Genomic DNA, 134,775 nt, shown 5'->3' on the forward strand with positions numbered 1-134,775 from the left:
AGGTTGTGGATGGTACTGAAATATATGCTACAACTTTTCACTGCTTGAGCAATTATATCCTGAAAGTTCACTTTGTTTTAGTGTTGACAGTGTTCTATTATTTTATTATTTTAATTTTTACTTATTTATTTGACAGAGAAAGGGGGAGAGAGAGAATGGGTGTGCCAGGGCTTCCAGATACTGCAAACGAACTCCAGACACATGTGCTCCCTTATGCACCTGGCTAACATGGGTCCTGGGGAATCAAATCTGGGTCCTTTGGCTTTGCAGGCAAACACCTTAACTCTAGGCCATCCCTCCAGACTAATGCTCTATTATTTTTTTAAAAAGAGTTAAGAAAATTATTGTCATTTGAAATCTAATTTTTCACCTAAAACTTCAGAAGGGCTGAAAGGAAATAACATAACCAACCACTGGGTGCAAAATTCTGCAGAAAGACTTTCAAAGGAAGCCTTTGATCTTTATAAATCTGCCCTGACCAATATCTTCTAATTAACAGTAAACCTTATTCAATCACTGTCACAAATTCTAGCCAAGAGCATAATAAACTATCAATGGGCATGTTTATTTTAATATGGGAAATTCATATTCAAATCCTTTGGTTTCAATGTGAAAAAGAGCTCCAACAGCAGGGGTTTCAAAGACCAAGCAAATTTGAGCTGGATGAATCACTGAGGTGTGGATGAAAGACTTATTGCCTTTGGCCTTGTCGTTTGGAAGCCCTGCTTCCCTGTGCAATGCTCTCCAAAGCCATCCATCTCCTATCAAATTTACTGCAAATGCAGAGACACTTCTGCACCATTGCGCAGCCCACCTAATGCTTTATTCATCTGATTTGATTTATTTATACAGTGCCTATTTCTCCCAATGCTCTGATATGAATTTAATACAAACTCGATATCCAAGTCAAATCTAGCAGCCACAACTGGATTTAATAAAATTCAAGATGTACAAGCAACATATAGAAAGATGAGTCATGTTTTATTCTCTAAAGACCCCATCAACAGGGAACAATAGGGTTTTCCAAGGAGTTCCAAAACTGAAGGCATTTCTGCCTCTGAAACTTTCAGAGAACACCAATGGGGTCTCATATCAGGTTGCATGCAAAGCAACACAGAAGAGGACAAGGTAGACATTTTGAAATTAGTTATTTAGGATGATTACATATTTGTCCTTTTCTTAAAGGGATAGTGTCTTGCTCTCCATCTCACTCTTGCCAAGAATTCTCCCTCCTCCTGCTTCAGCCCCCTAAGACCTGGTGTTAAATGTGCCATTATACCAACCTCGGTCTTTATTACGGATTCATAACCACTGCCACATTTCATTTCCAGAGGCTATTTTAAGGAGAAACTATATGTTGAAAATATGAAATTAGGGCTGGAGAGATGGCTAAGGAGTTAACGTGCTTGCCTGTGAAGCCTGTGGATCCAGGTTAGATTCCTCAGGACCCATGTAGAAACAGATGCACATGGTGGCACATGTGAATGGAGTTCGTTTGTAGTGGCTAGAGGCCCTGGCACACCCATCCTCTCTGTCTCTCAGTTCCTGATAGAAAACCATGGCCGTCAATTGTAACAAAGGGAACCCTGATGCAGCAGCATGCACAGTGAGACTATCTAACTGGAAAGAGCAGGGAGTGTTTTGCCCTTGCAAAGAAAAAGTTATTTGCCAAGATAACTGATTCTCCAGGCAAACACTACCTAAATTTTAGAAATGTTGGGACCAAAGCAATACAGCTACTTTGATGACAGGTGGTGAGAAAGGCATGAGCAGTCTCCTTGAGCTCATTTCCCACAGTGTGCCAGTGGCTGTGATGGTTGCAAGAATTAACTTAAACTTTGTTGGCCAATTTCCACTTTCAGGATTGGCAGACACTCTCCAAGCCTTCCGCAACATGTTTTTTCTGATGCTTCTGGCTTCCTGTCTGCTTGCAACCCGAACTGTCTTTGTCTGCTTGCAAAGTTCTAGCCACAAATATACATCCCAAGAGTCAATTTTCTTTCTTCCCATTCCTGGTGGCCTTACCATGGTGCTTATATATGTCATGGGATAGCAAAATAACATACTAATTTTAAGTAAATGTAATAGCCTGTTAAGTATTGCATACATTAGTTAAACCTAGAGTTAAACCAAAGAAATTGAAAGCTATCTAATCTATGAGAACTAGATGTGATGCCTTAGAAATGAGTCCACAAAGTCAGATACTAAAAAAAAAAAACAAACAAACAAAATAGGGCTGGAGAGATGGCTTAGCGGTTGAGCGCTTGCCTGTCAAGCCTAAGGACCCCGGTTCAAGGCTCGATTCCCCAGGTCCCATGTTAGCCAGATGCACAAGGGGGCGCACGTGTCTGGAGTTCATTTGCAGAGGCTGGAAGCCCTGGCGCGCCCATTCTCTCTCTCTCCCTCTATCTGTCTTTCTCTCTGTGTCTGTTGCTCTCAAAAAAAAAAAGAGAGAGAAAAGAAAAAAAAGAACGGCAAATTCATTGTGACTGAGGAAACAAAACTTTATGCACACTACATAACATACACACACACACACCCCTTTCAATATATTCTAATTAAGCCCATGAAGCAACAATGTGAGGGCAATATAACAGGTATAATCTCCTTTTCCACATTCTAAAACTAAAACAGATAGATGTAAATTGTCTAAAGTACTCTCAGAAAGCTCACACAAATTCATGTTTACATGAATGAGTTTTTCATGAGCTTATGCTAAGCCGACTGCTTTCATTAACTCATACAGTTCTAACAGGTGTCCGGGTTTTTTTAAGCTTCATTATTTTCACAATGTTTCTTCTTTAGAGGCTTATTCTAATTAGCAGAAAACATAACATCTTAATTCCAAACCAATACATATTTTTAAAAAAGAAAGCAAATACGTAGGAAAATAAACAAGTTTCTATGAGCACGACAAGAGTTAGGGTCCTTTGTCCACAAAGCCCACAGTTCCAAAAGGGCCTGAGAAGTAGGTCCACTTGCACTTGGAATGTTCGAATTCTCCATCCTGATTATGTCTCGGACAAAGGAGAGCATGGGGATGTTGGCTGAATTTTCAAAGACAGAGAAAAAAGCCTGAAAAGCTAAATAATTTCTAGATATGTCCTACAATTTAATCAGATCTCACAATCAGGGGTTGTGAAGATAGCTCAGTCATTAAAGTGCTTGCCTTGCAAGTATAAGGACCTGAGTTTGATTTCCAGTACCATGTAAAAATGCTGAGTGAGGGAGCTCAGAGGGCTGGGAAGCAGAGACAGGAGGGACCCTAGAGATCACTGGCTAGAAAGTCCAGCATAATTCAAGAAAAGATCCTTCCTCAAAAATAGGTGAATGGCATTCTATTTTTTTCTTTTCAATTTTTTTGTATTAACAACTTCCATGATTATAAAAGTATCCCATGGTAATTCCCTCCCTCCCCCCACTTTTCATTTTGAAACTCCATTCTCTATCATATACCCTTCCCCTGTCAATCAGTCTCTCTTTTATTTTGATGTCATGATCTTTTCCTCCTATTATGATGGTCTTGTGTGGGTAGTGTCAGGCACTGTGAGGTCATGGATGTCCAGGCCATTTTATGTCTGGGGGGAGCACGTTGTAAGGAGTCCTACTGTTCCTTTGGCTCTTACATTCTTTCCACCACCTCTTCCACAATAGACCTTGAGCCTTGGAAGGTGTGACAGAGATATTGCAGTGCTGAGCACTCCTGTCACTTCTTTCCAGCACCAAGATTGCCCTCTGGCTTCCACAAATATACATACACACAGAGAGAGACACACAGACACACACACACACACATGCATAAACACACCCAAACACTCAAACACATATGTAAACATACATGCACACCATACATGCATACAAAAATGAAAGATCTCACAACCATATTGAAAACAGTGATGGGAAACTTCCTGGTGCACAAATGCCTCCTCGCTTTCTTGACAGGAGAAATCAACTCTCAGCCAGTCTGAACTTAAACTCTTAGATCTGTTCATATGGCATTTCTTTGCCTCTCCATTCCTGTGGGGCAATCATTCTACTGCACTCCTAGATAATATGAAGCTATACTCCATGGCTTCATATAAAAAAAGCCCTAAGTTGATAATCAATTTCACAAAGGCTACATACCCTTAGCTTTGGTCTGTTTGTTGCATGCAATCGTTTTGAGTTTCTTAGGTTATTTGTAGAATGAATAGCTTTTTCATCTGTCGTATTGGAGAGTGTGTCCTGTACTAATACACCACAAGGTGCTAGTTGATTCTCCTGTCAATGACAATTTGAGATACCTCCATTTTTTTAGCTATTAAGAATATAGCTCCCCTGAAACTCCTGAACAATGTGGACATGTTTTTATTTCTCTTGAATTGACAACAAAAGTACAATTGTTGGCCATAGAATGTGAATGTGCCTAGTTTATTGGAAACTGTCAAGTGCTTTCCCTAAGTGGTAGAATACTAACATTTCCATTAGCCATGGAAGAGAGTTCCACTCACTCCACACCCACACCGGTAGTTGGCATTTTATTTTGAGCAACTCTAAATATCACAACACATATGTTAGTTGCTTTCCAAGGTCCTGAACATATATGTTTATTTTTTTCATAATTTTGAGGGTGTCTATGTTATTATCAGGAGTCCCAATGTACTAGAAATTATTCCACTAATATGAGACTGCCATTTCCAATATTAGATTCCTAGAAGTTTGTTTGTTTGGTTTTTTTTTTGAGGCAAGCCCAAGGCCTTTTTTATGAGAGAGAGAGACAGAAAGAGAGAGAGGGAGAAAAGTGGTGTGAAAGGGCCTCCAGCCACTGCAATCAAACTCCAGATGCAGGTACCACCTTGTACGTATGTGCGACCATGTGCATTCGCATTAACTTGTGTGTCTGATCTACATGGGATCTGGAGAGTAGAACATGGGTCCCTAAGCTTGGCAGGCAAGTGCCTTAACTGCTAAGCCATCTCTCCAGCCCTTTCTTGAAGTTCTTTAAGCATACTTTTCGCTGACCTCGGTCTTCCACACAGCATATTCCTTTGCTGGAAGTACTGTCCCCTTGCTTGACAAACTAGTTTCCAATTACCCTTTTATCAGTTGGCCAACAAGTTTTGTTTTTTGTTTTTTTTTTCCATTTTATAACTCGCGTGTGCTGGTCCTCCTGTTACACACTCCCACACCGTGCTTGCTGCCTGCACAGCACTTATAGGACCCATCTGCTTGGGTGTGTACCTCCTTGCTTCTTAGAGTCTCAGCCTCATGAAAACAGAGACCTTGCCTTCTGCCATGTCTAACTGATAAGAAAGTACTTCATAAAATATTTAGTGCCTTTTTGTTAGGGAACTGTGGTGCTTTGAATGCAAATGGCCCCCATAGCCTCTTTGATTAAGGAGCTGTGTCACTGGGGGCAGATACCGAGTCCAGCCTTAAGGTGTGTTCTAAGCCAACTTGAATCCTGGCTACTCTTTTTCTCTCTCTTCTATGGACATATGATGAAGTAAGCCAGCTTCTTCTGCCATGATGAAGCTTCCCCTGGAATCTTAAGCCTGAAATAAATATTTTTCTTCCATCTGCTATTTTTTTGTCAGGTGCTTTATCCCAGTGCTGCTGAGATGGTAACTACAGCAGGAACCAAGGGGCCAAATATTTTGATTACCTTGTCACAGATATTATAAAAGTGATTTCTTGGGCTGGAGAGATGGCTTAGCTGTTAAGGCATTTGCCTGCAAAGCCAAAGGACCTTGGTTTGAATCTCCAGAACCCACATAAGCCAGATGGGCACATGCATTTGGAGTTTGTTTGCAGTGGCTGTTGGCCCTGGTACGCTCGCTCTCTCTCTCTCTCTCTCTCTCTCTCTCTTCCTCTTTCTCTGTCTGCCTGCCACTCCTAAGTAAATAAATATAAGTAAACAAAAAAATTTTAAGTGATTTCTTAAAGTCATTGAAAAGAAAAATCAGAGACATATAAACAACCAGAACATTACAGTCTACTTATGTTATTTTCTATATATTCAAAATGCTTGCAGCTCTTCTGTCCAGCTCAGAACACACCACAAGAGGCCACCTCTTTAAAACACTTCCTTCACAAAGCACACGTTTAAAAAATAAATTCCTTTTAAAAAGAGAATAAAAAAATAAATTGAAATAAGTCTTCTAGCAGTTTTTTCTGTTACCATACCTAATCCTTCTGGTAACATGTATAAGATCTGATTAAAATCGTCTGCTTCAACACTGTTCTGGAGCTTTAAAAGAAATTCTTCTGGGCCTGAAGGGATGGCTTAGTGGTTAAGACATTTATCTACAAAGCCAAAGGCCCCAGGTTTGATTCCCCAGGACTCAAGTAAGCCAGATGCACAAGGTGGCACATGCATCTGGAGTTTGTGGGCAGTGGCTAGAGGCCCTGATGTGCCCATTCTCTCCCTCTCTCTCTCTCCCTCTCTCCTTCTCTCTCTCTCTCTCTTTCTCTCTCTCTCTCTCTCTCTCTCTCTCTCTCTCTCTGTCAAATAAGTAAATAAAACTAAAATAGTTAAAAAATATAAATTCTAAACCAGACATGGTGGTGCACACCTTTAATCCTAGCACTCACTCCAGAGGCAGAGGTAGAAGGATCACCTCACCATGTGTTCGAGGCCACCCTGAAATGACATAGTGAATTCCAGGTCAGCCTGGGCTAGAATGAGACCCTTCCTCGGAAGAAGAAAATAAAAAACTTTTCTGCCTGAGCTGGGGAGATGATTCAATCAGTAAATTGCTATGCACGCCTGAGGCTCTGAGCTCGATCCTGAGCATCCACATTAAAGCCAGGAGTGGCCGTGGGTGCCTGCGACCCCAGCACTGAGGAGGGGGAGACAGTTGCATCAGCAGGGTCTACTTGCCAGCAAGTTAGCAGTTGCTGACCTCTGCATTCTGTGAGAGAGTCTGCCTCCAAAAACGTGGTGGAAGGGGGCTGAAAACAGACACGCAGTGGCGACTTCTGGTACGCTCGCACAAACACACACACACACACATACACACACACACACACACACATGCACACACCACAGCATATACATGCAATGTGAAACAGCTGCCTAACAGTAAACTGTTCACCCTCCCAAGCTCTGTTTCCCTGCCACGAAGGCACAGACGTGTGTTATTATACAGCTATTGAATTCGCTCAATCTGGACAACAGGGAGGCTTTGCATCAGGCACCGTCACATACATGTGGTTTTTTCTTTAAAAATTACACACGTTTAGGGAACCCGGATGTTTTATATGTTGGAGTGATACTGGATCTTCCATTAATTTCCATTAGAAACTCAGGCCTAGCACAGGGGTCGGCCCATGGTAATTGTTGAATAAATGTGTACTTAAAAGATACACACACACACACACACACACACACACACAAAAATGACTGCATCACAACTTAAAAACAAAGGCAATTATAATATACAAACTTTACTGATTGATCCAAAAAGTGACTTTAAAAAAAAAAAAAAAAGAAAAGTATAAACCAAATTTTAGCCTTTGTTTAATAAAATGAGGCTTTTCCTGGGCATAAGCTCCGATCAGCCAGCACAGCTTTTACAGCGCTGAAGGCCGTTCTCGTTGCAAGCGGTGCACCTCAAGGCTTTGAAAGAGTCCGTAAAGCAGTTTCGAAACACGGACATCTTGCTCCCGTGGCACACGGAGCAGGGCAGGAAGCCAAAGTCTCCGCAGGAGGGACACTCCTGTGGGTGCTGCACTCTCTGCAGAGGGCGACAAGGGACAAGAGAGAACAGAAAACATGTTAGGTTGGACATGGCTCAGTCAGCCTCCCTGTCCTTCTGTGTTGGAGGATGTAAAACACGACGGGCATACGTAATGTGCCTGGGCATCTGCGACTTTCTGCCGCCAGTCATCCCTGAGAGCTGGGGGGAGAGAGGGCTGCGGCTCCTGCACTGCCCCCTACTGGTGGCCACCCGCAGCACAGACTGGATTCACAAAGGCTGGTCAATTTTAGGCAGAATATACTGAATATACGCCTTCTAGAATTTGATCACATGAAAACATTTTATTTTTTTGCCAACGAAATTAATCAAGAAACAATTGTATTCATGAAAGGAAACGCTTTAACTTCCCCTTCAGGATCTCTTAGCAGTTTTATGTCTGTTTATAGAATAATACCTCTAATAGAGAATTTGGAAAAGCAGAAAACTATAGAGCCATTGTCAACCAAATATCCATCATTACTGTCAAGTAGAGTGATCTTTATTCTCTCCAAAGCACTTTCCCATGCATTAATTTATAATCTTTCCTCATTCCTACCTCCACAAATATAGGCATCTTCTTCAAAAGACATAATTCAAGCATCATTATGCTCATTTTGCACGTAAGGAAACAGGCAGAGATCATGAGACGTTTAGGCACATCCATAAAACTTTCCACAGTTGCTCTAAGCATTTCTACCTCAAGCAGATGTAAAGTATCTCTAATAGTGGGAAGAAAATGATGAGGCGAGGTGTCAAAGGCAAGGTTTTGAAAATTACTCGCTTGCATTTTTATGTGCTTTTGTGAATGTGCAACCTTTGGCAGAAGCCACCGCGATCCCTGTCACGTCAGGGGAGATTAAGAACTGCTGCAGAATGAACACCAAGAGCAAAGAAGAGACTCAAACACTGAGCTCCTGTCTTACAAAACAGGAATGAGCAGTGATGATGAAAAGCCTGGCTTTGTACAGAGAATAATTACGAAGGTGAGGTTGGGAAGCGTAGGTGAAACACACACACTTGCAAATACATACACAAACAAACGTGCACGCACGCACGAACACACATGCACACAGCAACACATGCAGGATGACACATTCTTAAAAATACGCTTAACACATGTACACAAAATAGCTTTTACTGGAAAGTTATAATTGTACATATTAAAAATTACAAAAATTCAAGCCAAGCATGGTAGTGCACGCCTTTAATCCCAGCACTTGGGAGGCAGAGGTAGGAGGATCGCCATGAGTTCTAGGCCACCCTGAGGCTCCATAGCGAATTCCAAGTCAGCCTGGGCTACAGTGAGACCCTACCTTGAAAAAAAAAAATTTACAAAAATTCAACAAAAAGGAACTGGATTCGCTGGATTTAACTTGCCATTTCTCTAAAATATACAAGTAAAAGAACCCAGAAAGTGTTTGTCTAGGTAATAAATGTAATTCTCTCTCATCATAAGTAACTTATAGAGTATACTTTGGAATATAAGCATTAGGATATGATGGACTTTAAGTGTACACAGTTCTAGACCCCTTTTCAGGTACTCATTTTCCGTGGTGGCAAGAGTCATATTGAGTTACCATTTGTTTAGGTATTATAACAAGATAGTAAAGTCTGCATAATGTCTCATTTCTTGACCACACAGAATTATTTATTTTTTATTAGTTATGTACACAGTATATGCAGTCATGTTGGTACCATCATTGGCCTCCTGCCTTTCCTCCCCTTCTGCTGGGACCCTCCTCATTGGGGAATATGGGTCATGCATTGTGGGGCTAGCCATCAGTTATGGGGAAGAGACAATGTCTCTGTGCATAATGACCCAATGTGTGGCTCCACATGGAATTATTTTGACGGCATGTCATGGCTGTCAATGTGGATGACACAAGCAGGGAGCCCTGTCAAGACTATAGACTCAGAAGCCTTCACAACAAATAGATTGAATGTATATGGCGATTTGATGATTTTGTCAATGTAATTTTGCGATTGTTCTGTGCAAGAATTGACTCCTCCAAAGAAAGGTATGCTGGACTTAAATCTTTTGTAGCATTAAAGTGACTATTAAAATACCTTGGGCAAAAGTATGTACCTTAAAAGCTAAATACATGGGAATTAGCAAGTAATGGTATTCTGATCTAATAGGAGAAGTAAAATAATATTGTGGGTAGATCCTTGACATCATGAAAGCTATGAAAGGAGCTTATAGGAAAATCACAAAGCCAGACATCATGGCACGCACCTATAATTCCAGTACTTAGGAAGTAGAGACAGGAAGGTCAGAAATTCATGGTCACCCTTGGCTACATAGAATGTTTGAGTCCTGCCTGAGCTACATGAAGCTTTGCCTCATAAAAACAATATTTAGGCCAACTTAGAACCTAGAGGGCAGAGGAGGAAGCTTCAGGGCCCAGGAGTCCAGGACTTCATCCATTACTGTTGGTTTATGAATAGGTCTTGGTTCCTAGTAGAATAAGATTGTAAAATATTGTAAATGAAAATACAAAATGCAGGCTAGAGAGAATGCTCAGAGGTCAGGGGCACTTCCTGTGCAATAATGAGGTCTGAAGAGGCTTGAAAGACCATTATAACTCAACCCCCAAAAGCCTTCCCAACAGCAGCCCGTGGCCATGCACGTAGGTAGCCCCAGTCCTGTGGGAAGCAGAGACGGAAAAATCACTAGCACCCACAAATAAAGGCAAGCTCATGAATCAGCAAGACATTCTGGCTCAAGCAGGAATGGGTGGGAAGAAGATCAATGAAAGGGCACCTGGTATTCCCCTCCAGCCACCACAGGCTATCCCACTGGGAGCTGCGTGGGCACATGCACATACATATACCACATACAACTCACATGCACACGCCACAACCACAATACACACAAATGCCAAACATACAGAAGGCTCAGTTACATTTGAGTTTCAGAGTGACCACACGTAACTTTCACGTAAGTATAGATGTCAAATATTGCAGTGGACATATTTAAGGTAACAAATCACTCACAGTCTATGTGATATTTAAGTACAGGTGACACGCACCTTCCATCCTTGGCAATCCTAGAAGACAGGTGCTTTCTGGCAACAGGAGGAATGTTTGGGAAGCAGCTGTTTATCAACCAACATAAATTATTCATTATCTTTGAAACCAGTGAAAAATGCTCAATATTTGTATTCACCAACATAAAGAAACATCAATATAGTCCTCTGAGTATCAACCCCTGCTATGCCCTGTGACACTTTGAGTGATTACATTTTCAAATAACATATGGTTTTCCCATAAAATATATTTACAATAACAAACGAAGAACAGCAAAGCTGAAGTAAAATGTGAATTCCAGGGAGCCTCCTAGGTAGTGGCTCACCTCAAATGAGGGCATAGAACTCAATAGAGTGATGCAACGAAATTGAAAATGACCTTATTTCATGGGCCCACAATACGTATTACTTCCAAGATCAGTATGGTGGCACAAGCCTTTAATCCTAGCACTCAGGAGGCAGAGGTAGGAGGATCGCTGTGAGTTTGGAGGCCAGCCTGAAGACTGCGTAGTGAAATCCAGGTCACCCTAGATTAGTTAGACCCTACCTCAAAAAAAAAAAATTACTGTAAATATCTACTCTGTCTTTATAACATATTCAAAAGTCAGAGCAGATAAATTGCGCCCCCCCAAAAAAAGTTTTTTCCAAGGAACAGGGAGATGGTTCTGCTGGTGTGAGTGCTTGCCATATTAGCATAAAGGCCTGAGAAGGCCCAAGTTCAATCCCCAGGACCCATGTAAAAAACTGGGCATGGCCATGCATGCCTGTAACCCAGTCCTATGTGTATGTGGGACAGATATGGGAGAATTTCTGCAGCTCACTCATCAACACAGCAGCTCCTGGTTCCGTGGAAGACTCCATGTCAAAGGAACAATGTGGAAGAGAGATAAAGAAGGATGCCTCATGTCCTCTTCTGGCCTCTGTTCTTGTGCACGTGGGGCTGTGTACATCTGCACACATATGTACATGTACTCTACATGCACACATACCATACCACACATACTACACACAAGCAATAACACTACTAAATTAATACTAAAAAAGCCAAAATCTCATGTTGAAAAAGAGTCATGAGTATGTCAAGGCCATTTTAGAAGCATGTCTTCCAGGCACCTCTACAATGAGATCTAACTTTAGTGACCAAATTGTAGACAGGGTTCAATGAATTAGCACACATGCAGCAAACAGGAGGTCGTCTGGCACATAGGAGACAGTAAGATTCATCATCAGAACCCATTAAATCATTAATAAAGTCCTACTCTATGATCTCACTAATTGCTCAGACAAGCTAAATTGCTCATGGTCACATGGTAACCCCTTTCTTTCATGCTGACTCAACTGGATTTAAACACATTCATATTTAACCTCTGGTTTCAAGCCTTGCCTCTATAATAAAAAAAAAAAAGTATGCTTCAGTTCAAGTAGTGACTCTGATGCTTAGTGGACAGTGTGGGAAAAAAATCTGAGACCACTTCTAATCTCAAGAAAAATTAGCTATTTCCAAGATAAATGTGAGAGAGGAAAGGGATAGTTTGCATAGTATATAAACTTTATGGCCCATTCTCACATCAACCTGACATGAAACAGGCTTTATTTTGTAAATGTAGAAGCAAATATTTCTAATGCAAAACAAGAAAATCTGGTCACAGTTAGAAAATTAGATGTTGAGGAGCTTGTTTCATGAGGAAAGATGGCTATTCCTCTATAATAGTTCATTTGTTTTGCTGCATTTTGAAGCATTGGGAATTGAACCAAAGGTTTAACATAAGTAAGGCAAGCATTCTCCCACTGAGCTACATGTCCAGCATCCATTTCTTTTACTAAATGATATCTTCATGGGAACCCCAAGTGTAAGACAATTAAAAGGATAAATGTTGTGACTAATGCAGAAGTTTAGGGGTGATCATTGTGGCCAAACAGTAAAGATTCCCCTGCTTGAACAGACTCTGTAAATCCCATTCCTATTACATCAGTCAGCGCAGTGTAAACCACTGAGCCTTCTAATAAAAACAAATGGTCCAGTCATTCCTACATGGTTATTTTTTTTTTTTTATTTGAGAGCAACAGACACAGAGAGAAAGACAGATAGAGGGAGAGAGAGAGAATGGGCGTGCCAGGGCTTCCAGCCTCTGCAAAAGAACTCCAGACGCGTGGGCCCCCTTGTGCATCTGGCTAACGTGGGACCTGGGGAACTGAGCCTCGAACCAGGGTCCTTAGGCTTCACAGGCAAGCGCTTAACCGCTAAGCCATCTCTCCAGCCCCCTACATGGTTATTTTGAATAGCTCTCATGGTGCTCTGGTTTGGACATAGAGTTTTCCCTACAGAGAGAAAGAGCTGGCTTGCAAGAAATGCCCCTGAGTTGAAAGAAGTGCAACCCTTCAGTAGATAATCTTTGTCCTTGAAAAAAAAAAAAAAAGTAGAAAAACAAATCTAAGATATTTCCAAAGAGTTTGAGTTAACAATATTCATAACTATTAGTTACAACAAAGACTTATATTTTCCTTCAGGGGTTCACTACGGAAACTTTAACCCTTCAAGCAATTTAGGAGCTCTTCAGTGCTCTAGTTACCAGAAAAATAAGAAATTATGTAGGCCTGGCTGAGAACAGCAGACAGTTGAGTTGCTGGCTAGACAGACTGTCCCCCCACAACAGAGAGGCTCAGGACCTTTACAGTGGACTGCAAGGAAAAATTTGGAATGAGAAGTCAGTCTCCCATTTACCTCTTCTTGTTGCTATATTCTTGATGAAGGGCTTTCAAGACACACTCAGTAGACAGGATCCTTTTATTTATTAACTCATTATAAAAACATTTACTGAGGACGCATTAGCTAGGTACTATGTAAGACATTGAGGATATAGTACGGAACTACATATTTCTTGATCTCCTAACAGAAGCTTTCACACCTCTTGTCTTTGAATAAGACCTAAGATTTCCATTGCATTGAAATATACAGAATTTCTAAGTCTCTAACAAAGACCACAAGAACAAGGATACAAGGGTAGAAGGTACTCATACTTACCAAACAAATTTATTTTCCATTATAGTATGAATGTAATTTTAGGAATATGGAAAGAGTTTATTCCAGGTCATTTAATATAGAAATAAAATGCTATGATCAAGTCTTTGTGTATTCTTCCAGATCAGAATATAAAGCAGCTATTATTTTTAACCTCAGATCATTTAATCCCATCCCAGTGGAGCTTCAAAGTGCCTGAAATATCCTATCAAAAAAGAGGCAATTTACTTGACTCTCCAACCAGAAATCTCACTGCCCAGATTGCATATGAAGCTGGACTTACCCATTCAGTAAACTGTCAAGTGCACACCTTGGATATTATCCTCTTTGAATAATTCACCTCTTTTATGTATTTTAAACTGGGTTCAGCCACCTAATTCAGTAAATGCTTGTATAGTACTTACTAAACACATCACTGCTAATACTAAACTCACTAAACACATTGCTGTTAGTGAAATAGATAGAATTTTTCTAGTGTTTCAATTTGCAGCCAGGGGGAAAAAAACCATTTAACAAAATACAGACACAGAGAAAATCTGTAGCTTATTATCCTACATGTGTATAGAAGACTGATTCTTGATCCATAGGGGATAAACAATAAAGCTACTTAACTAGATGCTTGATTTACAGAGAGCAGCAGATGACATTGCATGATTCCCAGATGTGAGGAGGGGCCTCCATAGCATACAAACTCCTACCACAAGGAGCATCCTCCTGGACCATGTCTCTCCGGGAGGCTCAGGCTGAGCCACTGCCTTAGGCTAGCTGGAAGCTTTTCTCTCGCTTCACTGTTCATGAAGAATAGTCAACAGTCCTCAGGTGAGAATCAGACTAAGTAGACACTATGCTGTTAGTCTCACGAGTAACAAAACTGTGCATATTTGCAAGAACTAGACATGACGTCAATGCTTAATTAGAACTTTCTTTTATATCCATGATCTTTTATACAGTTTCTGTCAGACCCTGTACTGATCTGATATATTTTAGCCCGTTCCCCTGGCTCTCTCCTTGTGGATATCATCAAGATCAACTCTCTATCTTGGCTCTCATTTTGGGGAATCTTGAGATATGTCTTTGCTTTTAATCTGTAGCCTCGTTTTTAATATAAATAAACACAAAATATAACAACAAACAAACTTTACACAAATTAGCATCTTTTTCACCTAAGCATTCGGCTACATCTGGATCCTAAAGCATATGGTCTTCTTACTGGGAATAAGACGCTGATTCAGTCACTCTGTAAATGATAAGGGTTTCCCAGCTGTGTGTTAATGTTCTATATATTGAATAAATCTCTGGTGGTGTATTTACAGAACAAAAATTAAAATACATCTCAAAAGAAATACTTTTGTATCTTCAGAAATTGTTTCAACTAAAAAATGTATGTTTTAAGACAATTGCCTAGATGGAATGTCTTCTCAGCAGCTCTATTGTAGAGAATTAGACTCAAATAAAGCTGACCAGAATGTTCAGTTAATAGGATGAGGTTTTAAGAAATTCACATTAAAGTCACTCTAGGTAGAATAAACTTAATAGCAATTAAGACTGTCACTCATATGCTGTTGTATATTTGTAAGGAACATAAGGTAACAGTTGAATGATGAAAACCCAATTACAATTAAATTGTGTTTAACAGTGTGATTACTAAAAACAATTTGCTCAAAGTACACTCACCTCAATTTTGGTCAAGAGGTCTTGTAGTTCTCCTGATTCATTCATTGACAAAATTTTCTCAGCACCCTATTAACAAGAGAAGACAGGGAGAAAAGAAAATTCATTGTGTGAGTATGTGAAAAAACAAAAGTCTAGCCAGGAGAAGTTAATTCACAGAAATAATGAATATGGCTCCTTTTAAGTTCTGAGTCGTTTAGAACCTAGAAGCCAAAAGCAGTTTGGAGTTACTGTGACATAGTCATCCTGTAGTAAGGCTTACTGTAAGTAGAGAGAAAGCTGCCCACAGGGAGCACTCTGGGAAGCACCAACATCAAGTGCAGACACTGGAGGATCCAGCACACCCTTTGGAGTGGTTCAAGAAGCTTGGAGCCATCCTGTCCACCTGGGGAAAGGAGCCTTTGAGACAATTCCAAGATGGCACCCATTACTGTCATGTATGCACTAAAAACTGCTATTGAAATTGTTAACCTTTTTTATTTATTTTCAAGAAGAGAGAGATAGAGACAAGAGGGGCAGACAGAGAGAATGGGCATGCCAGGGCCTCCAGCTTCTGCAAAAGAATTCCATGTGCATGTGTCACTTTGTGCGTATGGCTTTACGTGGATGCTGGGAATCAGACAAGGGTTAGGCTTTGTAGGCAAGCACCTTAGCCACTGAGAAATCTCTCCAGCCCTGAAATAATTATTCTTATAACCAACACTGATTCTTTTTTAATATTTCAGTTATTTATTTGAGAGAGAGAGATCACGGCCTCACCAGGGCCTCCAGCCACTAAAATGCACTCCAGGCACATTTGCATGGCTTATGTGGGTACTAGGGAATCAAACTTGGGTCCTCAGACTTCATAGGCAAGCACCTTAACTGGTAAACTATCTCTCCAGGCCCACCCCCCAACACTGGTTCTTTATTTTCAGACACCAAACATCATCTAATTCAACGCAGTAAACTTATTACTAGCAGAAATTGAGCTTTAGTGAGATTAAAAATCAATTCCAAGGTCACCTAGAACAGAAGCATGGAAGTCATTTGAACAGATGCAGGGGTTTTCTCCAGAGCTGATGTTTATAACTTCTAATATTTATCTAAGAAAAAGGGCAAAATGCACACTTTCCAATTCATTTCTTTGAAGCATCCCAGTTCTCCTTTACCCACCTTCTTCTTAAGTCCTCCCAGTTGACATCCTCGCGTAGGTGAAAAGCAGGAGAATGGGAATACTTATTTCTAACAAAGGGCAGAACCACATCTGTCTGGTTCACATCAGGTCTGCATTGTTTACAGAAGTTAATGAATCCATGTTAAAGTAAGGAAACAAGTTGGAATAGAATATCATCACACAACAACTTTTGGATCCCATTTTTTGGTATGACACACTTTTTAAAAAATACTTTATTTTTATTCATTTATTTGAGAGAGAAGGAGGCAGATAGAAAGAGAGAGAGAGAGAGAGAATGGGAATGTCAGAGCCTCCAGACGCATGTGCCACCTTGTGCATCTGGCTTATGTGGGTCTTGGGGAATTGAGCCTGGGTCCTTTGGCTTTGCAAGCAAACACCTTGAGCACTAAGCCATCTCTTCAGCCCACAAACACCCTTTAAACAAAATAATGCAGCCATAATTTCTATGGAAGTCATGATATATTTTTCTGTGAATACATAAAAAGCAAATTCTACATATGGGATGGAAAAATAATGTCAAACAAGAGATGTGGATAAAAGATGGACTGGGAAATAACAACCTTTTGAAAATGTGGTTTCTGATGTTAGTGACCTGTGATCATTTTCTCATGCCAAGAAGAACAGTAGAAGTTTTTAAGGTAAGCCAGGTCTTTCTGCAGAGCTACAAAGAAACCTCTGGTCCTATCTTTAATAACTTATAACATCGTAATAATCATCAGAAATGTTGTCAATGCATTAAAATGGTATAAATGAATACACCAGGTTACAGAAATAAACATATATACCACAAGGCTGGTTATATTCCTTTATTCAGTGGCAGTTATTTATTTATTTATTTATGTATTTATTTATTTGAGATGGGGGGATTGGCACACCAGGGCCTTTAGCTACTGCAAACCAACTCCAGATGCATGAGCCACCTTGTACATTTGGCTTATGTGGGACCTACAGAATCAAACCTGGGTCCTTAGGCTTCTCAGGCAAGCACCTTAACTGCTAAGCCATCTCTCCAGCCCTGGCAATTTTTGTTTGTTTGTTTGCTTGCTTTCTTGTTTGTTTTTTCCAGGAATGCAGACAGGGACACAGCTTAAGTATCAACAAAGGAAATGAAAGAATATTGAGAGAGCATCAGAGGCTAAAACTTAGTAATAACTGGTAATATTTTAGTTTTATTGTATTCTGTTTCTTTTAAGAATTAGCTAAGCTAAAATGGTAAAAGCCACTGGAGAATTTGGTACATGAATCAAAGAAGAAAAGGATATAAGCTTCATTGCTCCTTAAAAAAAAAAAAAAAAAAACGACTCCCAGGAAAATGCATGCAACAGAAACATCATCATATGCGTGGTTCTCAGATCCTTTCTTAGCAAAGCACCATTCAAGTCAGTTGTTTACAATGATATGTCAGGAAAGAACCTATTTTATCACCTTTAAATGCACAAAATTTGCTCTGTTGCAGCCAAATAATTTCAGCAATGTGCTTAAATTCCAGCTGGCAGGAGAGGTCCAAGTACTGTAGTGAAATAATCTTCAGGATACCTGGGCATCAGGTGGAAAAGGTCACTCAGTAACAGAGGACAGGCAACTGACCACCTGCTCCGCTGTCTCAACTGCTGCTTGACTTCCACCACTCGACCCAAACCTCACTCACAACCGTACCTTGAAGCCAGTCCTTGGGCTCCGCTGCGTGGTGACAGGAGATGGAATCTCCTATTCCCTACGGTGCCCTACTTATCTGCCTCCCATTGGGCCTTGGCAAAGTTAGTATTGGGGTGGGTGAGAATGGCACTGATCCTAAGAGCAGCAGCAGTAGCAGGAGGGTAATCACAGCCTAACTTCAGGGGCAGGTTATCAATCCCTGCCATGCTAAGGTTTGGGGGATTTACCGAAGGAGCTCTCCGTCTGCCACTGCTTTCACTCCACCTGCATATTCCACAGGTCTGATTCCCTCCCTTTCCCCAATGAAAGCATTCCAACTATTTATTGGCCTAAGAAGAAATTCTTGAGCACACAATAGGGAGTATACCTTTCGTCTACATTGCCACACATAATTTGTTCTTGTTTGTTTGTTTGTTTGTTTGTTTGTCCTGGTTTGTGTTTAGCCAAGAATATCATGTGAGTTTCTTGCTTTTTTGGGGTGGGAGAGGGGTTCAAGATAGGGTCTCACGGTAGCTCCAGGCCGACCTGGAATTCTCTCAGGATGGCCTCGCACTCACGGCGATCCTCCTACCTCTGCCTCCCGAGTGCTGGGATTAAAGGCGTGCACCACCATGCCCAGTGAGGTTCTTACTTTTCATGTGTAACTCATCATTCTGCTGCACATTACTAGAAATTAATCATTATTTTATCTTATATGGTTTATATAAGCTTATAGGATAGCTACAGATATATTTCTGGTATGTATTTTTATATAATTTCAGTTAGCATATGAAGTAACAGGATCACTTATGACAATTAAATCTGAATCATTTTTTCCAAAATTAGATATAATTCTGGAAATAATAATATGTTAGTAGTAATGTATTCAGTACTTTATAGAAATGTAATCATTGGTGCAAAATAAGCATGATTGTCTCAGGTTCTAAAAGAAAGGCATTAGTGATGGGTTTTCCACACTAACTATACCCAAACTCATCTAATCTCAAAAGCAAGGAAAGTTTGAAGCAAATAGTCTGTACTAAATATGGTTGTGGCATCCCACTACTTAAGAACCTGAAGTAGGTGGCTGGAGTTTGAGGCTAGTTTATCTTACCCAAACACAAAAATAAATAAATCCAGGTACGGTGGCACACGCCTTTAATCCCAGCACTTGGGAGACAGAAGTAGGAGGATCACTGTGAGTTTGAGGCCAACCTGAGACTACCTAGTGAATTACAGGTCATCCTGGGCTACAGCAAGACCCTACCTCAAAACAAACAAACAAACAAATAAATAAAACAGAGAGAAAGAGAACAGATACTCAGTGAGAATATATGATAAATCATACATGCCAGGGCTTTTCAGTTAACCAGTACAAGGTCCTTTCAGGTCTTGGGTCCAGGCAGAGCTGACTTCAAACCCTCACTCTTCCCAAGGTTTCCTGATAACTGAGAGAACACAGTTACATCAGGGAGAAAATGGCACAGAAATCTCATAGTCCAGGAAATGCTAAGGTATAACTAGGACACACTATTGATTCACGTTGCTAGGGCAAAACACTCAAACAGAAGCAGCTGATGAGAGAGAAAAAATTATTTTGGCTTACAGTCCCTAGGGGAAGCTTCATGATGGCTCAGAAAAGTGTGATTTGAGCAAAGGTTGGGCATCGCAATCCTACCACAGCTGGTGGAAAGCAGCAGCAAGAGAGTGTGCCAAACTCTGACAAGGGGGAGCTCACTATAAACCCCCTGAGTCCACACCCAGCACCATACCTCCACTGGTAGGACTTGACTCCTAACTCTCCACCCCCTACAGATGAAGCGTTCAAACCACACAAAGCTATCAGGGTCATGTAATATTTTTTTTTCCTTCCAATCAATGCTCTTGAATCCAACCAGTAAGATTTTTACCACTTCTACTAGCTTTAACTAGGATCCTTCCCCTTCTCACTCATTTGCCTTCTGCACTAGTTTACCTGTGTTGAGGTGCATAGCTCTCATATCTTATTGTACTTTTTTTTCTTTTTTTAGAAAATAAGATAAAACCCACACTCAGCTTGGAACATAAACACTAGCACTCTTGGTTGCCCAGATATTCCTAGCTCTTATCTTTTCAAACCATTATCTCCTGGCATCCTGAATTTTTCTCCTTCTCATGGACATCTCGTGTCCTTCCATGAGATTTTCTACATATGCACAATCATTTGCTTGAAATTTCTTCTACCTTTCTCACCATCTCTAGGAAAACTCTTAAACATCCTTTAAGTAAAGTACCCTTGAACCAATCTCCATTCCAGAAAAATCAGTCACTCTGAGACCACAGCTGCCTATCAGTACAGTGGAGCCCAGTGATGCTTACAAGGGCTGTGACAACCGTGGGTATACGTACTTGGTGACCTCAACATCCCAAGAGTATGAGCTTATGCCACAAACACTTTTTGTAGTAAATGAAGCAGTCAAATCGATGCAGATATTTCTTATGATGATTGCTACTGCAAAAAATAAAACAGGAAAGCAAGCAGGGCTTATACCAAATTATACTTTTGTGAGGTGCAGGAGACCTTGCCAGTGTGATTCCATGAGAGATGCCAGACAGCTAGAAGTGGGACCAGATAACACTGTACGTGATGGCAACGGGGAACAGACCCCAGAGGTGGTATTCACTGGTTGGTTCACTCTCTGAGGAGAGCCAGGAGGCCAGGGCTTCAAGGTTCTGCCTGGTAAAGAATCTTACTGCTCTATAATCAGAAGAGCAGATGGCAGGGTAAACATTGAAGGAGATCGACCAGAACCAAGCTTGGTGTCTGCCAAAAGATGTGCTCAATTAGGGTTTGTTGCTGACTGCAGTGTCCACCCCCAAAATGGGAGCTCACATATGTCCACTCTGCCTGGAAACAGGCCACCTGAGCCCTGATGACAAAGTCAGCATTTCCTCCAGAAGTCAGGTGAGGATCATCTCCAATGTGAGGCAAAAATAAGTAAATAAACACAGAGTCCCTGGAGTTCTATACCAAAACCTCAGGCTTGGAAACTGTTCTGGGCAGATGTGGCAATATCCCAGCAATGTCAAAAACACAGCATAGGGAGGCACAGGGAGGAGGATTGCCATGGGTTCAAGAGTACCCTGAGACATCATAGTGAATGCCAAATCAGCCTGGGCTAGAGAAAGGCCCTACCTCAAACCCCACCCCCCCACAAAACAGAGCATAAGCCCCCCCCCACCATGGATAGTCTCTTTCTAAATAACATGCTTTTCCTGCATCACTGCAGAAATAAAATCACTAAAAGGGTTGACTTATTTTATACAATTATGTAATATAGATCATTGGGTATCTGAAAATGCCTGCCAGAGACAACGAGGGTAGTTTAATTAGTGCTGCACATTTCTCTTCAGTGCATTTGTAAAGAACAGTTTCCCAGTGAGGCCAATCCTGATTTGTTTCTGATAAAGCTCTATCATCAAAAACATGACTATAATGCGGTATCTGCTCCCTTTGTTACAGAAGGCCACCTCTCTCCAAGTTAATATCAAAGCATTTAACAGTGGCATTGTCACAAAGTTAAAAAAAAAAAATTCAAAAGGTAGGCTGCAGAGATGGCTTAGCAGTTCCAAAGGACCCAGGTTTGATTCCCTAGTACCCATGTAAAGCCAGATGTAGAAGGTGCAATATGTGTTTGGAGTTCATTTACAGTGTGGCCCTGGGCATGTCCATTCTCTCTCTCTCTCTCTCTCTATCTATCTATCTCTTTCTTTTTTTTTTTTCTTTTTTCGAGGTAGAGTCTCACTCTGGTCCAGGCTGACCTGGAATTAACTCTGTCATCTCAGGGTGGCCTTGAACTCATGGCAATCCTCCTACCTCTGCCTCCTGAGTGCTGGGATTAAAGGCGTGTGCCACCACGACCGGCTATCTATCTCTTTCTGTCTCTGTATCACTCTCTCAAATAAATAAATAAGATATTTTAAGAATAAAAATAAGAAAGGTAACTTTGGGGATTGGGTCAGAAGAAGCCTGAAGAGAGAGAGCCATGATTTCTACTGGCTGCCTCTCCTCATTCTCTTTGCATGAATTGAGTTGTAGAATTCAGTAGTTGAGGTCACTAAGGGCTTTTATCCTGCAATAAAATAATCCAGAACTCAATCCTAGTTCCTCACTTGCAAGTTCACTAGTTGGAACACTTTCCATTAGAAAACTGGTACAAGAATAATTATGATGGAGTTATAAGATACCATGAGACAATGTATCACGGTCTAGATTTTCCATGACATGTGGGAGGGAATTCAGTGAGTAGCCACTTAGCAGCAGTAGAGGAGAAAATTCCCCACAAAACAGTGATAAACACCGAACATTCACTCCACATACAAATAGTGAAGAGCTAGAACAGGCCAAAAGTAGTTTTTCATTGTTTTTGGATGATGGTACCAAAAGTTGGGTCCGAACAGGATTACTTTTGAAATGTGAATGGAATGGTTGATATATGTTCATTCTTCAAGCTTCCGGAATATTGTGAAGAAATACCCAAGTTGTGGTTTATTAAGAAAAGGTGACAGGAAATTAGAGGAGTTCACAGGCCATAAAGATAAAGATTTTTCAGCTAAGTTGTTAAAAAAAAAAATCACTGAGGGCTGGAGAGATGGCTTAGCTGTGAAGCCCAAGGAATCATGTTTGATTCTCCAGATCCCACATAAGTCAGACACACAAGATGACACAAGCTCATAAGGTCACACATGTGCACAAGGTGGTGCAGGTGTCCAGAGTTCAGTTGTAATGGCTGGATGCCCTGGAGTGCTAATTCTTTCTCTCTTTCTCTCTCTCTCATAAAAAAAAAAAAGAAAAAAAAATCATTGTAATGGGAGTTTTATCTAGCTTTAAGTTAGGACACTCTGAAAATTCAAGATAAATAAACAATCAACTAACAACAGTTAGTAAACACTTCTGCTGAAAATTGAGCTGATTATTTTCCTGGGGCAGTGTGGGCATTTAATCGGTCAGCAGGAAGAATATTTGAGGAAGACTCACATTGTGACAGTAATTGAGAAATATAATTAAATGACCAAAATGACAATTAAAATTCCACTCACTGGAGGGAGTTCCAACTTGAATGGGCTCTCTTCCCAGATAAGCACCAAGTATGTTTGGACATAGATGCTTATTAAAGACTAATCCCTTAAGCTTATTACACCCAACAAAGATCCCTACATTATTCATGTTACTAAGAGTAAAATACACAATGTATGGACCACACCATGCTCAGCTGCCACCTAGAGAGGTTTCTCAACAACATACTTATGTTCACAGAGATGGACAGGTAACCCATTTTTTAAATAAGTTCTGGTCTGTGCATCTCCTATCCTTCCCACAAAGCTTATCCCGACAGAGTAAAAATACTTTAAATATTGGGCCAGCTGATCACAGAGTGACCACTGGCCTTCCCAACCATTTCATAAGGTAACATGTGACCATAGACAAAAGATAATCTACCTAATACTACACTGATTAAAAACCTAATAGAAATGGAAATATATTTGAAGCAGTAAAAGTTAAAATGAAAGAATAGAATCTAAGAATAAAAAAGAAGCTTAAAAGAATCATTGAGAACTAAAAGTAACTAGTCATATAAAAACTGGAGAGAAGTTATTAGTGAAATAAAACATAATAGGCAAAATCACAGAAGTGGAAGAAAATGAAGATAAAGACAGCAAAGAGGCAAAGAAAATGAGTAAAGTATTCGAGAATATAAAATATATTCGAGAATATAAAAATAAGTTGTTAAGATATTATGGGGTGGGAGAGTAAAAGCCTAAGAACTTTATGATAATGTAAAAAGGGGCAGCCTCTAAGACCCAAAGCATGGATCTCCACAGGGAAACGATCTGAGCTCCTTAGGCAAACACTCATAGCGACTGAAGCGTAAGTGGACCTCCAGATTCCCACTTACTCAAGTCAGCCTTCCCACAGTGGATGTGAATTCCAAAACCCACTTGCTCACGTGAGCATTCTGGCAGGGACTTGAACTCCTCACGTTTCATCACCCAAGATTCGGTCCAGCAGTAGGTCCCATCAATTCACCTGCCATGCTCATTTTCAGTGAATACAGTGCTTACCACCTCTACTGCTAGCCCCCTATTTCGGGTTTTATGCTTGCTTATGGTTTATTTCTTCTCAATGTGGAGGCCAGAATGATCCTTTACAGTATCAAATGAGCAGCATACTAACAATTCTCCTGATTAAGAATACTGAAGATCTATGTTTTCCGTGTTTCAGCAGTCAGTAGCGCTCAGTGCAACATGGCCCTGCCTAACTCCAGCCTGTAGCCCAGCCTCTGGGTGTTCTCATGGGCTCCTCAATGGGCTTCTTTTCAGTTTCCTTACAGCTTCTAAAATATGCTCAGCTCTACCCTGCCTCGGAACACCAACATTTGCTTGGATGTACAGAATCGCCAGTGAGAATACTCAACTCCAAGCTCTCCTTACAGTAACTCATGGTAATGCTTTTAAGTCTTTCCTTCAAGTCTCAGATACTCAAATAAATTTGTGATCAGTAAAATTAATTATCTTCCCAAGTTTCCCAAACCCAGATCATCTTAGTTAGCCACATCATCGTTTTCAATCTGGTTTTAAGTACATATTTATTTCCCTGTTGATCCACTGACTCCCACCTCAATAAGCCATGAGTTTCACCACGGCTGATACATCTGTTTAAGTTAACTCTAGATGACCAGTACCAGCAGGGGCCCGGGCTCATCTTAGCTTCTCATAAGTATTTGCAGAATATAAAAGGAAGCTATAGGCACATTTCACAAGGGTGAGCCTCCTCTGTGGAAAAAGGGTTCTTAAGACTGAACACAAGGGAGCGCAGCCTGGACGCTAGGCCCTCCTTGGCCTCCACCTGGCACTGGAATCCAACTCCCCAGGGTTACTTCCTACCTTACAAGGTACTTAGGGGCAGCCCAGCAGAACAAGGCAGGGTTCCACAGTCTAGTTTCTTGTGACCTAAAATTTGCAGTCTGGTCACAGTCTCTTCTCCTACCATACACGCTGCTCTTCAGCAACACAAGGTTGAACTATATGGAACGGCCATTAAAGCCAAAATGATGGAGTGTTGGGACTTGCTATGGTTAAATTTTAATAAGTACACATCAGTGCACAAAAATTAACATAGAACTGAAGCCAAAGGTTATGCTACAGATAGTAAAATGCATCTAACCAACTTTGCGAGGGCTACCACAACCTATGCATATATTTAGCAATGAAAGCTTTCAGAAAACCTATAATTTTATTCAACATAGACCATAATTTTCAGTAGCTATGTTTTTTTTTTTTCTAACAGACCAAAATACTCACCCCTTTGTCCCTGGGGTTGTTACTTGGATTAAGAGGGAACAAGGAGCAAACGTGGAGCAATGGTGCAGCCAGTTTAGCATTCACAGGCAAGTCAAGTGAAATATCAGAAGCATATAATGCACATGCCCCAAAAGTACAGGTGAGACACTTGGAGGCTTCAAGTGAGATACGTGTAATGCCAAGAACTTTCCTTTCTTCCAAGTCTTGGATATCAAATCCAGGGCCTTGAGCATGCTGGACAAGTACTCTGCCACTAAGCTACATCTCCAGCCATTAAGCTTTAAAACAGAACCTCTCTGTGTTGTCCAAGCTTGCCTTAAACTCAAGATCCTTATTCCTCAAACCCCAGCGCACTGGGATTATGGGTATTCTTGTGAGAAGTTAATTTGAAAGTACAGATATAAGCATTTCTCTTCCAGGTTAAAAAAAGAAAAGGTCATATAATTCATGTACCTTTTCTCAGATGGTGGTATAACTATCCCTGACACCTGAATTCAGCACGTGAAACTGGATATTTTCCAATTGTCAAAAGCTCAAGGGGTTTGCTGGAAGGGGGAGGAGGAGGATGACAAAAGAAAGTAATGGGAGAGATTTTTCACATCACTTTTTTAAAGCCGGATCTCAACACATATCTTTGACATACAAAATTCTAACTAATACGTATCATCAGAAATGATGAACAGGGCTGGAGAGTTGCCTTACTGATTAAGGAACTTGCCTGTGAAGCCTAAGGACCCATGTTTGACTGTCCAGGTCCCACACAAGCCAGACGCACAGTGACACAAGGGCAAAAGGTCGCACATGCGCACTAGGTGGTGCACACACGGAGACTGATTATAGTGGATGGAGGCCCTGGCATGCCAGTTTTCTCTCTTTCTCTCAGTCTCACTCCCACCCCCACTCTGTCACACACACACACACACACACACACACACACACACACACGCCAGTCTGTTGGGCTTGCCTCAAGCAATAATTTTTAAAAAATGATTAAGCCAGGCGTGGTGGCACACACCTTTAATCCCAGCACTCGGGAGGCAGAGGTAGGAGGATCGCAGTGAATTCAAGGCCACCCTGAGACTCCATAATGAATTCCAGGTCAGCCTGAGCTAGAGTGAAACCCTTCCTCAGAAAACCAAAAAATTAAAATAAAATAAAATAAAAACCACTGCTAAATGTGCCAAAACGCAAATCCTGTGATGCTTGTTTTATTTTTTTAATTATTTTCTTAATATTTTTATTTATTTACTTGTGGGAGAGAAAGAAAGAATGGTACATCAGGGTCTCTAGCCACTACGAATGAACTCCAGACACATGTGCCACCTTGTGCATCTGCTCTACATGGGTGCTAGGAAATCGAACCTAGGTCCTTAGGCTTCATAGGCATGTGCCTTAACCACCTATCTCTCTAGCCCTTTTTAAAATTTTTTACTGAAGAGCTATGAGCAGACTACAGATTCTGTCCATGTTGATGACTTTGTATAGAATGATTTATATTTTTGCAACTTAGTGTATATATATATATATATATATATATATATATATATATATATATATATATATATATACATAAGCTCAGGTACACTGAAGTAGTCTTTATACTCTACTGAATTCTGTGTCCATAGAGCTTCTTGTTATATATACAACAATGCAGACATAGATGGAGTAGAAATTTCAGTATATTCTTTTCAGGCAAGCAAGTACCTTAACAGCTGAGCCATCTCTCCAGTCCTCAGTATATTCTTGTCAAAAGAGTTAAAGATGGGGCTAGGGAGATAGCTCAAAGGTCAAGGCACTTGCCTACAAAGCCTAATGACTTAGTTATAAAGCCAGATGCACAAAGTTGTGCATGTATCTGGAATTCATTTACAGTGGCTAGAGGCCCTGATGCACCTATATTCTCTCTCTCTCTCTCTCTTTTTCTCTCTCTCACACACACATCTCTGTCTGCTTACAAATAAATGAATAGAAATATTTAAAAATGAAAATATAAAATCAAAAGAAATGCATAACATAAATTTAATACAAAACTATTAGATTATCTGCACAAAAATACTCTACCTATGAGTAATAATTCCTTTGAGTAGAGAATATTGATACATGTATCAATTAAATATAAATGACATACAATGAAGTTTTGCTAGGTGAATTGTCAAAATGGATGCTGGTTAAACATGTTGAGTAATTGGACTGATGCATGTGGAATTAAGGGAAAGACGTTGAAATAAACAACACGCAGGAAATAATATGTCAGGACTTGGTTTCCAGCAGAGTGTAACCAAGGTTGCCCATTCCATAATTGAGAGTGATAAAATAGAGACCTCTACATATATGCTGTGATCTTTTCACATCGTGCCAGTACACTAACTGCCTTTCCATCATATATAGAACTGATACTTTCGTAGAGTCACTATATTATTTTGGCATCTCTTATTATTACAATGCGAAATACATTACAGACTCATTTTCATAACATTGTTGCTAAGGATGGCAGGTCTCTATAACAAATCTAACCCCAGAAGTACTTCTGGTTTTGCTATATAAATTCACAACGAAATGAGTATTAGTCTACAATTTTTTGAAACAAAAATAAAATTCAGTCACAGGCAAACCTACTGGATTACAAGAATTACCTAAAACATCTTCCACCTGCATGGATTATTAGTCAAGATGTCTTTGTGGTGCACACCAGAAGTCCCACACCTCAGAAAAGCACAATTTGGAAAAAGAAACAAAAAAACTAAGGTGATTTATTTTTTTAAGTAACTTCAGGTCAAAGTTAAAGATGACTTATCAGGGTCATAAACTCACACTGGATGTGGGAAATTTATGTCTTTGCTTTGGTCCCTGTCATTTTGTGACCAAAGCTATTTCTACCCAGCCATAATGTATATTTTTAATCAGACAGGATTAGCCACAGCAGAGCCAACTACAAGTCACAAGGACAGATGACTGTAACTCTATTTATGTTAGAGATACAGTTCTGTGGCACTACACCTAAAGTGGGATTTATTCACCAAATTAAATTTCCACCTCACTTCCTTAGTAATTTTGCTTCTAAGAGAATCATCTCGATAACAAACAAGTTTCATCCCGAAAAACATACTTCAAAATATATATTTCCTGCATGTTTCCAGTGTGATAGGATAAAATATATGCTCTTTATTGATTAAAACCTACCTTTACAAAGTAGCATAATGAAGAAATATGAAAGTTCCAGCATGTTTATACTTGAGATGCACTCTGAGACTCAAAGCAGTAGATAAATCTCTTGCTTAGCATCACTCCTGAAATAGAAACAACTTCCTTTTCCTTTAAATAACTTGTCAGTCATAAGACTCAATAAAACCTCATCCTGAGCTGGCAGCAATATGTTTGTACCTATAATCCAATGCATGATTTTTCCATGGTGGTATTCTATTTAATCTGTTATAGATAAAATAACACAAAGGTGCCTAGTACTCCTTACCTTAGAAGGAATAGCCCATCGCATATCAAAAATGTCATTGCCTGCTTTACCAATGGTTCTACTGATCAAAAGTGTATTTTCTTCAAGGCTGTGAGTATATTGGCATTCTAGTAATATTTGCACCATATATGGCTTTTTTCATTGCCATGGGCTCAGCTGTGTATATAATAGGATTGTAGTTAAATAAAAAAAAAAAAAAATCTTGGCTATGAGGATGTGGTGAAACAGTGACTCCTAGTGGTTGAAGTACAACTGTGCAAAAAAAATCTGTTTCCAGCAAAGTCAAAAAGAATGGGCAAATAATCTGCACCTTATCTTACAGAAGCCATTTCCAAAAGAAACATTTAAAATCAATCAATGTTGCACATGCAAAAAGGCACATATCAATAAGCATGTTCACAACTATCATTTTAAAAGTACATTATGAAGGGCTGGAGACATGGCTTAGTGGTTAGTCGCTTGCCTATGAAGCCTAAATACCCTGTTTCGAGGCTGGGTTCTCCAGGATCCAGGTAAGCCAGGTGCACAAGGTGGCACACGCATCTGGAGTTCGTTTGCAGTGGCTGGAGGCCCTGGTGTGCCCATTCTCTCTCTATCTATCTATCTGCCTCTTTCTCTGTCCGTCACTCTCAAATAAATAAATAAAAATAAACAAAAAATTTTAAAATACATTATGTTAATTGTTCAAAGCAGAAACACTGAAATGTATTGATTAATGTTGCTAAAATACAACTAAAAACTCTCATCTTTTTAATGTCCTAGGAACATAATTCAATATCCACAAATATTTATATATGGCATTATTATCGATAAATTAAATCTCTACACTAGAAACATAATTTGTAATGAGCGGGAAGTGTTTTAATAAATTCAAATGTGTCACCATGATGATGCACATTAAAATCATACACAAATTTAATGACAAGTCCTAGGTAAAAATTAGAAGATGATTTTGATAAAAATGTTATGTTTAACAACTGTAATACAAAATGTTCCACTTGCCAGAGAGATGGCTCAATGGTTAAAGCGCTTTCCTGCAAAGCCTAAGGACCCAAGTTTGATTCCCCAGTTCCCATGTAAGGCCAGATGCAAAATGCTCCACCTTCTGTGAGTGCCACATACTGCAGGAAATCATGAATTTGCACACTGTCCTGTCCCTCCCCTCAACATCACTAGAAGAGCTGGAGCTGAACAAGGTTGGGTGTGGTTCTTTATTCATTTAGCAACTTTCATCCATCTACATAACAATGTTGATATTCTGAGAATTACCTAGCACTCTGTGGTACAGTTAAAAGATTCTGTCTCTGCATTTCCCTCCATCAGCTCCTCATGATGATTCCAAATGACGGCTATGGCAGACTGATGACATGCCTGTCATCAGCTGTGTCTACTTTATCCCCTCTTGCACACAGTCAGCCCCTTGTGCCCTAACCAGTCCACACTTCCAAGAACAAATATTCCCTAAGCAGATGAAATTCTGATTCCCCTTTCTTGCTATAGCCCTGTAAACCATCCTCCCAGAGAGAAAGCTTTTTTCAATCCTCCTCCTGCTAGTATTACCAGTACTTACACAAACTGTGCTCTGGAAGATTTTCTTCCACACTTCTTATCTGTGATAGAGATGGAGAAGGGACCCTTGTCTGTTACCCCCTTAAAAAAACACACAGCATCCATCAAAATCACTGAAACTTACTGGGATCCTAGTATGCCTTTACTGAAAGTAACTAAAAACTAGAGCTGGTGGTTCAGAACTTACTCTAAGGTTAAAGCTAAGAGTCTAGTTCCTTAGTACAATTCTCCATTTTCCACAGCTCACATCAGAGACACATTAAGGAATCAATGGCTTGGGGACCAGGAGAAGCAAGTAGAAGACAGATAACAAAGATGAAGAGATTCTTTTTGAGATGATACAGATGTGAACAACTCTCATCTGGCCAGGAGCAGATCTTCTCCTGTTCCTTTTATGCACCTATGATTTTTTCCTATAAAATGTTTTCCAGATGGAAAGAAGGAAGGATGAAGGAAAGGAGGATACAATCCCTCCATGAATTGTGGCAGCATTTTCCAGTTCAAAGCTGAGAAGATCTTTGGTATATTGTTTGCTAAGAAAGAAAAGAAGGAGGAAAATGACCTTTATGTGAATATATACAATCATGGGCTGGGGAGATAGCTCCATGGGTAAAATGCTTGCTATGCAAGCATGATGATCTGAATTCATTCCCAGGACCAAGTAAAGTCATCAGACTCGGTAACAGGTCTGTAATCCCACTGTGCCTACAGAGTGATAGGCAGTGGGGACGAGGAGTGCTCATGACGTCGTGAGCCAGCTACTCTGGTGTACACAGCAGTGAGCACTTCCAGACCCTGCCTCGAAGTGGAAGGGAAGAATCGATCGTGGAGGCTGTCCTCTCGTTTCCACACGTTCACGGTGGTGCGGGCACACTTGATCCAGACACACACACATACACATCGTACACATGCAAATATTTTAAAGGAAAACATGGGCAAAGCAAATGAAAGGTATTTTAACAACTTCACAAAACATTTTGAATCATAGCAAACCCATTTTGCTTATGCTCTCTATTTAAAGGAATTCTAATACATGCATATTTCACCCCCACCTACAATCACCTGAGCTTAATATTCTGGACGGGCTGAGAGGTAAGAACAACGCAAAGCCATTTTCTCAGCCTGTCATGTGCCAGAATCAAAGTAAACACTTGGGACTTTCCATTTCAATCTAGAAAGGAAGACGGGGACTTTGAAGCTGGGCAGTAGTGTGACCCACTATGAGTGTGCCAAGCATAATGTAAACAAGTGTGATTTCAACTCCTTCCACACTTGCACTGGAGTTCTAAGGAAGGAAACCCTGACAAGAAAAGAAATGAAAATTAACTCAATCAGTGTTAGCAATCTTCAAAGGCAGAAAAACTAGCTGGCAGCATTGTTCACCTTATTTATAACATAGAAAACATAAAATTGCCTTAAGTTGTCTACTTAATTTGAAGAGTGACCGTCGGTATGCAGAGGAATTGACATTCCATAAAATGACTGCCCTGGACTTGACTTTCAGCACCCCTGTTTCTCTAGACTACAGTTGTGAATCACACTGCTCTGCAGCTTCTTAAAAATAAAAAATAAATAAATAAACAGAAACCATTTGTTGAGTTTAGTTTCCTTTCAATGACAATGTCAAGCCCATGGTTGTATTCTGAATCTTCTTAGGAAAAGCATTTCTCAATCAGATGGTGGTATAAGTCCATGAGCCCAACTTTCCTCTCCATCACTAGCAAATTTCCTTTGGGGAAAAAAAAAAAAAGGAATTTAAGAGTGTAGGGAATCTGATTTAGTGATTTAAAAAACGAAAATTGAGAGAAAGGTGTCATCCTCATGCCGATGCCTATGGGACATGCTGTAACTGGAAATCCAGGTAAGACTAGCTATTCCATAACGTGGCCCTGCAGAGAAGCCATGCCTGGGGATGGTCACACCTTAAGACTACATCCAGAACACTTGTTCACTGAGAAGTGAGCAGTAACAATGATGTCATAACATGTACTTTAGTGAGGCCAATATTATTTCTAAGAAAGGGAAAAAAGTTTCTTGGGAGTAGGAAGGAATGAAAAATAACTTGGTCTCTTTATGTGTAAGTGACAGATATGCATAGAGTGCATAAACAGGGAAGATAATGAGTAAGGCATCTAGACAGGACTTGCACAGCACCGCATACAGAGAAAGACTCCTGACACAAAACAACATACTGACAATGACGGGGGAACTGACAGATGGTAAGCACTAATCATAGCAACTCCAAGTTGCCTCACAGCACTCACCTGACAGGCTGTCTCCCTCCCTAGTCCCTTGAACAATAAAGAAAAACAGACATAATTACATGTATATATATAATTATGTCTGTTTTTCTTTATTATATATATATATATATATATATATATACACACACACACATATATATACACACACATATATGAATATTAAGTGATTATAATTATATTATTATATGTTATACATAACAAAATAACAAAAATGAAATTTCAGGGGCTGGAGAAATGGCTTAGTGGTTTAGCGCTTGCCTGTGAAGCCTAAGGACCCTGGTTCAAGGCTCGATTCCCCAGGACCCACGTTAGCCAGACGCACAAGGGGGCATATGCATCTGGAGTTCGTTTGCAGTGGCCAGAGGCCCTGGTGCGCCCTTTCTAGCTGCCTCTCTCTCTCTATCTGCCTCTTTCTCTCTCTCTCTCTCTCTCTCTCTCTCTCTCTGTCCATCACTTTCAAATAAATAAAAATAAACAAAAAAAGTGAAAGTTCAGAAAAACTAAGAAATAGAAAGGGCAAAAACAATTAACAATAAAGAACAAAACATCTATTTAAGATAATAAGTATAAGGATGGAGAGATGGCTTAGCAGTTAAGCGCTTGCCTGTGAAGCCTAAGGACCCCGGTTCAAGGCTCATTTCCCCAGGACCCATGTTAGCCAGATGCACAAGGGGGCGCACATGTGTGGAGTTTGTTTGCAGTGGCTGGAGGCCCTGGCGTGCCCATTCGCTCGCTCTCTCTCTCTCTCTCTCTCTCTCTCTCTCTCTCTCTCTCTGTGCCTCTTTCTCTCTCCATCTGTCACTCTCAAATAAATAAATAAAAATGAACAAAAAAATTGTAAAAAAGATAAGTATAAATGATTAAACTACCTTATTGAAACATAAAAAGTTATAAGCTTTGCTAATTGTTTAAAATCCAAGAGTAGTTGGATTTTGTTTATAAAAGAGACCCTCAGACTGGACAAAGGTCTCAGCAGTTAAAGGTGCTTGCTTGAAAAGCCTGGCCACCGTGCAGTTCTGTGCAGCCAACAACCTCAGGTCGCTGGGATGAACTTTCAAACTAGGCACAGTAAGGGGAGGAGGGAAATTTATTTGAAGCTTACAGATCCAGGGGAAGTTCTATAATGGCAGAAGACGCTGGCCCACTTTCATGGGCCTGAGCAGAGAGAGAAACCAACACCATCACTGGCACAAGCAAGTACACTGAGAACTCCAGGCAAAGCTCAAGCACTGTGCATATCTTTAGATTGGAATTCCAGATCCACCCCCACTCCTTAGGGCTGGACCCTGGGATCCACCCACAGTGACACCTCATCCAGCCAGGTGGCTGCAGATCTAAATTACAAACTTTAATAAAATCCTGAAATTATTGGGGGCCATCCATTCAAACTACCACAGCTTGATTCCCTAGTACCCAAATAAAGCCAGACACACAAAGTGGCACATGTGTCTGAAGTTCATTGCAGTGGCAACAGTCCCTAGCACACTGATTCTCATTTTCTCTCTCTCTCTCTCTCTCTCTCTCTCTCTCTCTCTCTCTCTCTCTCTCTCTCTCCATCTTTATCTCTCTCTCCCTCTTTCCCTTCTGCCCCTTCTCTCTGCTTGCAAATAATAATAAAATACTTTTTTAAAAAATTAGAATTATTTACATTGAAAAAAAAGACCCATAAATCCAAATCACAAGCAAAGAAATAGAAGGCAAGCAGTACAAAATGCTAGGACATGTGTGTGTGCTGATATGCAACAATGAGGAATTCAGGCTAAAAGCCTTCATTGAACAAAGGTAATTATGATATAGTAATAGATGGTTAAAGTCAGCATGTACATGCACTAAAGCACAAGTGTCTCTAAAAATTTAACTGTATGAAGCTAAACATGTAAAAAAAACTAAGCTCCAATGGATGGCTAATATTTCACTGTATTCTATGAAAGTAGATTAAAATATCCAGCAAAGCATGGCGGCACATGCCTGTGATCTCAGCCCTTGGCAGGCAGGGGCAGGAGTATCGACGAGTTCATGACCAACCTCACCTACATAGCAAGTCTGATGCCAGCTTAAGCTACTGAAACCCTGCCTCTAAACAACAGAATGATATAATTTTAAAACTGTGTAATATTTTATACATGTATTTATATATGTATGTATATTTGCAAAAGAAGAGACTACAGATTTGTGAAAGCTTTATGAAACCTCATTGTAAATTGACTCACAAAGAAAATATCAGTAAATACCATTAAGGCCTGGCGATATAGCTTAGCGGTCAAGGCACTTGCCAGCAAAGCCTAAGAACCCATGTTCTACCGCGCTCCAGTTCCCGCCTTGGCCAGATGCACAAAGGGGAGGTAAGCACAAGGTCGCACATGCCCACTAGGTGGCGCAAGTGACTGGAGTTCAATTCAGTGGCTGAGACCCTGACTTGCCAATTCTCTCTCTGCCTCCGTCTCTCTCACTCTCTCTAAAGAAAAACAAAATAAAATAAGACGTTAAAAAACAACCAAATACTGCCGGGCGTGGTGGCGCACGCCTTTAATCCCAGCACTCGGGAGGCAGAGGTAGGAGGATCTCCAAGAGTTCGAGGCCACCCTGAGACTACATAGTAAATTCCAGGTCAGCCTGAGCCAGAGTGAGACCCTACCTCAAAAAACAAAAAAAAAAAAAACAAAAAAAAAAAAAACCAAATACTAAGCATCTCATAACACTTATCTTCTGACCATATTTTAATAAAATTATAAATAAAAAACATGAAACAAAATACCCAATTTCTTGGAAATTTATAAATCCTCTGAAGAACTTTTAGGCAAAAGAGGAAAGAAAATCAAAATTTTCTCCTATCTTATTTATAATAAAAATTAAAGTGATAATCAGAATTATACATACCACAAAAAAGCATATTAAATGATAAGTTCAATGGTTTTCTTATTACTAAAGAAAAAAAGAAGTAATAATTCAAGAAATTACACAATGTACATAAAAAGCATCCTAGCAAAACATTAAGAGGAATCTTAAAAGAGAGAAAGAAGCCAGGCACGGTGGTGCATGTCTTTAATCCCACTACTCGGGAGGCAGAGGTAGGAAGATTGCTGTGAGTACAAGGCCACCCTGAGACTACATATTGAATTCCAGGTCAACCATAGCTAGAGTGAGACCCTACCTCAAATGAAAAGAAAGAAAGAAAGAAAGAAAGAAAGAAAGAAAGAAAGAAAGAAGGAAGGAAGGAAGGAAGGAAGGAAGGAAGGAAGGAAGGAAGGAAGGAAGGAAGGAAGGGAGGGAGGAAGGGAGGGAGGAAGGGAGGAAAGAGAGAGAGAGAAAGAGAGAAGGAAAGAAAGAAGGAAAGAAAAAAGAAAGAAGGGAGGGAGGGAGGGATGGAGGTAAGAAAGAAAGAAAGAAAGAAAGAAAGAAAGAAAGAAAGAAAGAAAGAAAGAAAGAAAGAAAGCAAAAGAAAAAGAAAAAGAAAAAGAGGTAGATTGAGATAGAATGGGCATTCTAGGGCCTCTAGCCACTGTAAACGAACTTCAGATGCAGGTGCCATCTTGTGCATCTAGCTTATGTGGGTGCTGGGGAATCAACCTGAGTCCTTAGACTCCACAGGCAAGTAAGTGCCTTAACTGCTAAGCCATCTCTCCAGCCCCATCTCTTTTTTCTTATCTTGACATGTCATCCCTTCCACATGGCCCCATGATACAGCTCCCCTCCACCACGATAAGACCCTTTGCCAGAGCTGCACAGCGGCCAGGGCCGAGCTCCGGAAATTCTAGAGCTCTGAGCTTAATTAACCTTCTCTTTATAAATTTTATAAACTTTCAGCTTCAGTATGCTGCTCTAAGTGACATGCCAGACTATATTGTAAGATAGGGCTTTTGTTTGTTTGTTTGTCATATGAAGCAGGCTCTCACTGTAGCCCAGGCTGACCTGGAATTCACTATATAGTCTCATGGTGGCCTTAAATTCATGGTGATCCTCCTATCTCTGCCTCACGAGTGCTAGGATTAAAGGCGTGTGCCACCATGCCCAGCTTCAGGCTGGCTTTTTTATGAGAGAGAGATAGAGAGAAAATTGGCATGCCAGGGCCACTATAATCAAACTCCAGACACATGCACCACCTTGTGCAACCTTGTGCATGCATCATCTTGACTATTTGGCTTACATGGGATGTAGGGAGTCAAACATGGGTCCTTAGGCTTCACAAGCAAGCACCTTAACCACTAAGCACTCTCTGCAGCCCAAGAGAGGGCTTTTGAGGAGATAATTAAGCCTAAATGATTTTATAAAATTGGGCTCTAATTCAATGACATTAGTCTCTTTATAAGAAATGAAACAAAAACACAAGGAATAGAGAGAGAGAGGGGGCTTTGTGAGGATGCAAAATGTAGCCAAGAGAGGCTTCAGATGATACCAAACCTGTCGGTTTTTATTTATGTATGTATGTATTTATTTATTTATATTTATTTATAAGTAACTTGGTATGGATACATCATATGTTGGTTCCATCGTTCCCCTCTTCCCTGCCCCCACTCCACTGAGGGCTCTCCTTAGTGGGATTGCTGGTCTCCACCATGGAGTTGTAGGTTATAAGTGGTGAGAGCCGCAGGCTGTCATTGTGGGAAAGGCTGTGTCTCTGGATATTCCCTCCCATCCTGTGGCTCTTACATTCTTTCTGCCCGTCTTCTACACACTTCCACGAGCCTTGGTGGGTTTGCTTTTAATTCTACTTCAGTGTTGAGCTCTCAGCAGCTTCTGGATTTCTACTTTGGTGCGTTTTGAGTGTCCTCAGTGTCTGTCTGCATCACCCTGGCGCAGGTTGTCAGGCTCGCGGTGGAAGCAGCGCTCCTGCTCATCGCGCCAGTTCCTCCGTGGTTTCACCTGGGCGCTGGCTGCTGTGGTGAGGGGTGTAGAACCTCTGTTTAAGTCACCTCAGTCTATGGTGTTCTAGTGGCTCTAGGTTAGGACTACATAAAGAAATCATCTTTTACCAGAGAGCCAAGTCAGTAAAACAGAGAACAGTGATGGCTCAGTTCTGACCCAAATACTCTTCTCAGTGACCTCACTTCGGGAGACTTCCCCACAAGCAAAATCCAATATTATGAGAACTACATTCGCAAAAGATGTTTGTTTTAGTGTTTTCTAAAACTGTAAGTCTAATTTCTCAGTAAATGGAGACTGATGAAAAATAAGGTACATGCCCTCAAAAAAATGACACAACTATGTGAAAATATTTTTTCATCATAACCTCTAAAATCTTTTTAGGGAAATTCACAGTGCATGTAGGAAACAGTGGGTGTATTTCCTGATGTCATTTTTCTACCATAGTCTGGCTTTAAGGTTCCATAAGCAAAACCAGCACGCTTCTTATGGCAGAACACAACTTATGATACTCTCCTCTACATGTGAAAACTGAAGTGCAAAGTGGTTGACTAACCTAGTTGAGATCATCCAGTCAGAAAGCTGATGTATATCTGCTAGGACATGGATGGATGAATTTGTTGTTATTGTTGTTGTTGTTTTGTTTTGTTTTGTTTTGTTTTGTTTTGTTTTGTTTTGTTTTGTTTTGTTTTGTTTTGTTTTTCAAGGTCAGGTCTCACTTTAGCCCAGGCTGACCTGGAATTCACTATGGAGTCTCAGGGTGGCCTCGAACTCACAACGATCCTCCTACTTCTGCCTCCCGAGTGCTGGGATTAAAGGCGTGCACCATCATGCCCAGCTTGTGTATTATTTTTCTCATGCGTATAACCAGATAGAAGCAACTTAAGGTAAGACAGGTTAATTTTGCCTCAAGTTTTGAGGGGAGTCTCAGTCCATCATCACAATAGTGTGAGCAGGCTAGTCCACGAAGGTGGAAACTGCGTGCTGGGACTCCTCAAGTGGTGGCTAGACCAGCAAGCAGAAGTCAGGACTGGAAGGGCTGAGCTATTAAAATTCAAAGAACTAACTCACTGCCCTACTTCTGCTTTTAGTCTCCACCTATCTCATAAAGGCGCCACAGCCTCCAAAATAACTGAGTCAGCCCCTAAAACATGAGCCTGTGGAAGAGACTTAGATCCGAACCACATAGCATACTCCAAGAACATTGTCCTCGTTACCATCTCTGTCTCTCTCCTCGGATCATACACCACTTACACTGGGCACGCTGACATCACACTCATCTTTCAGTCTCAGTAAAGGTTTCTAGAATCTTTTGAGGCTCCACAATGAGCGAAAAGAACCATTTAGCACAGCATACAATAGGCTGTCATTAATTTATTATTAATCAGTCACGTCACAAAATATTAAGTGTTCAATGATGGAGAGAAATACAAAATAAACACTAAGCTTTCTACTCCAAAAGAAAATGTCACATAACATTTACTTTAATTTAATTTTCTGATAATTTATTATAGTGCCAGACATAGTTAAAAATGACCTTGAAATAAAATTTACTGAGACCAAACTCTCTTCTACCTGAGTCTTGTGATACCCAAAGAGAAAGAGTGGCTGAACTTAGCAATCTTCGGGACGGGCCTTATTTTCGTTTTCATTGTACCTTTTCTCTGAGAAATGACCGAGATTCTGTGTCATTCTGCTTCAGTGCACTCAGTCAGTGACAGAAGGGACTTGATTGCTTTCTCACTCTGGCTTGTAAAAATCTGAAAATGTAGGTCGCGCCCTATTTTCCCCAGGGACAAATGCAACAGACACAATGGAGACCAGAGTTTTCTCTCCTCCTCCCCCAAGGTCTTCAAGTCACCTTCACGTCACTCACTTTCGGAAACAACCCATGGGAAAACTAGAAGACAGAAAAACCAAGGCCAGGTCATTTCTAGCACCAGGGTACAACGCACTTCAGAAGATGTGAGACATCTGAGGATCCCATGAAAAGAGCAAGGGAGGTTTCTAATGCTTTTGGCCTTCGATTTTGCAGCCACAAGGGAAGGTGGATAGCAAAGACACTGGTTACAACCAATGTGAGCTGTGCTGTGTCCTGGAAGCCTAATTGTTTTTTTTCCCCACTTAAACATTAACATGTTGTACAGATCCAAGTTTATCAGAAAGTCCTTCAGGAAATCCACTGAGTAGTTAGACATCTTTGATCTTGTATTCTATCATCCAGAACTGAAATTGAAACACCCCTCATTAGACAGAATCAAAGCTCGTCTCATGAGTCAGGCACAGCGACCATTTGTTATCTCCTGACGTCTTAGGCTAAGAAAAACAGGAACGCGGAATCAGGGCACACTGCCACCTATTCTAATTACAATTTCACTCATTTTGCAAAGCATACCTAGATACTGCCTGGTTCTTGGAAATCTTCCCTCATTGTCCTAATAGGAAGTTTGTTTTCTTTCTTCTTCCAAGTAAAGTATTGTTATTATTATTGTTATTATTATTGTTATTATTATTATTATTATTTTCTGCTCTTTCAGGTCATACTACATAGAGCATACTGTGCAGGAAGTGTGTGTCCAGACCCGTGCACCACAACACAGGCCTCACGTTTTGAGTGTGGGGTGCAGGGATTGTGTTTAAGACCCTACTCTCTCGAACACCTCACCGTGCTCTACACAAAGAGGGTGCTCCGGGTTTGCGCCCTCTCTGTTCAGCATGCTCCTTCTAGGCTTGTCAAGATGACTAAGGGTAAGGTACACTAGAGGCTGTGCAGAGTTCAGGTCACCACTCCACACAGAGGATTACAACATGGCCCGAGTGCAACAGAAACTCGGATTATTATAACATTGCCAGAAAGAAAGTCAGACGTTCATTTTAATGTCTCCCCAAGTTGTTCCACGGAACCTTTGTGGTGGTTGTTGTTGATGATTTTAAATCTTTCAAGGAAAAACACGTCGAGTACAATGAGGTGTGTGGAAGGGAAGACACTGTTGGCATTTGGCAGAGAACTTGAAATCCTTCTCTCTTACAAGTGAGAAAGGAAAGGAGGATTGAATCTTTAGGGCACCACTGCGATTAATTTGAAAAGCAAACCTTCTGATCCAGACCCCTTAATGCCTCACATGAGCCACAGGAACCAGAAAGAGGTGCTGGAAGTCAAAACAAATGGCTGCACACAGCGGCTCCGGGAGCCTGGCAATGCAAGCCCTTGCTCGTTCCGGCAAGGTCACACCCAAAGAGGAGGCCCCACAATGAGTCCCTGGGCTTGGCGTTTCAAGGCTTGCTGCTGTCCAGATGGTTCACTCCATTTTACTCATTACAGTCATTCTCGGAATCTAATACCATCAGGATCAAACATATGGCCAGGTCTTTAGTTTAATTTTCTGTTGTTGGAGGAAGAGGCATCTTGGGCCGAACTCAATCACACTAGGAATCCAAGGAGTGATTAAAAGTAAAACAAAACCACAATGCAATCTATGCTGATTCTCTACCTGGGCATAAGGAAGCCTGAGACATGGCTCAGTGGCTTTAATTCTTCCAATTCCCATGTGACATGTTTGCCCAGTTAGAGTCACATAGAACACCATGGCAGCAAACGAGGTGTTTATACAAAATGAGCTTTAAATCTCAGAATCTCTCATAGAAAATGTGTGCACTTTCCTTTCCCTCTGTTTTCCCAGACAGAAGATAAATGAATGGCATACAAATCTGACTCGGGATTAGGACCCATATTGCAAAATATCTACTAGATGTGTCTGAAGCTTTTGTATAGTCGGGTCAAATTGTTCCTCTTGATTCTTTCTTAAAAGGAAGTCTGGATTGGAAATTTTATTTATAATCTATATATTTAAGACATTTACCTTTCATTGAGTGCTAAAGAAAGATGTATTACAAATGATTTCTTCTTTATGTAGTTTCTGATATTATGAGAGCCCTCTGGTGGCCAACAGGGTCCCTAGTCTCTGCTCTTAAGAACTGAAATACAGTTCATTATCATTCATCACTTTTTTTTATTGGGATGCCAGTTGCAAATTCTACTGGAAATGGATGCATATTAAAATTTCTCTACTAACTTTTACTTGCTCTGTTTTTGTTCTTTAATTTACTTTTATTCACTCTCTAGGGTTAAAAGAAAAAATACTTACATGGTACAATACATGTATAAATTGAATAAGGAAACATCAGTTATACACAGATACATTTTCTCTTTGGTCAGATTGAGGATGGTTAATGACTTACATCTAAACTGAGGTACAGATGGTGTGCATCCCCCAAGACTCTGGTGGTATGATCTATGTCCTCATTTAACTTGGAGCCCAGTTGCAAATGGGCACACTGTTTTATACTTTTCTTGTATCTAGGTCCAAGGCACCAAGTTAAGCTTCAAGTTTTTACACATTTTGAAAACCACTAGATAATGAGCTCACAAGCGCTTCACAAGAGTATGAAACAGCAAAGTCTTGGGCTAATGTGACAGTGTGTTTAAATCTGTGAAATGATACATACAGAATACACACTGATGAAGCACTGCACGGGGAGGCTGATCTTCTGCCTGTTTAGGAATACTCAGTGTCTGCCTGTGGCAAAGACTCTCTCTCTTTCAGTTGACCCTAAGTTGTAGGAATAAAAAATTGAATCATGCATAAATAAGTTTCAAAGTGCTTACTGTAATATGACTCTTCAAGTCATTGAATTGACTGCAACAGCCAATGTATGCAATATTAACAATATAATCAGGTCTGGGGAGATGGTTCAGTAGGTAAAGTTGCTTGCTTGCCGAGCCTTCCAGCCTGGGTTTGATTTCCCTGTACTCATGTAATACCAGATGCATTTTCTCAGACTTAGATGAGATCAAAGTTCTGCACTTGGGTAGACTATTACAGAAATGGTGATAAATTTGTATGCTTCATACAAGACATGATATGGGGTGCCCTCCCATCAAAAGGTCAATCGAGTCTCACCTGCCTTGACCCTGGGACATTTCCCGCCCATTGAAGCAAAGGCACGTGTAATACAAGCAGATGCCTCAAAGATGTTTAAGTGCTAGGGGTTCTTGCCATCTTGCTCTGCTATAAATCTCTTTGCACCATTTGGCAAGTACCAACTAATCTGCTGGAGTAGCCATGCAGAGGGAAACTCAAGATTTGTCACTGAGCGCATCTTGGCTCATTCAATTGTAGCCAAGCCACAGACCACAGAGAGCAGCAAACACCACTGATATTACAACCTACAGAATCACTCATTGTAAGCACTTAGTTTTGGGTGGTTTGTTATGTGACAAAAGCTAACTGATGCAGCTATAGTGTCAACCCCAAACCTTGACCATAGTATATTTCAGTCTGTACCCCATTTTCCTGGAAGATGGAAACTTAGAAACATTTGATGAATTCTTTGCTTCTTGGTCTAAGGAATGATATTGGCATGGGATTGCACTTCTTGCGAAAAGAGAGAGAATAACAATTATAAAATACTACTATCTGTATTTACTTGTACACGTGAGTGCACACATACGCTCACACAAAGAAAACTTGAGTCCTTCTAAATCATTGCCTAGTAACCAAACAGACATTAGAATGTTATTTTGGAGAAAACTAATAAATTTATCTAAACACCAAAAGGATAAGGTATGTATCTTGAGAAATGGGTATTGTAAAAGTTACATTAATTTTAGTGGGTCTCAGTCTCACTATGATTAATTAGCTTTTGTAGATATTTATAGTCAATGTAGGCTTATTAGAAGAGGAATGGAAGCCACATTCAAGGAGATAATCACCTAGAAAACTGCCTCTGAATGCTGTCAAAGACCAGAATATGGTCAAATAAGAATGATTAAGATGCAGAGCTTCTGAAAGCCATGTGGTATGAGCTTAAAGAACTATGGAGTACACATACCAACGTGCTGACCAAAAGTTTTACTTAGGAAGATGGTTCCACATGAGTACTTGCTGTGCAAACATGAGAGCCTAAGTCCACATCCCCAGTGCTATTAAATATATATATATATATATATATATATATATATATATATATATATATATATATATATGGGCATGGTCACATACACCTGTCACCTGAGTACTAAGGGAGTCAGACACAGTAGGATCCCTGAGGCTCATAGGACAGCCAGTCTAATAAATAAATTAATAAACAGAGTTCCAGGTATAGTGAGAAACCCTGTCTCAAAGACATAAGGTGGAAGAATAATAGAGGAAGACACTAGGCTGTCTGCAGCCTCCACGTGGGAGGTTCAATCCCCAGGGCAACAACAAATAAATATATATCATGAAAATACATAATAAATAGAGTATTACAGCAAACAGGATAGCTTGAACAGTATTATCATTATCACTATGTATTTGAATATTGCATATGATCAAAGTATAAGAATGCCTATATTAAAATGTCATAAATAAAATGCATTATTTTGTGTAGTCATTGTATGCTAATAACACTATTAGACAACAAAATAGGATACAACTTCATGTCCATTAGTATGACAATAAGAGTAATAAAAATAGATACATAGCATTGTTGAGGGTGTGTAAAAACTGGAATCTTAAACCATTGCTGGTGGGCAAGAAATATGACTCAGTCACTATGGAATAGGTCCATTACTGGGGGCAGAACTCCAGACCAGTTATAAGAGATGTGTTGAGAGCCAGCTTGAGCTCTTGCTGTTCACACTTGCTGGTACTGGCAGTTGTCTCTCTGCTAGGGATGTGTGATAAAGTAAGCCAACTTTTTCTGCCATAATGAAGTTTCCCCTGGAATCTGTAAGTTTGAAATAAACCATCCCTTCGCCCCCTTAAGATGCTTCTGGTCAGGTGTTTGTCCCCGCAGTGAGAGAGTACCTGCCACAAGTGCCCTGTGTTCATCGACCTACAGAGGCCGAAAGTAGATTAGTGGTTACCTAAGTCTGGGGGTAATTGAAATAAGGAATGACTACTAAAGAATAGGATTTCTTTGAAGGGTAAAAACACTGTAAAATTAAGTTGTGGTGGTGATTGTACAACTCTGAGTTTTCAGGAAAATTGCACGTTTAAAATGAGCGGGTTTCAGGGATTTTGAATGATATGTAAATAAGGCTACTGAAAAAAATATATTGCTTATCTTTACTCACGGATATATAGTGAGGATTCCTTTACTGAGAGGAACATTAGACAACATGTGAGGTTTCCATGTGTATATTGCAAACCCCAAATAAATAAGTGTTCTGAAATCTTATCTTAGTAGTTATGCTTTCAATATCCAAACTTGAGCTTGAACTGAGAGGATTTGAAATATGGGAGGGGCTGACAGACGGGTTTAAGACATGACCTCCCTTTAATACCCTCTCTTCATTTGGGGGCAACTATTTAATTCATTTACTTTGTTCTAATAATAAAGAGTAAATCAGATGACACTTCCCAGCCTTTTGACATAGAAAACATTTTCTGAGTTGAACAAAGTTCTATGTCACCAAGATAAAACTATTGTATAACTTTAGACCATTAATTGTAATATCTCCAACAGTGTTCTTTATATTTTTTGTTTTCATATTAATTATTGAATTATTTTTATAGGACTGAGAATAATGCCATTGGAACTGTGATGGGAATTGCATTGAATGTATAGAGGACTTTTTGGTAATATACCCTTTTTCACAATATTAATTCTGCCAGCCCAGATGCAGAGAAAGTCTCTCCAGAGCCTGATAGCTTATTTATTTTTTCCGTACCTTCAAGTTTTCTTTGTAGAGGTCTTTCACATGCTTGGTGAGGCTTATTCCTAAGTACTTTATTTTGGGGAGAGCTATTGTGAGTAGAATTTTTTTTCTACTTTCTCAACAAGTTTATTGTTGGAATATATGAATGTTACTGACTTTTGTGTGTTGATTTCCTAGCCTGAAACTTTGCTAAAAGTTTTTCTTTTAATTAAACCCAAGAGTTTTCCGATGGTGTCTGTAGAGTGCTTAGATATAGAACCATGTCATCTGCAACTAAGTATAGTCTTATTTCTTTCTTTCCAGTTTTAATCTCTTTTATGTCTTTCTCTCGTGTTATAGCCAAGACTTTGGAAACTATATTGAATAAGAGTGGACAGTAAGCACCCTAAGCCACATGCCCAACATATTCTATCCTGCCACAGAGGTGCACATCCATGTTCAGTGCTGCTTTATTCACAATAGCTAGGGAATCGCACCAACATAAATGTCCATTGACTGATGACTAGACAACAAAAATGTGAGATTATATATGTGTGTATATATGTGTGTGTGTGTGTGTGCGTGCGTGCATGCGTGTGTGTGTGTGCATGTGTGTATACAATTGAGAGTCAAGGCATAGCTACATTATGACTATAAGCTAGAAAATATGGAAAGGGTAAAAGACATAAAGTAATCATAATGCTAGAACCAAGTACAGGGGAAGAAAAATTGAAGATTGAAGATCAGAAACATGTGTCCAGATCAGAACATCTGAACATCCATGGACATGATGAGGAATGATTTTTGGCTGATGAAATAATTTATATTGTGAATGTACTGCTAAACACTGGATATGAAGGTTCCCTTGAGTTGGTGACAACTATGCGCTTAGCAGAGTATTACTTTGAAATTACCTTTCACTATCACTGGGATTACTGTTGCTTTTAAAAACAAATCAGTTATCGAGAAGAAAACAAATGAATCAAGAGCAATTCAACAAGACAGATTTGCTTAATTTAAATTCTAAGAGACTGGCTTTAGCCCCCCACCCCCACCCTTAAAACTTCTTCACCCTTGTACTATCTGAGACAGGAGGAAATATCCCATGTCCTTAAAAAAAAAAAAAAAAAAAAGGACTTTCAAACTTTCAACTGTTAAATCCTTTGTCTATCTGTTAGATGTATTCTATATCAGATTAATTGTGAAGGGAAGAACCACCCATAACTCTGGACAGTGTAATTCCATGGGTTGGTGATCTGAATCACATAAAAGAGAGAGCCAGCTGAATGCTAGCCTTCATCCCTATTTCCTCCTCAGGGATGTGACAATGTGACACCAGCTCCCTGCTCCCGCCACGCTGTTCCTACCACGATAGACTTACCCTCAAATGAATAGGCCAAAAAGGACCCCTTTACTATGGTAAGTTGTTAGTGGTTGGGAATTTTGTCCCAGGAAAAGAAAGTAACTGATATATACCGCTTACTTATAAAAAGAAAACCTATATTTCTTCCTAGTTGCTTTGTTTGATATAGTTCTAGGTTATTTTTCCTATGACATTTTCTACACAAACATGTTGAAACTAATTTTTTTTAGGTTTTTAAATAAGTTACTTTGTTTAGGGATGGGGAGATGAACTCATGGTTAAGGCACTTACCTGCAAAGCCAAAGTACCCAGGTTCTATTGCCCAAGACCTACAAAAGCCAGATGCACAAGGTGGTGCATGTGTCTGGAGTTCATTTGGAGTGGCTGGAGACCCTGTTGTACCCATTCTCTCGCTCTCTGTATCTGCCCCCATCTCTCAAATAAATAATTTTCTTTAATTTTTTTTTTTTAATTTGAGAGCGACAGACAGAGAGAGAAAGACAGATAGAGGGAGAGAGAGAGAATGGGCGCTCCAGGGCTTCCAGCCTCTGCAAACGAACTCCAGACGCATGCGCCCCCTTGTGCATCTGGCTAACATGGGACCTGGGGAACTGAGCCTTGAACTGGGGTCCTTAGGCTTCACAGGCAAGCACCTAACTGCTAAGCCATCTCTCCAGCCCTTTTTTTAAATTTTTGAAAGCTAAGTCTGAAAATTTAATGCTTCCTTCTTCTATTAAGCAATTCTCAAAACATTAGGATCGGATTTGAGAATTCAGGGAACATTCTTCCCAGACAGCAAAAGAAATTGCTATTAATAAAGAAATAACCAGAAAGCATGAATGTGATTTTCTAGGAAACGTAAGAGAACATGAAAATTAATTTCATCAGTACCATAATTTAAATACTGAAATTAAAAATAGCAATGATAGCCGGGCGTGGTGGTGCATGCCTTTAATCCCAGCACTCAGGAGGCAGAGGTAGGAGGATCATCATGAGTTCAAGGCCACCCTGAAACTACATACTACATAGTGAATTCCAGGTCAGCCTGGACTAGAGTGAAACCCTACCTCAAAAAACATACAAAAATAGCAATGATACTGCAATCATATGGAAAATAGCTATGATAAAATTGACAAGATACTCGCTAACATCCCTCAAAAAAGCTAGAGGGTTTCACGTTACTACAGACCATCTCTGAATATTGGAGGAAAACCTCATAACCTGTGACTGAAGTGTCTCACAAGGCCTTGACTCTGGACTGACAAGTAATTACGTTAAGCAAATAATAGTCTTTTCCTATCAAAATATTGCAAACAAAACCCAAAATATCAAAGTGTTTCCAAGTAACTTCATGGTAATCCGGGGGGGGTGGGGGGAGAAAGAAAGAAAACACCTGAAGGATGTTTACAAAAATACAAAAATATCCCAATAAGAAATATTTTTGCTGGGACTGGGGAAATAGGTCTGTGTGGTGGTTGGATTCAGGTATCCCTCACAAATTTAGGTGTCCTTAATGCTAGGTTCCCGGCTGGGGGAGATTTGGGAATTAAAGCCTCCTGGAGGGAGTGGATTGTAGGGGGCGGGTTCATGGGTGACATAGCCAGTTTCTCCATGTCAGTGTTTGGCACACCCTCCTGTTGCTATTGTCCCCCTGATGTTGGCCAGGGGGTGATGTCCACCCTCTGTTGATGCTGTTGATTTCCCTGCCATCATGGAGATTCCCCTCAAGCCTGTAAGCCAAAACACACCTTTTTTTCCACAAGCTGGTCTTGGTTGGGTGATTTCCACCAGCAATGGTGAACCTGACTGCAGCATCTGCATGACGGAGGTCTTCCTGTGCAAGCATAAGGGCCTCGCATAAAAAGCTGGGCATGGCCTTGCTCACCTGTGACGCAGTGGTGTATGAAATGGAGACAGGAGAGGCACTGGGGCCCCAAGGTCAGCCAGTTTGACGACAAATGGTAACTCCAGGTTCAGTTAAAGACTCCCATCTCAAGGAAATAAACCGTAAGAGTGAGAAAGGAGTACCCACGATGTTTCACTGTGGCCGCTGCGTGTGTGTCTGCACTACACACATATGCCACCACAACCACGTACATGCACCATATACACACAACACCACATATACTACACACACACACACACACACACACACACACACACACACACACAATCAAGCTACGATTCACAACATGAAGCATCCAACCAAATATTACCCAGTAGGCTGTTGGTGGGGGAAATTTGAATATCCCCCAATAGGTCCAATTCTAAAGACTTGTCTCTAGGTGGCAGCATTGAGAGGTTCTGCGAATCTTGAGCTGGATCCTACAGGGAGGTCCCTTGGTGAGTCAAGGTGTGCCCCCACAAGGAACTATGGGGCTCTCAGCCTTGTCGCTGGGCTACGGTGCGAACAGTGACCTTTTTGACCTCCTGCCATGGTGCCACCACCCAGATCCTCACAAGAACTTGGCTAATACAGGTGCCACTTGAGCCTTCAAAACTGTGAGCTGAGGCTGGAGAGATTGCTCAGTAGTTAAAGGTGCTTGCTCGCAAAGCCTGATGGTCCAGGTTCAATTCCCCAGTGTCCATATAAAGCCAGATGCACAAAGTGGCACATGCATCTGGAGTTCCTTAGTAGTGTCAGGAGGCCTCCACATGCTCATAATCTCTCTCTTTCCCTCCCTCCCTCCCTCCCTCCCTCCCTCCCTCCCTCCCCCCCCCCTCTCTCTTTCTCTCATTCTCTCTGTCTCTAAAAATAAAATTTTTTTTAAAAAAAACTGGGGCTAGAGATATGGCTTAGCAGTTAAGGCATTTGTCTGAAAAGCCAAAGCATCCTGGTTTGATTTCCCTAGGACCCAAGTAAGCCAGATGCACATTGGGGGTGCACGCGTCTGGAGTTCATTTGCAGTGGCTGGAGGCTCTGATGCACCCATTCTTTCCCTCTCCCCCCCCTTTCTTTCTCTCTTTCTCTCAAGTAAATAAATATAATATATTTTTTAAGAAAACTGTGAGCTGCATAGACCTTTGCTCTTTATTTAAAGTGAGTTGTCCTGGAAACTTACACAAAGATGAAAACACAGAGGCATAAAGACAGGCAAATATAATTCATACTGAAGAGAAAACTTAAGGGCTAGGGAGATGTTCACTTGGCAAAGTGCTTGCCATGCAAGTATGAAGAGCCAGCACCCACATAACTGGGGGGCAGGTATGGTGTCCCATCTGTAAGCCATCCCAGCTGTTAGGAAGCTGAGACAAAGGGGCAAACTACCTAACGGGACTGAACCAGCGAGCTCAAGTGAGACACTCTCAATAAAAGATAAAGTGGAGCCAGGCGTGGTGGTGCACGCCTTTAATCCCAGCACTCAGGAGGAAGAGGTAGGAGGATTGCTGAGAGTTCAAGGCCACCATGAGACTACACAGTGGATTCCAGGTCAGCCTGGACCAGAGTAAGACCCTACCTTGAAAAACCAAAATAATAATAATAATAATAATGTGGAGATTACTTGAAGAAGACTCTCTAATGTCAACTTCTGGCCTCCACATACACATACATATGAACACACAGTCACACTAATACACACACACACACACACACACACACAAAGAAAAAAAATTCAATCATTAAACTCAACCCTGAACTGACATTAAAAGCTTTACAAAGTTTTACAAGTAATCTATGTGTTCAAAATGCTAGAAGTGTTGAACTGACTAGATTAATAGAAAATATATATTTTTTAAATTTTTTATTTATTTATTTGAGAGCGACAGACACAGAGAGAAAGACAGATAGAGGGAGAGAGAGAGAATGGGCGCGCCAGGGCTTCCAGCCTCTGCAAACGAACTCCAGACGCGTGCGCCCCCTTGTGCATCTGGCTAACGTGGGACCTGGGGAACCGAGCCTCGAACCGGGGTCCTTAGGCTTCACAGGCAAGTGCTTAACCACTAAGCCATCTCTCCAGCCCGAAAATATATTTTTTAATTTAATTTAATTTTATTTATTTGGAAGCAGGTGAAAGAAAGCGGTAGACAGAGAATGGGCACATCAGGGCCTCCAGCCACTGCAAACAAACTCCAGATGCATGCGCCACCTTGTGCATCGGGCTTACATGGGTCCTGGGGAACGGAGCCTGTGTCTCTTGGCTTTGCAGACAAGTGCCTTAACTGCCAACCCATCTCTCCATCCCAGAAGATACATTTTTTAGAATGTTTTTCAAGGTTGTACAGTACTAGCAAATGGTGCTTCACATCTTATATTAAGAAAATGCAAGCTAAAACAACGGTGAGGTACCACTTCACACCCATCAGCCTGGCCAAAGTCAGGAATGCTGATTCTAAGTGCTGGCAAGGCTGGGAGCTATAGGAACTCTCATTCATTACTATTAATGATGCAAATAGTGGGGGCTGGAGAGATGGCTTAGCAGTTAAGGCGCTTGCCTGCCAGGCCAAAGGACCCAGGTTCGATTCCTCAGGAACCATTTAAGCCAGATGCACAAGGGGGTACATGCATCTGGAGTTTGTTTACAGTGGCTGAAGGCCTTGGCACACTCATTCTGCCTATTTCTGTATCTTTCTCTCCCTCAAATAAATAAGTAAAAATAAAATATTTTAAAAAATAATGCTAATGGTGCAGCCACTTTGGACGATACCTCACTGGTTTCTTACAAAACTCAATACACTCTTCCTACACGATTGATCAACACACTGTGGTGTTTGCACTTGTGTTGAAAATTTATGTCTACATAAAAACTGTGCCTGAACTTCTATAAGAAATTTTGTCAGAGTTGCCTAAGCTTAGAAGGAACCAGATATCCTTCAGTTGACCAATAGATAAATAGGTGTGTTTGGGCAATAAAATATTTCTCAGTGTTAGAGAAGAAGTGAGCTATAAAGTGATGCAAAGACATGGAGAAAATTTGAATGCAAATTATTCAATGAAAATTACTAGTGTAAAATAACTGCATAATGTATGATTCTAACTGTAAAACCTTCAGGAAAAGGAAAAATGGATATAGTAAAATTAGATGGTGGTCTCAAAAGTCGAAAGAGCATTGAATAAGATAACTGCAGATTATTAGAGGAGGGACAGAAAGCTACCCTTTCTCTCGCTCAATCTCTCTCTCTCTCTCTCTCTCTCTCTCTCTCTCTCTCTCTCTCTCTCATCCTCTTTCTCTCTCATGCTGTCCCAAATAAATAAATAAATTATTTTTTAAAAAAGATATGTGCATTCACTAATTTTTAATTTGCAGTGCTAGGGATAAAGCCCAGAGCCTTGTGTATTCTGGATAGACAGCAATCCCTAGGGAAGCTCCCCAGGTCTGTGATTGGAGGTAAACACCACTGCCCCCAGCTTTTCCCTGGGTGCTGGGGATCCAAATCCAGGTCTTCATGTTTGCACAACAAGCCCTTTACTCACTGAGCCATCGCCCCAGCCCCCAACATGGAATTTTATACTACTGTGTGTGTGTGTGTGTGTTCATGTGAGTGTGTGTAAAAGCAATAATGTTTTCAGAAACAAAAATGCTAAAAGAACTCACCTGCAGCAAATCCATGTGACAAAAGCCATATGTAGAATTCCTTCAGACACACAGAAAATGATCGCACATGGGTATAAAGCTCCATGACCTAGAAATTAAAATTCTAGACAACAGACTACTTCTAAATGCATTCTACTAGGCCATTATTGCCCTAACATCAAGACCAAAGACATTTTGACATCGAAAACTATATTAACAGATGAATGGACTTCAGTGGACAGGGTTGGTAAAAGAGGTTGGCTACCAAATGGTGTGAAGTATCCCTGGGAGGTTACAGGATGCTGACATCCGGTGTACTTAATGACAAGCATGCATTCCAAGAAATGCAGTTCGGAGCAGGTGATGCTGTAGGATCATGACAGTGTGTGCATACATTAGCCTCTGTAGTATAGCCAGTTGTACACATGGGCTAAAGGTACTGCCTTCTGAGTTAGTCTACAAACCTGGACAGCAGTCTATACTGCATACTGTAGCTAGTCATAATGTTCTGGTAGAGACCGAGACCCAAGAACAGCTTACACAGGATCGCATCACCAATACTGCTGTCTCCCACCCCCACGCCTTCTCCTCGGGGAGGTCTTCAGGGGCAAGAGCATGTATCGGCCTGTCGTCTTCAATGACACCAGTGCATTTTTTTTTTTTTTGAGCTTTAAGAAGTACTTGGCTGTGGCTGTTGTGCAATAAACATTGTTTATATAAGCAGAAGGCATCAATCCAGAAAAAATGTTAAAAGTATAATAAGGGCTGGAGAGATGGCTTAGTGGTTAAGGCACTTGCCTGCAAATCTGAAGGACCCAGGTTCAACTCCCTAAGACCCATGTAAACCCGATGCACAAGGTAGAATATGTGTCTGGAGTTCATCTGCAGCAGCCAATGGCCCTGGCACAACCACCCTCTGCCTCTCGATTTGCCTCTTTCTCTCTCTTCTCTCTCTCTTCTCTCTCTCTCTCAAAGAAATAATTTTTCAAGTAGAACAGTTGGCCTGGTAGCACATGCCTGTCATCCCAGGACTCAGGATGAGACAGGACGACCACGAGTTTGAAACCAGCCTGGGCTACATTCCAAAAACTTGTCTCAAAAGAACAAAAAAACATAGTGTAACACAGGAAATGCATTCTCTACTAACATGATTATCATCAAGAATTATTACAATATAGTTGTATATGCTGTGCTTTCATGTGACATGCAGCATAATAGGTTTATCCATGCCAACATAACCACATATACCTGGGTGGTGCACTTTTTGATGCCAGTTACATTTACATTATAGTCTCATGGGACCACCATGGTATTTTAGCCAATCATTTAAATATCAGTACGTACATTTGTATTGGGAGATTTATAGTCATAAAACTTCTATTTATTTATTTATTCATTCATTCATTCTTCCTTTTTCTTTTCTTATTCATTTATTTAGAAACAAATTCTTAGACTGGAGAGATGGCTTAGTTGTTAAGGCATTTGCCTGCAAAGCCAAAGGATCCAGGTTCGATTCTCTAGGCCCCAAGTAAGCCAGATGCACCAGATAGCTCATGCATCTGGAGCTCGTTTGCAGTGCCTGGAGGTCTGACATGAGCATTTGCTTGCTCTTGCTCACTCTCTCTCTTTCTGTCTCTTTCTCTCTCTCAAATAAATAAATAAATAATATGTATTTTTTTTAAAAGAAACAAATTCTCACTACACATAGCCCAAGACAGTTTCAAACTCTCAGGTTCAAGTAATCCTCCTGCCTCAGCTTCTTGAGTACTGGCCTATTATAGGCACTCATGACCATGCTTGACTTAGTTGTCTACCTTAATTTAGTTGATAAGAATAATAAATGAGGGTACTGGGAAGATGGGACAAGCGTTCTGAGGTTGGCCTCAGAACAGCCACATGTGCACTGAGACATGTGCAAACCCATACACACACAATTACACTAACTCACATGCCCACATGCATACACACGTTGTATACAAACACATGCGCTAATAATAATAATAGCAACAACAGTAGTAGTAGTAGTAGTAATAATAATAACAAACATATCTGACAGACTCTTGTGATTTGGCTCTTTCAGTTATCTAGCTAATCTCCCTCCATAATGTCTTAACACAATACAACTAGAAGACTAAGAAGGTTGTTCCCCAGATTCTTTCATAGTCAGGTTTGTTACTTATTTAGTTAAGATGGCTCAAATGCATTCCCTGGACACTTCAGGCTTTAGGAAGAGCAAAGGCCCATGGTTCTCTCTGATGTGTGGATCACAACAAAAACAGGGATTTCCTGAAGCCATTGCTCCTTAGTTATGGCAGAAATGGCATGAAGTCTCATTTCTGCTGAGAAGTTTCACGAGTCGTCCTTACAAATGTACCTACCATCTGTATTTCTAGGCTGTAAACTAGCTATGGTCAGGAATATAGCCTTTATTCTTTACTGGAACAATACAGTACCTTAATAGATAAAGAATTTATAAGCAGTCTCACTTCAACATCATCTAATTGAGGAGGCTTCTATAGAGCAATGGCCTTTCTGCTCGCTGTGTGTGTGTGTGTGTGTGTGTGTGTGTGTGTGTGTGTGTGTGTTACAGGGACTCTATTCATGTTTATTCCACGTTTTATAGTTGGTCTAGACAAATCATGACATCTAACCTCTTCTTTTTTCTTTCGGTTTTTCGAGGTAGGGTCTCACTCTAGCCCAGGCTGACCTGGAATTCAATGCACTATGGAATCTCAGGGTGGCCTCAAACTCATGGCCATCCTCCTACCTCTGCCTGCCCCTTGCTGGGATTAAAGGCGTGCGCCACCACGCCCGGCCCGGCTGAGATCTGACCTCTTTCCTGCTGACGTCTCTACGATAATTTATGCCTGGAGCATTGGAACACAGTCTTTTGGAGGGAATATCCTCCAGTGCTGAAACCTCACCACAGCTGCCTCCACCACCAGTTCGCAGCTGCTTTGCCACCTCAGACCCACCCAGAACGGAGCGTCTCAGGGCAATATAACTGTCCTCTAAATGATTTCCTCTCCTTGACTGTGTCATTGCTTCCATTTTCAGTTTTTAGCTTGGCTGGTGGTAGGTAACTGGGACAAAATACAGTTGCCCTTTTTGCTTACAGTGTTCCCTCGGCGCAAAAGAACAGGATTCTACCAGCATCAATCACTCACCTCAGACTTCGTGATGGTAAGTCAGAAAGATAACTGTGCAATATTTTCCTATTCTCCCCAACTACCTCACTCTTTCTCTATTTGCCTCCTTATGCCTCTATCCCTGTTTTCATCTCTCTCTCTCTCTCTCTCTCTCACTCTCTCTCTCTCTTCCTCTGGTTGTTCTTATTTCTCTATTTCTCCCTATGTAAAGAAAGTTGTACAAGTGGTTCATACATCATCTCTCTCATCTATGTAATTTTCAACAAAATGAAATATTTTTTTTCTTTTGTCTGTCAAGGAAGGGCCTCGCTCTAGCCCAGGCTGACCTGGAATTCACTATCTAGTCTCAGGTTGGCCTCAAACTCAGCAGCAATCCTCCTACCTCTGTCTCCCGAGTGCTGGGACTAAAGCCATGTGCCACCACTCCTGGCTTAACAAGATGAAATAATTTTATGCGTATTTAAAAGATCACCAAAGAAAAGCTGGGCATGGTGGCGCACACCTTTAATCCCAGCACTAGGGAGGCAAAGGTAGGAGGATGGCCATGAGTTGGAGGCCACCCTGAGAATACAGAGTGAATTCCAGGTCAGCCTGGGCTAGAATAAGACCCTACCTCAAAAAACAGAAAGTGAAAAAAAAATGAATGTCACCAAAAAAGACCATCAGCATAACTGGGGCAGGGACGAGGGGGGTCTAAAAGTTCAACATTTTTATGTTTTAAAAAATCAATAAATGATAAAAATAAGTTCTAAGTGCCACAAATGTTAGGGAAGTCATCCACAGAAGCTTAACTTTTCTCCCTAAAACAATGTTTCACCATAAGCCAAAACCCAGCAGAGGGCATCCTTCTATTTCAGATGCAGGAGTTGGGCAGAAGAAAGTCTCCACAGTGCCAACAATATATTCCATTGACAATTGTGCATCTGGGCTTTAAATAATAGGCTGGTAATGTTTGCAGAATTTGTTATACACATTGTTATGAGCTCTCTGCCATTTTTAAATTGTAGGTTTAGAAGCAAATCTCCCTTTACAAGAACATGGATGGAGGAGATCGCCTATTCCTGCTTCTCCAGGCTGAGAACACTAGCTATAGATTACAGAAGCAACAGGCTGCACCTTTGCACTCCTTCCACCCCCTAGACCACCGCCTGTGCTACCCGCAGATCACAGGGAGCAGGCAATGGAAGGAAGAACCACAGCTCTGGTCTCTCATGTCTCTAACACTCTCCCTGTGTCTCTCCAGCTGAACAACCGAACAGATCCCTGCCTATCACATGGCTCCAAATGTAGGCAGAAAAAATAAATAAAATGAGAAAAATAATAAATTGAGCAGAGATTAAATAGTGTGGATTCCAGATGGTCATAGAAGGAGCCCAGAGCAGAGCATCAGGTGAGATTGAAATTGTACCTGTGTTTGCAGGCAGTTGCCCACTCAGCTTAATTGTGCAGTTTCTCTGAAATGGAAATTCCACAGTGGGCATCATTTTACGCTGGCAGCAGATATTCTCCCTCATGTGGTTGTTGGACCCTTTCCTCAAGGAGGAAGTCAGGGACTGAAGGAAATAACATGAAGGAGCAGCAGCATAATTCATGTATTTATTCAGTCTACATGGTCTTGTGAGCACTTATTTTGCGCCAAACCCTGTTCTAAAAAAGAGTTAAAGATTCCTCTGCACAAGATCATTCCAAAACACAAGTGGATTGGAATATCAGTCAGGTCTAACTCTGAGTTCTGTTTCTTCTCCTTTCATTAGCTATTTCACTTGGAGCAAGGAAATTAATATCCCATTGTGAAACAGAAGAAATTCTTGATATTGCTTGAAAGCCCGCTTTATCTATCCCAGTCAAATCCTTAGGGCTGGGAAGATGGTTGGCTCTAAGCAGGACAGAGTACCGCCCATGAAGGGGCTGGAAGGCATCTGAATGCTTTTCTTCAGCGCCCATGTAAGCAGCTGAGTGTTGCCATACACATGTGTAACCTCAGTCCTATGGGGAGGAGAGACTGGAGAGTCACTGGGATTCTTCCAAATGTCAGGCTCCAGAATCAGTGAGAGGCTCTGTCTCAAGAAATCCTGCAAGTGAGTGATAGAGGGAAGAAACCTGACGTTCATCTCTGGCCTCCATAGTACATCCACACATCCACACCATACTATACTTACTGTACCCACACGAAAGAAAGAAAATCCCACAACCGACCTATGAGATGAGAAAAATCTTCACAGTCCACCTATGAGATGAGGTTTATCATATGCTCATTCTACAAAGGAGGAACTTGAACACCGCTATCACAGAACGCCAGTATTGCAGGACAGGTGTGGGAACAGGAATTTGAAACAGTCCCGCGTTTGCCTCTTCACCAGTAGATCACAGGAGAGATAGGCTCAAAGGCTGTCCCAAGGATCAGACATATGACGGGCATAAAGCAGAGAGTACAGTATCATGTCACTACCACTATTCTTAATTTTAGCATTGTTGTCATCTTCTGGGGCCTAAGTATGTAAGCAGACATACAATAAAAAGGAAATTAAGACTTCAAACCAAAATTCTTCCACTTTAAAATGTGGTGTGAAAAGTCGGGCGTGGTGGCGCACACCTTTAATCCCAGCACTCAGGAGGCAGAGGTAGGAGGATCGCTGTGAGTTCAAGGCCACCCTCAGACTCCATAGTGAATTTCAGGTCAGCCTGGACTAGAGTGAAACCCTACCTTGAAAAACAAAACAAACAAACAAACAAAAAAGTAAAATGTAGTGTGTCGCAGCTCTACTTAAAACAAAACGGGGGCTGGAGAGATGGCTTAGCGGTTAAGCGCTTGCCTGTGAAGCCTAAGGACCCCGGTTCGAGGCTCGGTTTCCCAGGTCCCACGTTAGCCCGATGCACAAGGGGGCGCACGCGTCTGGAGTTCGTTTGCAGAGGCTGGAGGCCCTGGCGCGCCCATTCTCTCTCTCTCCCTCTATCTATCTTTCTCTCTGTGTCTGTCACTCTCAAATAAATAAATATTTAAAAAAAAAAGAAAAAAACGGCATGGACACGTACCTACGTAAGTACCACTCCTAGCATCTGCTTTTCCCTAAGAAAGTGGCTGCCTTCTGCAGAAATGGCCATGGTCAGTATCGTAGAATGCAAGCTCCCGGAAATCAAACATGAGCCCTTCCTCATACAGATTCTCTGTCTTCTCCCAAAAGCTAAAGGTTAAGTAAGACCAAGATCCAGGTACCTTCTGAGATCAGAGAGTTTTTATTCTCTGACAAGGGATCATGCGGTGAGCTGGGGCCTTCAAAGGTTATTGGTGCCCTTGGGCACTTTGCTCTCCACGTTTCCAGAACCCTCTCCTGAGGTTCCCTAGCTAATCACATTCAGAGACTGAGGTTAATCACCATAACAGTATCTTTCAAAAAGTAATGAGGTAGGCATGTTGGCCTCTAATCTGGGACATGAATTCCCTACTTCCTATAAATTCATACTGATGCCTCACACTACATCATCACCAAAATCAAGAATAATTTTAAACAGCACTGACAGGATGGCTTAGCGGTTAAGTCTTTTGACTGCAAAGCTGAAGGATCCTGGTTCGATTCCCTAGGACTCATGTCAGCCAGATGCACAAGGGGGGGGGGGTCATGAATCTGGAGTTTGTTTGCATTGGCTGGAGGCCCTGGCATGCCCATTCTCTCTGTCTCTTACTCTCTCTCCCTCCCTCTTTCTCTGTCAAATAAATAAGTAAAAATAAAATATTTTTTAAAACAATAATTTTAAACAATAGCAGATAAAATTCTGCTTCTAGGCTCTATTTCCTATTGGTCTCATTGCAGGAAACTGGGCATTTAATAATGGGAAATTAAGATAATTTACAAATGCATAACTTATAAATATTCCATTTTTCTTGTTTGCATGAAAAAAGTAGTTTCATCCCACACATGGATCTTTAAAAGACAAAACTCAAGTCAACTGAATAGTTAAGGCATTTGTAATTCTATTCAAAAAGGCAATTTTGTGCTGAAAAGCCCACGGTGCTGTGGCAAGGATGAGCCAATGGAAACGCATTGTTTGGGGTGGCAATAAGCCCTGCAATCCTCTTCGCTTGAGCTCTCAAAATGTCCAGGTAGTTATGTTGCAAAGTCATCTGTTTTTAGCTGTGCACTTACCCCAAGATAATGGCCATCGATGAACACTACGGGGAGGGAAGGGGCTTCAGAAACCCGTTTGCATCGTTCATCCAACTCTTTTCCGTATTCACCATTCAGGGCTATGTTTTTCTCTTCAAATTTCACTCGGTGGTTTTGGAAGATCTTCCTAACTAGTTCGCATCTCTCAAAGGTCGTTCTTACCACACGGAGGCAAGTGGTATAAATCACCACTCGGTCAAATTCCAGTTCAGCTGACGGTTGCTGAGGGGAAAGCATGACATGTGAGTACACTGGCCTTTCACCTCCGCATCCTACCACGCTTTAAAGGGGAAGCCTGGCACTGTGGGTACACGCGCCTTTCACCTCCGCATCTTACCACGCTTTCAAGTGACAAGTTTTGGCAAGTGCCGTACCTTAAAGACATTTCACAAAGGATGAATGAACACCAGGTTTATCAATTCAGAGAAACGTGTTTCTAAGATTGACATATGCCTCTTTGTAGGAAAACGAATGAAGCTGGAAGACTGCAGCTATACTATGAGACCGAGGCATACATGAGTCTTCACAGCTATTATGGTTCGGATTATAAATATTCCACAAAGACCATGTGTTAAAGGCCTGATAGGCAGCCTCTGGTGCTTCTGGGAGGTGGTAAGTCTCTAGTAGTGAAAGGAAGTTAGGTTATTGGAGGTGCATGCCTTGGAAGGTACTATTGGGACCCTGGCATTTCCCTCCCTCTCTATTCATCTCCCTACCTTTCCCTATCTATGTCTCCCTGTCTGTCTCTCCCTTCCCTCTTCCTCCCTCCCCCCCACCTCTCTCTCTCTCTCTCTCTCCCTCTTCATCCCTAGCTCCCCCCCTCCCAATCCAGCCCATATAAGGAAGTTCATTCCATGTGAAATCACAACTCTTTTATTAGAAACCATGTCAAGCAGCTAAATACTAAAGCAAGTATACTAAACATCACCACTTTGTGTTCAGAGAAAGTAGACAGTCTTCCAAGATGGATGAACAGGTAGAATTAAGTCTTATGTCCTAAAGTTATCAACACAATGGTCTCTACCTCATACAGAAAAATGACATTATTTTCCTGCTGATAAAATTTGGTAAAGATATAAAACAGAGAATATGAGTTTACATTTATTTTTAAATATTTTATATTTTATTTTTATTTATTTATCAGAGAGAGAGAGAATGGGCACACTAGGGCCTCCAGCCACTGCAAACGAATGCCAGACACATGCACCACCTTGTGCATCTGTCTTACGTGGGTCCTGGAGAATTGAACCTGCATCCTTTAGCTTTGCAGGCAAGCACCTTAATCACTAAGCCATCTCTCCAGCCCCCAAGTTTACATTTCTTAAAAATAACTATTAATCATTCATTCAGTCATGAGAATAAGTTAGTTTCCATACACAGTGCTATGCAAAAAGCATATCATAAGTAACAAATACAATTCCTTAATAACATGAGGCTAACAACTAAAGTAATAGAAAACCAAAAACATACATAATCACAGGGTTACAAACCTTAAGTAACATGAAAGAAATATGTAAGTAGTTAGGAAAATGTTTTACAGTAAGAATGCCTTCTCTTCTCATCTTGGAAATCAGGAACACATTTTCTGATATCATCTGCGCTCCTAGTAGAATAATGAAAAAGAGTTGGGGGTGGGCTGGGGAGATGGCTCAGTGGTTATCAGCACTTGCTGCTTGACCATGAATGAACATCTGGGTGGGGTGCTGAGTCTGCCCAGGTTCAACTCCTTAGAACTCACACTTTGCAAACAATCTTGGTATTCAATACAATGTCCTAAAAAAAAGAGATATTATTGCACATATTTTGGTATGGTATCAACGAAGAGTTTCTTGGGAATACAGGCAGATTGGGTGACTTCCAAACATCTTTTCTACTTTTCCGGTATGAATTTCAAATTATATTTTGTTTGGGGAAAAGGATAATATTAACTCATATCTATATTTCCTTCATTTTTCTTTCCTGCAACAGATTTGTCAAAGTTTCCTGGCCAGGTATCTAAAAGCAGTGGCCGGCTGTCCCTCTCCTCCTTCTTTGAGGGTCACTATGGGAAGAGTACGGCGGATAGAATCCTCTAGTCAGCATGACAAGTCCCTGGGATGACAGAGAATCACACAATGACAAAAGCAAGCCAATTCATCCTCTGTGTGTATCATAAAAATGAGCCAAGGGTCCCTGGGAGCCTGCATCAAACATGTGAATGAAGCTGGCATTACCAAACAGCCAGCATGTGGCCCCTGCAATAGCTGCTGTGAAACAGAAATTAGATGCTTCCCGTGCTCAGCAGGAGGCGATTGAGAAGACCTCAACCCTTGCTCTGCACAGTTAGTCCCACTCGCCCTCCCCACAGGATCAGCAGGAAGCAGGCTGAGCTTCTCAGACTGCGGAAAGCCCAGTAAGCTGCTCACTTCTGCCTCCAGTGTGCAGACCAACCCTGGTTGAAGATGCCCACTCATACGGGCCTCCCAGCCTAGCCCACGTGGATGGATCTTCAAAGCCCCAAAGAATCTACCAGCCCCCAGCCAGCTCCAGGAATCACTAGTCTCAGGCAAACATTTCAAAAATAAACATAAAATCAGTTAACACTGCGAATGTGAATGACAGATATAACGCTAACAAACTTACATTCATTTAAGTCTTACTGCAAGTTACATGGTGCTATTGTCTTGACTTGCAGTCCAGAATTCTAGGTTCACAGGCTCACAAGGGGACACAGTTCAGTAAAACTCAATAAAGTCAGCATGGGAGCCCAGGGTGTGCTCTCTTTCGAGGGCTATGAGCCCCTCAGGTCCGCCCTGGTTCCGGCCTCACCTCTGAACTTCAGGGTTCATTCATTCATTCATTTCCTCACAACAAAGCTGTGGTGGCCCACTCACTGCTGGAGAAGGGAGGATTGCCCACGCAATGAAGCCTAATTTAAAGCGTTGTCTCCTGTCTAAATTACACAGCACGCTTAGCAATAACTTACACCACACCAGGGGCATTTAAAATATTTTTAAGCCTTAGAAGATACCTTTGAGATAGGTCAAGTACCCAGATTTCCTTCTTCCCCTTGAAAGCGAAGCAACTGGCTCAAAGCTTTGCAGCATGTCAGAAGTCAAACTGGGACCAGACCCAGATATCTTGATGAGCTGGCCAACCTAGTGATTTTAAGCAGCAGGTAGGAATGGAAGCCAGACTGGGCACATCTACAACTGGCAGAGCATGCTTACACCTCGTTGCTGCCTTCTCTCTCCCTGTGACTCTGTAAATCCCCATAGTTAAGTGTGAATTATGAGATGTATCTTAAAATTAAATTTAAGCAAAGGACTAAAACCCTGTCCAGCTTGCTCTGGGATCTCCTTGGGTCCTTGTTCTTGTGGGTAACATGATTTGAAAGCCTGCCCTGTCCTCGCCAGCTTCTTTGCTTTGATTATTTCCTGGATCTGCTCCAATGCTAACCCTTCTCCCTCTTTGGTCTGGAAGAGGAGAATGATTTTCTACACTGCAGGCTCCTCCCCACACTTGACCACAAAACTGTTTTGTGTTTTATGATGAGCAAGCAGAACCTTAAGGGGAACTTCTCCATGTCCCTCTCTCTATCAAACACAAACTGTAAACTCAATGGTAACAGCATCACTGTGTGGTTATTGCAAATAAAATAAAGTTCTGGGGCCTTCCCAAGCACTCTTTTCATTTCCAATGCAATGAGGATTGCATGGTAGATTTTACAGATGAGGAACTTAAGGTTGTTTTTTTTTTTAAATAAGCTTAAGGGGCCCAGGTAATTGTGGGGGGGGGGCGGGGGGTAGATCAGGATGGAACATGAACATGATTCTGTTCCCTGAGTGACCTTTCCTTAGGAACATGATGCATAACTGTGAATTACAAATGACCTAAGGGCTGCACTGCTCTAGAACCAAGTGTCAAGTTGGACCATGATGGGACTATCATGGGAATTATTATTATTCTGAAATCCCACTGCTCCTGTCTACACTTCGTCCTCATTCCTGGCTAAAAGATGCTGCCCAGGCCAACCAGCCCTCACTGTGGAAAAGTCTCCTCTGTGTCCTCTTACCACATGCTTTCCTTTAAAGTGCCCAGTTCCGTGGAGCCTACATTGCACATGTTGGCTGGCCAATACCCAGCCCTACAAATAGAATATGACCCCACTAAAGTCAGGATTTAGCTTTTTTTTTTCACTAGAATTTAGAACCATTAATAGCCTGACACCTAGTAGATGTTCAGTAAATATATTCTGGCCTCAATTTTTTACACACACAATGAGAATTTGGTCTATATCTCCCTCTTGGTAACTATATAATCTTGAGCTGGGCACTCAAATCTTTAAAGTCTGTTTTCTTACTTATGAAATAGAGATCCTCAAGTCTATTTTCATGGTGATTTGTGAGGCTTAAGTGATTTAATCAATTAAAAAAATTAACAAAAGGCTAATGTAAAATAATATTCAGGCAAGTGTATGTGTTATTAGTAGTATCATCATTAATGTCAATGTTATTGACAGCTGCCAGCATCATCATGACCACTACTATAAGCAAACAATCCAAATGTGTAGATATCATCAGCCTAACAAAATTCAAGAGCCAATTGTCCACCTCGCTGTTGCAGACCAGAACCTATACTTCCCACTGAGATGAGCGGTCCTTTGTGTTTTCAGTTAGCAATAAACGCGCCTCAGATAAACCTCATTGCTAAGATACTGCCACTGCGCAAAACTCAGTGGCCCTTTTTGTATGTGCAGCATGTTCCCTCAGTTCTGAAGGTAAAAACAGTAGATGCAGGCATATTTACCAGAAGACACACACACACAGAGAAAAGCCCTTTTTCTAAATTTAGTTGTGCGCTTTGTGACATAGAAGTAATGTGTGCATATAGTCTTCGCATATAAATATTTCTGCGGAGAGCTTTCTGTTTTGTTAATTTTGCAGGATAATGCATTTAAATTTCCAATTATTTCCCTAAGAATTGTCTGTCTGTCAAATCATTGAGTAAGAAGTTGATACAACCCATCCATGGGTGGTGGCGGGGGGGGGGGGGAATAAATAGAATAAAAAAGTGGGAGATAACTAAAAACCATGCTGCTCTTATAGCACATCTGACGTAATACGAACGAAGGAGCTCTTGCCTCACTACAGCGACCTTGCCAGCACAGGAAGGTTTTGCATGAAAACCTAGATTTTGTCCTTCTTTTGAAAATGTCCACTGCTGACAACGCTGGTTGCCTTACATCCCTGCACAGAGCACACACTGAAGGGTGACCTCAGCTACCTCGTTTAGGTGGCACAATTCTCTTGGCATTGCATTCCATTGTATTCCTCTGGGTCCACACCATTTCATTCAGTGACATTGTCCATGTTGCCCCTTCACAGTGGAGTTTGTCATGTGATATCCAGGTGAGCTCAGACATCCATCTTTCATGGAAGAAACCTTTTATTATGTATGTATTTACAGACAGAGTCTCACTATGTAGCCCAGCATTCCTCCTGCCTCAGTCTCCCACATGCTGGGATTACAGGCAGGTGTCGCCATTCCCCTTTCTAACTTTTTCTTTAGGAAGCAAGCCTTTGAAGAGGGTAGAAAACCAGTCTGAGCCATGACCTCAGCACTTAGCTGCTGTGATGGTTATTTTCATATATCAATTTTACTGATCGGGTGTGTGGGGGGGGGGCGGTCCAGACATCTGACTAAGCACTATTTCAGGGTTTTTTGGTAAAGGTGTTTCTGGAAAAGATTTGCCTATGAAATGAACTTAGGTATTTGAAAGTAGATAACCTTCTCGAAGGCAGAGCTAGGTACCCTACTGTCTGTTAATGACTTCAGTGCAGCAGAAGGGCAGAGCAAGGCTGTGTGTGTGTGTGTGTGTGTGTGTGTGTGTGTGTGTGCGCGCGCACTCTGGCTGGCTGCTGGAGTTAACACATACACCCTTTCTTTTTTTTTTTTTTTTCTTTTTCTTTTCTTGTCTTTTTTTTTTTTTTCCTTTGGCTCAGAGTTTTCAGTTCTTAGAACTGCAGGCTTGATGATACACCACGTGCTTTCAGGATGTCAGGCTGTCAAACCACACCCAACCTTTGCTGGGTCTCCAGATGGCCAACCGTAGACAGTAGGACTCCTCATAATGCCACGAGGCAATACCATACAAAAATCCTTTCCCAAGGGTCCGCAAGATGGCTCATTGAGCAAACTGCTTGCCTTGTAGCCATAAGGGTGGAAATTTGGTACCCAGCAAAAATCCTGGGCGTGGCAGCACACTCCTGTAATCCCAGCGCTGGGGTGGCAGACTGAACTGCCCCTGAGACTGGTTTGCTGGCTAGGATAGCCAAATCCTTGACTTCCAGATTCAGTGACAAGCCATGTTTCAAAAAAAAAAAAAAAAATAGGGTAGACAGCAACAGAGGAAGATGCTTACATCAGCCTCTGCCCTCTACACACACACACACACACACACACACACACACATGCATGTGCAGGCACACAAGCATACCATACACACATGCACAGGCAAAAAATTAACTTTTTTGCTATATATACCTCTATAGATAGAGATAGATACAGAAACACACATCACGTTTGTTATACTTTTCTTTAGAGCTCTCATAAAGAACCTTGGTGTATCTGGGGAACATAGCTCACTTTTGTGCTTGGATTATAACATCTCCTTTCTAATATGGGAGAGACAATAATTTAGTCCAGGAGGGAACCATAGGTTCATATGTAACATGGACTTAAAAGCACATTGTTGATTATAATCTTCCCAAGCACACCCATAGCATTATTACCCAGTCTCATGACTGGGAAGAGGCCTTAGCATTAAATCTTAATGTCTTTCATCCTACTTCACAAAGCCCTGTTGTTCTTACTTAAACATAATGAAGTGTTCTCTTTTCTACCTTCCCCCTAAAGGTATGCACACCATGAATAAAATCAAATTAAAAAGGTGAAAATTGTACTCAATTTTCTACATCAAGGAAAATGCCAGAAATAGTTCAATGTAACCAATTTCTTTTAGTGGCCTTGGATGTGATGAGAATGTACTTTAGGGGCTGGTAACCTCTGTCTCCTTCCAGTGTTTGCTTCATGAATTTCAGTGCGGTGAAGAAAAGTGATCTCTGGTCTCTGTGGAATTCCAAGAATAGATTACACTGGAAGCAACAAAGCAGAGGGAAACTCTGAAGTTGGGGACACGGAAGCCAGCCTCAGGCAAAGTTCCTCAGGTCTGTCACATGCTCAGGCTTCTAGGTTTAACTCTTCCATCTCTCAGGCTGTGTTGCTGATTATGACCCGAACTCTGTCTCAATATGTTCTTTCCCTGATTTTTAATACTCCGCACAGGGAACCTAACTGCTGGAGTGCATTATGGGGAGGTTGGAGGCTCATGAAAGAAGCTAGTATATGTGCCTTAGGAGTTGGGAGAACTTTCACTCTGTAAGTAAGATGGGGACCGTTACCACCTTAACTTTATAATGATAAAATGGAGGCACAGAGAAATATTGTGTCTGGCCTAAAGACTGACAACTAGAAAAAAATAATGGAGTTGGTATCCAATAATAGAACACTTGATATTAAATGACTGTTTACTGACTGTGACTCTACATGCCATCTTGTTTGGCAAAGTAATAAAAGAAACGTAGACTGAGAAAGTATTTATGAATCTTAAAGCTTTATAAATGGTGATTTTTTTTTTAATGACATAGTGTTCATTCCTGCCTGCCATTATAAAAAATTACTATAAAATAGTCTTCTAGAATAGCAAAATGTTACTATTTTAAAGTTCTAGGAGTTGGAAGTGCCATATGGGCTTTAAGAGGTCAGGAATCAAGACATCACTGGGGTCAACAACCCTTCAAAGCCTTTCCTGTGTCCTTGAGGTGACCATGTGCCTCGCACCGTGGTCTCTTCCTCATTCTCAAAGCACACTATTCCACCTCTGCTTCCTCTGTGATTCAGACCCTCCTGCTTCTCCATAAGGATGCTTGTGATTATGCTGGGCTCATGCAATAATCTGAGACACTTTCCTCACCTTAAGATCCCTATCTCTATTCTATCTTCATAACCCTTTAACTGAAAGGTAACCTAGTTATGGGTTCAGATGTCTCAAGACACACGACATTTAGAAGAAGGTACTATTATGCAGTGGTCTTTCACAAATTGGTAGAAAGATCAATGATAAACATATGATAGATAAATGATAGATAGAAGACAGGTAGATTGAGGATAGATAGATAAATAGATGATTCATTTTAAAGCACAAGATCATAGGCTTAGGAACCAAATGACTTTAAGTTACACAATCTTAAACACAAAGGACACTTGAAAATTATCTAGTACAACTCAAGAAAATACATGACAATGTTAAGAACATGGAGGCCTTTGGTCACTGTAACTAAATCTTACTCTGTGAACTTATATGTATATTGTAGAGATACAAACTCAGTGTGACTCTACACTGGTGAGCATTAAACACCGTGCTCGTCTCAAATCTTCATAAAAACTGCCCGTGAGTAGCAGGTCTTCTCGTTAAGTCCCTGCCTCAGATATAGGAGGGGTATAACAAGAAGAAGGACAGAGAGGAAGGTGGTTTGCAAGCCCTTTGCCATTGGAGTGTGTATCATCTTTCTCTTGTACTCTTTTTCTCTTGCCTTGCTAGCAATATACTTTGCCTGTAATTGTCAAAGAAGCCTTAGAATTTGCTATGAAAGTCAAATATTAGCCAGGCATGGTGGTGTATGCCTTTAATCTCAGCATTTGGGAGGCAGACGCAGGAGGATCACTGTGGGTTCAAGGCCACCCTGACACTACACAGTGAATTCCAGGTCAGCCTGAGCTAAAGTGAAATGCTACCTCGAAAAGAAAGTGTCAAATATTAAACATAACCAAATGTTGGCGGTGGAGGGGAGGAACTTTGTATTACAAGAAATGGAGAACGCAAATGAAAAGATGTGAAATTTCTGCATGAAGCCAGAACTTGAAATTATCTTTGTGCTCCATAAAGGAATCCAGGTAATTTTCCAGATCAGCGTCAAAGAGAACAAACAACCATAAAATTTCAAAAGCAAGAAAATGTTCTTTTATTTCCTCTGAAATTTCCCACAATTAGTTTGAGTTAACAAAAATACCTAAATTAAGAGGCACGTGAATTCTACAAAAGCAGATGTGAAAAAACAATGCTCAAAACAGTAAAAGTCAGATCTTTTCAAATGTATGTTGTACTGTTTGGAATGGCTGACATACTCTATAAAGAAGTTTATTGCTCAGTATTGTAGCCTAAAGTGAAAAATGATTGCAGGTGTTTTCAAAGGTGATTAATCACAGTGTCATTATTATAAGGAAAACTATCAACTATTTCTGGAAATCTCCTTCAAAAGACCCTGCCTAGTTTGTGGCCAGAACTTCACTGGAGCTAATCATTGGATTTTAGATATCCAGCCATTAGGAAGGGGACCTGACAAAATTATTGAATGAAATAGTTCCATTAAGTGGTAGATTTCATCGGGAACAATTTCATCAATAACCTAATCAACATAGACAAAGAAACAAACAAGTCCACTACATAAGCCAAATATTCTAGGAATATGTCAACTGAGTGCATTAATTTTTATACTAAATTTTACAATGTTCTATGCAATAAGTATTCCTAGTCCTCTTTTTGTTGACAAGGAAAAAGTACTTAGAGATTGCTACATTTCTCATGGCTGCAAACTTTTCCCATTGGTGTACAGATCATCCTCCTGTCCTGGGTTCTTCTTGCATAGCTGTATACCCTTTTTCCAAATGTCCCCTCGCTTCCTTCTCCTCTGAAATTACCTCTTATAAGACTTCAACGCCTAGCAACCCAGTACCCATGTAAAGCCAGATGCATAGGATGGCACTGATGAGCCCCAAATGCATATTTTCAGCTGAGACTCTTTTCCTTCAAAACAGACTGAAGTCCGGCTTTCTATGGCCTAACTCCCTCTGGATACACTTTCCCATGTTGAGTTCAAATCGTCTGAAGCTAACTGCACCATTACCATGAAACCTGCTCAACCAACTACCTGCCTCCAGGTGCTTCCTCCACAGTTGACCATTAGTCGCCTTCCATCCTGTGACTGAGAAGTCCTGTCACCTCCACTCTCTGTGTTTCTACCTCCCAGCCTCCTGTTCAGAGCCCTGACTTAGACCTTTGTATTACTCATGTGGATTACAAAAGTTCCATAACTCCTCCCCTTGCCTCCAACGTAGGCCGTTTCCTAGTACTTCTTATAAAAGTTTTGTTTTGGAAAAAAAAAAATAGCATCATTTAATTCCTTAACGTAAAGGAATTGCTCCCTACAGCTCTAAGGTTAGACTTAACCAGAATACTCTCTTTAATCTGGCTTCTATCTTTTCCCTACCCTGCTCTTCACACATTCATTATTTATTTGACTAATATTTATACAGTTCTGTGATCTAATATTTATCAGGGTCTACATGCAAAAATTCTCCAGATCCGCCAAACCCTGTCAATCTTCAAAGTATGCCATGGCCCATAGTGGCTCTGACTTTCCTTATGTCATTTTATGACTGGAACACAATTCTCTTCATTGCTCACTTAACACCTTCCCTCTCAGTGGACAATTTTGGGTCAAGCAGCACCAACTTTTGGTGCCTCTCCCAGTTCTCCCTTCAATGGGATATGAAACCCCCACACACACACTCCCTCATATGGACTTAGAATAAATAAGTTTCTGGAGACAAGAGGTCTAAGCTATTTAATTTAACAGCCACTCAACTTATTAGAATGTCTAGCACATGCTCATAGACCCTGCTGTGGCCTGAATGTTAATGTCCTCAAAAGCTTTATGTTGAAATCTTGTTCCCAGTGCAATATTAAGAGTGTGGATCTTTAGAGGAGACAGGATTAGTGCCCTTATGAAAAAAAGGTCATAACAAGTCAGTTTGTACCTTCTACCATGAGGATGCACCAAACATCACCCCATGCCCCTGTTTGGCACCGTAAGCAATTTTTCTTTACCTGCCTGGACCACTATATCAGACTGCTATAGTTGGGGCAGCTTGCAAAATACAGAAATTTTACTTTTCACAATTCTGGAAGCTGAAAAGTCTCAGACCAGTAATCCAGTCACCTAAACAACAGATTCTTTTTCTAGTAGAGTAACCCCTCAGACATGACAACATCTTGCTTCCTGACAAGGCAGATGGAGGAGCAGAGCTCACTCACCTCTTTTACAAAAAGGCATTAACACAAATGCGAGTCTGAAGCATCGCGTACCAACTGCCTTCCATGGGCCCTGCCTCTCACATCCGTCACCTTGAGGGGCAGGAGCCAACAAATGAACTTTGGGCATAAACATCCAGAGTACAGAACTAACCAAGACCCTGACTTACAGAATACGCGGAATTCTTCTTGACTAATGAATTTAGCAGATTAAGGTTTTTCACTTCATAATTAAAAAAAAAAAAAATTCCAGGCTGGAGGGATGGCTTAGAGGTTAAGGCATTTGCCTGCAAAACCAAAGGATCCAGGTTAGATTCCTCAGAACACTTGTTAGGCAGATGCACAAGGGGGTGCATGCATCTGGAGTTCGTTTGCAGTGGCTGGAGGCCCTGGCACGCCCATGCTCTCTCTCTCCCCCTCTTTCTCTGTCAAATAAATAAAAATAAAATATTTAAAATGACAATAATAATATTTCCCAGAAACTGCCTTTTCTTGCTATATGCACTACATGTATTTTCATAGTTTTTATGAACATTTTTCATATAGATGCATCATGTGTTGGCAACCTCTTTCCCCTCGTCCCTTTTGAGTTATGGGAGCAGCAGTTTGCATAAGCTCCCCTCCACACTCACATATCACCGGAGTTTCATAGAATCAGTACAGACCTCAATGTACCATGCTCATGTCCTGTCTCTTGACTTCTGACGCTCATTGTGTTAAGAATTTTGAAATTAGAGTTAGGAAGACGTGGTTGGCTTTTCGACAGTTGATTACACCTAACTTCTGCCAAAGTGCGCTAGCTATTTGGGAAGCAACTATTATTCTTTGTCAGGCAACGTAAAAGTAATTTCCTGTGTTATTACAACTCTGTGGTGGTGTGCTTTTATATTGTGGAAAGATTCAAAAGGTGATACTCAGAGACATAAAACAATTTTCCTTAGATCACAGAGCTATAATGTAGAAAAAAATAGAATCAAATTCTGGCACCTCTGTGTCCCAACCCAAAAATGTACTGCTTTCCACAAACTTTTCAAACCTTAGCCTTTCACTGAACACACTGAACTTTCATCTGGCTCTCAAATACTCTTCTACTCCCCTCACACCTCAATCTTCTATCTCTGTGGATGTTATGCCACTTGATAATTTACTGTACAATGTGCTGGAAATCAAATCCAAGGCCTTATGCATGCTAGACAAATACACTACCACTAAGCTATATCTTTAGCCTCCATGTCATTTATGAACGTCAGTATGTCCACCATGGAGTCTGTGAGTGTTTGAAGGCATGATTCAAATCTTCCAAGTATTTTGACTTATTTATCATTATTACTAGTCAGTTTTTATTATTCCTAGCTCCTAAACTGAAGCTGAGAATGGAAGTGTAGAGGAGTCTCTATGTCTTCGGCTAGAATTCTCATAAGTAAGATGCACATTCATGGTGACTCGGTGTGGTCCTCAGGTCACGGGGATCAGCAGCGGTGAGGTGCATCTCCCTGCTGCACCCCCGCCGGCTCTGACGCGGCACCTCCGCTTCCCCAGTCAGAGCTGTGACTTTCTTTTACACACTGTGCATTGCAAAGCAACTGAAATCCGAGGTCTTTCCTTGTTCTTGCCATAAAACAGAATTTTAAGATAGCATATTCTATTTGCATCCCATGAAGAATAAAGAAATATTCTATAGGAAGTCTGCCTATCCCTATGACTGTCAAGGGACGAGCCTGCCACAAGTTTCCCTTGTTTTCTTTTCCCTTCTGCCTTTCTGGAGGCAGAAAATGCCTAATTAAAAGCTCCCACTGAGGTTACAGTAAGTCAGGTTCAGGTACCTACTATTTTTCTTGATTTTTGTGAAGAAAATGAAGATAGAATGAAACCATACACAGAAATCTAATTCGCTTTAAAACACTCATTTTATTTTAAACAGACCTCAGCTCACTCAACTTTTTAATTGTATATGCTTCATATTGCATACAGTTTGCAAGATCTAGAGTATGAAAATTGTTCTGCTTTGATGCCTGTTATATTTTATAGAAATGACTTCATTGCTGTTACCATGCCTACTACCAGAATAGTTTCCTGTTACAATGCTGCAGTCCCTCACAAATAATTTTAGCTTTACTCCCTCTTTTAAAGTCAATATAAGGACAAGCCATGAATTGAAACCCTCATGAAAATATTTAAAAATGACGTTCTCAAATTGCTATTGGGTTTGGGAACCAGCCAGATTCCTTAGGCACAAGTTTCAAGTTTCCTAACTGGACAGACCTAGATCACTAAAAGAAAAATGAGGGGACTGGAGAGATTGCTCAGTGGTTAAGGCTCCTGCCTACAAAGCCAAACAACCCAAGTTCAACTGCCTAGTACCCATGCAAAGCCAGATGCACAAAGTGGTGCATGCTTCGGGAAGTCCATTTGCAGCAGCTACAATCCCGGGCACCCATTCTCTCTGTCTATCTCTCTTCTATCTCTCTCTGTTTGCAAATAAATAAATTAAAATATGTTTAAAAAATAAAACAAAATGAGGGAGGGCAGTATGACATGCCTTAAAAATGTTTCCCTTGTTTTGGTTTTGCCTTTCAATAGCAAAGATATTTTGTCCTCGTTAAAATGTCCAGCCTTTGAGCCAGGCATGGTGGTACACACCTTTAATCCCAGCACTTGGGAGGCAGAGGTAGGAGGCTCTCCATAGGTTCAAGGCCACCTTGAGAGTACATAGTGAATTCTAGCTCAGCCTGGGCCAGAGTGAGGTGAAGACCTACCTCAGGGAAAAAAAAAATAAAAATCCATCCTTCCCCCATTGTAACGTGACTGGTTAATTTCAAGCCCTTTGACCTATTGTCATTAAAGAAACTTAGATGAGAGTAAGAGAAATTTCTTAGTGGTTAAGGTACTTGCCTGCAAAGCCTAAGGACCCAGGTTTGATTCCCCAGAGCCCACTTAAGCCAGATGCACATGGTGGCATATGCATCTGGAAATCATTTGCAGTGTCAAGAGGCCCTGGCATGCCCATTCCTTCTCTCTCTCTAATAAATAAGTAAACAATAATAAATATTTTTTAAAGAAACTTGAATGAAATAGTTTTCATGAAAGCAAACACCTTGGTATATGAGGATAGCCCTGTGCTTGGAAGCAAAAGTTCTAGGTCCTGGTTTGGGGCCATCAGTGCTTTTGAGGATATTAAATCTAGAGACACAAATTCAAAGGTTTTTCAGGAGCTAGGCAGCCAAGTCAAATGTGAGGTGTAAAATGACATTGTAATTCAATAGAGCTTAGAGAAGCCACTAAGAAACTAGAGTTTGTGTCCCCATCAAAAGTTATTTTTACATTAAAAATAACTTGAACTTCAAGATTTTGTTATCACCTAAGTTGTGAAAGTCTAATTCAGTCTTAAGACTACTTAAGACATGATAGCTTTCTGTGTTCTAGTCTTGACTATATAAGTACTGCTCAAGATAGTAAATTATGGGGATCGAAACTGCCAAAGGTAATAGTAATGACAATAGTTGCATAATAACAGTAACAATAACAATTAACATTTAGTTAGTGCTTTTATATGGCAGGTTCTTGTAGAATTTACTTGCAGTAAGTCATTTTTGTCCTCACCATAACTCAGTAAGATAGGGACATTATTAGAATCCCTCTTTTCTAGGGGAAGGAATTAAGACACAGAACATTAGAGAAACTTGCCATAAGTAACCAACTTATATTTCTCAATGCATTAATGGCTATCATTTATCACAAAATAGAGCAAATCAAGTATAATCATTTTCATAACTGAACAAATATTCACATTATAAACCTTAATAAAGAGACTTAATGAGGGATAAATGTAATATTTGAAAGTTAGGAAATATTTTACATGGTAACATTATTTGATGTTCAAAACCATTAAAAATAATAAAGGTAGTTTAATGTTTCTGCATTAATGAAATAGCATTGTGTGGTTAGCTAATTATTGTTGTAACCTAAAGAATAAGAAGGGGCTAGCATCTTATAGGCAATTAGCATTTCTGTCTCCTTAAACATTTACCATTTTGTTGTTCTGAGAAGCTCTGAACTCTGCTAGCTCTCTATGAAGTGAAAAACAAAGCAAATCGTTGTGAGCTCTGGTCAACCTACTGTGTCGAGAGCTGTACAACTTATTCCTCCCATCTAACTGCACTTGGCTACCCACCATGCAACCTTCCTCTACCCCACCACATGCACTTCCGGCCCTCTGCACATCCACCGAACTCTCTTCCACTGAGAGCAACATTTTCTCACTTGCACACACAAATCAGAACACAGAAGCTCCCTAGAATCACAGATGATTGGTTCCTCACTCTGCACATGGATCCCTTTCCTTCCTTAGTTTAGGAAAGAAGAAACATTTGACATTATTGATATCCCTCCACCTCAAAGGGTAGGACAGTGGTCAATGGAGAAGTTTCTCATTCCAGTCAACCCTTTTGGAGTTAAGCAATCCCAATGATTTCCAGCTCTATGTAAGTCAGGAGCTCTTAACTCCTCGTATTTTTAAGTGTGACCTCGGTTATAATTCCAGTGTAAATGGAGGGAAATCTCTCTCATTAAATAAGCTATGCCACTGTGAGGACACAGGTATTCCACACACTTTTGAGGCCATGCACAATATATACCTTGTACTGTGTAAAATTTATAACTCATCCATTCTCCACTTAGCTATGAGTGATGCTTAATAAAGCAACACATTCCTTCTCAATATGATTCTCAGTCACAATCATAAGTGAACTTTCTCTGGCTTTACAGGTCAAAGAGACAACTTTGATCCATATTTCAATTTTCTTTTTGAACTATGAAATGTCTTTTTTAACCTATAGGAGATAATGAATTAACATAGAATGTTAGAAGAATGAGCTAGAACCCTGTCCCACCACAGTGGTCTCCCTGCTTATGGAAGTTTGTTCTGATTCACAGAAAGCACTCAGAAAATTTTAGCTGGCAGATTGTCAAAGTAGCTGGACAAAAAAGAAGTCATCAATTATTCATGTTGGATGGTAACAAATTAAAGGGATTCTTGATCAGTCCTTTGTCATTAGATATTTGATAGGATGTTGATATGGAACTATTTCTGTCACAGTTTCACTCTGACTTAAAAATGTAAATAAATGAATAGGTGCCAAAGGACCCCATATCCTAAAGGATGTTCTCCAAAATGGGTCATCAGTGTGGTGCATGAACCACCAAGAAGTGCAGCAACCAGGAGCTTGTTAGAATACTCTCTCAGGGCTCAGCGGGCCTCTTGGACCACATAGGACATGTTGGAAGCATCTCCAATGATTGTTAGGGAAAGTGCATGCTAAATGAACAAAACTACTCCATCACTAACCTCACTAACCTGAACTACAGGAAAGGATTGAAGCTGAACAAAAGAGAGAGAGAGAGAGAATTTCTCTGACATACGTAATTTGAGAGCTTCCTCATTTTTCTGTCCTTCATCTACTAGGAGGCTGGAGGAGAGTTTTCAGAGAAACACTTTTCAATCTGCCTGACCTATTTCTCTATTTATGAAAATGTCTAAAGGCAAGTGGCTGGCTAAGTGGCCATGGCTGTACAATAAAGAGGTGGCATTGTAGAGAAAACTGCATTGAAAACAATTCTGAAGTTGATGTGTTTTCTCCCTGTGGATTAAAAGTGGGCCACGAAGCAGGAAACAACCCGGAGCAATGGGAATCCTGCCCCAAGGAGATGCTTCTATGGATAGACATTCAGAGATGGGAAGGAAAAATAGCAGAATGCAGAGAAGGAATCTTTGAAAGCTTGTAGGAAGTCAGGCATTACATGCTTCAAGAGGCCAGCCAATGAGATATTGCTCAGAGGAAACAGAATTTTCAGCAGACTAAGAAGTTCAAGAGATCTATTGGGCAATGTGGCAACCATAGTCAATACAGTGATTTGCTGTTTTGAGCACTGCTGAGACATATTTAAGTGGTCTCAAAAAAAAAAAAAAAAAAGATTATGATTGGACTGGAGAGATGGCTTAGCAGTTAAGGTGCTTGCCTGCAAAGCCTAAGGACCCAGGTTCAATTCCCCAGATGCATAAGGTGACACATGCATCTGGGGTGCATTTTCAATGGCTAGAGACACTGGCATGCCCATTTTCTCTCTCTCTCTCTCTCTCTCTCTCTCTCTCTCTCTCTCTCTCTCCTCCTCCTCCTCCTCCCTCACTCTCTCCCTCTTTCTCTCCTCTCTCTCTCTTAAACAAATTAACATTTTTAAAAGATTAAGATTATGAGGAGAAGGTGATTTCACTATGTCTAAACATGTTGCAAGCCATACATATATTCAATATTTGTCTGTTTACGTATTATTTTGCTTGTTTGCTGTAAACTTTTATTTTTTTCTTTTGCTGGCTCATTGCAGCTCATGCTAACCTGGAACTCACTAGTATGGTCCAGGCTAGACTTGAACTCATGGAGACCCTCCTATACCAGCCTCCTCAGTGCTGGGACATGAGCTACCATGCCCAGCTCAATTTTTGTTCATTAATATTTTTTTCAAACAGAACAATAGTTAAAAGTTTCCATAGGTTAAATACTCAATAAGGGAATAACTGGGTCTGTTGGTACCTCTATAGTCATCCTTTTTAAGAGTCTCCATATTGCTTTCTATCGTGGCTGAAGCTCCAAACCTGAGCTCAGAGTTATCTGTTACAGCTGCTCAATTCATTACACCTAACAGCTAGAATCAACCCAGATGTCCATCATTAGACAAATGGATGACTAAGATGTGGTATATCTACACAGTGGAATTCTATGCAGCAGTAAGGAAAAATGACACAATGAAATTTGAAGAAAAGTGGTCAAACTTGGAACATATCATTCTCAGTGAACTCACTCAATCTCATCTGTGGCTCCTAACCTGAATCTGCCTGTGGTGCTGAGATACATAATAAACATCTCAAGGACTGGAAAATAGGGATGGTGGGGTAAGATGGGAGGGTAAGGGGGCCAAAACTGGACCCCAATGGAAATGGTACCATAAAATCCTACATCCTAAAAGACATGCTAAAAAGTCAGACCTTCAGCAGGTGCTTTAGAGAGAATACCTGATTCACAGAAGCCTGGAGACAGTATGATAAAGACTATCCTCAACCTTCTGTTCTCTCTCTCTCTCTCTCTCTCTCTCTCTCTCTCTCTCTCTCTCTCTCTCTCTTTCTCTCTCTCTCTCTCTCTGTCTCTCTCTCTCTCATATTACCTATATTTTTCTCCTTATTCTCCCTTGGCACTGACCTGTAACTCCAAGTCCCAGCATGTGGGTAACATCCACAATGAGCTATTGATAAAAGAGACCTACAAGGTTTCCCAAAAGAAGACAGAATTCTGTCAGAGTACCGACCAAAGGTTAATGGAAGACCCTACTGCCAAATACACCAAATGCTATTGGGACGGAACATGGAGTGACATGACTGGAAACTGGAAGAGAGTCAGTTCCCAGACAGTTAGCTCATCTAGTGCCAGCAGGTTTTACATGAGTGACTGGGGGAAAATGTCCAACTTCTATCTAAGCAACTGGTGGTCTAACCTACTCAGCAGCAATCAACCTGATGTGACACTCACTCCAATGCAATAGTGGCACACCATTATGGTGGGTTACCAACTGTTCTTGATTTGGCTAATGGATCTGCACAGTGGAACAAAACCCATACCTTTAACCAAGAAACAAGTCAGAACCATATCCAAAAGTGAGCCCGCTCTCCAATATCAAGCTCCCACCAATAGTGGGCTAAAGGTGGCCTATACCTATTAAATTCTCTCTAAAATAAGAATGGGTGTCCATGTATCTTGCACTGACCTCACTCTCCATCAGAGAATTTGCTTATCTTTTTTTCTGAGGGATGCAGAACCTGAGGACAGAATCAGCCGATCACACCCCGCCAGTGCACCAGCTGAAACCATAGAGTTAGTGGGGAAATGAGCAAGAGCTTCTTTCTCGCTGAACTTGGTACCAGCACAAGGGTGAAGGAGACAGACACAGAGAACACTCAGCTCTTACCAAATCAGATATCCAGAGACTCAAGAGACTCCCAAGACCTCCTGTCACTGAAATACACCTAAAATGAACACAACATGGCTCAGGGAAATTCATAGAAGAGTGGACGGAAAGATTGTTAGAGCCATAAGTTGGGTCACTATGCACAGAGACATTGCCTCTTCCCCATAACTGATGGTCGCCCCCACAATGCAACACCCACATCCTCATGGGGGAACAACAGAGAGAAGGTTAACAAGGGTGCCATCATGGCTGTATATGCACTATATACATAACTAATAAAAAATAAATAAATAAATTTTAAAATAAAGAAAAAAAGGTTCCAAAGGGGGAAAAAGTGGTTCCAAAGAGAATATTAAAGATAAACTCAAAAATATACACCATATAGGGCTGAGGAGTGGCTCATCAGGTAAGATAAGAGCTTGCTGTACAAGCATGAAGTGCTAAGTTCAATTTCTCCCCCCCCCCATAGAAATAAACAGCCAGCTGTGTCTATACATGTTTGTAAACCCAGTGCTGAGAGGCTCAGAGATAAGAGAATTTTAGGGGCTCACTGATGAGGTTGTCAAGCCAAAACTGACAGTTCCAGATTCACATAATAAGTGCAGTGAATTCTTTGCAGCTATACAGACAAAAATTAGAACAAACCAGACTTCGTCATATTTGGATCTGTGCAATACTGTTATTTTCAAGCCTTAGCTTGAATTACCAGTGTGAGGCTCTCTTGTTGATCTCTTTGCCTGTCAAGCAACCAAGGTCACTGTGAAAGCTTTATTCTAAAGACAGTCCCATTTCCATGTTCCCTAAAACCCTGCATGATAACTGAGGATAATGTTAAAATCTTCAATAGCATCTTGAAGTATCTTTGGTAAAAGCAATACATACCCACCTTTTGTCTTTTATATTCAAAAGTCTACTTGATGCTAGACATTCTCCAGTGTTCATGATACTGGGAGAAAAAAAAAAAAGTGAATGAATTTTCCCAACCTCAGAAACCAACCAAGCTCAGACCAAGTCTGTCAAGAACTCATCACATGCTGAGAGTCGAGTCAGGCAAAAGTGTTGGGATTCAGGTTCCATGTGGTTAAAAAAAAAAATCCTTCTGTCTTTCATGAAAGTTGGTGTACCATTGGTACTACACAATATTAATACATCATATGTTCTGTGTCACCTCCAAATGTAGCCCTGCGGACTGGGCTGGCTGGCTGTTCACTTTAGAGGTTGAGTCTGATGTAATTCACTCCTTTGACATATAACTAAATCTACCAGCTTGATCAATCTCTAACGACTTTTGTGGCTAAAGCAAACAATGAAGGGAATTAATGTTCCTCTGCTTTTTCCTGTGTCAGAGGCCATACTAGCCTTTCCCACATGCATTACTTAATTTTTGAAAGCATATGTTGAATGATAATAGCGCTATGGTCTTTTTTTTTTTTTTTTTTTTTTTTTTTTTTTTTTTTTTTTTTTACTTTTTAAATGCATTGTACATCTGCCACACTCTATGCACTTATGGCACAGTAGGAAACAAAGCAGACCAAAAACTAATGCCTGGTCACGAGAAAGCTGCATTCCAACGGACACGTAATGGCACTGAACTCGTAGTCACCTAGAGATGAGGCCAAGGAAAATTAGAATTTCACAATAAATGTGACTGCCTACTAGAACTCTCTTAATTCCACTTGGTGTTTTCATGTAGAGTCAATGGTAAAGAAATATCTTTTCCTCTAGAGAGAGGAGATGTTCAGTGAAAACAACTCACCCTGCCCTTGACGGTATTTAAAGAAGCCATGAATGAGTGAAAGAAAACAAAATTTGTCCCTCTCACAGTCATGCATTAAAGTCCTTGCTCATTTACTTCCTAGGCGTACCCATCTGGATGTCACAGTGTGACCCGGGAAGGTGGTGACAATGGCTGGGAAATGAATCAAGTCTGCTTTCGGGACACCACCGCCTGTGTGTCCTTTCAGGCCCCATCAGAGCAAGTAGTTGCTCCCCACCTCACTCTCCCTTTCCAATTCATCACGTTCCCCTTGCAAAGAAGAGGGTTGGGCGTAAGTCCAAGTGATTCCATTTCGCCTCTCACTGCGAAGGAGATGGACTGTAACGCTGTTACATGCACGATGCTTGTTTTAAAGGTAGCTGAATCCAAAAATGTCATTCTGAGAAGAGCACTAGGGGAAACGCTAAAATAAGCCACAACAATGAACAAATTGCTGGAAAAAAAAATAATAAAAGGCTATTGAAATTAAATATTTTTCACTAGTCCACTATAACTTATTCTTTAACAAACCTCTACGTCAGGGTCCTAATGTGCTCTGTAAAATGCCTCTTTTTGTATTTGCCTCTTGGCCTAGATTATCTCCTGGTTTTTGTATGCCCGGGCAAAGCAAAATGAAAGTTTATTTTATTTTAGACCTGCAGTTTTAACATTTTGCTTCCAATACAATATACTCTTAGTAATTCCCCTCCAAAATTCCTCACTGGCCCCCTCTTTTCCATCTCATTTCCTTCCTCTTCCAAAGCATGGAATCTTGGCCCTTTCTAAAGGGTCATTCAACCTAAACATGTGATCCGTACCTAGTTATAGTAAACAAACTCAAAATGCTTTTAAATGTGTTTTCATGAAGCCATCTTACACTTTTAGAAATAGCTCACAAACTTTTTTTTGTTTTGTTTTGTTTTTGAGGTAGGGTCTCACTCTAGCCCAGGCTGATCTGGAATTCACTATGTAGTCTCAGGCTGGCCTCAAACTCAAGGCTATCCACTTACCCCTGCCTCCCAAGTGCTGGGATTAAAGGCATGCGCCACCACACCCAGTTTACAAACTTTTCTTTATATGGAGATACTTGGAGGAATCCTATGCCTACATTTCAACATTACAAAAGAAAAAGGTTGTCTGAATAAATTGCAGAAAATAACTGAAGCTGTCTGTTAACACTTGTATATGATTTACACACCAATAACAGAACTTGGAGACTTCAAGCTGCCCGTGACTTGTAACCACATCAAATTATACAGAACAACAAATAAGAGTCTAATTCAGGAGTTTAATCTTCTCCCTTCATTATAGCATCCTACTCAGTACATAATAATAAGTTGTATAATTTTTGGCAAGCAATTTATTACCAGTGTTATCAATGATGTTTACAAGTGATTTACCTTTCAGTAGAAATTAGAAAGAACTCAGTTACTCCCATATCACTTTATATTCACTTGCTACCACTGTAATACATTATTCTGAGTGAGAGCAAAAGGCATGGGGTCCCCACGCCAGGATGGGAGCATCAAATGCACTGTTTATGAGATACCAGTAAGGGGACAGCATCTGCCATGAATAATTCTGAAGACAGAAAGGAAAAGAAAAAAAGGGAGAGAAGAAGGGAGTGCAAAGGATGGAAAAGGAGAAGAAAGAAATAAGGGAAGGGAGGAGAGGGGAGGAGAAAGAAGGAGAGGTGAGGGAAGGAAAGGGGAGGGGAGGAGAGAAGAGAGGAAGGGGAAGGGAGGGAAGGGAAGGGAAGGGAAGGGAAGGGAAGGGAAGGGAAGGGAAGGGAAGGGAAGGGAAGGGAAGGGAAGGGAAGGGAAGGGAAGGGAAGGGAAGGGAAGGGAAGGGAAGGGAAGGGAAGGGAAGGGAAGGGAAGGGAAGGGAAGGGAAGGGAAGGGACACATGTTATGAAGTGTCTTATGATTTTGTTAGGAATCCTCTGTGTGTACTTCCTGCCTAGTGACAGATGGAAATGTAAGAACCTGGGACACAGCAAGGAAAGCAAAGGATTAAATTGGTAACTTCATGTATATGGCCCAAAACATAATTTAAACCAAATGATAAAATTGTTATTTGTTTCAACTGTTAAATACAAAACGTGTGTGTGTGTGTGTGTGTGTGTGTGTGTGTGTGTGTGTGTGTGTGTATTAAAAGCAAATACTTGGATTAGCAAAAAAATCCTTAGCTTGACAAAGTTCTCTAATGGGGAGAGAGTTTATATGCATATTAGGATACTGAGTTTGCAAGCATATTAGCCATACTAGATGAATGAAGCTAATGAAGAACGCAAGTATAAATTCCCTGGTAACTACAAGCCAGTGACCTCTCCTGAGCTGAGTAAGAAATAAATGAACAAGCTCAGCTATCTATCCAGCTATCCAGCCATCTGCCTACTCCAAAGTTGACTCCTACAATGCATCAGTTAGTGATAAAGAGGATCACTAGATCATCTGCCTAGGCAGCTACAGCCCGAGAGGACAGAGCTCGTACTTACCCATCTGCTCCCTCCTGATGGAGGGACAAGGAAGGTCACTCCTTCACCACATCAAGCCAGCAGAAACCCAGGAGCATCTCCACCATAATTCTGAGGTATACATAAGACAGCAGACAAAGGCTAGAGAGATAGCTTAGAGGTTAAGGCACTTGCCTGAGAAGCCTAAGGACCCAGGTTCGATTCTCCAGGTCCCACGTAAGCCTGATACACAAGGTGGCGCATGCGTTTGGAGTTCAGTTACAAGAACTGGAGTCCCTGGTGCACCCATTCATTCCCTCTCTATCTCACCCCAACCCTCAATAAGCAACTTTAAAAAAAAAAAAAGAAAGAAAGAAAGCAGACAAGCACCTGGTTCTGGGATAGGTGTTCAATCAAGCAATGATTATGTTGATTTGACTTCAGTAACTCTTTTTGGACGAGAGGACAATAGAAATGGAGCAAGCGGATCGAATGATGGAAGGGCAAGAGTTGCCTACTCGTTTCCTGCTGTTCAGTTCCAGGAAGCTACTGGAGTATTTCACAGGAAAAGTGGTACCAACAGAGGCATCGTGAATGTTGGTCTGCACATGAGAAAACTCCAGTAGCAACAAGCCATGAGGAGGCATGTCCAGCACAGAGACTGGAAGTGACAATAGTAAAGAGGTTTTTCCCACACTTGAGAGTCCTTTAATGGGAGGCTTCAAGAACTCTTTTACACTCTCAGCACTACAACACAAAACTGGGGGAAAGTGGCAGGCACAGTGTACCTGTTCTTTAGACAACCCATCCCAGGCCTCCTGTAGCTCTGTCCTACCCTACCTGGACAAGGGGACGTGCCCGGACAAAACCTGCACCCTCTTCTTGCTTCTGCTCAGTGGTGCCAACTCCGATTCCGGCACCTGCAGGGACTTCTTCCCTGCGTCCATTCTCCATGGAATCATAACCTCTAAGCCCTAGGAAGAGCCGAGGGGTGGCTAATGGCAAATTAGAGGAGGATGATACACCTTGACTATGTTCAAGGAGGTGATTACACACAGAGGTAGGAGGCCACTGACATTGGGAGATATACCCACTGCAGGAAAGATGAAGATACTAGACCTTGGGCCATGCATGGGGAAAGATACAGGAGTGAGGACCATTCATCTATGCCCACATATTAACAGACTAACTTCTAGGAAGTTCAAGAATCTGAAATTTCTACCAGGCTTTGCATGTCAGGAAGAATATACATCAAGATAAGGGCACAGAATATATTGCATGTAATAGTTTGTTGGGCCAATATATAATGTCTTCATGTTTTTAGACATAAACATAGACCTTCATTTTTTTTTCATATGTGCATTAAGCCACACAGCTGTTGGGCACCAGAAAGGTGCCTGTGGCACTCAGCCAGAGTTGGCCAAAATAAATAAATAAATAAATAAACATTTGTCACTTTCAATCACTTTTCTCTTTCTTGCAATCCACCCATGGAGCCTAGGCAAAGGAAAGGGCGAGGAAAAAAGGTAATATGTTCCAGGACCATGCCAACCTACACCTTGATCTCTGGCCTCCCAGCCCTAAGCCAAGTCATTGAACAGTGTAAGAAAGTGAATGTTTAAGTAGTACGAGAAGTCTGGAATCACTGTGGGATTTGTCTGAAATGTTTATGAAATAAAAAGATGTCAGATGAATCATGTTTAAAGGTGATCCATCTCAGGCTGGAGAGATGGTTTAGAGTTAAGGTACTTGCCTGCAAATCCTAAGGACCCAGGTTTGAGTTCACCAGTACCCACATAAGCCAGATGCACATGGTAGCACATGCATCTGGTCATTGTAGTGGCTGGAGGCCCTGGTACACTTATTCATCCTGTCTCTCTCTCTCTCTCTCTCTCTCTCTCTCTCTCTCTCTCTCTCTCTCTCTCTCTCTCTCTCTTTCTCTCCTCTGCTCTCTCCCTGTCAGATAAAGAAAAGAAAGTAAGTTAAGTAAAAAAAAAAAAAAAACTGTTTCTTTTTAAAAAACCCAAGTCATGAAAACAGAAAAAAAAAATTGGGGGGCTGGAGAGATTGCTTAGTGGCTAAGTGCTTACCTGTGAAGCCTAAGGACCCTGGTTCAAGGCTCGATTCCCCAGGACCCACGTTAGCCAGATGCACAAGGGAGTGCATGCGTCTGGAGTTCATTTGCAGTGCCTGGAGGCCCTGATGTGCTCATTCTCTCTATATCTATCTATCTATCTATCTATCTATCTATCTATCTATCTATCTATCTATTTGCTTCTTTCTCTCTGTGTCTGTTGCTCTCAAATAAATAATAAATAACTGAACAAAAAAAAGAAAAGATGGCTCACTGCTTAAAAATAATATTTGGTACATACCACAAGCTGATGGTAGGGAGGGGAAGGAGCTGAGTAGATGTTGGTCAAAGGACACAAAATTTCAGTCAGACTAGAAGTATAAATTTGAGAGACCTATTATATATCTTAGTGTCTATAATTAGTATACACACACACACACACACACACACACATACACATATATACTTGAAAATACTGAAAGACTGGAGTTTAAGTGTCATAATCACAAAATAAGTGAAAATGCATGAGGTAATATTTATTTTAATTGGCTTTATTTAGCCACTTCACAATGTATATACATAATCAAAACATCATGCTGTAGAACCATAAATACATACATTTTTCAATATAGCACATTTTTAAAGATGGCAGCTGGAAAAACACAGACACTTATTATGTATTCAAGAAAATCATTTACAGGTGGAGAGAGAGTACAGTATTCCCTCTGCATGTACCAGTTGCCCTCAATTCCTCCTGAGTAGACCATTTCCCACTGTCCTCCACGATTGCATCACCTATAGTGGGATCTTCAGTTACTACAAGTGGGATACAATTCTGAATTCCCAATTTGGAAAACCCTCACAGAAGGATGGAAAGTTCGAGAACTGAAAGGGCAAATGGAGTCTGTGCAGCAAGTTCAATGGCATGAGTTTTCTGAGACAGAGGTTAGAAAGGAGCTTAGTGCCGATCTGAATGACAGATAATCCCAGCAAAGTAGACTAAAAATAATTGACTGGCCTCTACTTTCTAAAGAAGATCAAAGGACTTCAAAGCAGAGGGAAAAGTTATTTGCAGCATTATAATAGGGATTTGATCAGGGTTAGGATAATGGTTTGGTATAGGAAATAAGAGAGAAACAGATGTGATTTCCCACAATTTATTTTTAAGAAATGCTATAAATGATAAGAAAAATTAAGAAATAAAAAAGAGAGGGAGGGATGGAAAGGGGTATCTTTCCACCTTGCAGGACTTCATGAGAGGGGAGACTCCCTGGCTTCTGTCACACAAAGTCGGAATCTGCATCAGAATCTGTTCCATGTCAGTAGGTAACTACCCACCCCATGTAACTCGTTCTCTAAGCTCCCAACTCCAACTGTCATGTTTACCTAACATGTTATTTCTATGTAACACACTGTCTCAGCATATATATCATAATTTCATACTTGGCTTCAAACACCACAGGTGCATGAAGGGTGATGGCAGCCATCATAAATTATTTCCCACATTGGATTGTCACAATCTGTGAAATAAAAGTCCTCCAGGTTTTAAGAGTGGGCATATCATCAGAAATAGCAAAAATTCATCCCTAGCTGAGATATCACTCCGCTACATTGTCGCTGCATGTGCTCGGCACTCACCTCCCTCCCCTCGTTCTTCACCTTGAAAATGGCTGACTACCAGGAAGGCAGATAGTCCCAGAAGTCATTCATCACTGTTCCCAGCAATCAACTCAGCAGCAATACTGAGAAAGTCCATTGTGGTAAAACTCTACTGATGAGTGGCCAGCCTCCCTGGTGTCTCTACCATCTCTCAGACATGAAAAGCACTTGTACTACCCTCTTGGAGGCCTGTTAGCATATCTCACAAAAGGCCATGGTGCTTTGCACAGGACAGGAGCTCCACAGGCATGATGAAAATGTAGCTCAGTAGGTTACATGGGATCTTGACAGATATAATAGTCTTCTGCTGGAGTTCCAAGTTCAATAGTATAAAAGTACATGGGCCAGGTCTAAGAAAATAATAAAACAGGATGAGGAAAATCATGGAGACTGTCAGAGTTGGAATGCAGGAAATGATAAAGAGAAGTAGGAGAAATTTCACACTGGAATGTGGGCCAGCCTTTACCAGTTACAGCCAGAAGCACATGAGGAAAAACAGGCCTGTTGGAGTATGTATCCAATAGAGATACCACTAGATTCAGGTGCTATGTAAAAACTCCTCTGAATTTAAAGTATACACAACTGCATAAGTTATTTTCAGCCCAAACTATTATCAAGTAGTCTTTTGCCTATTATTAAAATGACATTTCAAGGAGCTCCCCAGTTGAGCCTTAAATAGATTCATCCTAGCATATAATGTGTACGGAAGGCTGAAGAAACAAAAAAAGAAAAAAAAAAGAGTCCTCTAGGGCTTTCTGTAGCTGAGGAAACTGAGATGCCTACTGGGAAAGAATTCATGTACCAAGAAAGAAAAGGTTGAAATATAAGAATTTTTTGAGAAAATAATGAGAAAGAAGCATGAATAGCAACAAATATCCTTGGCGCTATCTTCATTTTCCCAATGTCAAATACACACACACACAGCCTCAGCATTGTGTGAGGGCAGCACTGGTGTTGAGCAAAAGCTGTGAATGTGTACAGGATATGTATCTGCCACAGTGGGAGGCAGAAGGAGCTGGCAGAAAGGAGAAAAGGAGGGAACAACATGAAGTCAGATGTTAGGGACTGAATGTTCATCCCCCAAAGTCTCGGGTGTTAGAAAATTAATCATCAGCACTTCCATGTTGAGAGGTTGTGAGGTCCTGAGAGCTCCACCCTCCTGAATGAACTCATATCACAATAAAAGTGGCTTTCAAGAGCGAGCTTTCTTTATTACACTCTTCTGCCATGTGAGGAAGCATGTCCCTCTCCTATGAAGGAGTCAGCATTCAAGAACCATCTTGAAGGCGTGAAATTTCCAGATTTTCCAGTGCTTTCATTTGGGGCATATCAGCTTCCAGAGCCCTGAGAAATATGTTTCTGTTCCAAGTCTTGGGCATTTTGTTAGAACAGCAGAAAATGGACACAATTCTTGATGAAGGAGTTTTTATACTCTTGAGCAAGTGTTTCTCAAAAGTTCAACATGCAAAGATCTCAGCTGGCTGTCTTGATAAAATGTGCATTCTCGGGCTGGAGAGATGGCTTAGCAGTTAAGTGCTTGCCTGTGAAGCCTAAGGACCCTGGTTCAAGGCTCAGTTCCCCAGGTCCCACATTAGCCAAATGCACAAGGGGGCGCACGCATCTGGAGTTCGTTTGCAGAGGCTGGAAGCCCTGGCGCGCCCATTCTCTCTCTCTCCCTCTATCTGTCTTTCTCTCTGTCTGTCGCTCTCAAATAAATAAATAAAAAATTTTTTAAAAATGTGCATTCTCAGTAATGTGCAAAATTCTATCCTAGCAAACTCTCAGTTGTTTCTGATGCTACCTGACTGTTTGAAAAGCCAGGCCCTTTCTCCACCTGGGGATTATCAAGCTTCAGGGGAAAACTAAAACTTCTGGAACTAGAATTGATGCAATCTTAGAAATCAAGGCAAAATGCACAAAACACATGCATGTGATCCACGTTTATAACCTTCAAGGGGTTGGTGTGGCAAGGACAATAGCAACCATGGAAACTTTGGAGAAATGTCATGTGCATATAAAGGTGCATCCCAAACCCTCTACACTATGCTGTCTGGGTTGGATTCTTAAAAATGCCTGCTCCCCACTGAGGTTCCATATCAGGTCTCGTAACGTTGAAAAACTAAACGTTAGTGTGAATATTTTATGGACTCCTCTCGCTTTGTCTAATTTCTTTTCCAGTTTCCTTATTGCAGGATTTGGGTCTGGGTTTCACAATCCCACATGATCCTGTTCTACAGGGCAATACCAAGGCAGCTATTTTGCTAGGGTAGATGCTTTTCCAGAGAAATAATTCACCTTAACAAACTCTTACCTAAGAATCTTGTGGACCTCCATCCTGACTGGCCACCTGTCAATGACACTTTAATTAAAATGCATGTTGGTGGCTTCATCTGCCACTCTTCTCGTGAAAAGGAAAAGGACCATCACATCAAAACCTCCCACTGATGACTCTCCGCTGAGCAGCAGATATACAGTATTTTCCTTGGCAACTTTCTGCAGCCTTTCACTTGGGATTAATTACTCTGTAGGAGCAGCCTGCCAAGCACGACAAAACAATTTTCATTCATCAGCTGTGAGCATGAGATTAATGAAAGCCACAATCTCATTGGAACAAAACACTAAGCTCTCATTTATGCTGTCAATACTGGAGAAAATAGGACACACTCTTTTCACTTCTGTGCATTTCTGCTTCAGCAGGGACCAGACTAGAGTTTCGTAAGTGCCAAGTATCACACTTTTAGATGTGTGCATGGGTATTTATTGTATGTATGTAATAACAAACATAGAGATAATAAATAAATGCAAATTGCAGAAGCCATCCTTCTACTAAGAGGGATTTTTTTTTTTACTTCATTTCATCAAATTGCCTCAACTACACAGTTCTAGAGTGAATGTTACAAGAAGAGAGAGCATAAATTTCTCTTATCAATACTTTCATCAGTTTTCAACTCACTGAATATCTCCATTTAAGCTATTTATACTGGAATCAGACAGGCAGAGGCCTGCATAGGAAACACACTGACCCATTTGAGATCTCCAAGGTTCTAGACAGTGAGAGGTAATGGTGACTTGCTGACTCGGATTCACACTAGCTATCCATCCTCCCCAACAAACACAAGGTCAACAAGGAGCAAAAATAAAACCATGGCAAAGACCTCCTGTGCTGACTAGTAAGGAAAAAAATACCTTGGGCTACAAATTAACTAAAAGTGGAAATAATAAAGGATAAATCACAATCTAGTTACCCCCAGCATTATCCTAGCCCACCAAGAGGACCTACAATGATGACATGCCAACACCAGCAAACAAATGTATCACCAGATGTGGAGTTCTTAATCCCATTCTAAAGCAAGAAGAAGTGGGTGAGTCATGGATTGGCCAGAAAAAAAATACAAAATGTGCATTAATACTTCCTGTACAAAAGTGCAAGTATGTTCGGAAAATTGACAGGTATGTCAAAAGGATGCCAGAGCATGTTTGAAGTGGATTGGGCTAGCCAAAAGTGTAGCCTTCAGAACATTAAAATAAACACAGACAGTGGTAGACTGTCATTCCGTAAAGGAGAACCTATGATTCTGCATGCTGGTAACAAGTACATGGGTACATGAAGTCATGAGCACAGGGTAAACAGTGTTTCTTAGAGAAAGTGCAGACTGATATCTGAAATTTTAAGAATATTGAAATTGTGATGGCTTTGAACTCACTCTGTAACTTCAGCTGCCCTTGAATTTATCATCCTCCTGTCTCAGACTCTAGAGTAGCTGGACCCAAAAGTTTGCAAGCATAAATCTAAAGATTTAGGCAAGGATCATCAACTAACACTTAGCCATGGGTATAGAATTTTGATATGTGTGTGTGTGTGTGTGTGTGTGTGTGTGTGTGTGTGTGTGTACACAGATGAGTGACTGGCATATTCACACATCCTCAAAGCACCCCCAGCATAGTGAAAATTATAAAGGAAAAGGTAGCCATTTACTAGAGATCATAGAAAATGCCATAACAATCAAACTTGATGTCATTGACTGAGAGAGATATAAATATGCATTTTCTGATCTCACCTTCCCTGAAGGATACTTCAGAACCCCGTAGAGTATCTGACCCAAAGTTGTATAACCTGACTCCAACTATGGTGCAACATCAGAGAAACTCAAATTGAGTAATGGTCTATAAAATAACTCTTCAGACTGTCAATATTACAAAACAACTCCAAGGGCTTGTGTACTATCATCTCAACCAAAAGGACAAACATTCTCATCTGCTTCATATCTGAACCATGACTTCATTTACTGGATGTGCGGTGTTATTTGATATTTTCCATTCACTCCCTTTTCCCTGGATTCATGTGCTCATATATCTCAGGCAGTCTTCTTTTATGCATGAAAACTCCCCATTCACCACCACTTAGTCTATCAATCCAGTGGGGTCCAGATGCTGTCAGGTATACTGAGCACTTTCATTAGTGGATCTCCATTAACTGCTCTCAAGTTGGACTCAGTGTTCCTGGAATTTCAAATCACCTTATCTCCTCATTTGTAACTTTCTGTTTTGCAAAACTACATACTGGAGTAATTTGTTTCTCTAAAATGAGCCAAGAAAGATAAAAAAAAAATCTCTGGAATCTTTGCACATATGGATAATATTTGTTCTATACTGGTTAAGAATTTGGCTGGGAACATAATCATCTATTCAAAATCATTTTTTTTTCCCTGAGACATGTCCTGTCAAGATGGCATTGCAAATTGTACATTTAGATGTTCCCTAACCTACTGTGCCAAATACCTGGTAATGAGAGATAAAATGGAAAACAGTACATTTTAATGAAATCATGCCAAGCACCAGAAATGGAGTAGAAGTGGAATTGCAGCGAGGGATGAGGCCATGTAGCTCCCACAGAAGTAGGCTGCAGCAGACTCTCTGTCTGGAATGGGACTAGGGTAGGACCCAGCACATCATGTCAGGTAAAAGGAGACCAAGCTCATTCGCTGCCTAGAACTGCAGCATACTGGAAACGTTGGGAAGCAGAAGCTTGAGGCAGGACCTGAGCCAAACGACTTGCTCATTTAGTAACTGAATAGAAGCCATACCCTAACTAGTAGCACAAGCCATAAGTCACCATCTAAGATATGGTTTCAGACTGGATGTGGTCACAGGAGACTACGAAACAGGGTAGAGGATTGGGATCTATGTTTCTAACCACTATGTTAGTTCCCAACATCTAAATAATGATCATCAGATAATAAAAGTCAAAGGATGGAAGAGTGTATAAACCTCTGCTCACACACTAATGGAGCTGGCACTGGTGAACAGAACTTCAAATCAGTATATGGAAATAGTCCAGGACTGTCACTTGACTAAAATTACAATGTTTCCCAAACTCAGGGGCTTTATGACTTTGCTTCAGTTTTATTAGGAGTCTTAACTTAGACATTGATTTTTCCCCCCCATAAATGGTTCAAATCCATGTATATCTTTGAACATTTTGAAATGCATTGAGCGCAAATCACTGTTTAAAAAGAAGAATAGCTTCCATCAGATTATTTCTGATTCATTTTTTAATGATTCTATGGGAAAGGCATGATTTTAAATGAGCATGCTTTTCTTCCAAACTACAAACTGCTCTTTTCCAATGCATATTACATCCACATTAATGTAGAAAATCCCCCTAAGTTCCCAAGAATCATACTGAAATACCCCTTTTCAGTTTTCTTTAATCTAAACAAGACACTAAGAGAGATAGCTACTAATTATATCAAAACAATCATTAAACAATTATCCATAGAAGAAGACATACACTCTCCCTACTTTGGCTCCCATTATTAGTTATATCTAATACTTTAAATTCTCACTAAAAATCCAAAGCAGCTTTGCAATTTTCTCTCCTACCATTAGAAGTAATTAACCCCTTTAAGCAGCTCCTAAATATGCCTATTTTTCTGCTATAAGAGTAACTTTCCTTTTTCAAAAAAGAATTATTTATTTATTTATTTGCAAGGAGAGAGGGAGAAAGACTGGGCACAACAAGATCTCTCTAGCCACTGTAAACGAATCCCAAATGTATGTACCACTCCATGCATCTGGTTTTATGTGGGTACTGGGGAATGGAACACAGGTCATTAGGTTTCACAGGCAAGTACTTTAACTGCTGAGCCATCTCTCCAGCCCCAGCTTTTCTTTTTGTAAGGTAAAATCTTTCATACTTGATATGAGTGTTGTTCTATGTCAGATGCTGTTTTAATCTCCACAGAAGTGTTAATTAATTTGATCCTACCAATGAGCACATGAATTAGGAATAATTACTCCAATTTGTAGACCAAATAATTAAAATTTGCCTATATTATATAGCTAAATATTGTGACTTGGAATTCGAGCCCAAATCTTTTTTCTAGTCACAGCTATAAACCAGCACACATACTGCTTAATTTAAGATTCTATCTGCTACTTAGAATTATCCTTATCCTTCTGTCCCCAGGAGACACTAGAATCCTGTAATGACAGCAAATACCTTTTTCTATTTATTTCCCTATCGACCTACTATATTAAACTATTTTATCCCTTTCTGTATTCCCTTTATTTAATTATTAGTCATCATTTTATATGTTCATGACTTACCTTTCTATATAATTCTTGAGCAACTATTCTATGTTTATTATATTGATTTCTTGTTTATTTTCTTACAGTGACATTGTTTTTGCTTTACTGAGCATATGTATTAGAGGCATATTTGTATATCTTATAGTCTTTTAAAATATATTCACTCAGTAAATAATTAATCAGACCAGATTTTGTTTTATTTTTATATTTTTGGTGATAAAATGTCATTGTCTAATGCAATATCAAAATGTACTCAGTGCACAAGTATTTGTGGAATTCTCATTACATAGTCAAGTTTATGTCCCAGCCAGTCAGAGTATGATAGTAAAAAGAAACAGTTGCTCATAGACATGAGGCAGGCTGGGTAGCAGGCAGGTTTCTGTAGTAGAGTAATGGATGCTATAGTAAAGGCTTTAGTTGAGATATAATTTGGGTGTTATAAGAGCTACAGAGGCAACTCAAGAAAATCATGGAAGCTTCCAGCAAAGATTCACATCTGAGGTTAGTTTGAATGATTTAATTAAATAAAAAAAAAGTGGCAACATTTCAAGAAAAGGGATCACTATATTCTACAAAACTAAAATTGCTGAACTAAAACTACATAAAATGGCTACTGTGTTTAGCATGTCTGGTTGGTATATGTAGTCTCTAAATGTGATCATGCCCAGGGAAGAAACTTGAGGCAGTGGACTTGGAAATCATATACTTCCTTCTGTTTGTGTATGCGTGTGAATGATAGGAGTGTGTGCTGTGTATGTGTGGTGTGTGTGTGTGTGTGTGTGTGTGTATGTGTGTGTGTTCTGCACATAGTGCATGCATGTGTGGTGTGTGTCAGAATCCTAACCATAACTTCAATGAAAAGCTTCATGTGACCTTAAAAAATCACTTCATGCACACAGAAACTCAGCAAAGACCATGCTATACATCACATGGTTTCCACCCTGAGCTTTCTCCAAATCCTTGGAGGGAACTCTGCCAGAAACCCAATGAGTCTATAAATGTGTACAGCCCAGAACTATGGAAGGATTTAAATCTCTGAGGCAAGCCTCAATAACAGTGGAAAAAAGTCTATGTGGTGGTTTGACTGTAAAGTTTTCCCTATAGGCTCATGTGTTTGTGATTAAATCTCATACTTCATACCCAGTTGGTGGCGTTTGGGGGAGGCGAAGCCTAGCTGGAGGAGGGATGTCACTGGGGACAGGAAGTGAGGTTGATTAGTCCAGCCCCACTTGCCAGTGCTAATAAGTTCACTCTTGCTGCTTGCTTCTAGCCGATGTGACAAGATGTGATGATGGATGCCTGCTTCTGCCATACCCCCACATGATGAAATTTCCTCCTTGAAACTGTGGGGCAAAATACACCCTTTCCTTCTGTAAGATGCTTCTGGACAGGTGTTTTGTCCCAGCAATGAGAAGATACCTGCTACGGTCTACAAATGCTTCTCTCAAATTCTGCATTGTGTAGATTCTCAAAGGCCTTTATACAGTCTTCATAATACCCTGAGGGTCCCCACTCAAACCTTAGCTGCCCATGACAATAGTCCCTTTCTTCTTCCTCCCATAGTCCTGAAGCCCACCCTCCTGACCTGGAATTGTCTCCTCCAATAACCTATCTGAATAAAAGACCAATTTCAAACTCTAGCTGTCACAGAAACTCAGACTTCTACATGGGACTGTGAGATTTAATTTCTAAATGTTAATGCTGCAGGGAACCATCAGTCTGTTTTCAATAGAGGAGCTGGAGGAGCAGGCATTATTAGATTTCCAACTGCATGAGCCCAATGCAAGACTGGAGGCTAGAGAAAAAAAAAATAGGAGTTTCTTCCTACTCACTGCAACAGAGACAGACAGCTACTAATCAAACTGGGAAGCAGATGAATTTTTAATGAGAAAATTCTAGTCATGACTCTAAAAATTTACTAACCAGATGGCACTTTTTGATTGCATTTTAGGCAAAGGAAAAGTGCTGGGACTAGCTCTGGCTCCAGGAAAAATTGTTTTGACATTCTCCTCAGAAACTTTCTAATAGCCTCACTTCTGGAGTTATGATATTATTAGGGAGCTAGCTAGATATTAGCTGGTTTGACATGTACTAGGGCTGGATCCTTCCTTTTGGTAGCTCAAATGTAAAATGTCTTCCTTGATTTATGTGCATAAACATTGGTCCCACCTGGTAGCACTGCTTGGGAAAGTTATGGGACTTTTAAGAGGTGGAGCCTTGCGGGAGGAAGTGAATCACTGGGTTTGGGCCCTAAGGTTTTATAGTTTGGCCCCACTTCCTATTTGCCCTTTGCTTCCTGACTCTGGCTGAATATAACCAGCCAGGCTCCCCCGCTCCCCCGCCACCAAGATGACCCACCTTGATGGAAAGTATCCCTTGGCAACCATAAGCCTGAATAAACCCTTTACTTCCCTGCATTGCTTCTGGTCAGGTATTTAATACATCCCCTCACAATCAACAGTTTATAAAACCAAGCACTGGAATTGTAAGACTCTGATTACTGGTCAGAGTGTTGGGAACTGAATCACATCTCTGGCCCTAGAGGAAGATGTGACATTTTTAAGTATCCAGGAAATCATTAATAGAGAACTATCTATCTAAACCTGGACCCCAGAAGCCCTAGTCTTTATAAGACTGGTACAGAGAAGGAGGCTTTCTGATTTTTTTTTTTTTTTAAAAAAGGACATGCTACTGCCCATTATAAGAAGAGTCAACCCCAGTAGGCCTGTCAATCACCAGGACAGGAAAAGCTCCTCAGGAAAACTGTGTGTCCCAGACTTTAGAAAAAGTGTAAAGCTATGTTAAATGACAGTCGGGACAATGGTGTCTTGAGAGCATTCTCCTCTGCACTGCTCCCTTTGACCTCTGATCACTCACTCCTCCAGGTGCCCCCCTTGACTCTGGAATACACTCCAATTGTCTGCCACTCTTCACTCTGTATCACTTCTTAACTCTTTGGAAGGACTGGGGAGCTGAGGGAAGGTGAGAATGAGATCCTTGTGACAATAGTAAACTACTGTTAGGGGGGGGGGGAATCCCAAACTTTTAGCATCTGCACATTTCTGTGGTGTGACACTGGCCACCTCGGCCAAGTGAAGCTGCCAAGTACTTCATGGCTGACTTACAAGATTCTGGAAATCTAACAATCCTCTCACTAGCAAATACCAGCACCATGTCCCACGGGAAACGTCCCTGGCTACTCACCACTCCTGACAGTTAATTCTCCTCTTTGTCTTTTCCTCCAAAATGCAGGCATGTCTCTCTCTATGCCTCTCTCTCCTTTTCCATGCTGTGTCAATGAGAGATCCTGATATCCAGAATTTAAATCCTTTCTCCACTCCCTACCATTCCTCCTTGTTTTCAGATAATATAATTTTACATTATCAGTATTCAGGGGATGCTGCACTCAACCCCCAACTCAGTCCCACCATCACACTTCCCCTTCCTCCAGGCAGATAAATGGGGATCACTTCATCCACATTGAAGCAGGAGGAGACAGACAATAACTAACATTCCACAGAATTTACACTGGCTCTTTAGCAGTCATGACACCATTATGATAAGACCTGATGAACAAGATGGCTTGATAATTAAGATATGCATACACCACCAGTCCCCAAACAGTTAGCTGGTCTATTGCTAGAAAGCACTACATGAGCTACTGGGGGAAAGTGGCTAACAATTGTCTGAGCTACCAGGGGTCTAAACTACCTAGAAGCAAACACCCTGACAAAGTGTACACACAAGTGGCACACTGCCTTGCTGGGTAAAAAATAGTTGTCTGATTGGTTACGAGATCCACCCAGGGGAAAGGAACCCATATCTAAAGTGGGAACTAGGGCAGAATCCTAGGGAGGCAAAGATTATGCTCTCCAATGTCAAGTTGTCACTAGTCTTTGGCTAAAAGAGGGACTACATCCATCAAGTTCTCCCTAAATTAATAATGTTTATCCCATTTAAACTATGCTGACGGCACTCTTCATTATAGAATCTGTTTATTTGTTTTTTCTCTTTCAGAAGGTAGTAAGACCTTAAGAGACAAACTACCCCTCACACTTCAGCCCAGCCCCAGCTCAAACCACCGAGGAGTTAAGGAGATAAGCAAGAGTGCTGCTTCCATGCTGAACCTGACAATCAGCGCCAGGGTGAAGGAGACAGATGCTGAGGATACTCAGCACCTACCAAAGCAGAAATGCAGAGGCTCCGAAGAGCTCATTAATGAAGTGGACTTAAACACACCTGACACGGCTTGGGAAACTTTGCAGAAGAGGAAGCAGAAAGATTCTAAGGAACACAGGTTGAGACATCACAACCAGAGGCATTGCCTTCCCCCAACAAGTGACTGCTGCTCCCACAACGCATAACCCACAAGCCCATGGGCAATTCCTGCCTCCCCACCAGGAGGGCCTCCAGTGGAAGGGGATAGGGATGTTACCAACTCACGATGTATCCATACCAAGTATTTTCATAATTAAATAAAGAACAAGGGAAAAATTCACATGCTACAGAATATGAGATAGACCCCACAGAGATCTGGACAAAAATCTTTCAGCTCTTACTAAAGGATTTAGGAGTCTGGTTGCCTGGGGTATGCTGTAACCATCCCTCAAAAAGACAAGTTCTTGGACTTTGCACTTTCCGTCTTCATGAAGCACGGTGCGGGAGGGTATTTTCAGGCTATAGAATGCATCCACCCAGGCTCATAGAAGGCAGCCTGGTTGGGCTAAGACCCACAGAAAGGTGGGCTTTGTGACAACTCCAGCCTGAGATACAAGGAGCTTTCAAGCTTGGTTCCTGCAACCTAGCAGATCTCATGTTTCTAGAGTTTCTATGGTCATCATATGGAGTCTCAGGATAGCTGGGATAGAAAAGCCACGATAGCAGCCCTAGGATCAAGACAAGGTCATAAGCAGAAGAGAATTATACAACATTTCAAAAGCAACTTTGGGGGGCTGGAGAGATGGTTTAGCAGTTAGGGTGTATGCCTGTGAAGCCTAAGGACCCCGGTTTGCTTCTCCAGGTCCCACATAAGCCAGATGCATATGTTGACACATGCATCTGGAGTTTGTTTGCAGTCGCTAGAGGCCCTGACATGCCCATTCTGTCTCTCCCTCTCTCCCCCCTCCCTCTCTCTGTCTCAAATAAATAAATAAATAAATTTTAAAGCAATTTCTGGCAAAGCCTAAGCCCTAGTGAAACTCTGATCATCTACCTATTCAGCCCATCACTTTGCCCAGGGATCACACCTCAGGCTCTTCTACTTAGAAACTTAATTCAAGGCAAAGAACATCTCTGGAGTAGGGAAGTAGAATAAACAACAGAAAGAAATTCAGGTGGCAGATCCAAAAGACGGCCAGAATCTTTGGGGACAGATGTCTTTTCATTATATTTTTAATTATCTGGGCACATTTTCAGCTTGTATTACATAAAGTGAGTTGAAGTCAACTTTGCAAGATGTCTGTGAGGATGAAAGAAATACCGTAAAAAAAAAAATATCTGAGATTATTTCTACTACACATAGGCCTTCAATAAAGGATTACTCTTATTAGTAACAACATGCTTTTAAATAATTCAATAGTAAAAGTATTTTTATGGCTAGCAGAACCAGGGAAGCTGAGGGAGATTGTTCAAAGGCTGGCTGAGGAAAGGTCTGCCAATGCGCAGAGGCAGAGAGCTCTGTCATTGTTCCCAGATGTGAAATGAGTTCTGGACCACTGACTACAAGCTGCGGAATAAACACAGTCATTGTGTTTTGTGTTTTATTTTGGTTTTGATTTACTAGAGGTAAACAGGAGGAAAAAAATAAATAAATAAAGCCAAGCACACAGTTTTGGAGGAGCTCATTTGTGTTTTAGATTGCTTGCATTGAATGTAGCAGCACCTTTTCATTTTGATCTATTTATTTTCGGTGCTGGTGGCAATTGAACCCAGGGTCTCACATAGGCCAGCAAATACCCAGTTATTCAGTTATACCTCTCCCAAGCTGATTGTGTTTTTTTTTAATTATTTATTTATTTGAGAGCAACAGACACAGAGAGAAAGACAGATAGAGAGAGAGAGAGAGAATGGGCACACCAGGGCTTCCAGCCTCTGCAAACGAACTCCAGACGTGTGCGCCCCCTTGTGCATCTGGCTAACGTGGGACCTGGGGAACCGAGCCTCGAACCGGGGTCCTTAGGCTTCACAGGCAAGTGCTTAATCTCTAAGCCATCTCTCCAGCCCTGTGTTTTTAATTATATAATTGACATCCAACTATAGATAGAACAGACGAATAATATAGATAAGTACAAGTGAAACAGATGGTAATATCCTGCATGTCAACATAACAATCACAGATCCCACCTCAAAGGGATTAAGGGATAAAGTATTCCATTGCCAAAATGAGCCACCGTGGTCTGGGAACACAGATTTGGTAATATCACTGTGTTAGCTACTTTGCTGTTCGTGGCCAACCACGTGACAGGAAGCAAGCAGTTTAAGGATGGAAATAGCTTATTCTGGCTCTCAGTTTTAGGAGGACACGTTCTATCACAGCAGCAACCTCCCCTCCCCCCCCCCAAGAGACCAGCAGGTGGCGTGGGATCCACAGTCCAGAAGGAAGGAGAGGGAACAGGAAGTTAGGCCTGGCTGGGAAACCTCAAGGCCCACCCCCAGTGATCCACTTCCTTCAAGAAGGCTGTGCCTTCTAAACACCTAACCTTTCCCAATACTGTTCTAACCCCCAGCTGGGGACCAAGCATTCCAACAGATGAACACACAGGGCACATTTCACATTCAAGCCACAGCACTCACATTCCATGTTCCAACATCGTACCAGTGTCACTAAGGTTTTGTGATTTAAAAAAGAAAAGTGATAAACCAAGACATTTCTTTTTTTACAGTACATGTAGACAGGTTACAACAAAGTGGAGCAATCTCTGCTATAGGCCCCGATGTTATTTGATGGCATTACTAACATTAGATTGGTAGATGCTGGGAATGTGTTTATACATCCCAAAGGTATTTACCAGTTAGTCACAAGAATGTTAAGTCGCACACACAGAGGCAGACAATGCATTCAAGGGGCTACGGTAACCCAAGATAAATTGGCCCTGGACCTGCAACATTTCAGCTCTCCGCAATCAGTAATCTAATCATAATATAATCAGTCACTAAGCTTTATAGAATATTTCATGGAGGTACCACTTTTTTCTGAGGACTTCAACTAGAATACATTTTACAGTTGCTTGTTAATAATAAAAAATAATGGATAGGAACATGCCTTTAATCTCAGCACTCAGAGGCAGAGGTAGGAGGATCACTGTGAGTTCGAGCCCAGCCTGAGACTACATAGTGAACTCTAGGCTAGCCAGGGTTAGAATGAGACCTTACCTCAAAAAAACCACACCAAACATAATAGTAATAATAATAATAATGCTTGCCAGCTTTAACATCACTTGAAGTCTATGCATTTATAGTGGCATGATAATTAAACCTTCCAGTTGAAAAGCTCTGGGGCTTAGCAGTCAAGGCATTTGCCTACAAAACCAAAGGACTCAGGTTCGATTCCCCAGGACCCACATAAGCCAGATGCACAAGATGGCACATGTGTCTAGAGTTCTTTTGCAGTGGACAGAGGCCCTGGTGTGTCTGTTCTCTCTCTCTGCCTTAATCTCTCTCTCTCTCTCTCTCTCTCTCTTCCCCTCTCCCTCTCTTTCAAATAAATAAATAAATAAAATATGTAGAAGAGAAAAGAAAAAGAAAGGCTCGCTGAGCATGGTGGCACACTCCTTTAGTCCCAGTACTCGGGAAGCAGAGGTGAGAGGAACATCATGAGTTCAAGGCCACCTGAAACTGCATGGTGAAATCCAGGTCAGCCTGAGCTCAAGTGAGACATTACCTCGAAAAACTAAAAACTTAAACAAAGAAAGAAAGAAGAGCTCTTGGCCTGGGAAAATGTAGGTGGCAACTACATATGAAAAGGAATAAACACTGAAAGCGTGTTTTAAAGAAATTAAAACTCTAAGAAAACTAGGGCAAGCAAAAGGTATATACGCACAGGGTCTAAGATCAGATCACTTTTGAAGCACTCTTGTAATTCAAGTCACATGGCCTATTGTGGGACAAATGATACAAAGTAACATTAAGAGGTGTCCGAGTTCTTGGACCTGGTGTGGCAAGCACTGTTGCTTTCCAATAGCTCTTTCCAAGACCATCCTCCCTGGTCGCTTAGACCATTGCCATAAAGGCAGAGCTGGGTTATTCCCAGCTTCTTCTTAGGGCCAGCAAGAGCCGTCTCTACTGTAAGAGAATAAATTGTAAGGCAATTTCACCTGGGAAATTGTGGGAATTTTCTTTCCCATGCTGATTAGTTACACCTGCAAAAAACAACAACAACAACAACAAAACAAAAAATGGCTACTTGACTCTTTCTGTGGATCTGGTCTGGCTTCACACCAGAGCACTTTTCCTGAGAGCATGTCACACACAAGCGCAGGACGCAGAGCAGAACTGTGAAAACAGCCTGGGTCATTTATCACATTGTCAAGCCACCAAACAGCCTCAGCAGCCACCTCTACTGAACTTCTTACATGGTGGAATGAATATCTGCGTCTTCTAAGCCTTGTCTCGTCCTGCTTGCCCTCTGTGACTGGTGGCTGAGCACTTCCCCAGAGCCAAAACAGTCCCCAGGCGGGTATGAGAAGACATGAGAAATCAACGCAGGATCTCACTGGAGAAGAGGACTCACTCTGCTTGCTACCCAGAAGGCACCAGCAAGACTTTCAGGGTAACAGGTGTGCTGCAAGAACATTCAGGCACACGGTGCGTGGGTGGCTGGCTGCTCTCCCAGGTGGGCAGCCAAGTATGCTACAGCCAGGCTGGAAAGAGGTTGGCCAGGTAGTGCGAGCGGGACGGGGGAGCCAGGTGATCCAAAACAAAGGTCTCCAGCGAGGTCCAGATCCCAGGCAAGATAAGAAAAAGAGGATCATCTCATGGTAGGAGCTGAGCCAAGTGTAGAGGTAGCAGCTGAGACTTCCCAAAGAGAGGCGAGTTCTGGCGAGAAAGCTTCCAGGGACATGAGGCCTCTCAGGGGTGGCCTCAGACTTCCCCCACGGCCTTAGACTAACATGATGCTGCCTGGGGGTAAACGCCATGTACAGAATTGGGTCAGATGTCCTGCCCCTGCCCCCCCCCAGTCAGCTCCTGAATATTGATCATATTTTACATGAACCCTGCGTGATAGTTCTCAGAAGAGCAAACCCGAGTCCCTTGGGACAAAAATCCTGCTTTCTTCCTCTTTGCACCCTCCTAGCCCGGCAGTGAGCTTAGTGACTCCTACGTCATTTGTTTGTGAGACAGATAATAATAATAATGGTATTCGTTAGCAGCTATAATTGTGCCAGATGTTGGGCAAAACTAATTTGCAGTAGCTGTTATTTCATAGGAAATAGTTACTATCATTGTCCTCACTTTACCAGTAAAGAAAGCAAGGTTTACAGAAGTGTATTTCCCCAAAATACATGCCTAGCAGATGTAGACTGGTATTCATCTTCCTCCAGAGAACAGCACTGCTATTCATTAAAGGATGACCCATTGCTACCTTAAGATACTACGAAAACGTCATTGTATTTTTAACTTTTTCTCTTTCAATGTAATGGAACTTAGGTTCCTCCAGCCTTGGGCCATCTCTTACTCGTTGAGGATAACAGGACAAGCTGTGTTTATAAAAAAAAAAACCTGGGCACAGGGCTATAACTAAGGGGCCTAGTGTGATTCTCTAACCCAATAGACCTGAGGCATGAACTGATCACAGCAGAGTCGTGGGTGCAGAAGTGCCCCAGTGTGGCTAGGGAATGGAGCACGGAGCAAAAAACCATCATTCAGCTTTAAAATTTAACATCTGCTCTCTTGAGTTTTGGAACTACTTGGATCTTATTGCTCTTCCTCTTTCTGCTCTTCCTCCTTGCCTGCATTTGGAATGGCAATGTTGTCTTTTTTCTGTCCTACCATTGTGTTTTAGAAGTAGCCAACTTGTTTTGGTTCATCGGGCTCACCACTGAAAGAACTTTTGCTTGAGTCTCAGGTGAGACTTTTGATCTTTCAGCTGATGCTAGAATGAGTTAAGCCCTTGGGATTATTGGGCTAGATCAAATGTATTTTGTATTGTGAAAAGTACATGCATTTGGAGGGGCCAAGGGAGGAAAACTATATGGATTTGGAAGGGGAAAGACTGTGCATGCATAAGAGAGAAAAGCAAAGTGAATGCCTATGAAAGATAACCAAATTCAGCAAGAAAGACCTTCATCCATTCATAAGGGTGCCATCTTCATGATTCAAACAAGCCCCATTAGGGTCTGTCCCCCAACACTGCTACATTGAAGAATTGTATTTCCAACACATGACATTTAGCAAGATACAATTAAATAACAGCGAGGATATATGAGGAGTTAAGGACAAATGAATTCATTTCTGAGCAAATTTCTGGCATCATAAGGGTAATGTACAAGGACAGGTAGATAACTCAGTGAGTAAACTGCTTTCTGTACAAGCTTGAGGACCAGAGCTAAGATCCCCAGCACCCATGCAAAATCCCAGTCAAGTTGGCATGTGTCTATAATCTTAGCACTCGGGAAGCAAAAACAAGAGACTCATTGAGGATTACTAGATCAAGCTGAACAGATGACTTCCAAACTCAGTGACAGACGCTGTCTCACAAAAACAGTAAGATGGTAAGTGATAGAGGAAGACACTTGACATTGGCCAGTGGTCTTTACACACACACATACACACACATGCACCCACCCATGAACATGAATACCACACATACAGACACACACGCACAGAGTAATGCATAACAGTCATTCTTAATGACCTTCACAAGGGAGATCTGTGGAGTCTGCTGAGGCTTGGTAGAGATTTCGTCAACATTACTGCTGCATCAGTTGTCTCTCATTTCCTTATATGTCTTACTCTACTTCCTGGAAAATCACTTTTAACTTTATTGATTTCTAATAGTTACTAAAGTACATTTCCTTTTTTATTACAGGTTTTGTGATTTCTTTTAATCTCCTTTTACTCCCCAGGTATTTAATGAATTGCCACTATCAAACTATGCTATGCTGGCTCAATAAGGAACAAAGATGCAGCTATAGTCAAAAATAATCAAATCTCAGGGCTGATGGTTAAGGACTTGCCTGTGAAACCTAAAGACCTCAGTCCGAGGATCTATTCCCCAGGATCATGTAAGCCAGATGCACATAGTGGCACATGCATCTGGAGTTTATTTGCAGTGGCTGGAGGCTCGCTCTCTCTCTCTCTCTCTCTCTCTCTCTCTCTCTCTCTCTCTCTCTCTGCCTCTTTCTCTCTCTGTCTGTCTATTTCCCTCAAATAAATAAATTAAAATAAGCAAAAAAATCAAATCTCAAAATATTTTTAAATAAATAAAGTAATACTTTTTTTAAAAAAATGGCTGGAGAGATGGTTTAATGGTTAAGGCATTCATCTGCAAAGTCTAAGGACCCAGGTTCAATTCACCATTACCCACGTAAGCCAATGCACATGGTGGTACATGTGTCTGGAGTTCATGTGCAGTGACTAGAGGCCCTGGTGCACCCATTTTCTCTTTCTCTCCATTTACCTCTCTCAAGCAAATAAATAAATAATTAATATTTTTAAAAAATATATTCTCCAGGGAACAGTGGTGCACATGAGCATCACTCTCTAAGGAGCCCGAAGATCGGGTTGCTGGCCAAGGCTGAGCTCTGGGGTGTTTGTTTCAAACTGCCAGTTGGATCCAGGGCCTTTGCGTCTCTTGTGCTTCTGAGAAAAATAATTGGCTTTCCAGGCTGTGTTTCTCATGGTGATGGAGGAACGGGAAGGTGTGCCTGCTCATTTTAAGCCTCTACTTCTGCCATGTCTACTTAGCAATATCTCATCAGCCAAAGGAAAGCACGAAGCAAAGCCCTGTATGAAAGGCCAAGCAAGAGCGTTCTCCTCAGCGGCGATGACAAAGGTGTGGCAGTGTGTCATGCTGCCAGAGAGGAGTGAATAACATGGGGATGATGATTTAGTCGACTCCAACTATTTAATAGTCTCCTGGACAAAATTGGCAAAATATCAGTAATGGCTGGCAGGAGCCTAAGTGATGAGACACCTTGTTTTAATCCCCAAGCCTGTGACCATGAGGCAAAAGGAGCGCTTTGAAGACCTTAAGGGTCTTGAGATAGGTAGGTGCACTGTTTAGCATTTGGTTGCTATGGGAGAAGAAATGAGAGGAAAAAACAACTTAAAGGAGGAGCTTTTTTTTTTTTTTTTTTTTTTGTCTCACAGTTGTTTTGGTCGGTGGTTACTTATCTTCATTGCTCCTGGATTCCTGTTGAGGTAGGACATCACAGGATAGAATATATAAAGAGGTTTACCTCATGGTGGCAGAGAGCAAAGCAAGAGAAAAATGGGTGGAGGGCAGACTGGAGACGTTAAGTGCATGCGTCATTTACCTACTATCTTAGTAACTTTCTTTTTGTTGTGACCAAATACCTGACAAGCAGAAAGCAAAGAATGGGCTTATTTTATCTTGTAGTTCAAGGTCACAGTTCACATGGAGGGGCAGGCATGACGGGCGTCGGCTGTCATATTCAGTCCACAGCGAGGAGCTAGAGAGTGATGAATTCCACTCAGCTCATTTTCTCCTTGTTAAGCATCCCGGGACCCAAGACCATAGAATGGTTTCACCTATGGTTAAGAGTGAGTCTTGGGCTGGCTTAGCAGTTAAGTGCTTGCCTGTGAAGCCTAAGGACTCCAGTTCGAAGCTCGACACCTCAGGACACACGTTAGCCAGATGCACAAGGGGGCACATGCATCTGGAGTTTGTTTGCTGTGGCTCAAGGCCCTGGCACACCCATTCTCTCTCTCACTCTCTCTCTCTCCCTCTTTCTCTCTATCTGTTGCTCTCAATAAATAAATAAAATTGAATAAAATATTTTTTTAAAAAAGAGTGAGTCTTTCCACCTCACTTAACCTAACTTAGGAATGCCTCACAGATATGCCAAGGTATTTATTTTCATGATGATTCTAACTGTTGTCAAGTTGACAAAGAACAATTAACTATCACAAGTCCACCCCTTGTCAACTTGACACTCAACGTAATATATTTAAGCCACAACCTCCCACCCTTGTCTCTACAGATGGCCATTTAGAAGGCAAAATGCCCATAGTCTTGAACGTGTACAACACAATTCAAGATCATAGTACAGAATCTCTCCTGAGACTCAGGCTCTTTTACTGAGCACCTGCAACATGAAAGACCGAGCTACACCCTCCTCCTAACAAAGAAAGGAACAGTGTAAACACTCCAAACGCAAAAGGTAGGAAGGTGTGGGACATAATGCAAAATCAGCCCAAATCAAGATTGAAATCCAGCAGGGCAAACTCCAAATCTTATAGCATCGAGATCTCCTGGTTGAATCACCCAGACTCCAAAAGGCTTAGATGTCTCCGCCTCTCCAACCTTGCTGCCCGTAGCAGTCATAGTCTATTGGGACAGCTCCACTCTGAGCTGGCAGCTTTTATTTGCAGATGTGCCGTTGTTCTGGTATACGCCAGTATCCTGGGGTCTCCATTGCAACTTGGGGTTCATCCTGAGGGCCTCATTCTGGCACTTAAATCCTGCCACATATTACGTGGCCTCGGCTGCTCCCTGTGACTGTAAGGAACTATCCCACGACCACCTAGTCTTGCATCTTTCATGTCTCCAAAACCAGTACCACATGGATGATGCTTCCCTGGCCAGCTGCCAGCTTGGGATCCCTCGGAGCACAGCTGCAGCCGGCTGACCCTGGCAAAGCATTTGCTCAGTACTTGTGTTGGACCAGAAAGAACCTCTCTGTGAAGGCTTCCTTCCCTCAAGCGGATTTGGATTTTCACAGGATGTAGCCTCTGATGGGTAGAGATTTGTCCTCGAGACACCTTTCCTCTTGTCCCAGAGCAGCACCGGAGGTCTCTCCTCAGTGGTGTTGATCTCTGTAACAATTACAGCTGCTGCCTCAGCACCACCTGAATGTCTTGAGCTTTCTAATAAATTAGTCCATAACCTTTGAGTTCTGCATCGTTCAAGTTCGCATAGCATGGGCATTGCTGTGACCTGATAAAAAGGCAACTTAAGGAAGGAAGGGTTTATTTTAACTTACAGTTTGAGGTGACTGTCCATCGTGGAGGTGAAGGCGTGGTGGCAGCGAGTTATATTCAGTCCGCAGTGAGGAAACACAGGGTGATGGACGCTGACACTCAGCTCGATTTCTACTTTTTATTCATTCTGCGACCCCAGACCATATTATGACACCATTCACATTCAGGATGGGTCCTACCCCAATTAACCTAATCTAGAAAAATCCCACAGATATTTGTTTCTATGACGATTCTAAATTCTGCCAAATTGAGAACCAAAGATTAACTATCTCACCTACTGTCTCCAAGTGGGCTCCAACTCCACATGTGCTAATATTCCTACCACTTCCCAACACCACCACCACCGGAGGCCAGTTCTTCAGCATCTCGTGCATTGAGGACATTTTACCCCCAAACTATGACATTTTTCTTTCATTCCCTAAGTCATATGCTAATCTCACAATGCAAGTGGCAAAATGTATTTAGTCCATCTCCATAGTCTGCACAGTTCCACCTTTGCTCAAAAGCTCAGGTCCAAGATCTCCATTAATACTCAAGTGAAACTCTTAGATGTGATCCCCGGAGAAAAATCAAAAATCAGCCTGGGCATGCTCAGTGCATGATTGTAATCTCAGCTTTGGGAGGCTGACGCCGGAGGACTGTGACTGCAAGGTCAGCTTGGGTTACAAAATAAATCAAGACCCAGCCTGGCTACATAGGAAATCCCTATATCCACAGACAAACCAGATGGCTGTAGAGATGGCTTAGTGGTTATGGCGTTTGCCTGCAAAGCCTAAGGACCCATGTTCAACTCTCCAGATCCCATATAAGCCAAAACCTCAAAGATGTTGCAAGCACAGGTTGAACATGCTCACTAGGTGACAAAAGTGTCTGGAGTTTGATTTGAGTGGCTGAAGCTTTGACACACCAGTTCTCTCTCTCTCTCTCATTTAAAAAATTAAAACTAAATAAAACAATTAATTAATTAAGAAAAGAAAATCAGAAAGCAGATTCTATACTTCCAATATGCAATGGCATGGGGCAAACATTCCCATTCCTAAGGGGAAGAATGGAAATATAGACAGGAGGGTAAGACTAAAGTAAAAACCAAACCCAGGGCTGGTGAGATGGATCAGCAGTTAAAAGTGCTTGCTTGAAAAGCCTGCCAACCTGGGTTCAATTCCTCAGTAACAGTGCAAAGCCGATGTACAAAGTTGTACATGGGACTGGAGTTCATTTGTAGCTGCAAGAGACCCTGGTCCACCCATTCTGTCTCTCTTTCTTTCTTTGTCTCTTTCACTCTCCCTGTCTGTGCTGGCTAATAAATAAATTAAAACAGTCTTTTTTAATATCCAGAATAAAGCTGGAGAGATGGCTTAGTGGCTAAGGTACTTTCCTGTAAAGCCAAAGGACCCAGGTGTGATTCCCCAGGATGCATATAAGCCAGATGCACAAGGTGATTCATGCATCTGGAGTTCATTTGCAGCAGCTAGGGGTCCTGGCATGCCCAGTCTCTCTCTCTCTCTCTCTCTCTCTCTCTCTCTCTCTCTCTCTCTCTCTCTCTCAAATAAATAAATAAAGATTAAAATTTTTCTTTAAAATTTCCTAAGGAGAGATATAGAGATGCCTGTTATTAAGGTGCTTGCCTGAAAAGCCTAACAATGCAGGTTTGATTCCCCAGTACCCACATAAAGACAGATGCACAAAGTGGCACATGCATCTGGAGTTCATTTGCAGTGTCTAGAGGCTCTGGCATGCCCATTCTCCTTCTCTTTCTCTACATGCAAATTAATTAATTAACTAATAAATATAATAACACGTTAAAACATCCAGAAGAGCAAACATTAAATCCCATAAGTGCCATGTCCAGTATCTGGGGCACATGATAGCATGGTGTGAGCTTCAAATGGCTTGGGCAACTCTACTCTGGACTTTCTGAGTGCAGATCATGAGGCCACTTAATTGGCTGACTCCATTATGTACCTGCAACCTCCTATGGCAGACATTCCATGTTCCTGGAAGCTCTAACTTCCTGACATTTCATGGGAGCCCAGGCTTCACTCTCACTCCTATACGTATCAACTTTTCAGTGGCTACCTATAGGGATCCTGATGCTGCCACACATGGCCTTCTTCTGCCTAGGCCTTATAGAAGTGTCTTCCACCCCAAAATCTTTGCACTTGGTGTGCATGTAAAAATAAGCAACAAAGCCAGGCATGGTGGCACATGCCTTTAATCCCAGCACTGGGGAGGCAGAGGTAGGAGGATCGCCATGAGTTCAAGGCCACCTTGAAACTACGTAGTTAATTCCAGGTCAGCCTGGACTAGAGTGAGGTCCTGCCTCAAAAACCCAAAAAATAAAAAGCACCAGGGTGTAGGAGACAGACCCTGAGTTTACTCGATACTTACCAAAGTGAAATCCAGAGGCTCCTAAGAGTTCATCACTGAAGTAGACTTAAAGCACACCCAATGCAGCTCCAGGAATTTTGTGGATGAGGGACCAGAAAGATTGTAAGAGCCACAGGTTGGGATGTCATGCCCAGAGGCATTCCTTCCTCTCCAAAACTGACTGCTGCTCCCACAACACATAACCCACAACCCCATAAGGGAATACCTGCAACCCCACTTAGGAGAGGCCCTCACCAGAATGGGGGCAGGGACAAGGGAAAAGAGGGTACCAACACATGATCTATCCATAGAAAATATGTTGTTAATAATAATAATTTTAAAAATCAACAATACATGAATGATGCTAAGATCTCTTCCCAGCTTGATCAGTGGCTGGCTCACCTGACCAATGGCTGTGGTGGTAGCCTCCAATTGTCTAGACAGTGAAGCATCATTTAAAAAAAAAAATACTGAGAAAATAACTTTCTAGATGACTCTTGGCAACCAAGGTGCTCTGGAGGTATCTTCTTAGAGTGAAGTCTTTCAAGTACATTTCCACATTTATATACTTGAATCTATGATGGGTGAGACTTGATCAATTTGTAAGATATCCACAAAGATCATTTGTCCCCAAGCAAAGTAGTTGGACTTCTTTTTAATATTATACTCTTTTAAGCCACCATGCTTTCCTTGGCCTTAACTTTAGACATTCTTTTCTTGCCAAATTAGAAGTTTTTCAAATCTTTCCACTCTGCTTTTCCATCCTCATTCTCACTCAGTCGGGATAAAAAGCTGCCAACAATATCTATACCACCCACTGAATGATTTGAAATTTCTTCTACCACATTATGTGTCCCTTAACACATAAATTCAATGCCACACAAAGTCTCTGAGTCTAAGAAAAACATAGGAAAATTATTTGCCCAAATACTGTATGAATGACCTCTATTCCAGTTCCCAAAGGTGTTCCCATCTGAAACCTCATGAGCGAGGTCTGTCCTATCTCTATTCCTATTGGCATTTGAGCCTCAGCTCTCACACCAGGATCATCCATGAAGCATTCACTGAACTCTCCGCTCTCTAGAGGTCCTCTAGCCCACATCTGCGCCCTCGCCCAAGCTTCTTCTGCAAAGCAATGCCAAAGGTTTCTAAACCACACCTCCATGTGTCATCACAGCAACAGCTCCATAGTTTTTATATGTTGGTAATCCTGATGCTGTGACAACAACAACAACAAACTACCTGAGAAAGACAATTTAAAGAAGAAAAGGTTTCTTTGTCTCAGAGTTTCAGAAGTTTCAGTGTAAGGTCATTTGGTAGGCCACCGTGGGGTTTATGTGATAGACCGAAGATGCTCGCCTCAGCATGTGCCAGCAGATACCAAAGGAGGTGAAAGCACAGGTGACTCTGGCTTCACACTAGGGCAATATGCAAATCAGGACGGCTGCTCTGCAGCATTGTCTGGTTCTGGGACTCTCCATGACTCCATTTATTGACCCCCACCCCAAATCACAAGATTCATCACATGCCCTGAGGCCAAAGGTCATCTAGCTCTTCTGACCTTCCTAGGAAAGATTATCTTCAATTAATGGCTACCTAGTTAGATACTCTGAGTCTCTTTCTATTCTTTTTCTGTCAACCTGTAATAGAAAAAAAGATTACCACTTCTCTTTGAACAAAAATATCTTTGGGTACTCAACACACAGTCCTTGACTATACCATCCTCTTTGTGAATGAGTCAAGCTTCTAAAAGTTTTTTTTTTTTTTTTTAATATAAGGAAGGATCTTTAGTTACAAACCATTAAGTTCACACAAGGTATAAGGGATTAATTAATTTTTTACCAATTTATATCTGTTACTTAGGAGTCAATGAAGAAACAAATGCTATTATTATTTATTAACTTTATAGGAGAAAAATACATGTATTTTTCCCTTCTGATGAAATATTATAAGGTATAATTTGTCATCAATTAAGTAAGATGATAAAATATTAGAAAAAAATAATGAAAAAAACGGACTCAAATCTCAAGTATATTTATGCACATTAATAAAATGTTTCTTCCTTAAAATTTTCTGCATAACATTTTATTCAGTCCACAATTAAGAACTAAAATCCCTTCTAGGAAATCATGACTGGGACATTGATATGTTTATGGAGTGTTTCATTTTACAGACTATTAAATGTTTATATTAATTGTTTCTAAAATTAATATACTGAGTTACAGATAAAATATCTGAAACTCTACCAGCATGAACAAGCCATCCAAGAGAGTATGTCTTGCCCTGCTGTTCCAATGCCTTTTTAAAGTCTGGTGACATATGTCCAGTCTTCAAGGTCACTGATTCTTCCTTCAGCCTTATCAAGTCTTTTGTTGAAGCCTGTTGTTGAATTTACCAGCTCAGCTATTGTGTTCTTTACCTCTAGGATTTTAATTTTGAAGTGGTTAACTTTTATTTCTCTGTCAAACATCTCATGCTGTTCATGAATTATTTCCCAAATTTCACTTAATCTTTTATCTGTATGCTCTTGTAATTCCCTGAACTTCTTTAAGAGGATTATTCTGAAGTCTTTGTCAGTCATTTCATAGATCTCCTTTTCTTCTTGGTCTGTTTCTGGAGATGTATGAGTTTCTTTTGGCAGGGTCGTGCTTCTCTGGTTTTTCATAATCCCTGTATCCTTCTGTGGATGAGATGATAGCCTCTTCAGACATTTGCAGGTGTTCTTTGGTGGCGAAAAACTTTTACTAGTTAGTCTAGCCTGGGATTCTGGATGGGCCGGCTGGTTGCAACCCAAACATTTGAAATTATCCAGTCGGGGGCAGAGGGGGAGGGGGAGAGAAAAAGGCATGAAAAGGAATGAAGAATGCTTAAGAAATTTATGGTATAGATTCTAAAGAGCAAATGTACACATCAACAGAATTCAAGATAGAATAAAGAACTGAATAGAAGGCTTATTTAAAGAAGAAACAGCATGAAACTTTCTAAACATGAAGGAAAAATATCAATATGAGGTACAAGAAAGGCAAAGGACATCAGTGACATTTAATGCAACCAAAATTACCACAAGTTTTATTACAGTTGAGCTGTCAAAGATCAAAGACCAAGAGATCCTACAAATAGCAAAAATTAAAGAAGCAAAATGCCAATATTTCTAGCACCAGACTTCTCAGAAAATACACTACAGGAAAGCAAAATAGGATCATATTTTCAAAGTACTGAAGGGAAAAAAATAAACCTGCCAAACAAGACTGCTGTAGCCATAGGAGGTATCATTCACACATAAAGGACAGATAAAGACTTCTCAGACAACTAAAACTGAGAGGACATTGTTAGGCTTCTCTTGTAAGAAATGCTTGAAGGAGTCCTTCAAGCTAAAAGAAAAGGATGTTGATGGGTAATGAGGACATCTGAAAGTATAAATCCCCCTCATCTAAGTAAGTATTGAGTCAAACATAGAATCCTCTAATACTATAATACTGGTATGAAAATCACTTATAATTTATGAAATCAGTTATAACATCACTTACATGATGGTCAAAAGCCAATATAATTAAAAACAATCATAACTTCCTAATCAATATGTAAGATAAAAAAGTTATAAAAATTATATATAACCTCAAAAATTCAATGTAGAAAGGCAATAGAAAAAAATACAGAATTCTTAATGATCAAAGTTAAGATGCTATCAGACTTAAATACCTTGTAATTGTAAGATATTTTGGGAAAGCCTCATAGTAACTACTGAGCAAAAGCCTGCAGTAAATTCATAATGAATGAACATTTACAGATAAAGGGAAAGTGTACCATCACAAAGAAAAAGAGTAAGACAGAAGGAATTCATAGAACCATTCAAAAATAATAAACGAAATGGCAGTTGTATATTCTTATGTGTCCATAATTGCTCTGGCTATAATGGATTAAGTTCTCCAATTAAAACACATAAAGAGGCTGAATAGATTTTTTTTAAAGAAAAAAATCTCAACTAGTTTCTGCATACAAGAAATTCACCTTACCTGCAAAGATATACATAAGTTGAAGATGAAGAGACAGAAAAAGGACATTCCATGCAAATTAAAAAAATAAAATAAGACAAGAGAAGCTGTACTTATATCAGGGAAAATGGGCTTTAATATGAAAACTGTCAAAAGAGATAATTAAGATCATCATATCATAATATGGGAGTAAATTCAGCAACAGGATAACAATTCTAAATAGATACACACCCAAAATCTGAGCCCTGGAAAAATAAAGCAAATGTGGATAGATCTGAAGGAAGGGATGGCCCACAATGGGATTATGGTAAAGACCTTTGACAGCTCACCTTCAGCAATGGCCAGACGAGGCAGACACACAGTTCAAAAAGAAACAGACTAAAGCTATGCTCTAGGCCATACATGCATATATAGGTAACATTCAGCAGCTATAAAATGCACATTCTCAGATATCCCAGGCAAAGAGATAGCTACATTCCTCTGTTTGTTCCAGCACTATTCACAATAGCCAGACCATAGAATCAACCTAAGTTTCCATTAGTGGATGAATGAATACAGAAAAGTGGTCTATATTAGAAACAGAACACTATTCCACCATAACAAAATGAAATCTTATCAGTTACAACAACATAGATAAAACTGAACAACATCATGTTAAGTGAAAATTCACCAAGCCCACAAAGACAAGTACCACATGAGCTCACTCATGTGTGGAATATAAGAATATTGATCTTACCAAAAGAGAGACTAGAATAGCTACCTGTCACTGATGATTAGAAAGAATCAGAGAATAGGGCTATGTGAGTCAAAGGACATATATAATTACAGTTGGATAGAAGTTGTTTTTTTCTTTAATGACAATAACAGGCAAAATAATAGAGATAGGAGAAAAGTGGCTTCCTGGAGCTGTGGGAGGTTTTAGGGGGTATATAGGAAGAGAAGTGAGGAATGACTCTATTTACAGATTTTCTTGTTTTTGATGGTGAAAATATCCTTAAATTGATTGTAAATAATCTAAAACTCTGTAAATATTCCAAAACTAATGGATGGATGGTACACTTTAAATAGGTGAATTTAATTATATACGAATTATATTTGAATAAAGATAGTTTAAAAGTAAGGTTTCGAACAAACAAATGCTAATCCCCTAATTACAAGGTAACTGCATGCTGCCTGGAAGAATTTATGGTAAAGTTGCTCTTCATCTTGCAGAGTCCGTGAGTTTGCTCAGCATGCTGCTCTAAAGTCAGAGTTCAGACAGATCCATAAGATTAAGCTCATGTAATTAAAACCAAAATTGCACAAATTTAAAAAGTCGTGATGATACAAGAAATGTGAGTGACATTCGTGAAGCTAAAGAAAGTTTCAACAAGATTCATGGAAAGTGGGTAAATCAGCTCTCCTGGACAATTACTAGCTGTTTACTTCTGGAGACTTTTGGGATCAAGAATAAGAGTCATTAATTATACAGATAAATCTTCAGGTTTTGGCCCTTTTGAGAGACAGCAAAATTAGAAAGAAAGCAATAAAAAGGAAGAAAGAAACAGGTAAAGTGATGGTCTACTAAGAGAAGATAAAATGGAGAACAATATAAACAGTCATGAAATGAGGAATGAGTAGTACACTATATTAAGCCAACAAAGAAAGAGAGAATTCTTTGGCAATGGGAAATAAAGTCAAATGTGTAGCCAAATTCCTTCAGGAACCGATTTGCACAGTCATTCACAGTACACTACCTAATATCCCATGAATCATAGTTGGTATGCAATAAACTGTAAATTAGTAAAAATTAATTAGAGGAATGCTGAATAGAATCCACAAAGAAGGAATGGATGGAGCAAGCTAGCAATACTTTACAAACAAAAATCTCCAAATTAAAAAAAAAAGAAAAAAACAGAGGGAAATTACCACTAATGGAATGTCACTTAATTCATTAACTTAAAGGACACTTATCAAAAACTAGACAGAATAATTTCCAACAATTATCAAAAGGAGCCAGAAAAATAAGGATTTTCCTGCTTCTTTTCCCAAATTTTGGACATGAGTAACATTTGTTGAGGTCCTAATGAGTGCCTAGTGTTGTGAGCAAGAGGAGCACAAGCTGATCGTTGGGCTCTAAGGACTGTCTATAACTCTATAATCCTTTAAAGTGTGCATAAATAATATATGAGTAGCATCAGCTGATCTTTGGTCCTTTGTTTTTCCTAGGCTTTGGATAAGTCAACTGATTTTTGAGTTTCCTAAATCATTTAGAATTGAACCAAAAGGCCTAGAGTTTTTGCCCACTCCCTCATAACTAAAAAGGAAGTATTTCCATTGAGGATATTGATTTTTCTAGAAAACTACAAAAAAAAATTCTCTGGATAAATATTTAAAATTCTGTAAGTTGTTATTTCTTATACAGAACATGAGTCCTTAAAATAATTAACTTATTAATAACAATAACACCCCACATGGTTTCTGAAATGCCAGTTACACATAAGTAATGTGAACAGTGACTGGCATTCAGGAATTAATGTTAATTGCTGTTGTTGTTACAGAGTCCTACAAATAATCCATCAGTAGCAAGGAGTCACCAAGAGGGCAACCTTGCTCTCCCTGGAATACTGCTCTGCCCTCAGACCTATGCTCACTTAATCAAAGATGGGTAAGAAGTACTTTCAGAAATTCCTTGTCCACCATCTCTCCTGAGACAGTAGTCTTGACTGGGGCAAACGGGCCATCCTCTTCTATGGTCAACCATGCAATCTCATGCCAACTTAACCAAATAACATAGAAATGATGGCTTTGATAATTGTAACCCACTGTTGAAAACTGAATGAATGCTTTCTAGCTCTGTAGACTTCCCCAGATGAAGACCGGATATGAAACAAATGGTAAAATTTAAAACCTGTCAACCAAATGTTGACCTTCCAAAAGACTAGACTGTATCAAAGCACAATATATTTGTTTAATAAATATTTGTATTCCCAATTGTATTGAACTTCTATGTCTGGGCCTTTTTATTACACTTTTACAAAAACCAGAACAATAAAGTCAGAGTTTTAATTTTAGCTTTCAACCAGATACATCTATGACACTAACCAAAAGCATGCATAATAATAATAATTTTCAAAAATCATCACCAAAAGTGTACATGATAATTTTAAAAGTTATTATAATAACTTTTACAATAATAATTTTATTTCTTTGATAAATTTTTAAGGATAATAAAGTAATATATGCAAAAACCTTGTTAAAAATACAAATTAGGGGCTAGGGAGATGGCTCAGTGGCTAAGGTACTTGCCTGTAAAGCCTAACAACCCAGGTTTGATTTCCCAGTACCCATGTAAAGCCATATGCACATACATATGGAGTTTGTTTGCAGAAGCTAGAGGCCCTGGTGCACCTATTCTCTCCCTCTCTCTCCCCCACCTTCTCTCTCTGCTTGCAAGTAAATAAATAATTTTAAAAGGCAAATTATTTTGCCAACTATTATATTTGCTCTTAAAAATGTTAGAATGCTAATGAGTACAACCACACTAGCTAGAAATATGCATGCATACATATGAACAGATACATATATACATGTAATATTATGTGTTATTATATAATATTTTATTATGTTATACTATATGTCATAATTATTTTCCTTCTTTGAATCTATTTTCTCAAATAATTTTAAATTTGCCTAAGAGGAAATTAAAATTACAAAGACTACAATAGATATTTCTAACAGTACGTTCAGATCATGTGAGGGTAAAGTCAAAAAATGATATCTGACTGAAATGTAACAGTAAACTAATAAGCATGAACAACCTTAACTGTCTGCATCATTGTCCCACACTAGGAGACTTTAGAAATACAGTTCAGCTGAGAGAAAGGTATATTTCAAATTCCATCAAGCAAATAGTAATGACAGCTATGTTCTGTGCAGTGGCATTGTAGTTTACTTTGCATGTGCTTAATTTTAAGAAGGCAGAAATAACAGAATTCTTCTATAATAATAAGGAATAAAACAAATCCAAATCACTTATCTACATAGAAAGAGCCTCAAAGTGAAACTTTGAGTACTGAAGCCAAACACCCACATTAGAGTGAAATGGTCATATCTGAAGAGCTCCTATAAATGGGAAACATGGCTGTCAGGGGATCCCTGGCTGGTCTTCTACTCAGTAAGAGCCTCCTGGAGATCTCACCCTGAACAGAATAGTACATCCAGGCAGAGCTGCTTCATTTTCCTCATTCAATATTCATGGAGTAAGGAACACTAAGGAATTTCATTTTACCCCAGGAAACTGAGTGGGTTTCCCTTTTGTTACACTGTAGATGAAAGGTTTCCAAACTTTGATACACGTAAGGATAAAAAGCTTCTAGTGAAAGCATACTTCAAACTTTAGTTTGAAAGAATTTCTATTACATGTTTCTAGGCCACAACTAGATTACAGGCACTCAGATTTCCCAATCAGCCTCTCCAGAGCCCTGTTTTCCTGGGATCTCTGGAGGAAGAAGAAAAACCAGCCTCAGGCATGTGAAGAACCATAATCTAGACGAGCTGGAGACCCTTTTGGGGTTCACCCACAAGTCACCCTCTACTGAGCCCACCCATGGAAGAATGTAGCCATTTCATCTTCACCTTAGTTAGTACTGTGTAACTTCCATTATCCAGAATTCTATGGGATAAATACATTAACAACTATAATGGAAATTGGTTCAGACATCCACTTTATAGTCAACTTTCTCAATAAGTACCACCAAGAAGTTCAAAAAAAGTGGAAGTTTCTAGAAAGTAGGTGACAAAATTTTAAGAAACATAAGTAACTATAAAGCTGCCAGAGAGGAAGTGAAGTGATTTATGGGGACTTTGAAAGATTTTATTTACACTTAGGACTTCCCCTCAAGTTTCAAGTTTCAAGTTGAATGCTTTAGTGTAAGCAGGAAGATAGGTCTGTTTCTTCAATCACAGTTCCCTGTTCAATAAGATCAGCCAGGATTGAAACCTTAATGGGATGTCTGAGATTCTGACTACTCACTTTTTTCCTTCCAGATAGAAGTTAGAAAATAGTTACATGTACCAAATTAGCTACTTATTCTGCAAGAGATATAAAGATCCCAGATCCAGGGAAAGATCTTTAGTTCTAATTGTGGCCTAGAAACATGTCATAGAAGTTCTTTCAAAATAAAGATCCACACCTGGTAGTGAGTTTGGGAGTAATTACGTAACTTCCAATTTGAGCCTCTAGCACTTCTGGGCTACCAAATTGGGAGAAGCCCAGAGGAACCCCTAAGGTCTTGGTTACTCTTAGGACAGGAACATCATTTAGCAAGTGGAAAGTAGTTGAGTCAGTTCTCTACATGATGCTGAGTGGCTTTTATTGCTCAACTGAGAACTGATGTGCTCACAGTGATGTCGGTAAGGCTTCTTTGAACAGTGCCACCAGCAGCCCTGTTCCAAGCAGCAGAGCTCTTTTAACCTACGTGTTGTCCTAGAGAGATCAGAGGACATTCATTTCATGGCAACTCTGTTCATGATGATGATGATGATAAAGAAACTAAAGATCATGACCAAACTTTGCGATTGCCTACTAAATGCTGATTACCCATATTATCAAGAAATAAAAAGTAATTAACTATGGAGGATTTGGGGATGCCTTTGCCAGTGATAATTATCTCTTTATCAAATGCTGGGATAAATGGAATGGGATTAAATGATTACCAAAGACCACTTTTTTGGAATTTTTATCATAAAATATTTGACCCAAATTATACATAGAAAAATATGCAAGTATTAAAAATTTAACTTGGGAATTTACTTCTTACTTGTGGATTTATAGCATTATCAGGATAAAGGGAGGGCAGTTTCTCTCTTGCAGGTTTTGAAGATCTTGCATAGTTATTCATACATAACAGCTTTCTGAGATTTGAACAGTAAGTGCAAGTCATAGTACTAAAACTAACACATAGTTTTATAAACAACTCAAAACATAACAAGCTGAGTTAACCATAACAAATGCAAACATTTTTAAACTTAATTGTTATAAAGAATCTTGGTCTACACCATTGACAATAATGATTGGGTAAAACTCATTCCACGAAGGTTATCTGTAATGTAATAACCCTATGTCTAGAAATTTATGCAAAATTGTTCCCTGTTTAGTAGACCATAGTCATTAGTCTCTGGCCATCCTAACCCCTATAATCTGTAAAATCTTTCAAGAGTAACTTTTATATAGGAAAATAACCATGGGTTTTCCTTTTAGTTAATACTTAAAGTTGTTTGTTTAAATTCTCTTTTCAAATATTTCCTTTAAAATAAAGTATATCAGAGTAACTTTTGCTGAAGCTTTCTCTCTGCCACAACTGTATTCTTATAGAATATAGGTACATTAAATAACTTATCCTGAGAAATCATTTTATTTAAAGATTGAGAGTAATACAAAGCAGAATTGCTGTGAAAACTCTGGGTTTGCTACTTTAATAATGATGATTATAAATCTTATTCCTAAAATATTGTCTTTTAAGAAAACTCATTTTACCAATGCTTCCAGGCAACTTTAAACACTTTCCTGAACATTAGATCATTACCAAAGGCCCCAGGGTGTGCATAATATATCTGTATATTAGTGTGAAGGATCTATCATGTTTTAAGAGCTGTTCACTATGAAGCCTGAATCTCAGCTATACTTCCATAGAAAAGCGTTTTTTTTTTTTTCAAGTATTGCCCTAGAGTTATTAGGGGCAAAATTAATGGAAAGATGAATTCTGGACCAAATCTGCACCATTCTTGAGAATTGGAAAAGTCCCCAGTGCTCTTGTTCTCCTTTGTAACTTTCACATTGAATCCAATTCCACTGAATGCTAGCACTCAGCCTTTTCTGGCTTAAATATAAATGATGAAAGATGCTGTCAAAGGGATGATAGAACAGGAAGAAATGAACTTCTAAGTTTTATCAAAATGCTTCAAACACTACACCCTGCCTCCTTTGTATTATTAAGAAATAGAGACATTGTTTTAGTCATCACACATGAGAGCAAAAGACCACTGGCATGTTAGAAATTTAGCAATCTTGTTGGCCAAGAACAATGATCCTGTTTTTAATCAGTGGCTGGGAGACACTGTCTCAGATGGAGAGTGTCTCCTGAAATCTGGAAGAGTCATGAAGAAGAGAGATTCACCCTACCCTGGAGAACCAAGAGGTTTTTGAGATGGTGAGTAAAGAACACAGCTGAGGGCAGGAAAGTACAATGACTTACCTGTAACACTTTGGTCAAATTGTTAAAAAGAGCCTGGCCAGCACTCACTTTGTATTTGACGCCTCTGACTGTACCATTTTTGCTTAAAATGTTCACTCGTCTTGTACCAAAAGCCTTCTCACTGGCAGCCCTCGCTAGTACCAGCATGTTATCCTGATCTTTCACATGCCCATCTCCCTCCAATGATCCGATGTGGCCATTTTGCTGTCCCTCAAAATCACTTAGTCCATCTAGCCCACAGACACTGGCACACTCAGAATCCAGAGAGCCGGCGGCCTGGGGTCCGTCCTCATAGACCTCCTTCAGAACTCGCCCACTGTGAGACGACGCAATCCGAAACCGGACTTTCCGTGGCCTGTCGCTGTCTGGCTTCATGTCCCTTTTTAGCATGGTCACGTCCGCCCACACAACAGTTCACATCATTCCAGTCCACTGTTAGCGTCCGACTTCCTTCCCCTGCCACATAGCTCTGTCAGCTGGATTCCAGCGCCAGTGGCCCTCCTTAGACATGAATGTCCAGAGGACAGCAGCTTCTCAAGAACATGTAGTGTCTCCGCCATGAATAATGAATGCATGTGTGTGCTATGGTTACCGTTAAACTAAAACCTGAAAAATGATCCCAGCCTTTAAATATTAAATGACCACGGAGGACTCTTTAACAGGACATGAGCAAGAAGGTGATGCCATAAGACAGAGAATTAGTATGATGTAAGGAAAAGAAAGACTTGACCTTCAAAGGCAGTGGTTAGGGTTAGAAAAGATATTTGCAGAAACATCTCTACAGTGTTTTGTGCAGAGAGTAGAGGTCAGAGATAAAATGTGGAACCAAGGGTGTAGGACATGAAATGTCATCGACTTCTCACAGTGCTGATCTGCACTTTTACTCCCCATGGGTAAGATCCCCACGGGGTCTTTCAAAAGTGAGTGTGCTTCCCGCCTGCCACACAGCAGCCCATATGAAACAGTGAATTAGACTCCATCAACACTGCATGAAGTGAATTTTTAACTACATCTTCATGTGCAAGCAGCTCTGCTTAGAAACAGACTATGAAAAGAGAGAACCTCTGGCTGGTCGTGTTCCCACCTCTGCTAATAGAAGGTGTACCCTCTGAGACAGGCAGGGTTTGGATGGGAAACATGGAACATGGACAGAAGAATGGAAAATCCTCCAAGCCAGCCAGATCAGCCAAAGAAATCCAGGAGATCATCGCTGAAGATATGTCATCCCGTCTCTCTTGCATAGAGCTGGGTCCTCCTTGCACTCTGCTCAGGGTATTTTCTGTCACTTTGGCAAGCACCTGGGGACCTTGGAAATGGTAAGATCATATTGAACGTGTACGAGAGTGAGTGACCCCAGTCATTTGTACCTCCAGAAAGGATGGAAGGGTTTGAGGGAGGGGAGGAAAAAGGGGAATAAACACAAAACTAAGCCCAAAATGAACTGGTACCATAGAAACCTTTGTCCTTGGAGGTAAACTAAAAGATATAACCCTCAACAGGAGTATAGGGGAACACCCTAGAAGGGCCCTGGAGAGGATGGATGAAGCCTAACTTTAAAAAACTTTGGCTCTGACCTGTAGCTTGCAATACCAGCAACAGGTGCTACCCACACTGAGCTGTCAATCGGAGAGTCCTAGGAGGTCCTCAAAACATTAAAGGCTTTTGTCAAAGCACTTGATTACCTACCTGAGGTAAAAGGTAAGACTCTATTGCTGAAGACGTTTAGATGCTGCCAGCACAGAATATGGAGAGACCTGGCTAGAAATTGGAAGAGAGCCAGCCCCCAGTCAGTGAGCCCATCTAGTGTGGAAAACGCTACATGAGTGACTGGAGGAAAGTGGCCAACAACCATGTTAGCAAGCAGGGGTCTAAGCTATTCAGAAAAGAACAGCCTGACAAGAAGTACATACCAGTGCAATGGTAGCCAGCCTTGGTGGGCAACCAGTGGCTTTGTGGTTGGCTAAGAGATCCACTCAGTGTAAAGAAGCCCATATGTGGAACTAGAAACCAGGCCTGAATCCTATAGAGACAAATATTATGAACTCCAATCTCAAGCTCCCACTAGTCTTTGGCTAAAAGAGAGGCTACATCCATCAAACGCTCCCTAAATTAATAATGCTTATCCAATTTAACTTATGCTAATTATGAAAGTTTTCAGTTTATGTTTACTTAGTTTATGTTTATTTCAGAAAGTATTCAATAGCAAAAGTTGAAACTAAAGTCACTATCTTATTAGAGGCGTTAATAATTTTGTGTGTTTTCTTCTGGTATTCTAAAGCTCACACAACTGGTTCACTCAGGGTTTTTTTGTTTTGTTTTGTTTTGTTGTTGTTGTTTCGTATTTAGGGAGAGAGAGAACTTGTGCCGGCTTTGACTGGAATGGAACATGAGCAAAAGTGATGCGTCGTCTATGGACCAAGGCCATTAACCAGGGCTATTTCTCTTCCTTCCCCACTGTCTAGCCCAATGATCTCTGAGGACTCTTATAGCCAGAGACGTAACTTTTCAGAGTCACAGAGAAATTCACCATCACCAGTGTTCTGCATGTGATTGTGTTGTGAGCAAAACGTGAGAACCTTCATGGTGTGAATCAATGGAGATTAAAATGTGGGGATTGCTGGTCACAGCAATGATCATTACTCAGGCTGACTACTGCAGGTTAAATATAAAATCACACTGCATTTATTAACTAGTTACTATTTTATTCAGTAATAAATATTTTTCTTTCTGTCATTATTTCTGAAAAACATGAACTTAAGCTAGTGTCTCCCCTACTCACTACTGTACAGTCTGGAAAGTCTGAATGTTTATACATAAAATTGCATTGTATTTCCCTAATGCCACCATAAGTATTTTCTCACTTAAGTTTTCTTACATATGGGTTTGTTGGAGGCTAGTTTTCAGCCCATTGGACTCTCAGCTTATCCAAGAAAGACATGACTCAAATAGTAACATCATTTAAAATATACAAGTTCATGTGTGTATGTGTATATATATATGCATATATATTGCATATAAGTTTAAAATATCCTAAATTTTCTAGCCATTGTAATGAATTATCTCTAAACTCTATACTTCTCACATTAGAAGAACCATCTATCTCTAGGGTGAGAAACTATATGTCTGGTACATAACATACTCATAATAGTTCATGTGTCTATCTTCAGCTAAAATGAAAGTGTTCTCTTTGGTGGATGAATCTTTGCAATTCATCATTCCCTTAGGCAACACTATTCAAGAATAATAACAGTAAGATAGTGTGGCAAGTATAAATAGAATACAATTATGGCTTATATCCCTTGTTAACATAATACATAAACAGAATAGCTCTGGTGAATACTGTGTAGTTTGCATAAATATGGACTTCTTTCATTTAAAATAAATACATTTCTTGTCATATCCAATGGATGGCATCAGTATGGTTCTCTGTACCCTCCAACCTCATTCTGTTTAAAATCTATTCCAGGCTATTCTAAGTTTCTATGTCAATATAGACAGGTCTCAATGTTTCATTTGTCACCATTTTCCAGTATCAATGTATTACAAAAAAAATGTGAATATACTGAGAAGTGGAAAAACAGCCCACTTCAGATGTAGTGAACACAGTAAGCCTCTTGAAAGACGAGGCATTACACTGGAATACTAAAATTAGAAGGTACTAAATATGTAAAAACTTGATGAATATGTGGGGGTAGTTTGTTTCATAGCTGCAGCAATATATGAAAATGTTCTGAGAAGAAAACCAATCAGTTTGTTCATAATTTTTTTAAAGGCTGTAGTAGTATATGTAAATGTTCTGAGGAGAAATCTAGTTTGTTCATGAAGTTTTTACAATACAGTAAAACATCTGAAAACAATTATAACTTCCATTTTATAAAGCTCTCCTCAAAAGACAACAAGACCACTGAGACTTTCTCTTAATAAACCAATCTCTAATCTGAAAATATTTAGAAAGCCATATTACCCACTCATAAATATTTCACATATTGGCATGTTTAATGCCAATGGGCATCTGTTTAACATAATGTTTTGAACTACAGAAGCTCTTCAGAGGGTACAGCATTATATTATTTAAACTAGGACAATTTGGACATATACTATTAATCATAAATTCAAAAAAACTTTTAATTCTCTTCTTCAACTACCAACAGAAACACTAACCTACCAGCTGTATTTTTTGTTTATTTCAGGTTTTTTATTTGAATTTCCAACAATTTTCTTATTATATAGAACATATGGCATGAAAATATAATTTTTAAACTTATCCTATTTTAAACTATTGCCTCAAAATACTATTCTACATCTAGTTACTGTGGTTGGTTTTTTTTTTCTTTACAGTAAGAAATAATTTTAAACAAACCCAGGCCTTGGAACATACATTTTTTTTATATTTTAATTTTCTTTATTTATTTTAGAGAGAGGGGGAGAGAGAGATAAAGATGCACTTAGAGAGAAAGAGAGTGGGTGTTCTAGGGCCTCCAGCCGCTGCCAATGAACTCCAGACACATGTGCCACCTGGTACATCTGGCTTACATGGATCCTGGGGAATCAAACCTGGGCCCTTTGGTTTTGCAGGCAAGCGCCTTAACTGTTAAGCCATCTCTATAGCCCTGGACCATATAGTTTTAAACTCTTGAGTCATAGTAAGTGTGTGAAGCATGCCTCAGTTTTCTGCTGCTTTTGTCTGTATCATTCACTTCTTTGTTCCAAAATAAACTAAATATCATGTCACACACATTCCACATTCTTGAACAGCTATTTATGCACTAAGAAGCAATCCTTCCTTACTCTCTGATGTGTAAAGTAACAATGGTTATTTACTAATGCTCTTAGGAGACTGGCTGGATGGCTTAGTGCTTAAGGTGTTTTCCTGAAAAGCCAAAGGACCCTGGTTCAATTCCCCAGGACCCACATAAGCCAGATGTACAAGGGGGCGCATACATCTGGAGTTTGTTTGCAGTAGCTGGAGGCACTTGTGTGCGCTCTCTCTCTCTCCCTCTTTCTCTGTCAAATAAATAAAAAGGAAAAAAGAATAATTTTTGAATGCACACAACATCTTTTCTGTTTAGAAGTTTTCTGCACTTCAAACTTACAGGTGAGTCATGAAAATTGACATATGGATTTGGGTTGGATAGGAGGGATTCAATATTCAACACGCAGATACAGTTCAGGAATAGCTTGTGTCCTACTTCCACTAAAGGTTAGTAATTCTTTCTCCTCCTATAAACACCAGTGTCAGTAAAAATCGACAGTTGGTCATTCGCTTTATGCAAACAGCAATTCTGAGAGCAGCTGTTGAGGGGTGAATCATGGTCTCTTTCATATCAGCTAACAGTGTTGCTAGAGAAAGCACAGTAACTTTGTTGACTAGCCGAGCTCCTGCCTCACACTCAACTTCTCACATTTTCAAGAACAAAAAGCAGATTCCCCAAATAGATCTTTATTAGTTCACATTTTATCTTTGACTGCCATGGTGTGTCTTCTAAAAGCATCCTTCACATGGAAAGCTTTCATATGAATTTATTTTTTTAATTTTTTTGTTTATTTTTATTTATTTATTTGAAAGCAACAGAGAGAGAGTAAAAAAATGGGCCCACCAGGGCCTCCAGCCACTGCAAACGAACTCCAGACGTGTGCGCCCCTTTGTGCATCTGGCTAACGTGGGTCCTGGGGAATCAAGCCTTGAACCAGGGTCCTTAGGCTTCACAGGCAAGCGCTTAACCACTAAGCCATTTCTCCATCCCTTTTATATGAATTTAAATGCGCTGTTAGATTTTGATGTCTGAACCAAGTAAGTCAGTGTCCCATGTAGGAGAAGGGAACTGTGCATAGTCTTCTCTTTCTGTTCTGCTTCTAGTTGGTGGGAAATAATGTTTATTTACTTTTAAGGCAAAGGATCTGTCATGAAATGTCACTGTTCTCATGAAAAGTACCACCCACACTACATCAGGGACCATTGAATGCTAGAAAGAGAGTAGTGTACTCTCCCTACAGAATTCAAGTCCTGGAAGAAAATGGGACAAGAAAGCAACAATTTACATGTGGAAAAGTTGGTCTGGTTGCCTACAACTTATAAGAGCCAAGTGGCTAGAGCATCCAATCCCCCTTAGCACCTACTTCCTATAAGCCCAAGAATAATTTTTTTCTCATGAAACAAGGTTTTGCTATTTTACTTTTAAGTGGGGAGTTTTCATGTTTTCTGCGACTAAGATTCTTTAAGGTGGATGGGGGAACAAAGATTGCTTTTACATTCTTCTTCAATCAGATCATCACAACGTGTGTGTGTGTGTGTGTGTGTGTGTGTGTGTGTGTGTGTGTATACTAGACTAAAATATCTAAGTAACTGCATTTAATCTAGGATATTAGTGTATGAATTCTATGACCTTTAATTTTTGTATAAAAAGATAATCAGTGAATAAAAATTTTTAAGTAAAATTAATTTATTTATTGTCAAGCTGAGAGAGATAAAGAGAAGAGAGACAGAAAGAATGGGCACACCAGGGCCTCCAACCACTGTAAATGAACTCCATATGTATGCAACACCTTGTGCATCTCTTTACATGGACACTGGGGAACTGAACTTGGGTCATTAGGCTTTTCAGGAAAGTGTCTGAACTACTGAGCAATCTTTCCTGCCCGGATTTTATCATACATATAAGAGTTTGCTTCTGAAAAGTTGGTAGGATCAAGACTAACCTAAATCTCCTACATCTTCCCTCCATACCTCTCCCCTCTATCTCTCTCCTCTCTAACTCTTGTATATTAGTTATGTTCTTCCTCAATTTCTTAGTGGACACTGACCTGTAACCCCCACTTCCAGCTTGGGCCTACCATCCACAATGAGCTTTTGATCAGAGAAACCTACAAGGTTTCCCAAAACAATGACAGACTTCTGTCAGAGTACTTGATGACCCACCAAAGGCCAGTGGTAAGACCCTATTGCTGAAGACTCCGTATGCAGCTGACACGTAAAATGGAATGACATGGCTGGAAGCCAGGAGAGAGTCAGTCCCCAGACAGTCAGCGTGTCTAGTGCCAGAAGATGCTACATAGGCGACTGGGGGAAATGACCAAGATCTGTCCAAGCAACTCATTGTTTAACCTAATTAGCAACAAATAACCTGAGGTGATGCCCACACAAGTGCAATAGTGGTACACAGCCATGGTGAAGAACCAATTGCTCTTGATTTGGCTAACTGATCCACTCAGTGGTACTAGACCCATAGCTGGAGCTGGGAAACAAGTCAGAACCATACCCAAACACAAGCCCACTCTACAATAGCAAGCTACCATCAATCACGGGGTATAAGAGGGCCTACACCTATCAAACTGTCTATCAAAAAAGTAAGTGTTATCTAAATTTTCCGGGTGCTAACTTACTCTCCGTTGGAGAGTCTTCTTCTCTTTTTCAGATAGTTGCAGATCCTAAGGAGAGAGCTGCCCCAACATACCTCAAAAGGGGCCCAACTGAAACTAAGGACAATTGGCGAAACAAGCAAGGGTGATGTTTTCCTGTGAACCGGATACCACCACAAAGGGGAAGGAGACCAACGCAGAGAAAAATCAACTCCTACCAAATCAGAGAGCCAGAGCCTCAAAGGCCCCCAACACCTCATCACTGAAGCAGACCACAAGTGAACTCAACATGGCTCAGGGAAATTTTACGGAAAAGGGGGCGGAAAGAATGTCAGAGTCACATGTTGGGTCATGATTTGCAGAGACATTTATCATACCAATAACTGTGGGCTAACTCCACAATGCACTACCCATTTACATCAACAAGGAGGGGCCAATGGGAGGGGGTAGATCACAGATGAGCCTAAACAATGGTACCAAACTGCCTGTATTTACTGAAAAGAAAACTAATAAATTAAATTTTAAAAAAAATAGTTGGTTTGAAGCCATACCCAAAGCAAATCTGACTGCTGTGAAGTGGAGCAAAGGGATCCCACTTTATATCATAATAACAAGGGGGTTTGACTTCAAGAGTCTGCCCAAGTCAGGATAGCAGTAGGATATTAGAGAGATAGAGTCATAGTGAATTAGAAGCATTTGCCTCAGGGACTAGGGATGGAGACCAGTGGTAAGTTGCTTGTGTGGCATGTGTGTGGCAATGGATTTGGTCTCCAAACCAAGTCAATAAGCATATGAATAAATATTAGCAAAATGAAAGGCAAAAAGCAAGAAGAAAGAAAGCAAAAAGAGAAGAGAAAAAGAAAAGAAATCCATCTGGCATCTGGCTGGGATACTGCTATATTTTTGTGTGTATGTGTATTGTACATGAGGTGAGGTGTGTATGTGTGTGTGTGTATGTGTGTGTGTGCAGACTTGTGTTCCCCATGGGTGTCATTATAGAAGCCAGAGGGGAATGTAGGTATCTTTTATTGATCACTCTCTCTGTTTTCTTGAGACAGTCTCTCCTTGAAACCCAGGGCTATGGTTTTCACTGGATGACCTGACCAGCAAGATCTGACATTTCTCAGGTCTCTACAGACAAACATGGACACACCCAGGTTTTTCTGGTGCTGGGGAATGGAACTCAGGATGAATCAGGGCCTCTTGGGACTACAAGCTTGAGTGACAGGTGTTCTCACCTGTGAACCATCTCCCCAGCCCTGATGCTATAATATAAAGGCCCACATGTGACAGGCTTGGTCCTTTGAGTAGCACTGTTGAGAAATGGTGGAAACTTGAAGGGCAGGCCTGAGTAGCAGATGATGCCATCCCAGGGTCTTCTCTCTCAGTTACATCACTGACCTGCCCATTACCTCTCGCAGGATTTGCTGTCTCTGCACAGACCAAAAGGAAGTGGAGCCAGTGAATCATAACCTAGAACTTCCAAAACTGTGACCCACAAAGAAACCATTTCTCTTTTGATGAATTCAAGTACTGGTTGTGAAAACAGAAAGCTAATACAGACACGAAAAGCAGCTTTCTAAAAACAGAGGCAGATCTGGAGCACAAGTCCCTAAGCATGTCAGTTTCACTTTCGATAACTAGACTGTCCTTGTGGAAAGTGTAGAATTTTTAATCTTTGAGATAAAACAGAAATACTTGGAGAGTATCATTTTTGTCATTAATGTTAAATCAGTGAAAAATGTCTAGAGAAATAGACAAGGCTGCCTGAAAAACACATATAGCTTTCTTGCCTAATACAGAGTTCTGCTATTGTTGGGCCTGATTTTAAAATATGACTGAACTTTTAACGTATATCACCTTTCACCACCAAATACCATCAATGTAAGAAGAGTGGCACTGCACACTTTATTACAAATCGTATTTCAACGATTGTATTGTTTTTCTCTCAGAGCGTGATACTGGGATGCCACCCTAGGACATTCTAATTCTGTTAGCCTATCATTGTTGCCAAGGTAACAGGGGAGTGTTGATTCTGCTTTCTGAGATGAGGGTTAAAACTGGCAAAGAGGCAAACCCAGGAGCCAGCAAGCCAGAGAAAGCCCGTTTTCATTTAGAGAGCTAGAGATAATTTTCCTCTTCTGTTGAGATTGTGGGTTTGAGTCCACAAAATAAATAAATAAATAAATAAAACCCTAGAAGGGTTTTTGAGAGCACAGAGAGAAGCCAGTGATAGGTGCTCAGAAGAGGCCAGTGAAAAGAGCATTCCTCTAAAAAGAAAGTGTAGTGGTGCATAGACTATGAATTTTCTGTATAAGAAATGCACGTCATCCCAGGAACCACTCTGTTCAGTTAACTCTGACAAAATACCAATTACCTAATGAAGGGAGGACTTTGACAAAACACTAACACATACTTTTTTGCCCTGTAAAATCTCTTGTAAAATGAGTTGATGCAGTTTCCAATGAATTTACATAGGTAAACTTAAAACTCCAATATAATCTTACTGATCTGGTTTTGATCATCTCTATTTGCCTACAGAACCTTTTTCCAGCATTACTCTATTAGTTCTATTGAAAACAAAGGAAAATTCATTGGCTGTTTATGTTAACTACCATCTCTAAGAAAATATTCACAAAGAATATTTGAGAAAATGCTTGCTTTCAGGTAGCTTACAATCTTAAAATTCATTGCAAAGAAGAGGGCATGTTGCAAATTAGGTAAAAGATTGTTCATTCTTGCTGAGCTAAAGCTAGCTTGATAGGATTTGGATCACTGTGATTCCATTGCTTCCTCATAAACATAACTTACCATGGACAGGACCACTACTGGTTTATAGCAAAATATATATATATATATATATATGTGGTGAGAAGACATAATATTATATTATTCATTATGTATCATTGGGGAAATAGAGTTTAGGTGAGGGATGCATGTCAGAGAATCATGGGGATGACATCTTGGCATCTATCTTCCTCTCTTATAAGTTATAACTTAGACTGGTTTGAAGCTCAAGAGCTCCAGAGGTGACAGTCAGAAGTTGAGAGCCTCTTTCCAGAGACTTAAATGAGACAAGGCACTATATCTCTAGCATCAGGGTATTGGCAACTCTGAGTCCATTAAAAGACTGTAGCCTTGGAATGGGCTTCATAGTTTCACAAGGGACAGGAACAACAGTAGACATCCACCCCTAATATCTAGGCAGCTTCAAATGTGCATGATCACTGATGACCACAAGGCAAGGAGAAGAATCACAGCACCTAAGGCTTGGCTGGCAGATTGCCAGGTAGTTTTTCATATGAGATTAATTACATCCCCTTGCCTAAAATAATATTGAGCATTTAGAGCTGGGAACCTGAGGTCCTATCATCCATTAGTGGAAAGTCCTGCACTACTGTGATTTAGAAATCACATTCGTCAGACTGTAAAATCCTGCAGCAATATGTAACTGCTGCTGCATCTATGTTAAAGGCTCCACTTGGCAGGTTATTTGGATGAAAGAGAAGCCATAATATTTTAGGACTGTTGAGTATTTACTACTGTATTTCATCATTTGTATGGTTTGCATTTTTATACATTTAAGGACTTTGAAATAGGATCACTGACAGTCATGAATCAGATGTCATTATTTTGCATGGGCATCAAAACTCATAGGTCATCCCTGGCTGGATGAAAATTCTGGTGGCAATGACAAAACTGATGTGGTTTTTGTTTTGTTTTGTTTTGTTTTTAAGAAAATGCATCATTGGGCTGGAAGGATCACTTAGTGCACATGCATCTGGAATTTGTTTGCAGTGGCTGGAGTCCCTTGTGTGCCTACTCCCTCTCTCTCTGTCTCTTTGTATCTCTCTGTCTCTCTCTGTCTCTCCCTCTCTCTTTCTCTCCCTCTCTCCCTCTCTGTCACAAATAAATAAATAAAATAAAACTAAAGAAAATGCATTATAATGATTTGATTTCAAGCAAGACTTAAGATCATTTTGTGAAAAAGCAACACGTGAATGATGCTTAGCAGAGGAGTTCAGGAGACTCTGACTTGAGTTTGAATATAGGACCATCAGACCAACATATTTTACATTTATCACACACACACACACACACATACACATACACGCTTGTGGCAGTTTGAATGTAAAATGTCTCCCATAGACTCAAATGTTTGTGATTAAGCCTTCTACTTAGTTTAATAACGCTGGTGGAGCCTTTGGGTGGTAGAGCCTTGCTAGAGGAGACATGTCATTGGGTACAGACCTGAAAGTTCAGCCCACTAGTGTTCAGAGTAAGCTCAGCCTGCTGCAGTGACAAAGTGTGATACCCGGTCGCCTGCCCTGCCGTGGTGCAGCTTCCCCTCAAACTCTGAGTCTGAAATAAACCCTTTCCCCCCATATGCTGCTTTGAGTTGGATGTCTGGTCTCAGCAAAAAGGAGGTAACTACTATAAGAATGAGGGATGAGAGAATCCTAAGGGTGAATAAATCTGAAAGAACCCCTTTTGGCCAGGAGGATAGATCTGTCAGTAAAGGGCTTGCCTTACAGGGTATGAGGACCTGAGTCTAATTCCCAAAACCTACTTTGAGATGCTGGTAGTGCACTACAATCCCAGTTCTGAAGATTCAGACACAAGAAGATTCCTGAGGCCGGCTGGCCAGCAATTCTAGCCTAATTGGCAAACTCAGACCAGTGAAATTCTCTGTCTCATAAAAGGTAGGTGGCACCTGAATTAAATGACACCCGAGACTTTTCTGTGGCCTCCATACACACCTATCCATACGCAAACATACACCCACACGTACACAATCCCACACACACACATATGCATAAAAAATAAAAAGCCTTTCCCATATATTTGAAACTAAGCTCTCAAATGACAATAAGATACTGTGTAACAGTTAAATTAGCACAACTTATTTTTCCTTTCTTAGTGACTCATAAAACAAGGATCCATCTTCCAGATGATGGCATTTTAGATTCAGTGAAATATTGGCATGTGCCACATGTCTATGCATGTGTGACCTTTATTTTAATTCTGTCCAATATCCACAGGGACAAAAAGAGAGAACTTAATTATCAGAAAGGACATTTTTATTATCAATCTGTTTTGAATGTTGTGGGATCCAGAGGAGCAACCATCCATCTCTTTCCTATTTCCATGGGGGGTGGTCACTAGTCTATCCTGTAAACTTTACCTGTGGCAGGCATCCTGAATTTCCCACTCTCAACTCCCATCTCCTCTTACTCTCTTCCTCCTCTGCCCCTCTGTCTGCTTTCCAAGGTCCCAGCCTCACTAGATATGACTATACATGGTCAAAGCCATTGACCTGGGCTCCTCACTCTGCCATGAGAACAGGCTCGGATCTTTTAAATGTTATAGATGGGAACAACTTGGAAACTACAGTTACATCCTCGGACCAACACTGATCCTATCTCATGGCATAAATAAATGCAAGGGGTTATAATGGAAGGGGTCCCCCCCAAAATGTCATGAGGATGGGAAGGAATGAAAGGATGTATGGAACAGAGAAAGACCATTTCCGGTTACTTATTCCAACTGATAATATTTGTGGGAATCAGAGATTATGAAGCACCCACCTTACAGATGAGAAAACTGGGACTAAATGATTGAGTCATGGGCTAACCTGAACCAGAATAATGAGGAAGCATGGGAGTATAATTGTAATATACACTGGAGGAAAATAACCTTGTGTTTACTTAAATTGTAATCAGTAGAATTATCATTAATTGAGTAATCATTATTAATGGCCTCTCCTGTATGCTTACAAATGTTTATGAGAAGCTTAAGAATTCTTGTTTGTGAGAGAGTCTAATTTGATGTAAAACAAAACAACTAGCATTCTTCATGTTTGCAGATGCTGTCCCCAAGTCTGCTAAGCTTAAAAGAAGGCTACAGGGGCTAGAGAGTTGGCTTAGCAGTGGCCTGCAAAGCCTAAGAAACCAGGTTCAACTTCCCAGTACTCACCAAAGCCAGATGCACATGATGAAGCATATGTCTGGAGTTCATTTACAGTAGTAGAGGCCCAAGTGCACCCTATTCCCTCTCTCTCTCCCCCCTTTCACTCAAGTAAACAAATAAATAAATATTTTTTAAAAAGGGGGTGCTGGACAGATGGCTTAGCAGTTAGGGCATTTGCCTGCAAAGCCAAAGTAGCCAGGTTTGATTCCCCAGGACCCAAGTTAGCCACATGCACAAAGGGGCACATGCATCTGGAGTTCATATACAGTGGCTGGAGGCCCTGGCATGCCCATTCTCTTTCTCTCTCTCTCTCCCACTTTCTTTCTCTC

The 134,775-nt window shown here is 40.7% G+C and overlaps 1 protein-coding gene across 1 annotated transcript; it reads right to left on the bottom strand.

The window, feature by feature from the left end:
- Window positions 1-7,538: 7,538 nt before the first annotated feature.
- Grxcr1 (glutaredoxin and cysteine rich domain containing 1) lies at window positions 7,539-121,510 on the bottom strand. The gene is made up of 4 exons (XM_004658674.2): window positions 121,121-121,510; window positions 59,607-59,849; window positions 15,444-15,509; window positions 7,539-7,718 (listed from the first exon to the last, which is right to left on the bottom strand). Exons 1-4 carry the CDS (start codon window positions 121,508-121,510, stop codon window positions 7,539-7,541), a joined length of 879 nt encoding a protein of 292 aa, XP_004658731.2.
- Between the last annotated feature and the right edge of the window lie 13,265 nt (window positions 121,511-134,775).

Source organism: Jaculus jaculus, chromosome 11, assembly GCF_020740685.1.
Source record: "Jaculus jaculus isolate mJacJac1 chromosome 11, mJacJac1.mat.Y.cur, whole genome shotgun sequence".
Taxonomy (NCBI): domain Eukaryota; kingdom Metazoa; phylum Chordata; class Mammalia; order Rodentia; family Dipodidae; genus Jaculus; species Jaculus jaculus.

Coding starts and splice junctions, on each gene's coding strand:
- Grxcr1 (XM_004658674.2), bottom strand. CDS start 121,510: ATGCTAAAAAGGGACATGAAGCCAGACAGCGACAGGCCACGGAAAGTC. Junction 15,510..59,606: donor TCGATGGCCATTATCTTGGG/GTAAGTGCACAG, acceptor TCTTGTTAATAG/GGTGCTGAGAAAATTTTGTC. Junction 7,719..15,443: donor ACCTCTTGACCAAAATTGAG/GTGAGTGTACTT, acceptor CGCCCTCTGCAG/AGAGTGCAGCACCCACAGGA.